At 40.6% G+C, this 144,179-nt stretch overlaps 3 protein-coding genes and 2 non-coding genes across 5 annotated transcripts in view; 4 read left to right on the top strand and 1 right to left on the bottom strand.

Moving 5' to 3' along the window:
• Positions 1-38,491: 38,491 nt before the first annotated feature.
• trnav-aac (transfer RNA valine (anticodon AAC)) lies at positions 38,492-38,564 on the top strand. The gene has a single exon. It is a non-coding gene; the product is annotated as a tRNA-Val (tRNA).
• Positions 38,565-41,622: 3,058 nt separating this feature from the next.
• On the bottom strand, positions 41,623-41,695 carry trnav-aac (transfer RNA valine (anticodon AAC)). Its single transcript has one exon. It is a non-coding gene; the product is annotated as a tRNA-Val (tRNA).
• A 602-nt stretch (positions 41,696-42,297) lies between these two features.
• On the top strand, positions 42,298-68,860 carry xpc (xeroderma pigmentosum, complementation group C). The gene is made up of 14 exons (XM_061974436.2): positions 42,298-42,585; positions 45,867-46,133; positions 46,202-46,298; positions 52,341-52,425; positions 52,510-52,667; positions 52,740-52,860; positions 52,946-53,035; positions 55,794-56,603; positions 58,329-58,489; positions 62,336-62,417; positions 62,528-62,659; positions 62,725-62,894; positions 68,179-68,272; positions 68,351-68,860. The coding sequence occupies exons 1-14, from the start codon at positions 42,501-42,503 to the stop codon at positions 68,666-68,668; spliced, it is 2,670 nt and encodes an 889-aa protein (XP_061830420.1). The 5' UTR covers positions 42,298-42,500; the 3' UTR covers positions 68,669-68,860.
• A 4,193-nt stretch (positions 68,861-73,053) lies between these two features.
• arih2 (ariadne homolog 2 (Drosophila)) lies at positions 73,054-129,809 on the top strand. Its single transcript, XM_061974423.1, has 15 exons — positions 73,054-73,307; positions 96,187-96,733; positions 102,416-102,483; positions 108,103-108,175; positions 111,457-111,598; positions 113,382-113,503; positions 113,659-113,768; positions 115,463-115,580; positions 115,677-115,727; positions 120,405-120,426; positions 120,949-121,100; positions 121,255-121,398; positions 123,161-123,226; positions 128,507-128,632; positions 128,724-129,809. The coding sequence occupies exons 2-15, from the start codon at positions 96,467-96,469 to the stop codon at positions 128,793-128,795; spliced, it is 1,533 nt and encodes a 510-aa protein (XP_061830407.1). The 5' UTR covers positions 73,054-73,307; positions 96,187-96,466; the 3' UTR covers positions 128,796-129,809.
• A 4,941-nt stretch (positions 129,810-134,750) lies between these two features.
• The window catches only part of impdh2 (IMP (inosine 5'-monophosphate) dehydrogenase 2), a 50,994-nt gene continuing 41,565 nt past the window's right edge, over positions 134,751-144,179 (top strand). The window contains exons 1-3 of the mRNA XM_061974411.1: positions 134,751-135,070; positions 141,161-141,209; positions 143,987-144,088. Of these exons, the coding sequence (XP_061830395.1) occupies positions 134,973-135,070; positions 141,161-141,209; positions 143,987-144,088 (249 nt within the window). The 5' untranslated portion in view covers positions 134,751-134,972. The remainder of the gene's footprint in view (positions 135,071-141,160; positions 141,210-143,986; positions 144,089-144,179) is intronic.

Below are 144,179 nucleotides of genomic sequence, written 5' to 3'. Positions count from 1 at the left end.
TATGTTAGATCCACTATGGACTGGACTCTCACTATTATGTTGGATCCACTATGGACTGAACTCTCACTATTATGTTAGATCCACTATGGACTGGACTCTCACTATTATGTTAGATCCACTATGGACTGGACTCTCACAATATTATGTTGGATCCATTATGGACTGCACTCACACTATTATGTTAGATCCACTATGGACTGGACTCTGACTATGATTTTAGATCCACTATGGACTGGACTCTCACAATATTATGTTAGATCCACTATGGACTGGACTCTCACACTATTATGTTAGATCCACTATGGACTGGACTCTCACACTATTATGTTAGATCCACTATGGACTGGACTCACACTATTATGTTAGATCCACTATGGACTGGACTCTCACACTATTATGTTAGATCTACTATGGACTGGACTCTCACAATATTATGTTAGATCCACTATGGACTAGACTCTCACACTATTATGTTAGATCTACTATGGACTGGACTCTCACACTATTATATTAGATCCACTATGGACTGGACTCACACTATTATGTTAGATCCACTATGGACTGGACTCTCACACTATTATGTTAGATCCACTATGGACTGGACTCTGACTATTATTTTAGATCCACTATGGACTGGACTCTCACACTATTATGTTAGATCCACTATGGACTGGACTCTCACAATATTATGTTAGATCCACTATGGACTGGACTCTCACACTATTATGTTAGATGCACTATGGACTGGACTCTGACTATTATTTTAGATCCACTATGGACTGGACTCTCACACTATTATGTTAGATCCACTATGGACTGGACTCTCACAATATTATGTTAGATCCACTACGGACTGGACTCTCACAATATTATGTTAGATGCACTATGGACTGGACTCTCACACTATTTTGTTAGACCCACTATGGACTGGATTCTCACTATTATGTTAGATCCACTATGGACTGGACTCTCACACTATTATGTTAGATATACTATGGACTGGACTCTCACTATTATGTTAGATCCACTATGGACTGGACTCTCACACTATTATGTTAGATCCACTATGGACTGGACTCTCACTATTATGTTAGATCCACTATGGACTGGACTCTCACAATATTATGTTAGATCCACTACGGACTGGACTCTCACAATATTATGTTAGATGCACTATGGACTGGACTCTCACACTATTATGTTAGACCCACTATGGACTGGATTCTCACTATTATGTTAGATCCACTATGGACTGGACTCTCACACTATTATGTTAGATATACTATGGACTGGACTCTCACTATTATGTTAGATCCACTATGGACTGGACTCTCACACTATTATGTTAGATCCACTATGGACTGGACTCTCACACTATTATGTTAGATCCCCTATGGACTGGACTCACACTATTATGTTAGATCCGCTATGGACTGGACTCTCACACTATTATGTTAGATCCACTATGGACTGGACTCTCACAATATTATGTTAGATCCACTATGGACTAGACTCTCACACTATTATGTTAGATCTACTATGGACTGGACTCTCACACTATTATATTAGATCCACTATGGACTGGACTCACACTATTATGTTAGATCCACTATGGACTGGACTCTCACACTATTATGTTAGATCCACTATGGACTGGACTCTCACAATATTATGTTAGATCCACTATGGACTGGACTCTCACACTATTATGTTAGATGCACTATGGACTGGACTCCGACTATTATTTTAGATCCACTATGGACTGGACTCTCACACTATTATGTTAGATCCACTATGGACTGGACTCTCACACTATTATGTTAGATCTACTATGGACTGGACTCTCACAATATTATGTTAGATCCACTATGGACTAGACTCTCACACTATTATGTTAGATCTACTATGGACTGGACTCTCACACTATTATATTAGATCCACTATGGACTGGACTCACACTATTATGTTAGATCCACTATGGACTGGACTCTCACACTATTATGTTAGATCCACTATGGACTGGACTCTGACTATTATTTTAGATCCACTATGGACTGGACTCTCACACTATTATGTTAGATCCACTATGGACTGGACTCTCACAATATTATGTTAGATCCACTATGGACTGGACTCTCACACTATTATGTTAGATGCACTATGGACTGGACTCTGACTATTATTTTAGATCCACTATGGACTGGACTCTCACACTATTATGTTAGATCCACTATGGACTGGACTCTCACAATATTATGTTAGATCCACTACGGACTGGACTCTCACAATATTATGTTAGATGCACTATGGACTGGACTCTCACACTATTATGTTAGACCCACTATGGACTGGATTCTCACTATTATGTTAGATCCACTATGGACTGGACTCTCACACTATTATGTTAGATATACTATGGACTGGACTCTCACTATTATGTTAGATCCACTATGGACTGGACTCTCACACTATTATGTTAGATCCACTATGGACTGGACTCTCACTATTATGTTAGATCCACTATGGACTGGACTCTCACAATATTATGTTAGATCCACTACGGACTGGACTCTCACAATATTATGTTAGATGCACTATGGACTGGACTCTCACACTATTATGTTAGACCCACTATGGACTGGATTCTCACTATTATGTTAGATCCACTATGGACTGGACTCTCACACTATTATGTTAGATATACTATGGACTGGACTCTCACTATTATGTTAGATCCACTATGGACTGGACTCTCACACTATTATGTTAGATCCACTATGGACTGGACTCTCACACTATTATGTTAGATCCCCTATGGACTGGACTCACACTATTATGTTAGATCCGCTATGGACTGGACTCTCACACTATTATGTTAGATCCACTATGGACTGGACTCTCACAATATTATGTTAGATCCACTATGGACTAGACTCTCACACTATTATGTTAGATCTACTATGGACTGGACTCTCACACTATTATATTAGATCCACTATGGACTGGACTCACACTATTATGTTAGATCCACTATGGACTGGACTCTCACACTATTATGTTAGATCCACTATGGACTGGACTCTCACAATATTATGTTAGATCCACTATGGACTGGACTCTCACACTATTATGTTAGATGCACTATGGACTGGACTCTGACTATTATTTTAGATCCACTATGGACTGGACTCTCACACTATTATGTTAGATCCACTATGGACTGGACTCTCACAATATTATGTTAGATCCACTACGGACTGGACTCTCACAATATTATGTTAGATGCACTATGGACTGGACTCTCACACTATTATGTTAGACCCACTATGGACTGGATTCTCACTATTATGTTAGATCCACTATGGACTGGACTCTCACACTATTATGTTAGATATACTATGGACTGGACTCTCACTATTATGTTAGATCCACTATGGACTGGACTCTCACACTATTATGTTAGATCCACTATGGACTGGACTCACACTATTATGTTAGATCCACTATGGACTGGACTCTGACTATTATGTTTGATCCACTATGGACTGGACTCTCACTATTATGTTAGATCCACTATGGACTGGACTCTCACTATTATGTTAGATCCACTATGGACTGGACTCTCACAATATTATGTTAGATCCACTATGGACTGGACTCTCACTATTATGTTAGATCCACTATGGACTGAACTCTCACTATTATGTTAGATCCACTATGGACTGGACTCTCACTATTATGTTAGATCCACTATGGACTGGACTCTCACTATTATGTTAGATCCACTATGGACTGGACTCTCACAATATTATGTTGGATCCATTATGGACTGCACTCACACTATTATGTTAGATCCACTATGGACTGGACTCTGACTATGATTTTAGATCCACTATGGACTGGACTCTCACAATATTATGTTAGATCCACTATGGACTGGACTCTCACACTATTATGTTAGATCCACTATGGACTGGACTCTCACACTATTATGTTAGATCCACTATGGACTGGACTCACACTATTATGTTAGATCCACTATGGACTGGACTCTCACACTATTATGTTAGATCCACTATGGACTGGACTCACAATATTATGCTCGATCCACTATGGACTGGACTCTCACACTATTATGTTAGATCCACTATGGACTGGACTCTCACACTATTATGTTGGATCCACTATGGACTGGACTCTCACTATTATGTTAGATCCACTATGGACTGAACTCTCACTATTATGTTAGATCCACTATGGACTGGACTCTCACTATTATGTTAGATCCACTATGGACTGGACTCTCACTATTATGTTAGATCCACTATGGAATGGACTCTCACAATATTATGTTGGATCCATTATGGACTGCACTCACACTATTATGTTAGATCCACTATGGACTGGACTCTGACTATGATTTTAGATCCACTATGGACTGGACTCTCACAATATTATGTTAGATCCACTATGGACTGGACTCTCACTATTATGTTAGATCCACTATGGACTGGACTGTGACTATTATGTTAGATCCACTATGGACTGGACTCTCACTATTATGTTAGATCCACTATGGACTGGACTCTCACACTATTATGTTAGATCCACTATGGACTGGACTGTGACTATTATGTTGGATCCACTATGGACTGGACTCTCACTATTATGTTAGATCCACTATGGACTGGACTCTGACTATTATGTTAGATCCACTATGGACTGGACTCTCACTATTATGTTGGATCCACTATGGACTTGACTCATACTATTATGTTAGATCCACTATGGACTGGACTCACACTATTATGTTAGATCCACTATGGACTGGACTGTGACTATTATGTTAGATCCACTATGGACTGGACTCTCACTATTATGTTAGATCCACTATGGACTGGACTCTCACTATTATGTTAGATCCACTATGGACTGGACTCTCACACTATTATGTTAGATCCACTATGGACAGGACTCACACTATTATGTTAGATCCGCTATGGACTGGACTCTCACAATTTTATGCTAGATCCACTCGGGTCCCCACATCTGCGGTCCTCTCCAAGGTTTCTCATTGTCCCATTGGGTTGAGTTTTCCCTTGCCCTGATGTGGGGTCTGAACCGAAGATGTCGTTGTGGCTTGTGCAGCCCTTTGAGACACTTGTGTTTTAGGGCTATATACATAAACATTGATTGATTGATTGATTATACCAAATAATACATTGCAAAAATCAGTTTGAATCATGTTGAATGGAGTGTTGATTATGAATCAAATTTTGACCCCAAGAATCGTAATCGAATGGCGAGGTGCCCAAAGATTGACACCAATAACAGTTGAATATTTGTATGTATATCAAAGTTTAAAACATATGAAATTTCATGTATTACATACATTTTTCTCTGTCAAAATGGAAACAATGAAAACGGTTAGTAAGAAAAATGAAGTATGCACATTATTCCCAGGCTAAATGACGTGAGTTTGACACGTGTGGACTAACCCAGTCTTTTTCAACCACTGTGCCGCGGCCCGTGAGATACAGTCTGGTGTGCCGTGGGAGATTATCTAATTTCACCTATTTGGGTTAAAAATATTTTTTGCAAACCAGTAATTATAGTCTGCAAATGATGTGTTGTTGTTGAGTGTCGGTGCTGTCTAGAGCTCGGCAGAGTAACCGTGTAATACTCTTCCACATCAGTAGGTGGCAGCCGGTAGCTAATTGCTTTTTAGATGTCGGGAACAGCGGGAGGCAGTGTGCAGGTAAAAAGGTGTCTAATGCTAAAACCAAAAATAAACAAAAGGTGAGTGCCCCTAAGAAAAGGCATTGAAGCTTGTTGCGTTTCAAGTGACTTCACTGCCATCGGACCAACCACCGTAATTGTCAACGCAAGTCAGCAAATACCTTTTCCCTTGTACCGGATTGATCATATCAAAAAACTCGATCCACCCTCACCTCCTCCATATTCCAAATGAATCTACTAAACTACTATCGATGTGCTAAATCGTTATTTTCGAATTAAATTTAGTTATAACTTCTTACCCACGGGAATAATGTTAAAACTATGGAATGTGTCAGAGTCGGATGATTGTGGATTGTGTTGTAAGGAGTCTGAATCCAAGAGTCTGAATCCAAGAGTCTGAATCCACCCTCACCTCATCCACCTTCGGTTTCTGAAAAAGGGACTGTGTTAGCAATACTATCACTTTCAGAAACATCTAGGACAGGGGTCGGCAACCCGCGGCTCTAGAGCCGTATGTGGCTCTTTAGCGCCGCCCTCGTGGCTCTCTGGAGCTTTTTAAAAAATGTATGAAAAATGGAAAAAGTTGAGGGGGAAAAAAAATATTTTTTGTGTTAATATAGTTTCTGTAGGAGGACACAAACCTTCCAAATTGTTATAAAGCACACTGTTTATATTAAACATGCTTCACTGATTCGAGTATTTGGCGAGCGCCGTTTTGTCCTACTAATTTTGGCGGTCCTTGAACTCACCTTAGTTTGTTTACATGTATAACTTTCTCCGACTTTCTAGGACGTGTTTTTTGCCACTTCTTTTTCTGTCTCATTTTGTCTACCAAACTTAACGTTGTGCATGAACCCACAAAGGTGAGTTTTGTTGATGTTATTGACTTGTGTGGAGTGCTAATCAGACATATTTGGTCACTGCATGACTGCAAGCTAATCGATGCTAACATGCTATTTAGGCTAGCTATATGTACATATTGCATCATTATGCCTCATTTGTAGCTATATTTGAACTCATTTAGTTTCCTTTAAGTCCTCTTAATTCAATTTATATCTCATGACACACTATCTGTATGTAATATGGCTTTTAATTTTTTTGCGGCTCCAGACAGATTTGTTTTTGTATTTTTGGTCCAATATGGCTCTTTCAACATTTTGGGTTGCCGACCCCTGATCTAGGAAAAAGGTCAGCTAATAGTCAAGGGGAAGGCTATGCAGAACCAAACTAAGACTGAACTAGGTACAAAGTAAACAAAAACAGAATGCTGGACGACAGCAAAGACTTACTGTGGAGCAAAGACGGCGTCCACAAAGTACATCCGAACATGACATGACAATCAACAATGTCCCCACAAAGAAGGATAAAAACTAGTGAAATATTCTTGATTGCTAAAACAAAGAAGATGCGGGAAATATCGCTCAAAGGAAAACATGAAACTGCTACAGGAAAATACCAAAAAACAGTACACCAGTGACGTGCGGTGAGGTTGATGGCTGGTGAGGTACTGACTTCATCACTGTCAGATTTACAAACATATGAACCCTAAAGAGTATCTTATTCACCATTTGATTGGCAGCAGTTAACGGGTTATGTTTAAAAGCTCATACCAGCATTTTTCCCTGCTTGGCACTCAGCATCAAGGGTTGGAATTGGGGGTTAAATCACCAAAAATGATTCCCGGGCGCGGCGCCGCTGCTGCCCACTGCTCCCCTCACCTCCCAGGGGGTGATCAAGGGGATGGGTCAAATGCAGAGGACAAATTTCATTACACCTAGTGTGTGTGTGACAATCATTGGTACTTTAACTTAACTTTAACTTTACACATACAAACTGTAGCACACAAAAAAGCACATTTAATAAAAAAAACCTTATTATGGTCTTACCTTTACTTATAAATAAAGTCCATTCGCCGCTGTTGTGCTGGATTAATGAACCCCCTGACGGGTGTGATATATCAACTAAAGCCCTCACTTAAACTTTCCACGTGCAAGATTGAATCTATTTAAAAAAGTGTAACCGAGGGTTTATAAATGTTGCCTATACTGTATGAAACTACAAAATAACAAACACGGAGTCTCCAGTTTACACGAGGACCACTTTATTTACCTTCTTTCAAAAACCTCCGCTCCACTACAACATGTCATCACTTCCGCTCTTGGCGCCTTCAAAATAAGAGCTCAAGGCATATACTGTATAACAGCGCATAACAGGAACTTAACATCACAAATAGGAAAGCCCATAAAAAATAGGTTACAAAAGTTATTTAATAAGAAGCCAAAAAGTGCAAAAACAATAATGTTCGTGTTGGAGGAGTTGTGAATTAGATACACCTGCAGTCTGCAGGTGTACCTAATGTTGTGGCCCTGCAGTCATTCACAACTCCTCCAACACGAACATTATTGTTTTTGCACTTTTTGGCTTCTTATGAAATAACTTTTTTAAATAGATTCAATCTTGCACGTGGAAAGTTTAAGTGTGGGCTTTAGTTGATATAACAATTCTACGGCGGGGGTGCAGGAGGCGGGGCTACTGGAGCCTCAGCCAGTGCGTCTTTTGCAGCAGTTTTATTTTCGCTCAGCACAAGAAATACGTTACACACATACAGTTGTTGACAAAATACACTGTACATTATATACCTCAGCTAACTAAACTATGGAAATGTATAATATAATTCATATAGCAATACAGTCTCACTGCACAGCAGGCCAGCAGTTAGCCGAATCCGTCCATGTTGAGGCACTGAGTGACGTGCCTCGACTGGCTGCTGTTCACCGCACCGTCTCTTCTCAGTATTTGAACGGCAAATGTGAAAATTCAGCGATTTTGAATAAAAATAATCTAAAACTGGTGAAGTTAAATGGAAAATAACTTTATAGTATAATCACTGGATACATATAACAATTTAATTAATTTTTTTTCTTTTTACATTTTTTTTCTTTCCATGATGGCAGGTGAGGCCCCGCCTCACCTGCCTCTAGTGACTGCACGTCACTGCAGTACACCTACTTTGAGACAAGAGCTATATTGATGCATGCTTGGTTATGGTTTAAAGTCCATCCATCCATCCATTTTCTACCATTTGTCCCCTTCGGAAGTCACATCCAACAATTGTGACAACGATTGTTTTTACTGTCAACTGAGTTTCGTTTTTTAATGATTTCTGCTGGTGGTGTGCCGCCGGGTTTTTTCAGCGCAAAAAATGTGCCTTGGCTCAAAAAAGGTTGAAAAACACTAGACTAACCAATAAGACATGTTGTTAATGCTTTGTTTCTCTGAGTCGGTCGTCCACTTCTCCCCCTTTGCTGTAACTTTCTAAGTTGCAGTGACTTCGACCAGTATGCTCGCGAACAAAAAGCCGATTAAAGTTTGATTACAAAATCCAGCTATACATCTCATGATTTACAGCCGGTATTCCCCATGCGGCTCTCTGCACATTACGGCTGTTTGTTGTTGCCTCCCCGTGCTGAATAACAACAACATATCTGCAGAGTTCATACATATTCATAGATTGTAAACTCAAAAACAAAAAGAGGAATGGCTGACACTGTTGGAAATTATTTCCGTTCCAGGTTTCCCGGGGGATGAATTATGGAATTGTGTTTTGAGTGAAATGGAGAGACTTCTGAAAGTGCGCACATTTATTCATGGCTCCCAAAGGAGCTGCTGGTTATTCTTGCCTTTTTCTGACAGTCACAATCGGAAGACGACATATTGAGAGACAACGAGAAGCAACACTGACTCAGTCAGACTCTACCATACATTATCATAATCATGCATAATCTGCTATGAATCATATCTTTTCTTTAAAAAGGCTAAATGGAATTATTAGTGGAAGAGATGTCCGATAATGGCTTTTTTGCTGATATCCGATATTACGATATTGTCAAACTCTTAATTACTGATACCGATATCAACCGATACCGATATATACAGTCGTGGAATTAACACATTATTATGCCTAATTTTGTTGTGATGCCCCGCTGGATGCATTAAACAATGTAACAAGGTTTTCCAAAATAAATCAACTCAAGTTATGGAAAAAAAAATGCCAACATGGCACTGCCATATTTATTATTGAAGTCACAAAGTGCATTTTTTTTTTTAACATGCCTCAAAACAGCAGCTTGGAATTTGGGACGTGCTCTCCCTGAGAGAGCATGAGGAGGTTGGGGGGGGCGGGGTTGAGGTAGGGGGTAACAAGGGGTGCATATTGTAGCGTCCCGGAAGAGTTAGTGCTGCAAGGGGTTCTGGGTATTTGTTATGTTGTGTTTATGTTGTGTTACGGTGCGGATGTTCTCCCGAAATGTGTTTGTCATTCTTGTTTGGTGTGGGTTCACAGTGTGGCGCATATTTGTAGCAGTGTTAAAGTTGTTTATATGGCCACCCTCAGTGTGACCTGTATGGCTGTTGACCTCACACTTGTGTGTGTGAAAAGCCGTAGATATTATTTGAAAGGAAGTGCCTTTAAAGTTTATTGGCGCTCTGTACTTCTCCCTACGTCTGTGTACACAGCGACGTTTTAAAAAGTCAGGAATTTTACTTTTTGAAAGCGATACCTATAATTTCCATCCATCCATCCATCCATCCATCTTCTTCCGCTTATCCGAGGTCGGGTCGCGGGGGCAGCAGCCTAAGCAGGGAAGCCCAGACTTCCCTCTCCCCAGCCACTTCGTCCAGCTCCTCCCGGTGGATCCCGAGGCGTTCCCAGGCCAGCCGGGAGACATAGTCTTCCCAACGTGTCCTGGGTCTTCCCCGTGGCCTCCTACCGGTCGGACGTGCCCGAAACACCTCCCGAGGGAGGCGTTCGGGTGGCATCCTGACCAGATGCCCGAACCACCTCATCTGGCTCCTCTCGATATGGAGGAGCAGCGGCTTTACTTTGAGCTCCCCCCGGATGGCAGAGCTTCTCACCCTATCTCTAAGGGAGAGCCCCGCCACCCGGCGGAGGAAACTCATTTCGGCCGCTTGTACCCGTGATCTTGTCCTTTCGGTCATGACCCAAAGCTCATGACCATAGGTGAGGATGGGAACGTAGATCGACCGGTAAATCGAGAGCTTTGCCTTCTGGCTCAGCTCCTTCTTCACCACAACGGATCGATACAGCGTCCGCATTACTGAAGATGCCGCACCGATCCGCCTGTCGATCTCACGATCCACTCTTCCCTCACTCGTGAACAAGACTCCGAGGTACTTGAACTCCTCCACTTGGGGCAAGATCTCCTCCCCAACCCGGAGATGGCACTCCACCCTTTTCCGGGCGAGAACCATGGACTCGGATTTGGAGGTGCTGATTCTCATCCCAGTCGCTTCACACTCGGCTGCGAACCGATCCAGTGAGAGCTGAAGATCTTGGCCAGATGAAGCCATCAGGACCACATCATCTGCAAAAAGCAGAGACCTAATCCTGCAGCCACCAAACCAGATACCCTCAACGCCCTGACTGCGCCTAGAAATTCTGTCCATAAAGGTTATGAACAGAATCGGTGACAAAGGGCAGCCCTGGCGGAGTCCAACCCTCACTGGAAACGTGTCCGACTTACTGCCGGCAATGCGGACCAAGCTCTGACACCGATTATACAGGGAGCGAACCGCCACAATAAGACAGTCCGTTACCCCATACTCTCTGAGCACTCCCCACAGGACTTCCCGGGGTACACGGTCGAATGCCTTCTCCAAGTCCACAAAGCACATGTAGACTGGTTGGGCAAACTCCCATGCACCCTCAAGGACCCTGCCGAGAGTATAGAGCTGGTCCACAGTTCCACGACCAGGACGAAAACCACACTGTTCCTCCTGAATCCGAGGTTCGACTATCCGGCGTAGCCTCCTCTCCAGTACACCTGAATAGACCTTACCGGGAAGGCTGAGGAGTGTGATCCCACGATAGTTGGAACACACCCTCCGGTTCCCCTTCTTAAAGAGAGGAACCACCACCCCGGTCTGCCAATCCAGAGGTACCGCCCCCGATGTCCACGCGATGTTGCAGAGTCTTGTCAACCAAGACAGCCCCACAACATCCAGAGCCTTAAGGAACTCCGGGCGGATCTCATCCACCCCCGGGGCCTTGCCACCGAGGAGCTTTTTAACTACCTCGGCAACCTCAGCCCCAGAAATAGGAGAGCCCACCACAGATTCCCCAGGCCCTGCTTCCTCATAGGAAGACGTGCTGGTAGGATTGAGGAGGTCTTCGAAGTATTCTCTCCACCGATCCACAACATCCGCAGTCGAGGTCAACAGAGCACCATCCCCACCATACACGGTGTTGACACTGCACTGCTTCCCCTTCCTGAGGCGGCGGATGGTGGTCCAGAATTGCTTCGAAGCCGTCCGGAAGTCTTTTTCCATGGCCTCACCGAACTCCTCCCATGTCCGAGTTTTTGCCTCCGCGACCGCTGAAGCCGCACACCGCTTGGCCTGTCGGTACCTGTCTGCTGCGTCAGGAGTCCCATGAGCCAAAAGAACCCGATAGGACTCCTTCTTCAGCTTGACGGCATCCCTCACCGCCGGTGTCCACCAACGGGTTCTAGGATTACCGCCACGACAGGCACCAACTACCCTGCGGCCACAGCTCCAATCGGCCGCCCCGACAACAGAGGTACGGAACATCGTCCACTCGGACTCAATGTCCAGCGCCTCCCTCGTGACATGTTCAAAGTTCTTCCGGAGGTGGGAATTGAAACTCTCTCTGACAGGAGACTCTGCTAGACGTTCCCAGCAAACCCTCACAATGCGTTTGGGCCTGCCAGGTCTGTCCGGCATCCTCCCCCACCATCGCAGCCAACTCACCACCAGGTGGTGATCGGTAGAAAGCTCCGCCCCTCTCTTCACCCGAGTGTCCAAAACATGAGGCCGCAAATCCGATGACACAACTACAAAGTCGATAATGGAACTGCGGCCTAGGGTGTCCTGGTGCCAAGTGCACATATGGACACCCTTATGTTTGAACATGGTGTTTGTTATTGACAATCCGTGACGAGCACAAAAGTCCAATAACAAAACACCACTCGGGTTCAGATCCGGGCGGCCATTCTTCCCAATCACGCCTCTCCAGGTTTCACTGTCGTTGCCAACATGAGCGTTGAAGTCCCCCAGTAGAACGAGGGAATCACCCGGAGGAGCACTCTCAAGTACTCCCTCGAGTGAATCCAAAAAGGGTGGGTAATCTGAACTGCCGTTGGGCGCGTAAGCGCAAACAACAGTCAGGACCCGTCCCCCCACCCGAAGGCGGAGGGAGGCTACCCTCTCGTCCACCGGGTTGAACTCCAACGTGCAGGCTTTGAGCCGAGGGGAAACAAGAATTGCCACCCCAGCCCGTCGCCTCTCATTGCTGGCAACGCCAGAGTGGAAGAGAGTCCAGCCCCTGTCAAGAGAACTGGTTCCAGAGCCCTTGCTGTGCGTCGAAGTGAGTCCGACTATATCTAACCTATAATTTCCGATATTAGATTTTAAAGCATTTATCGGCCGATAATATCGGCAGTCTGATTTTATCGGACATCTCTATTTAGGGGTGAGCATCTCTACCTTAAATGGCGATCCGCTATGAATCGCGATATATGGGTTACGATACGATTCGCTAACAACATTACGATGCGATACGATTCGGTGCGATACGATGCAGATGTAAGCTTTGCATGGTTAAAAGAAAATTAATTGTATCATGTCGGAACAATGTCATGTGTAGACACATACAAAACAGGTGGTTCCTGTGTTGATTATTAGCAAATAGTAGCCATATCAACTTCAAGGCATTGCAATCAAAAAAAGAGAAGAAAAGACGTGTGAGGTAAAAAATGCAAATTATGATTAAAACTGTAGAAAAATAATAATTATGTTGATTCTGACAATTAAGTGTATAAAGTCAACTTGGTTTTCCACTCTACTGGTACTTAAATGTTCATTTTTTATTGATGTTCATTGTTCCCATCCTCGTGAACTCATGAGGATGGTGGGGATGAGGAAGTTTTGTTGTGTGTCTGGGACGCGAAGGCGGACGTGTGCACACCGAGGGAATATGTGTTGGAATTGGGTTGATTGTTAGCATAAGATTGGCAAAAAAAAAAAAAAATAGCGTCAGACTGTGTTTGTCTTCTGCAGGCTGCAATACATTATATAACTTTCATTTGTTTTTACGTAAAAAAAGGGTAATTTTGAAGGTGTGGGGCCTTTTTTTTTTTTTTTTGCCGTGGTGTGCCGCCACGATTAATTACACACTGCAAAAACTGAAATCTAAGTAAGATAAAATATCTCAAATAAGGGTGATATTTGCTTATTTTCTGTCTGATAAGATAATTCTTCTCACTAAGCAGATTTTATGTTAGAGTCTTTTACTTGTTTTAAGGGTTTTGGTCCTAAATGATCTCAGTAAGATATTACAGCTTGTTGCTGAGATTTGATGACCTATATCATGGGTGTCAAACTATGGCCCGCCGTGTAATTTCACTTGGCCCGTGAGGTGATATCAAAATAACACTAGAGCTGGCCCGCCGACTATATACAGCGGCGGTGCCGCGGTACACCGCTAATTCTCATACCTGCCAAACCTCCCGGGAGACTCTCACATTTCAGTGCCCCTCCCGAGAATTGTAACGTCCCCTTTTCGTCCAGTCCAACAAGTGCTGGCTAAATCACATAATATGTGCGGCTTTGGCACGGACACACAAGTGAATGCAATGCATTCTTGATCTTCAGCCATACAGGTCACACTGAGGGTGGCCGTATAAACAACTTTAACACTGTTAGAAATATACGCCACACTGTGAACCCACACCAAACAAGAATGACAGACACATTTCGGGAGAACATGCACAGTAACACAACATAAACACAACAGAACAAATACCCAGAATCCTTTGCAGCACTAACTCTTCCGGGAGGCTACAAGGTGTGTGTACGTGGATGTGTGTGTATGGGGGGCGGGGGGGTTGGAGGTAGCGGGGGGTGTATATTGGGTGGATCAACACCTGACATCAACTGTAATGATACCAAGTACAAGAGCGTATCTAGTCGATACTACTATGATTACATCTATATTTGTTATCGTCACAAAATCTTTATTCCTTTTTTAAAAATGTATATTATGTTTATAAACTCAGGTAATATGTCCCTGGACACATGAGGACTTTGAATATGACCAATGTATGATACTGTAACTACTAGGTATCGGATCGATACATAAATTTGTGGTATCATCCTAAACTAATGTAAAGTGTCCAAACAGCAGAAGAATAAGTGATTATTACATTTTAACAGAAGTGTAGATAGAACATGTTAAAACAGAAAATAACCATTTGTTAGCTGTAAATGAATAAGTAGATTAATAATCAATTTTTACAGCTTGTCCTTTATAATTTTGACAAAATAGAATGCTAAATGACACAATATGTTACTGCATACGTCAGCAGACAAATTAGGAGCTTTTGTTTGTTTACTTACTACTAAAAGACAAGTTGTCTAGTAAGTTCACTATTTTATTTAAGGACAAACTTGTTCTTCGATTGCAATAAGAAACATATGTTTAATGTACCGTAAGATTTTTTGTTAAAATAAAGCCAATAATGCAGTTTTTGTGCCCCCCGTATTTAGAAAAGTGCCTAAAAGTATCGAAATACATTTTGGTACCGGTACCGGTACTAAAATATTGGTACCGGGTAGGTAGATAAATGCTTTAAACTGTAATATTTGAAATTATCGGTATCTGTTTCAAAAAGTAAAATGTATGACTTTTTAAAACGCCGCTGTGTACACGGACGTAGGGAGAAGTACAGAGCGCCAATAAACCTTAAAGGCACTGCCTTTGCGTGCCGGCCCATTTACATAACATCTACGGCTTTTCACACACACAAGTGAATGCAACACATACTTGGTCAACAGCCATACAGGTCACACTGAGGGTGGCCGTATAAACAACTTTAACACTGTTACAAATATGCGCCACACTGTGAACCCACACCAAACAAGAATGACAAACACATTTCGGGAGAACATCCGAACCGTAACACAACATAAACACAACAGAACAAATACCCAGAACCCCTTGCAGCACTAACTCTTCCGGGACGCGACAATATACACCCCCCCGCTACCCCCTACTTCCCGCCCCTTCACCTCAACCCCGTCCACCTCAACCTCCTCAGGGAGAGCATGTCCCAAATTCCAAGCTGCTGTTTTGAGGCATGTTAAAAAAAAATAATGCACTTTGTGACTTCAATAATAAATATGGCAGTGCCATGTTGGCATTTTTTTTCCATAACTTGAGTTGATTTATTTTGGAAAACCTTATTACATTGTTTAACCACTAGGCCACCTACTCAGTGGCCTAGTGGTTAGAGTGTCCGCCCTGAGATCGGTAGGTTGTGAGTTCAAACCCCGGCCGAGTCATACCAAAGACTATAAAAATGGGACCCATTGCCTCCCTGCTTGGCACTCAGTATCAAGGGTTGGAATTGGGGGTTAAATCACCAAAATGATTCCCGGGCGCGGCCACTGCTGCTGCCCACTGCTCCCCTCACCTCCCAGGGGGTGATCAAGGGTGATGGGTCAAATGCAGAGAATAATTTCGCCACACCTAGTGTGTGTGTGACAATCATTGGTACTTTAACTTTAACTTTAACTTTAACTTTTAACTTTAATGCATCCAGCGGGGCATCACAACAAAATTAGGCATAATGATGTGCTAATTCCACCACTGTATATATCGGTATCGGTTGATATCGGAATCGGTAATTAAGAGTTGGATAACATCGGAATATCGGATATCTCTAGTACCGGGACAACACTAGTACTTACCATGTTAAGCCACATAGAAAATGTTTTTTTTTTTTCCTGTATAAAAAAAGTCTGGAAAACATCTTCTTCCTATCACTCACAAACCGCTGGAATAGAAGTGGTTCAAAAGTTGAGCAAGTTAGCAAATGAGAGGAAGAGTTTTGGTGCTATAAATTAGAAGATAACGGTGAGTCATCAAACAACCCATCCAGCAGCTAAGAAATACAGCATCCTTTTTATTGCCGTCTAGTACAAATTGCTGTTTCATGAACATGGAGAACATGACTTTTATTAAAACAGAAGAATTTTGTATTTTTTTGTCTCAAAAAGCAGGCCTTGGATCAATACAGTAGTAGATGAGAATGTAGATGTCTGTTTTGAGGTGGCTTGCCCCTTTTGCTCATCTTCACCCTCCAATAGGCTTCGAGCATGAATTTCTCACATCTTCACACGTCCCCACTATTCATCTTCTTGTGCAGTTAATGCTGTGTGTCGGTTAGACCACATCGAGCCTGCAATTGAATATCTGTCAGCCCCTGTGGTTCACAGAGTCGCTTATTAGTGTGTTTTAGTCGTGTTTGAGTCTCCGGTGATAGACTTAAAGCTCTTTAAAGGCCCTTTTGTCCAAATGTGACGCAAATTGATGGCGAGTGCGGTCACTTGTCATCGATTGCTACGTGATGTAAACCCCAGGCAGGAATACTTCCATTGACTTTTGTTCTCATCCTATATAATTCCTTCCCTCACACGGTGTTTACATGGCAATCAATAAAAACCATTGGCAATAAGTCTGTTTGCTGTGGGCTCCTGTGACGACCAGAGGGAGACTTCCAACCAGAAAGCACTTACTGGAGTTCAAACATCACAGGGCTCTAAATTTGGAAGGACGACAGCGATGGCAGCTAGTATGCAACGCCTGGCTTTAAAAACAATAACAAAAATTTAAAAAAGATTTTGAGAAAATACAAACCCCGTTTCCATATGAGTTGGGAAATTGTGTTAGATGTAAATATAAACGGAATACATCCATCCATCCATCCATCTTCTTCCGCTTATCCGAGGTCGGGTCACGGGGGCAGCAGCCTAAGCAGGGAAGCCCAGACTTCCCTCTCCCCAGCCACTTCTTCCAGCTCTTCCCGGGGGATCCCGAGGCGTTCCCAGGCCAGCCGGGAGACATAGTCTTCCCAACGTGTCCTGGGTCTTCCCCGTGGCCTCCTACCGGTCGGACATGCCCTAAACACCTCCCTAGGGAGGCGTTCAGGTGGCATCCTGACCAGATGCCCGAACCACATCATCTGGCTCCTCTCGATGTGGAGGAGAAGCGGCTTTACTTTGAGCTCCCCCCGGATGGCAGAGCTTCTCACCCTATCTCTAAGTGAGAGCCCCGCCACCCGTCAGAAGAAATTCATTTCGGCCGCTTGTACCCGTGATCTTGTCCTTTCGGTCATAACCCAAAGCTCATGACCATAGGTGAGGATGGGAACGTAGATCGACCGGTAAATTGAGAGCTTTGCCTTTCGGCTCAGCTCCTTCTTCACCACAATGGATCGATACAGCGTACGCATTACTGAAGACGCCGCACCGATCCGCCTGTCGATCTCACGATCCACTCTTCACTCACTCGTGAACAAGACTCTGAGGTACTTGAACTCCTCCACTTGGGGCAGGGTCTCCTCCCCAACCCGGAGATGGCACTCCACCCTTTTCCGGGCGAGAACCATGGACTCGGACTTGAAGGTGCTGATTCTCATCCCTGTCGCTTCACACTCAGCTGCGAACCGATCCAGTGAGAGTTGAAGATCCTGGCCAGATGAAGCTACCAGGACCACATCATCTGGAAAAAGCAGAGACCTAATCCTGCAGCCACCAAACCGGATCCCCTCAACGTCTTGACTGCGCCGACAAATTCTGTCCATAAAAGTTATGAACAGAATCGGTGACAAAGGGCAGCCTTGACGGAGTCCAAACCTCACTGGAAACGTGTCCGACTTACTGCCGGCAATGCGGACCAAGCTCTGACACTGATCATACAGGGAGCGGACCGCCACAATCAGACAGTCCGATACCCCATACTCTCTGAGCACTCCCCACAGGACTTCCCGTGGGACACGGTCGAATGCCTTCTCCAAGTCCACAAAGCACATGTAGACTGGTTGGGCAAACTCCCATGCACACTCAAGGACCCTGCCAAGAGTATAGAGCTGGTCCACAGTTCCACGACCAGGACAAAAACCACACTGTTCCTCCTGAATCCGAGGTTCGACTATCCGGCGTAGCCTCCTCTCCAGTACTCCTGAATAGACCTTACCGGGAAGGCTGAGGAGTGTGATCCCACGATAGTTAGAACACAGCCTTCGGTTCCCCTTCTTAAAGAGAGAAACCACCACCCCGGTCTGCCAATCCAGAGGTACCGCCCCCGATGTCCACGCGATGCTGCAGAGCCTTGTCAACCAAGACAGCCCCACAGCATCCAGAGCCTTAAGGAACTCCGGGCGGATCTCATCCACCCCCGGGGCCTTTCCACCGAGGAGCTTTTTAACTACCTCATCAACCTCAGCCCCAGAAATAGGAGAGCCCACCACAGATTCCCCAGGCACTGCTTCCTCATAGGAAGACGTGTTGGTGGGATTGAGGAGGTCTTCGAAGTATTCCCTCCACTGATCCACAACATCCGCAGTCGAGGTCAGCAGAACACCATCCGCACCATACACGGTGTTGATAGTGCACTGCTTCCCCTTCCTGAGGCGGCGGATGGTGGTCCAGAATCGCTTCGAAGCCGTCCGGAAGTCGTTTTCCATGGCTTCCCCGAACTCCTTCCATGGCTTCCCCGAACTCCTCCCATGTCCGAGTTTTTGCCTCTGCGACTGCTGAAGCCGCACACCGCTTGGCCTGTCGGTACCTGTCCGCTGCCTCCGGAGTCCTATGAGCCAAAAGAACCCGATAGGACTCCATATTCAGCTTGACGGCATCCCTCACCGCCGGTGTCCACCAACGGGTTCTAGGATTACCGCCACGACAGGCACCATTTACCTTGCGGCCACAGCTCCAATCAGCTGCCTCGACAATAGAGGCGCGGAACATGGTCCACCTTCCTCGTGACATGTTCAAAGTTCTTCCGGAGTTGGGAATTGAAACTCTCTCTGACCGGAGACTCTGCCAGACGTTCCCAGCAGACCCTCACAATGCGTTTGATTTTAAACTGAACCGTAGATTTTACAGTCAAAAACTGGCAGCTCAGTCAACAGAATTTTAACACAAAAAAACAGTAGTCGTTTTTTTTTTTTCAATTTACAGTAATATGCTGTAAAGAACAACTTAAAATGTATTGTCGTTATCAATTAGATTTTTTGGTTTGCTGTAAAGTTAAGTCATACTTGCCAACCTTGAGACCTCCGATTTCGGGAGGTAGGGTGTGGGGGGCGTGGTCAGGGTGGGGCGGGGGCGTGGTTGGGGGCGGGGCTAAGAGGGGAGGAGTATATTTACAGCTAGAATTCACCAAGTCAAGTATTTTATATATATATATATATAAGAAATACTTGACTTTCAGTGAATTCTAGCTATATATATATATATATATATATATATATATATATATATATATATAAATAAAAGAAATACTTGAATTTCAGTGTTCATTTATTTACACATATACACACACATAACTCATCTACTCATTGTTGAGTTAAGGGTTGAATTGTCCATCCTTGTTCTATTCTCTGTCACTATTTTTCTAACCATGCTGAACACCCTTTCGCAGGTACTCAGAAAGGTTTCGAGTACCACCAAAAAAACTGAATCTCTGAAGACAGTATAAAAATCTGTGTTAAAGATGTACAAATACTGTTTGTATAATAAGCATGTTGTTTTTTTACAAATGAGGGTTACGAGTTCAGTACTAAAAAAAAAGAAAAAAGAATGTGGCTTGAGTACAGTTTTTTAATTGAGCTGCTGCATTTTTTGGTTGGGTTGTTTATTTATTTTGAGTAACTTCTATACATTTCTAAAAGGGGAATAATGTAATAGAGTTATCTATGTTCGTCTGTTGCCATCTCCTGGTAAATGTTGGCTATAGCGTACTGGGGTTACTTTTTGGTTGGCCAACGATTTACGTGGTGTTGCGCACCTGACATCACTCAGGTCCGCATGGAGCTGGAGGGGGCGTGGCTTCCAGCTCCGCCTGAATTTCGGGAGATTTTCGGGAGAAAATTTGTCCCGGGAGGTTTTCGGGAGAGGCGCTGAATTTCAGGAGTCTCCCGGAAAATCCGGGAGGGTTGGCAAGTATGAGTTAAGTATTTTTATTTATTTTTATTTAGACAAAAACATGTTTGGAAAGTGTAATATACTGTAATATTTTTTGCAATATTGGATACTTTAAAAAATGAAAAGGTATGCAATTTCAAGCAGTACATATATTTTTTCTGTCAAAACGAAAAAAATCCATTACATTTAGTCGGAAAATATGAAGTACTTTATTGACACTTATCATTTCCAGGTGTTTGTGGGCCAGACAAAATGATATCGCGGGCCAGATCTGGCTTCCGGGCCTTGAGTTTGACACCTGTGCCTTATCAGAAAAAACCTCTTGCAACACAGCATTTTCTTGTGTCTAGATCGTCCCAGAGCGCACCCCTCGGCGTGCTAAATACATGGTTCCGTCGGAGATGGCACTAAAGGAATGCCTTTATATTCCTCAGGAAAGGTGGCACAGATTGTAGTCGTGTGCTGATTGTTGCACAACATCGCAAAACACCACAGGTTGGAGCCTGAATGTGGAGGTAAATGAGTGTATCCATGGTGACAGTATACGTAAAATCCTATTTTCGATAAGGCGGTCTGCACCATTTATGCATTTGTTATTAATAGTGCACACAGTCTCAGTGGATGACTAACATCCATCCATTTCCTACCGCTTGTCCCTTTTGGGATCGCGGGGGGGTGCTGGAGCCTATCTCAGCTGCATTCGGACGGAAGGCGGGGTACACCCTGGACAAGTCGCCACCTCATTGCAGTGTATGACTAACAGAACGTGCAAAATGGCGCTCGGTATTTGGGATCCTAGTAGATCAGGCCCAAAGTCTAAAGTCATCATGTTATTTTCAGTACTTTGTAGAATTTTAAAAAAGGCACTGCAAAAACTGAAAACCTAAGTAAGAATAAATATCTCAAATAAGGATGATATTTGCTTATTTTCTGTCTGATAAGATAATTCTTCTCACTAAGCAGATTTTATGTTAGAGTGTTTTACTTGTTTTAAGTGTTTTGGTCCTAAATGATCTCAGTAAGATATTACAGCTTGTTGCTGAGATTTGATAACCTATATTGAGTAAAACATGCTTGAAACTAGAATATCAACTGTTGCAAAGCTGTGTCATCAACACTCACAAGTATAAAACTACTTTTTCAAAGTAATAATTTCTTATTTCAAGCATGAAAAAAAAAAATCATGATTTTGACACAATTATGTCTCATAATTAAAACAGATGACAGCCAAATGGACTTTGCGGTTTTATTTTCAATGAAACAATAGAAAATACGTACTCATATAGTAGTACAGTTGGCACAGTACAGTAAACTGACAGTTAATATTTAAACATTTGACATTTCAAACAATTTTGAACAGAAATAGTTCATGCACATTCAGATAAATTCCTCACAATGACAATTAAAAAAAATTTGGCCGGGGGCCGGGCTGTATATACGCACTAATTGACTGAAAGAGCACGCACTTGGTGCGATGATGTCATGTTATCGATGGAAAAATGCATTTTTAGACCATATGATTTGCCTGAGCGGCTAGGAGACCCCGAGAGTAACAAGTAGTTGCCTTGTTGCCTTTCCATTAAGAAAAATAAATTTGTTTTTATTATAAGTTTGCTGGTTTCAAGAAATGTAATGCCGAGCGCATATCATTATGTCAAGGTAATGGCACGAGCGTTTACTTCATTTAAGAATATTTTTCAACATATTGAGCAAAAAGGTCTCTTTTTTTCTACCAAGAAAAGTGCACTTGTTATTAGTGAGAATATACTTATTTTAAGGTATTTTTGGGTTCATTGAGGTTAGCTAATTAGGGACCGAGTCCCTTTGGGACAGAGGACTCTATTGAATTTGTAGCGTTTTATTATTATACCGCCGCCTCTTTGAGCTGTAATTTGACCCCCTTAACACGCTTCAAAACTCACCAAATTGGGGACACACATCAGGACTGGCGAAAATTGCGATCTAATCAAAAAAAACAAACCCCAAAACTCACAATTGTGCTCTTGCGCCCCCCCGGAAGAAAACACAGACAAAACCGCTTGTAACTCCCAGTAGGAATGTCATAGAGACATGAAACAAAAACCTCTGTTTAGGTCTCACTTAGACCTATATTTCATACACAGACAACCCCAAGCAAAAATCAACAGGAAGTTTGCAATTCCCCCTTCAAAACAAAAGTTGTGTAAAAACAGTCACCTTTTTTCAAACATTATCTCCTCTGAGCGCGTTTGTCGTGTCGGTTTTAAATTAGCACAGGAGAGAGATTGAACCCTTCTGATTAAAAGTTGATGAAAGAGTTTTAATTACTGCTCCGGTTTGGATTTTATGAGCCCTCAAAGTCGGTCCCGTCCATCGCTGCTTGCAGCTTTAATTTTACTTGTTTTGGAAAGTCTTGACAAGCCAAATTTTCTTGTTCTATTGGCAGATAATTTGTCAAGACTAGGACTTTGCCGAGGTTTGATTTGGACCGGACATGGCATGAAGGTAAATACATTTTTATTTTTACACTAACAAAAGAACAAAAAGCGCGCTCAAGGCGGAAGTACAAACTTGACTAATGAAACAAATACTTGCACGTGGGCAAAAAACTATGGACATGGACAAAAGTCGCTAACTGTGGCATAAATAGAAAAAACTTACTTGACATGACGTAAACAGGGCAGCATGGACTATGAACATGAAACAGAGTGTCAGGAGTGTGTCAAGAGTGATGTCGCCAGGCTGACCGCCTGGCAACTACAGGCTTAAATAGTGATGACATGATTTGTGAAAACAGGTGCGTGACATGACGATGTGAACCAGGTGAAACTAATGGTTACTATGGTGACAAAGGGAGTGAAGACAAGAACTAAAAAGTGTCCAAAAACCAAGCAAAACATAACTAAACAAAACATGATCACAGACATGACATAATTTTGCTTAGTTCAAATAAAATATTTGAACTAACCCTAACCCTAATCTTAACCCTAATCCTAACCCTAACCCTAACCCTAAAAAAAAAAGTTAATTGTTAAAATTGTTTTAAAAAATTAAAAAAATTTAAAATTGTTTTAAATTCCATCCATCTTCTTCCGCTTATCCGAGGTCGGGTCGCGGGGGCAGCAGCCTAAGCAGGGAAGCCCAGACTTCTCTCTCCCCAGCCACTTCGTCCAGCTCTTCCTGTGGGACCCCGAGGCGTTCCCAGGCCAGCCGGGAGACATAGTCTTCCCAACGTGTCCTGGGTCTTCCCCGCGGCCTCCTACCGGTCGGACGTGCCCTAAACACCTCCCTAGGGAGGCGTTCGGGTGGGATCCTGACCAGATGCCCGAACCACCTCATCTGGCTCCTCTCGATGTGGAGGAACAGCGGCTTTACTTTGAGCTCCTCCCGGATGGCAGAGCTTCTCACCCTATCTCTAAGGGAGAGCCCCGCCACCCGGCGGAGGAAACTCATTTCAGCCGCTTGTACCTGTGATCTTGTCCTTTCGGTCATAACCCAAAGCTCATGACCATAGGTGAGGATGGGAACGTAGATCGACCGGTAAATTGAGAGCTTTGCCTTCCGGCTCAGCTCCTTCTTCACCACAACGGATCGATACAGCGTCCGCATTACTGAAGACGCCGCACCGATCCGCCTGTCGATCTCACGATCCACTCTTCCCTCACTCGTGAACAAGACTCCGAGGTACTTGAACTCCTCCACGTGGGGCAAGATCTCCTCCCCAACCCGGAGATGGCACTCCACCCTTTTCCGGGCAAGAACCATGGACTCGGACTTGGAGGTGCTGATTCTCATCCCAGTCGCTTCACACTCGGCTGCGAACCGATCCAGCGAGAGCTGAAGATCCTGGCCAGATGAAGCCATCAGGACCACATCATCTGCAAAAAGCAGAGACCTAATCCTGCAGCCACCAAACCAGATCCCCTCAACGCCTTGACTGCGCCTAGAAATTCTGTCCATAAAAGTTATGAACAGAATCGGTGACAAAGGGCAGCCTTGGCGGAGTCCAACCCTCACTGGAAACGTGTCCGACTTACTACCGGCAATGCGGACCAAGCTCTGGCACTGAGCATACAGGGAGCGGACTGCCACAATCAGACAGTCCGATACCCCATACTCCCTGAGCACTCCCCACAGGACTTCCCGAGGGACACGGTCGAATGCCTTCTCCAAGTCCACAAAACACATGTAGACTGGTTGGGCAAACTCCCATGCACCCTCAAGGACCCTGCCGAGAGTATAGAGCTGGTCCACAGTTCCATGACCAGGACGAAAACCACACTGTTCCTCCTGAATCCGAGGTTCGACTATCCGGCGTAGCCTCCTCTCCAGTACACCTGAATAGACCTTACCGGGAAGGCTGAGGAGTGTGATCCCACGATAGTTAGAACACACCCTCCGGTTCCCCTTCTTAAAGAGAGGAACCACCACCCCGGTCTGCCAATCCAGTGGTACCGCCCCCGATGTCCACGCGATGCTGCAGAGTCTTGTCAACCAAGACAGCCCCACAGCATCCAGAGCCTTAAGGAACTCCGGGCGGATCTCATCCACCCCCGGGGCATTGCCACCGAGGAGCTTTTTAACTACCTCAGCAACCTCAGCCCCAGAAATAGGAGAGCCCACCACAGACTCCCCAGGCACTGCTTCCTCATAGGAAGACGTGTTGGTGGGATTGAGGAGGTCTTCGAAGTATTCCCTCCACCGATCCACAACATCCGCAGTCGAGGTCAGCAGGACACCATCCTCGCCATACACGGTGTTGATAGTGCACTGCTTCCCCTTCCTGAGGCGGCGGATGGTGGTCCAGAATTGCTTCGAAGCCGTCCGGAAGTCGTTTTCCATGGCCTCACCGAACTCCTCCCATGTCCGAGTTTTTGCCTCCGCGACCGCTGAAGCCGCACACCGCTTGGCCTGTCGGTACTTGTCCACTGCCTCAGGAGTCCTATGAGCCAAAAGAACCCGATAGGACTCCTTCTTCAGCTTGACGGCATCCCTCACCACCGGTGTCCACCAACGGGTTCTAGGATTACCGCCACGACAAGCACCAACTACCTTGCGGCCACAGCTCCAATCAGCCGCCTCGACAATAGAGGCGCGGAACATGGTCCATTCGGACTCAATGTCCAGCACCTCCCTCGTGACATGTTCAAAGTTCTTCCGGAGGTGGGAATTGAAACTCTCTCTGACAGGAGACTCTGCTAGACGTTCCCAGCAAACCCTCACAATGCGTTTGGGCCTGCCAGGTCTGTCCGGCATCCTCCCCCACCATCGCAGCCAACTCACCACCAGGTGGTGATCGGTAGAAAGCTCCGCCCCTCTCTTCACCCGAGTGTCCAAAACATGAGGCCGCAAATCCGATGACACAACTACAAAGTCGATCATGGAACTGCGGCCTAGGGTGTCCTGGTGCCAAGTGCACATATGGACACCCTTATGTTTGAACATGGTGTTCGTTATGGACAATCTGTGACGGGCACAAAAGTCCAATAACAAAACACCGCTCGGGTTCAGATTGTTTTAAAAAATTTTAAAAATTTTAAAAAAAGTTTAAATTTAAAAAAAAAATTAGATGTAAGCTGGTACTTTGGGGGCAGACTCAGTTTTAAATTTGCAATCAGAAAACAGAAAGGCTTTTAGTTGTTAGATGTATAGATATTTTACATTTAAACTGTATTGTTTGATGTCCCGGACCTACCGCTCCTTTTCCCTGCATTCGCCTTCTCCATGGTTATCAACCTGCCGGCGTGAGCACGGCGCCAGAGGAGACGAGGACACACTGTGCTGCTGACTGAGGGCACACAATTCTGTAGGTGTGTGCATGTGTGTGTGTGTGTGTGTGTGTGTGTGTCACACCTTTGCCACAAAGGATTCAGGGGTTGTGTGAGCTGATAAATTATATTCGTATTTTGGGAGTAGAAGAAACGAGCCGTTGTTACATCTGGGCAGTTCTCCTCTTTTCATAATTTGAACAGCCTCGTTAGAGGAGACAGTGCGCAAGTGTGCTGTCCTCAGTCCCACATCATCGCAACGTGGTCACTTTAGAAATGAGCAGCAAATAGCACAACAGCATCAAATTGACCCTTTGCAGTCCGACACGGTGCTGTTAAGGAGACACATTTTCGTTGGAATGTACAATCACACGGTACGATATTATCACGTTAGACTTTAAAAAAAAGACTTAAAAATGTTAAAGTGTGTAAAATTAAGTAGCAGGAATGTTTAGTATAAACACACTTAATGTAGTTGTATTATCGGCCGATAAATGCTTTAAAATGTGATATCGGAAATTATCGGTATCGGTTTCAAAAAGTAAAGTAAAATGTATGACTTTTCAAAACGCCGCTGTGTACACGGACGTAGGGAGAAGTACAGAGCGCCAATAAACCTTAAAGGCACTTCCTTTACATGCCGGCCCAGTCACATAATATCTACGGCTTTTCACACACACAAGTGAATGCAAGCATACTTGGTCAACAGCCATACAGGTCACACTGAGGGTGGCCGTATAAACAACGTTTAACACTGTTACTGTCAAAACTTGGTCCTTGGGGTTGGTTTTTCCGGAAAGCAACGGAAAGTTGGCTCGGGCGAGACGGGAATGTGAGTACATGATTTGATTTAATATTATCCAAAAAAGAACAAACAAAAGGTGCGCACAATGGCGGAGGTAAAAAAAAACTTGGCTAATGAAAACAAAACTTGCACAAAGGCAGAAACTGTGAACAATGAAACAAAAACTTACTTGGCATGGGACTGTGAACATGGCATTATGCAGAGTGACGATAAAGAGTGATGTTGCCAGAAAGACAGCCTGGCAACTCGAAGCTTAAATAATAGTGACATGATTAGTGAAAACAGGTGCGTGACTCAAAACGTGAAATAATAGTGACATGATTAGTGAAAACAGGTGCGTGACTCAAAACGTGAAACAAGTGCGTGACGTGACAGGTGAAAACTAATGGTTGCTATGGTGACAAAACAAAAGAGTGAAACCAGGAACTAAAAAGCGTCCAAAAAACAAACAGCACATGGCCAAACAAAAACATGATCAACACAGACATGATAGTTACAAATAGGCGCCACACTGTGAAACCACACCAAACAAGAATGACAAACACATTTCGGGAGAACACCCGCACCGTAACACAACATAAACACAACAGAACAAATACCCAGAAACCCTTGCAGCACTAACTCTTCCGGGACGCTACAATATACACCCCCTTGCACCCCCTACCACCCCCCAACCTCCTCATGCTCTCTCAGGGAGAGCATGTCCCAAATTCCAAGCTGCCGTTTTGAGGCATGTTAAAAAAAAATAATGCACTTTGTGACTTCAATAATAAATATGGCAGTGCCAAGTTGGCATTTGTTTCCATAACTTGAGTTGTTACATTGTTTAATGCATCCAGCGGGGCATCACAACAAAATTAGGCATAATAATGTGTTAATTCCACGACTGTATATATCGGTGTCGGTTGATATCGGAATCAGTAATTAAGAGTTGGATAATATCGGAATATCGGATATCGTCAAAAAAGCCATTATCGGACATCTCTAGTTCTAATCATATTTAACCCCGGCCGAGTCATACCAAAGACTATAAAAATGGGACCCATTACCTCCCTGCTTGGCACTCAGCATCAAGGGTTGGAATTGGGGGTTAAATCACCAGAAATTATTCTCGGGCGCGGCCACCGCTGCTGCTCACTGCTCCCCTCATCTCCCAGGGGGTGATCAAGGGTGATGGGTCAAATGCAGAGAATAATTTTGTGTGTGTGTGTGACAGTCATTGGTTCTTTAACTTTTTAACTTTATGACTGCAAAGAATAATGCGGGAACTGTGACGATCGGTCACTTCATTTCTGTTTGTTTCCTTGTTTTTGTATTTACTTCCCGTCAGCGCTCTTATTTTGTTCCATTTCCTGTTTGTTCCGCGACGCAGTTTTTTCCTCACCTGCCGTTGATTGGCGGCCGGTCCACACCTGCTGTCAATCAACATGTATCCTATTTATGCTTTGTCTCGAGCACGCCTCAGTGCTCGAAGATCGCCTTATGTTTGGAACGTTTGTATGCAAGACTGCTTCATTTTCTGTTATATGAGATTAAAACTCATCTTACCTGCTCTTAGCTCTCCTGGTTCCTGCATCTTGGGGTCACAAAAACGGCAGCCATGCAAGTTCCTAACAGGAACATCCACTGTGTCCCTCAACGTTTACTTTAACACAGAACGAGGCAATTATTTTCACCCGGGGGGGCCAAATTTAGAGAATACAATGTGTCTGGGGGCCGGTATTTCTGATTTTTAGGAACACTAATACAAAACCTCACAATAATGTCTGATTGAAAGCTAAAAACGTTATGACAGACCGGAATTTAATTTTTTTTTTACTGAATGAGACACCCAGAATGTACATAAAAATAAAGAATGTTGGATTTACAATATTAACTATGAATGATAAAACACTGAATATTGACAACATATGAACGTCACACCCCCTCTCCATCCACATATTTTACAATCAAGCAACAAAAATGCAACAAACACTGCAAAATATGAACGCGAAAAAACGGGGAAAAAAAAAACCTCCTACAATCTGATGCATTTGATATATCACTAAGCTTTAGACCTTTGTTGTAAAAATCTCCTTCCGCGTCTGTCCCTGACACCCACATTTCAGACTGGCCGCTCTGGAAACACTCTGTGGAAACGCTCCCACACTGCCTGGTGCCTCGTCTGAGCTGCTGTGACGTAGATGACCATAGTAACTAATTAGGTTACCATAGTAACTAATTAAATTACCATAGCAACTAGTATATCATGCAAAAGAGCAGATTCCAACCATTGAAATACTTTGTACATTAGAAAACATCACTGCACATCATAATGGCAGCTACAGTTTCCATCTTAAAGATCTAAAAAAATGATTTGGGAATGTCCGGCGGGCCAGATTGAAAAGTTTAACATGTGACCTAGGTTTGCTTTAAGAGATGCAGTGTCTTCCACAGTGGACATTTTTATATTAGTTTGTAAAATGCAGTTTTATCAGAAAAGTGAACTCACATTTTAACTTTTAATCATGTACAAACCTTGTTTCCATATAAGTTGGGAAATTGTGTTAGATGTAAATATAAACGGAATACAATGATTTGCAAATCATTTTCAACCCATATTCAGTTGAATATGCTACAAAGACAACATATTTGATGTTCAAACTCATAAACTTTATTTTTTTTTTGCAAATAATAATTAACTTAGAATTTCATGGCCGCAACACGTGCCAAAGTAGTTAGGAAAGGGCATGTTCACCACTGTGTTACATGGCCTTTCCTTTTAATAACACTCAGTAAATGTTTGGGAACTGAGGAGACACATTTTTTAAGCTTCTCAGGTGGAATTCTTTCCCATTCTTGCTTGATGTACAGCTTAAGTTGTTCAACAGTCCGGGGGTCTCCGTTGTGGTATTTTAGGCTTCATAATGCGCCACACATTTTCAATGGGAGACAGGTCTGGACTACAGGCAGGCCAGTCTAGTACCCGCACTCTTTTACTATGAAGCCACGTTGATGTAACACGTGGCTGGGCATTGTCTTGCTGAAATAAGCAGGGGCGTCCATGGTAACGTTGCTTGGATGGCAACATATGTTGCTCCAAAACCTGTATATACCTTTCAGCATTAATGGCGCCTTCACAGATGTGTAAGTTACCCATGTCTTGGGCACTAATACACCCCCATACTATCACAGATGCTGGCTTTTCAACTTTGCGCCTGTAACAATCCGGATGCTTCTTTTCCTCTTTGGTCCGGAGGACACGACGTCCAATGTTTCCAAAAACAATTTGAAATGTGAACTCGTCAGACCACAGAACACTTTTCCACTTTGCATCAGTCCATTTTAGATGAGCTCAGGCCCAGCGAAGCCGATGGTGTTTCTGGGTGTTGTTGATAAACGGTTTTCGCCTTGCATAGAAGAGTTTTAACTTGCACTTACAGATGTAGCGACCAACTGTAGTTACTGACAGTGGGTTTCTGAAGTGTTCCTGAGCCCATGTGGTGATATCCTTTACACACTGATGTCGCTTGTTGATGCAGTACAGCCTGAGGGATCGAAGGTCAAGGGCTTAGCTGCTTACGTGCAGTGATTTCTCCAGATTCTCTGAACCCTTTGATGATATGACCGTAGATGGTGAAATCCCTAAATTCCTTGCAATAGCTGGTTGAGAAAGGTTTTTCTTAAACTGTTCAACAATTTGCTCAGGCATTTGTTGACAAAGTGGTGACCTTCGCCCCATCCTTGTTTGTGAATGACTGAGCATTTCATGGAATCTACTTTTATACCCAATCATGGCACCCACCTGTTCCCAATTTGCCTGTTCACCTGTGGGATGTTCCAAATAAGTGTTTGATGAGCATTCCTCAACTTTATCAGTATTTATTGCCACCTTTCCCAACTTCTTTGTCACGTGTTGCTAGCATTAAATTCTAAAGTTGATGATTATTTGCACAAAAAAAAAATGTTTATGAGTTTGAACATCAAATATGTTGTCTTTGTAGCATATTCAACTGAATATGGGTTGAAAATGATTTGCAAATCATTGTATTCCGTTTATATTTACATCTAACACAATTTCCCAAATTATATGAAAACGGGGTTTGTCAATACCTCACAAATTGATGTTTAGCTGGGCTGGCTTCATCTTTTTCCGGGTGGTGGTAGCATGTTAAGTCGTTGGGTGCGCAGCGGGTGCTTTCCTTCGTGAGCTTGTTGCTACAGTCTTGAACTGTTGTGTTATTGCACTGCTTTTCAACCATCTGCTGTACTTTGGGAAATTATGCAATTACACTTAATTGGTCCAAAAAATATTTTTTTGCAAACCAATAATCAAAATCGGCAAATAATGTGACATTGTTGAGCGTTGGTGCTCTCTAGAGATCGGCAAAGTAACCATGTAATACTCTTCCATATCAGTAGGTGGCAGCAGGTAGCCAATTGCTTTGTCGGCCTACTTTGAGACAAGTGAATTAGTGATGCATGGAGGGTTATGGTTTAAATCAGACCTGGGCAAATTAAGGCATAAACATGCGGCCCGTTAAGCTTTTCAATCTGGCCCGCCAGACATTCCCAAATCATTTTTTTTAGATCTTTAAGTCCGAAACTGTAGCTGCCATCATGATGTGCAGTCATGTTTTCTAATGACCGTAACTCTTGAACTATACAAAGTATTTCAATGGTTGGAATCTGCGCTTTTGCATGATATACTAGTTACTATGGTAATCTAATTAGTTACTATGGTCATCTAATTAGTTACTATAGTAATCTAAGTCACAGCAGCTCAGACGAGGCACCAAGCAGATTTGATGACCTATATTGAGTAAAACATGCTTGAAACTAGAATATCAACTGTTGCAAAGCTGTGTCATCAACACTCACAAGTATAAAACTACTTTTTTAAAGTAATAATTTCTTACTTCAAGCATGAAAAAAAACAAATCAGGACGCTGAGCGCATATCATTATGTGAAGATAATGGCACTAGCATTTACTTCATTTAAGAATATTTTTCAACATATTGAGCAAAAAGGTCCAAAAAAAAAATTCTACAAAGAAAAGTGCACTTGTTATTAGTGAGAATATACTTATTTTAAGGTATTTTGGGGTTCATTGAGGTTAGCTAATTTTACTTAATTTTGCTTAGTTCAAATAAAATACCCCTAATTTTTGTATTTTTTTTCCCCCTTGTTTTTTGAACACTGACTTTTTGCAGTGCAACGTGAATGATTCACAAAATGAATGCAAACTTCCCACTAGTTTCTATTTGTGAACTCAACATTTCCTTCAAAGGTGTCTCTTCTCACACATCTTCATCATCTTCCACTCTGGTGAACTGGAGATATTTCCACTTTATTAAAGTAGGCTGGCCTGAACAAACCATCTGACTTTTAATGGCCCCCAGAGAGGCAAATAATCCTCAATGAGCCTTTTACTTGTTCAAGAGGAGGTCTTTTGCATCCTCTTCTCCCTCCATTTTTGCTCCACTTCCCTTTTTCTACCCCCCCTTTTTTTCCTTTTTTTTACCCTAATGTCTTTTCCCTCCTCATTTCTCACCGTCTTCTCCTCCGAAGCACCTTCACCTCCCTCCCTCTCCTCCCTCCCACCCCTCCTCTCGCCGCCCGGCATGACGTGGGATCACATCAAGGAACCGTGTTGCCGGGAGTAACGGGGATTGAGAGCGACGCGTTGGAATGCAACTCCAGTGGAGCCCCTGAGAGCATTTGAAGGAGGAGGAGGAGGAGGGACTATTTCCACTTTGTGCCTCTCTCAAGTGTTTCACCCCAATACTCCTTCTATTTTATTTATTTTTTTTACCTCCACCATCATCCTCTCTGCATCTTTTTTTTTTTTTTTTTTTTTTTTTTTTTTGCCCTTTTGCTTGACTTTTTGCTGCTGTTTATTGGCCCTCCGTCAGGCTGTCCAAGCAGGCCGCCTGTTTGTCTGTTAGCAGTGTAAATGCCAGCTAAACAGACATTGGCGGAGGCAGCGAGGGCAAACACATGACACACACACACACACACACACACACACACACACACACACACACACACACACACACACACACATTCTCTGTCATCAGCAAAATGAAAGTGCTTTCTAGTGTTATTTGAATGAGACAGAAAAGATCCCTATTCAGCCCTCTTTGGCCAGCTTTTATGAACACACTCTGTCACTCCCTCTCCTCACATCCCCTGTGTGCTGCTCACAAACGGGGCGAGGTAGCGTTCCTGCTCAGGTAGGATCCTCTCTCTCTCTCTCCCTTCGTTGGCCCCCCTTGCTCCCTCTTTTGTTACCCTCCCTCCCCGCTCTCTCTCTCTCTCTTTTTCGCTCTCTCAATAAGCACAGATGCGTAAAGGGGCGGTCAAACTCTCCACACATCCACCAGTGGTAGCAGCAGCAGCAGCAGAAGAAGAAGAAGCAGCGTCTCGTTGGAGGGAACAAACATGCAGGACACGTGGACTCCCCGGGACCTTTCGGAGGCAAGGATGCAGAGCAGGAGTGCAGGGTGAGGCGTTCAAGGACCCCGACTTCTCATGCATGGATGCTCCTCTCTTTTTTTGTGTGTTGTTCCCCTCCCTCTTTGCACGACTCTCAATCAGTTTTCTCGATTACTCTGCTTTGTTTTTAACTTCACGATTTGCTAATCAGCGGCGTGATTTGACACCTGCAGGATTGGATTTCCCAATATTTCATATCTTATCATGTTTTAAAGTTAAAAGTTAAAGTACCAATGATTGTCACACACACACACACACACTAGGTGTGGTGAAATTATTCTCCGCATTTGACCCATCACCCTTGATCACCCCCTGGGAGGTGAGGGGAGCAGTGAGCAGCAGCGGTGGCCGCGCCCGGGAATCATTTTTGGTGATTTAACCCCCAATTCCAACCCTTGATGCTGAGTGCCAAGCAGGGAGGTAACGGGTACCATTTTTATAGTCTTTGGTATGGCTCGTTTTATGAATGTGTAATTAAGAAACATAACAGGAGGACATATTTCTCCTGTTTCTTTTCCCCTTATAAAAAAAAAAAACAACACAAATTACAGCTCACTTTTCTTCAAGTGCGCCTTCTTTGTAGGAATGTTCCAGAACGAGTAGCCAGGCGGCAGAGTCTCTCGTCCTCTTTTTTTTTTTTTTTTTTTAATTGTTGTTCGCAACATGTGCCACTCAAGTCGCTCCTGGGAGAACTGGCCCCTCCCACATTTAGTAGCATGGAATCAAGTATGGCCCCCCCCGAGTATTAAACTACATTTCATTTACTGTCGCGCAGGCACAGAAAGTCACTACATTTCTTGACAATTGAAAATTAATTTAAATGTGTATGGTTAATTATTAAAAATTATATATATTTTTTTTTAAATTTCAAAGCATGTGTACATTTTTTTTGTACAACACACTCTCAAAAATATTAGCAAGAATAAAAGTTGTTGAAATTATTTAAATGTGTATTTTGTAGCTATTTATGTGCAGCTCAATCAATCAATCAATCAATGTTTATTTATATAGCCCTAAATCACAAGTGTCTCAAAGGGCTGCACAAGCCACAACGACATCCTCGGTACAAAGCCCACATAAGGGCAAGGAAAAACTCACCCCAGTGGGACGTCGACGTGAATGACTATGAGAAACCTTGGAGAGGGCCGCATATGTGGGGGTTACCCACCAGCTATCACCTATATAAAAAAACAGCTATCACCTATATAAAAATATGTTTTCACATGATAGTCAACAGGTCGAATGCATCATGCGTAGGTCCTCGTTAAAAAGATGGTGCCTTGCAGACAACCTTGTGGCAAAAGTACACCCAAGTAGTGCAAAGTGGACATCGTCCTTTCCCTCTGTGTGCTCCCAACTTTTGTATTTCATTTGTTTACACTCTTCTTCTATTTATAGGTACGTGTGTGTAAGTGTGTGTGTGTGTGTGTGTGTGTGTGTGTGTGTGTGTGTGTGTGTGTGTGTGTGTGTGTGTGTGTGTGTGTGTGCTCATACAGTCCAGTCTTCCCAATGCCCAGTGCGCTGTATGGCTTTTTATTCCTATCTGACTCTACTGATGCTTCATATAGGGATGGAAGCCATGCACGGCGCTGGAAGCACAACGCACTGGAACACTGAATGCATCCCTTTCCCTCCTCTCACCCACACACACACACACACACACACACACACACACATGCCCACGACGCATGCCGCACATAATGGATGCACACACACGACAGTCCCCTCGTAGGCGAAGCACGACCGTGACTTAGTCTGAAGCTGTTATTCAGTCCATCAGCTGACAGATGACTTTCTGAAGTACAAAATTGATATCGATCCCGGCAAAGAGGAGCAGAATTGGACTCTGATGAATCAAATCGATTTGGAACCCGAGAAGCACACCTCGTTTCAGGGGACCTGTCGGCAAAATAACAAGACCAAGAACCATTCGGTCACAGTTATTGACCAGCCTAGTTGTTATTCAGAGTCCCTGGAGTGAGGAGAGACTCGTGTTCCTAACACGCACACATAACCACATGACAAGTTCAACTCTTCAATCCACATATGCAAGCACTAATAGGACAGGACTTAAAAAGCTGTCACAGTCTGATCCCAGGACCGACTATTTCTATTTCTCTCTTCTTCTTTTTTTTGCTATGGGAAAAGCAAAACAAATCAGATGTCATCCCTAAAGGTTACATACTAGACCAGTGGTTCTTAACCTGGGTTCGATCGAACCCTAGGGGTTCTGTGAGTCGGGCTCAGGGGTTCGGCGGAGGTCAAGACACAATTCCAACCCTTGATGCTGAGTGCCAAGCAGGGAGGTAACGGGTACCATTTTTATAGTCTTTGGTATGACTCATTTTTAGTCTTTGTAGTCTTTGGTATGACATGTTTTATGAATGTGTAAATAAAAACTTCTCCCTATCGGCGTATTACGGAGAAGTCAGACTGATTTGCAGGTGTGTAATTTGTTGTGAGTTTATGCACTGTGTTGGTTTTGTTCTTTGAACATGGTGATGTTCATGCACGGTTCATTTTGTGCACCAGTAAAAAAACATGGTAACACTTTAACATGGGGAACATATTCACCATTAATTAGTTGCTTATTAACATGCAAATTAGTAGCATATTGGCTCTTAACTAGTCATTATTAAGTACTTATTAATGCCTTATTCGGCATGGCCTTATTATAACCCTAACCCTCTAACCCTAACCCTAACCAAATAACTCTAAATTAAGTCTTTGTTACTTAGAATGTTCCCCATACTAAAGTGTTACCAAAAACATATAACTTTGTCTTGAATTTGAAAAAATACCATTTTATTTTTCACTAAAGAAGGGTTCGGTGAATGCGCATATGAAACTGGTGGGGTTCGGTACCTCCAACAAGGTTAAGAACCACTGCTCTAAATGCTATTTTGTTTTTCTGCTATTTCCACCCCTATAAAATTGACCTGTCCTGTCCACCAAGACCATTCCACAGGCCCTCAGCAGTGCTTTCTGGTGGTACTGGAGGTACTTTAATGGTCTTGTCTTCCCTGTTTATTTGACTCCTACATCAATTCGTTGACAAATCCCATAAAATAAAATAAAAAACACATCATAAAAGTCTCCACTTGGAAAAAATGTTTATTCATGAAATCAGTGTGTTTAATATCTCATGATATACTTCTTACTCATTGCTAGACATATTTGCATATTTACATCCTTAATCGAATCAAAAAGTTGTGTCAGTGATGGCAAGAATGTAAATATATTCACTTTGTCCTTTTTTTTTTTTTTTTTTTTTTTTAATAACCTGCAATGATTAAACTTTTCGCCATTCAAACCAGAATGTTGTCTTTATTTCTCACCCACAGACACATGAATAGTGTCATGTTTGTTATGGAATGAAGCTTCAACCACTACTGATAACGTTGCTTTTCCTCTAGCGCCACCCTCTGGATGAATCGTGATCAATCTGTATCAAGGGTCGACAACGCGCGGCTTTAACGCCGTTCTAGTGGCTCTCTGGAGCTTTTTCAAAAATGTATGAAAAATGGAAAAAGATGAGGGGAAAATATATATATTTTTTGTTTTAATATAGTTTCTGTAGGAGGACAAACATGACACAAACCTCCATAATTGTTATAAATCACACTGTTTATATTAAACATGCTTCACTGATTCGAGTATTTGGCCAGCGCCGTTTTGTCCTACTAATTTTGGCGGTACTTGAACTCACCGGAGTTTGTTTACATGTACAACTTTCTCTGACTTTCTAGGACGTGTTTTATGCCACTTTTTTACTGTCTCATTTTGTCCACCAAACTTTTAATGTTGTGCGTGAATGCACAAAGGTGAGTTTTGTTGATCTTATTGAGTGCTAATCGGGTATATTTGGCTGCAAGCTAATCGATGCTAACATGCTATTTAGGCTAGCTATATGTACATATTGCATCATTATGCCTCATTTGTAGGTATATTTGAGGTCATTTAGTTTCCTTTAAGTCCTCTTAATTCAATTTATATCTCATGACAAACTATATGTATGTAATATGGCTTTTAATTTTTTTTTTGGTCCAATATGGCTCCTTCAACATTTTGGGTTGCCGACCCCTGATCTATATCTACTGGCTGAGAGGTCACAGTTTTATTTTTTTATATTTACTATTTTTTTATACTTATTTTATTTATGTGCGAGTTTTTAAACCAAAACGCAATTATCGCACATTTAGTAAAAGTTGTTATGGTTCTTTACTGTCATCCGGGAACTACATGTTTTGACTGGCTACTTCCGGGTTGCCTTTACGTGTTCCTTGATACTAGCTGGGCTCCTAGTATCTATAGCTAGACTATAGTTAGTATATTATAACACCACTATAAAATATGATAGACATTAAACGTGTAAAAGTAGAACGTTTTTACTAGTAGAAAGTTAGTAGCAAGGGCCAATGAGGGAGGCGTGAGTGTGATGTCACTTCCGGTGCTCTTCTTCGCTTATCAATGGGGAATCCGTGGCTGTGGCGTCACCTGGTGTCCTGGAGCCAACAGCTGACGTTTCTGTCAGTAGTTATATATATAGTTCATGACGACCTAACTGTTTGTGGAGAGAAATTGCACTTTAAAAGCCACTACCGGGTGGAAAATGCGTCATGAAATTAATTGTATAAATAACATTTGCAAGGCCAATATTTAGACTTGTAAACACAAAGCTATTAGTTTTACTCAGTTTCCATAGTGTAGTGGTTATCACGTTCGCCTAACACGCGAAAGGTCCCCGGTTCGAGACCGGGTGGAAACAACGACGTTTTGTGACAAAACAGTGCACGAAATGATGTGGGACTGATCTGGGTAATGTGTAGTAGAGATGCGCGGTTTGCGGGCACAACCGCGGATCGGGCGGATGAAATTTAAAAAAAATTAGATTTTATCCGCGGGTCGGGTCGGGTCGGGTGGTTGAAATAAAAAAAATTTTGATTTTAAATAGATTCAGGCGGGTGGCAGTTAAACCAATTCGGAAATATATATACATAGTTAAATGTTGTTACCCACATACGAAAAACGAGCAGGCACCTGCTGCATATGCCACAACAGAAGAAGAAAAAAAAAAGAGATGGACACTTTTACGGAGCGGAGAAGGGACGCCTCGCCGGGGTCCGGGACCGAGGCCCCTTCCCCCGAGAGGGCCCCACCGGGAGCCGTAACTGAGGCGATCCGCGAGAAGGGCCCGACGCACGTCCAGGGTCACCACCGCGCCCACCGCACCGACACGCCGCCTCGTCCGCCTTCGCCGCGGCCGGCGTCACGCGCAGCAGGTAAGCAGCTTACCTGCCCGCCACCCCCGTGGCCGGGGGCTCGTAACAGGGGTCACTCCGCGCGCCCCGCCCGCGCAGCTTACCTGCCCGCCACCCCTGTTGCCGGGGGCGCGTAACAGGGGTCACTCCGCGCGCAGTGTGCTCACGAAAGGGGTGGGGCTCACCCTGGTTGATATAGAGAGCAGGACGGTGGCCATGGAAGTTGGAACCCGCTAAGGAGTGTGTAACAACCCACCTGCCGAATCAACTAGCCCTGAAAATGGATGGCGCTGGAGGGTCGGGCCCATACCCGGCCGTCGCCGGCAGCGAGACGCGCTTGGAGGTGCGCTCAGCGCGGCTCCCATATGATTGCGCACTGGTGTGCGTCTGGGTCGTGACAGCGTGGCACGCGAATGTCTGTGCTGCATTGGATCAGTCTCCTTTCTTTAACAGGCAAAAGCTTTATAACTTCACTAATGCCTTGCATCGTCTATATTAGATATATAACAACGGGCGGATGCGGTTCTGATCAAATGTTATATCGGGTGGATTGCGGATGGTTGACGACTTTCTGATGCGGTTGCGGATGAAATAATTGCCTATCCGCGCATCTCTAATGTGTAGCAACTAGGGGTGTGTGGGAAAAAATCGATTTGAATTCAAATCGCGATTCAGTATGGATTCTCATTTTTCAAAAATCGATTTTTTATTTTTTATTTTTATTTTTTTAATTAATCAATCCAACAAAACAATACACAGCAATACCGTAACAATGCAATCCAATTCCAAAACCAAACCCGACCCAGCAACACTCAGAACTGCAATAAACAGAGCAATTGAGGGGAGACACAAACACGACACGGAACAATCCAAAAGTAGTGAAACGAAAATGACAGTATCAATATTAGTTACAATTTCAACATAGCAGTGATTAAAAATATCATATATATATATATATATATATATATATATATATATATATATTTATATATATATATATATATATATATATATATATATATTAGGGGTGTGGGAAAAAATCGATTCGAATTCGAATCGCGATTCCCATGTTGTGCGATTCAGAATCAATTCTCATTTAAAAAAAATTGATTAAAAAAAAAAAAGTATTTATTTATTTATTTTTTATTTTTATTTTTTATTTTTTTTAATTAATCAATCCAACAAAACAATACACGGCAATACCGTAACAATGCAATCCAATTCCAAAACCAAACCCGACCCAGCAACACTCAGAACTGCAATAAACAGAGCAATTGAGAGGAGACACAAACACCACACGGAACAATCCAAAAGTAGTGAAACGAAAATGAATATTATCAATATTAGTTACAATTTCAACATAGCAGTGATTAAAAATCCCTCATTGACATTATCATTAGACATTTATAAAAAAAAAACACAAAAAAAAAACAATAGTGTCACAGTGGCTTACACTTGCATCGCATCTCATCAGCTTGACAACACACTGTGTCCAATATTTTCACAAAGATAAAATAAGTCATATTTTTGGTTCATTTAATACTTAAAACAAATTTGCATTATTGCAATCAGTTGATAAAACATTGTCCTTTACAATTATAAAAGATTTTTACAAAAATCTACTACTCTGCTTGCATGTCAGCAGACTGGGGTAGATCCTGCTGAAATCCTATGTATTGAATGAATAGAGAATCGTTTTGAATCAGAAAAATATAGTTTTTGAATCGAGAATCGCGTTGAATCGAAAAAAAAATCGATTTATAATCGAATCAAGACCCCAAGAATCGTCCGATAAATGCTTTAAAATGTAATATCGGAAATTGTCGGTATCGTTTTTTTTTATTATCGGTATCGTTTTTTCATTTTATTTACTTTTTTTATTAAATCAACATAAAAAACACAAGATACACTTACAATTAGTGCACCAACCCAAAAAAACTCCCTCCCCCATTTACACTCATTCACACAAAAGGGTTGTTTCTTTCTGTTATTAATATTCTGCTTCCTACATTATATATCAATATATATCAATACAGTCTGCAAGGGATACAGTCCGTAAGCACACATGATTGTGCGTGCTGCTGGTCCACTAATAGTACTAACCTTTAACAGTTAATTTTACTCATTTTCATTAATTGCTAGTTTCTATGTAACTGTTTTTATATTGTTTTACTTTCTTTTTTATTCAAGAAATTTTTTTTTAAATTTATTTATCTTATTTATTTATTTATTTTAAAGGACCTTATCTTCACCATACCTGGTTGTCCAAATTAGGCATAATAATGTGTTAATTCCACGACTGTATATATCGGTATCGGTTGATATCGGTATTGGTAATTAAAGAGTTGGACAATATCGGATATCAGCAAAAAGCCATTATCGGACATCCCTAGCACATACTGATATGTACATACAAATGTTTGTTAGATTTTTCACTGACGGCACAATCTACCAAAATAATTGAGTAAAAAATTGCTTTAGCTCAAGTAAAGCTCTGAGGCGTTGTTAAACATTAAAATAAATTAACTAAATTATATTGCGTGTGGTATCTACGCAAAATTAACTTGTTTCCACCCGGTCTCGAACCGGGGACCTTTCGCGTGTTAGGCGAACGTGATAACCACTACACTATGGAAACTGACACCACTTCCATTTACTTCTTTAAATATCCAAAAATAAATTGTAAAGTTGACATTTTAATTTCATTTATTTTTTGTCTTTTTTTTTTTTACATTTTACTTAACCTCATTATATTATTGGCTAAGTTTTATATTCATAAATGTATCTCCCCAACCAGTTTTTTGTGCCTTTAAAAGGAGAGTTAGAACTTTACTTTTAAACGCTATTTACCTCTTGCACCCAAAAAGCTGTGAAAACTATAATGCTATGCCCCAAAAAAAAAAAAAAAAATAAAAAAAAAAAAAAAAAAAAAAAAAAATATATATATATATATATATATATATATATATATATATATATATATATATATATATATATATATATATATATATATATATATATGTATATATATATGTTTTAAATTCTACTATAATTACTTTATTGAATCAACAACCCCCTGTCGCTGTATTGCTGTTATTTTTGTTGTTGCTGTTTTTGTACTTGTTTTAACTGTCCTTTTTATTTCATATGTTTGTACATGTAAAACTTTATAAGTAAAGGTATATGAAAACAAAATGTTGTACGAAGAAAACAGGACACCAGATGGCGACATACAAACATATAATCACGAGCGAAGAAGAGTGCCGGAAGTGACATCACAGCCCCGCCTACCGCAGGCAGCGTTGCCGCTGTCGTGTTATGAAAGCTCCACTTTCCCAAATGTTGAATAACTTCTTATTTCCCGAGGATTGAATTTTAACGCGGGGAAACGAGAGAATTCTTTTGTACGTCCTTTTTTTGTGATCGAAAGGAAGACGAAGAAGATGGCAAAGCGGGCTGGCTGCGAGAAGGCAGATGTCGCTACAAAGAAACTGAAGCAAGGGATGAAGGCGAAGAGAAAAGACGCAGGTATTGAAAAAGCAGCAACATTATTATACAAGTATGTTAAATAACGGCTTTTATCTCGACTATCTGTCAGGAAGTGCAATCGGTGTAGTATTCGTACTTGTACAAACCCCGTTTCCATATGAGTTGGGAAATTGTGTTGGATGTAAATATAAACGGAATACAATGATTTGCAAATCTTTTTCAACCCATATTCAATTGAATGCACTACAAAGACAACATATTTGATGTTCAAACTCATAAACTTTATTTTTTTTTTGCAAATAATAATTAACTCAGAATTTCATGGCTGCAACACTTGCCAAAGTAGTTGGGAAAGGGCATGTTCACCAATGTGTTACATGGCCTTTCCTTTTAACAACACTCAGTAAACGTTTGGGAACTGAGGAGACACATTTTTTAAAGCCTCTCAGGTGGAATTATTTCCCATTCTTGCTTGATGTACAGCTTAAGTTGTTCAACGGTCTCCGTTGTGGTATTTTAGGCTTCATAATGCGCCACACATTTTCAATGGGAGACAGGTCTGGACTACAGGCAGGCCAGTCTAGTACCTGCACTCTTTTACTATGAAGCCACGTTGATGTAATTCGTGGCTTGGTATTGTCTTGCTGAAATAAGCAGGGGCATCCATGGTAACGTTGCTTGGATGGCAACATATGTTGCTCCAAAACCTGTATGTACCTTTCAGCATTAATGGCGCCTTCACAGATGTGTAAGTTACCCATGTCTTGGGCACTAATACACCCCCATACCATCACAGATGCTGGCTTTTCAACTTTGCGCCTATAACAATCCTGATGGTTCTTTTCCTCTTTGGTCCGGAGGACACGACGTCCACAGTTTCCAAAAACAATTTGTAATGTGGACTCGTCAGACCACAGAACACGTTTCCACTTTGTATCAGTCCATCTTAGATGAGCTCAGGCCCAGCGAAGCCGACGGCGTTTCTGGGTGTTGTTGATAAGCGGTTTTCGCCTTGCATAGGAGAGTTTTAACTTGCACTTACAGATGTAGCGACCAACTGTAGTTACTGACAGTGGGTTTCTGAAGTGTTCCTGAGCCCATGTGGTGATATCCTTTACACACTGATGTCGCTTGTTGATGCAGTACAGCCTGAGGGATCGAAGGTCACGGGCTTAGCTGCTTACGTGCAGTGATTTCTCCAGATTCTCTGAACCCTTTGATGATATTACGGACCGTAGATGGTGAAATTCCTAAATTCTTTGCAATAGCTGGTTGAGAAAGGTTTTTCTTAAACTGTTCAACAATTTGCTCACGCATTTGTTGACAAAGTGGTGACCCTCGCCCCATCCTTGTTTGTGAATGACTGAGCATTTCATGGAATCTACTTTTATACCCAATCATGGCACCCACCTGTTCCCAATTTGCCTGTTCACCTGTGGGATGTTCCAAATAAGTGTTTGATGAGCATTCCTCAACTTTATCAGTATTTATTGCCACCATTCCCAACTTCTTTGTCACGTGTTGCTGGCATCAAATTCTAAAGTTAATGATTATTTGCAACAAAAAAAAATGTTTATCAGTTTGAACATCAAATATGTTGTCTTTGTAGCATATTCAACTGAATATTAATGGCCACCTTGCCATCTGTTGGTAGTGGAATGCACTACCAGCAGACCTTCAAATTCGAACTTCCCTACTAAATGTTAAAACTGCCATAAAATCATGGCTCAGCTCAACCTCTACCTGATCTGAACCAAAATTGATCCCCAGCAACTCTTCGAAGCATCAAACAGGTTTATATGTGGTTATGGTGCATGTGTATGTATATATATATATATATATATATATATATATATATATATATATATATATATATATATATATATATATATATATATATGTGTATACATACACACACATTATCATTCTGTTTTGCACACTCTTGGAGTCAACATGTACATAGTGTCATGTACATAGTGTCTATAACCCCCGTCCCCCATTTTTTGTATATATTGTTTTTCAAATCACCTGACATGTATACTGTGTATGTACATCATTTATTTAAAAAAAATTTAACGTAATTTTTTTATATGCATGTTACAGGTTATATATCTTGTATTATTGAATGTATCAAATGTGATGAATATTTAATGGACCACAATGGAAACAAGCCTTTTTGTTTTTTGTGCCATCCATTTGCCTTTTTAAAGCATTACATGGATTCCATTCTTTTAAGATGTCAATAAACTTCTCAATCAATCAATCAAAGCGTAATTGGTTTTATGACTCAAAACACTTCAAACCAATGTCACCCATTAAAATGAATTAATATCAAAACAAAACCGCACAATTTTATCATGTAACATGCCTTTAAAAAAAACAACTTTTAGATAATACAAATTGTATAAAACAAGTACTAAGAACTAAGAAGTTTTATGAAGAAATTTAATACTTATGTACAGCATGTATCTTGGAGAGAGGACTTCTACGGAATCTCCATCAAACACACCATCAGCAGCTTATCTATATTTACATGGATAAATGTGCAATATTTTTTTCCCATCCTTGGCTGGCGTTATCAACTCATTTTGCTTCGGTATGGTGCAGACTAGGGATGTGCCAATCGATTGGCCGCCGATCAGTACCGGCCGATTTCTATGAAACGCATGTGATCGCTATAGCCAATTAATAGAGTAGGGTAGGTCTTTATTGTCATTGCACAAGTACAACAAAACGTTGTTTTCAGCACAAACCCGTTCAAGATTAGACAAACAGTGTACAGGGTTACAGAACAGGAACGCTGATGGGAAAAAGGTAAACGCTGGGGGAGGATGAGTAAAAAAAAATACAATCCAGACTGGGCTCCGAAGCTTCAAATCCACTTTTATTCTCTGGCTTATAAATCGGCATGAGTCTTGTGGTCCTCTGTTTATTTTATTGTTTTATTCTATTTTATTTACTTTTTCTAAATATTTTTTATTGATTTATTCTGTTTTATTGATTTTTTTTTTTACCTGTTTTGTTTTAAATTCTTTTATTGTATTTGCTTTTTATTGTTTCTTTTTATTTGCAGCACTCTGAAAGCAGTTCTGTTGTTAATAGTGCTATGTAAATAAAGGGGATTGGATGGGATTATTTTGATTTTGTTATAACTAACTTTGATGTCATGATTACATTTTTTTTAACGCAATAAAAAAAAAAAACAAAGCCGATGAAGAATACTTTTTTATCGGCATTCTAGAAGTGACTTATTCCAACTGAAACTGTTTATTCCTCCAAACTATTTGGTTAAAATGGTTTCTGCTTGTCTTTATTCTTAGGCGATGACAACACATTGGTGGAGGAGACCCTCAAAAGGAAGGTCAACCTCAAGCCACGTTCCTCTAGAGACCAACGAGCTGGGAATGTCCCCTCGAGGAGCGTCATCACTAGCAAGCACTTCCAACCTTCACCAGTTAAGAGCACGCGTCGTGACAACAAGATGAGCTTAGCAGCCTCCTTGGCCACAAAGAAAGACCAGAAAGTCGAGGAGGATGAAGAGGAGGATGAAAGTGAGGAAGAGGAGGATGATTGGGAGGAAGTGGAAGGTAAGTGGAGTTTAGTAAAGAAATAACACTGGGTTTGTTTTTTTAAAGCTAACATTTTTGTTTGTTAGAATTATCCGAGCCTCTGGGGCCAACAGAACTTCCAGAACCAGTCCTACCTTCTGAGTCTGTGCTGATAGAAATCGAGACCCCCGAAGTCAGGAAAAAGTGAGTTATCTTGGATATGCTTGTGATTGATGTACAGTAAATGCTCCACCTATTTGGATGGGGCGTTCACTTCTTCAAACCGTTGAAAAGTGCCGATTGATCGGCCATCAATCAGTATCGACCGATTTTCATTTAAAAAAAATAATGTGATTGTCATTGCCGATTAATGCTTTTTAAAGGCCTACTGAAAATGTTCTTATTTAAACGGGGAAAGCAGGTCCATTCTATGTGTCATACTTGATCATTTCGCGATATTGCCATATTTTTGCTGAAAAGATTTAGTAGAGAATATCGACGATAAAGTTCGCAACTTTTGGTCGCTGATAAAAAAAAGCCTTGCCTGTACCGGAAGTAGCAGACGAGTAGCGTGACGTCACAGGTTGTGGAGCTCCTCACATCCGCACATTGTTTACAATCGTGGCCACCAGCAGCGAGAGCGATTCGGACCGAGAAAGCGACGATTTCCCAATTCATTTGAGCGAGGATGAAAGATTTGTGGATGAGGAAAGTGAGAGTGAAGGACTAGAGGGCAGTGGGAGCGATTCAGATAGGGAAGATGCTGTGAGAGGCGGGTGGGACCTGATATTCAGCTGGGAATGACTAAAACAGTAAATAAACACAAGACATATACAGGTAAAAGCCAGTAAATTAGAATATTTTGAAAAACTTGATTTATTTCAGTAATTGCATTCAAAAGGTGTAACTTGTACATTATATTTATTCATTGCACACAGACTGATGCATTCAAATGTTTATTTCATTTAATTTTGATGATTTGAAGTGGCAACAAATGAAAATCCAAAATTCCGTGTGTCACAAAATTAGAATATTACTTAAGGCTAATACAAAAAAGGGATTTTTAGAAATGTTGGCCAACTGAAAAGTATGAAAATGAAAAATATGAGCATGTACAATACTCAATACTTGGTTGGAGCTCCTTTTGCCTCAATTACTGCGTTAATGCGGCGTGGCATGGAGTCGATGAGTTTCTGGCACTGCTCAGGTGTTATGAGAGCCCAGGTTGCTCTGATAGTGGCCTTCAACTCTTCTGCGTTTTTGGGTCTGGCATTCTGCATCTTCCTTTTCACAATACCCCACAGATTTTCTATGGGGCTAAGGTCAGGGGAGTTGGCGGGCCAATTTAGAACAGAAATACCATGGTCCGTAAACCAGGCACGGGTAGATTTTGCGCTGTGTGCAGGCGCCAAGTCCTGTTGGAACTTGAAATCTCCATCTCCATAGAGCAGGTCAGCAGCAGGAAGCATGAAGTGCTCTAAAACTTGCTGGTAGACGGCTGCGTTGACCCTGGATCTCAGGAAACAGAGTGGACCGACACCAGCAGATGACATGGCACCCCAAACCATCACCCAACCATGCAAATTTTGCATTTCTTTTGGAAATCGAGGTCCCAGAGTCTGGAGGAAGACAGGAGAGGCACAGGATCCACGTTGCCTGAAGTCTAGTGTAAAGTTTCCACCATCAGTGATGGTTTGGGGTGCCATGTCATCTGCTGGTGTCGGTCCACTCTGTTTCCTGAGATCCAGGGTCAACGCAGCCGTCTACCAGCAAGTTTTAGAGCACTTCATGCTTCCTGCTGCTGACCTGCTCTATGGAGATGGAGATTTCAAGTTCCAACAGGACTTGGCGCCTGCACACAGCGCAAAATCTACCCGTGCCTGGTTTACGGACCATGGTATTTCTGTTCTAAATTGGCGCGCCAACTCCCCTGACCTTAGCCCCATAGAAAATCTGTGGGGAATTGTGAAAAGGAAGATGCAGAATGCCAGACCCAAAAACGCAGAAGAGTTGAAGGCCACTATCAGAGCAACCTGGGCTCTCATAACACCTGAGCAGTGCCAGAAACTCATCGACTCCATGCCACGCCGCATTAACGCAGTAATTGAGGCAAAAGGAGCTCCAACCAAGTATTGAGTATTGTACATGCTCATATTTTTCATTTTCATACTTTTCAGTTGGCCAACATTTCTAAAAATCCCTTTTTTGTATTAGCCTTAAGTAATATTCTAATTTTGTGACACACGGAATTTTGGATTTTCATTTGTTGCCACTTCAAATCATCAAAATTAAATGAAATAAACATTTGAATGCATCAGTCTGTGTGCAATGAATAAATATAATGTACAAGTTACACCTTTTGAATGCAATTACTGAAATAAATCAAGTTTTTCAAAATATTCTAATTTACTGGCTTTTACCTGTATATACTCTATTAGCCACAACACAATCAGGCTTATATTTAATATGCCACAAATTAATCTCGCATAAAAAACACCTCCCCCCTCCCGTCCATATAACCCGCCAATACAACTCAAACACCTGCACAACACACTCAATCCCACAGCCCAAAGTACCGTTCACCTCCCCAAAGTTCATACAGCACATATATTTCCCCAAAGTTACTTACGTGACATGTACATAGCGGCACGCACGTACGGGCAAGCGATCAAATGTTTGGAAGCCGCAGCTGCATGCGTACTCACGGTACCGCGTCTGCGCATCCAACTCAAAGTCCTCCTGGTAAGAGTCTCTGTTGTCCCAGTTCTCCACAGGCCAATGGTAAAGCTTGACTGTCATCTTTCGGGAATGTAAACAATGAAACACCGGCTGTGTTATCCGGCACAACAGTCAGGGGGTGCATTCTACGGCGGGGGTGCGTTATCCGGCACAACACCTGCCGCAATACACCGCTTCCCACCTACAGCTTTCTTCTTTGCTGTCTCCATTGAACAAATTGCAAAAGATTCACCAACACAGATGTCCAGAATACTGTGGACTTTTGCGATGAAAACAGACGACCAACATGCTGTCCCAAAATGTCCTCTACAATCCGTGACGTCACGCGCAGGCGTCATCATACCGAGACGTTTTCAGCAGGATATTTTGCGCAAAATTTAAAAATTGCACTTTAGTAAGCTAACCCGGCCGTATTGGCATGTGTTACAATGTTAAGATTTCATCATTGATATATAAACTATCAGACTGCGTGGTCAGTAGTAGTGGGTTTCAGTAGGCCTTTAATGCCAATGTTGATTCCCTCTGGCTGATACTGCGCCCCCCGCGACCCCGAAGGTAATAAGCGGTAGAAAATGGATGGATGGATAATATATCGCCATACACAGTGTGGAGCCGCTCCCCGAAGTTAATAATAACCTATATTACAGCAAATAAACTGCATTTCTTAGAATCCTAAGTATCGATATCAAATACTATTATCACTTAAGGACAAGGCTAAACATGTTACACACCAAGAGCAAGCTAGCCTTAAGCCACACCAAAAAATGAGTGCTCAGTAAACTTTAAGAAACTTGGATGGAGCCGCATTACAGCAGAAAAATCAGAATCAGAATACCTTTGTCATTGCATGGAAACAACGAAACTGAACACCAATCCAGCTCAGTGCTTTTAAAACAACCTACCGGTACATAAAATACTATTAAGACAACAAACAATAATAAAAACTGTAAAAACATAATAAAAATGTTAAAAACATTGCACAGCAGATCTCTATCAGAGGTAAGCAAGTTAATAAAGTGGTGAGTGTTCAGGTAAGTGCAGAGTTTAGGGCAATAACAGCTCTAGTAAAAAAGTAGTACTAGTGTCAGTATTTGATCAATACTAGAGAGATATGGTGGATATTTTTACTTTCTCAAAATCTTTTTATTTTGTTTTCTTTGCTAATGTATCACTGTTTAACAACACAGAAAATACTTTCTGGACACAGGAAGATTCTGTCAGTGAATTCTCAGGGTTAATTGCTGACCTAGTGACTTATGCAGATAATATAATTATCATGTGCGATGTTAATATTAACACGAATACTATGTGTGAATGTGAGTTTGAATTACGTATGTGTATCTGTGTTGGCCCTGTGATGAGGTGGCGACTTGTCCAGGGTGTACTCCAGTGGATGGATGGACATGAATACTCTGTTAGACCCTCAGAGCGTGGCGCTCCAAACTATAATTGACAGTTTTGAGCTTGCACAAATAATACATGAACCCACTATATAAATAAACTTTGATTGATTGATTGAAGACTTTGAAGGCAAAAAACTAATAATTTAAATGAGTAGTAGATAGTAGGGCTGTCTGCGACTAAAATATTCATAGTCAAATTTGATTTGTTAGACTTTGTCCATTGTCAGCGACAACCAAACCCCGCCCACCTCAACCGACGCAGGGTTGGGTTGGGGTGGGGGCGGGGTTTGGTGGTAGCAGGGGTGTATAAGGTAGCCCGGAAGAGTCAGGGCTGCATGGGATTCTGGGTATTTGTTCTGTTGTGTTTATGTTGTGTTAAGGTGCAGATGTTCTCCCGAAATGTGTTTGTCATTCTTGTTTGGTTTTGGTTCAAAGTGTGGCGCATTATTAGTAAGAGTGTTAAAGTTGTTTTATATGGCCACCGTCAGTGTAACCTGTGTGGCTCTTGACCAAGTATGCCTTGCTGTCACTTGCGTGTGCAAGCAGAAGATTCATATAACAAGAGGCTGGGCTGGCACGCTGTTTATACAGATTGTAGAGGGCGCTAAATGCTGTACCATCATGGCACGCCCTTATTGTTATTGTAAGGGTGAAAATCGGAGAATATTAATCCTGGGAGTTTTCTGCGAGAGGCACTGAAATCTGGAAGTCTCCCGGGAAAATCGGAGGGGTCGGCAAGTATGTAGCTTAGCCGCATCAGAGTGATCAAAGAGTCCCGGAGTCGCGGGTTGCCGACCCCTGGCTTAGCTGGAGCGCAGCGCCGAGAGGTCGTCAATCGTGATTAAATAGAGGAAGTAGACGTCGCAACAAAGCTTCTGTATGTGAACCTGCGAAAGGATCATTATTAAGGATGTAACCATATCAAAATCTATGACATTATCACGGTATAAAGGCCACGGTTCAATATTATTACGGTAAATGTAAAAAAAAAAACAAAGACTTAAAAATGCCATAGTGTGGAAAATGAAGTGGCAGGAATGTTTATGTAATTGAACACAAAGATAATGCTAAAATGTTCTAATAATTTTTGTTACTACAAACATGATTTTTAAAGTGTAAATAATTGTGCAGGGACATCAACTGTTTCAAGCAAATGTTAAAAAAAACATAGATGTGTCTTTAAAATGACAATGTAAAACAATAATGTTTACTTTAGTGTCTTTCAACTTTTATGACATGTAGTGTCCTCTAGAGTTGACATTTTTTTAATATCAGTCCGGAAAATGCTGTTCCTTAGAAAAGTTAACTAACAATATAACTTTTAATAATGTAAGTACCTCACAAACTGATCTTTAACTTCACTGGCTTCAGCGATCAATGAGGGGGTGACTTGTCCAGGGTGTACCCTGCATTCTGCCAGAATGCAGCTGGGATAGGCTCCAGTCCCGTCCCCCCTGCCCCCTGTGAATCTTTGGGCACCACACGATCCGATTCGATTCTTGGGGGTAACAATTTGTTCCTCGATTCGAAACGATTCTCCATTTAAAATCAATACTCGTTTAATAACATTGGGTGCCAGTTCTATGATTAACTGCATTCCGCCAAAAAAAAAAAAAAGGTAAACAGCTCTTATAAATGTATATATTACTTAAAAGAAAACTGTTTTTGCCTAATAAAATTCTATCTAAACATTTAATAAAGTGGCTGGACAAGACAGAATAAAAAATAAATAATAATAAATATATATACAGTATAAACATTAAATCTATTAAAAACAATTTTTAATTGATTACGAATCATTACAAATAAGACCCACTTTAGAGCACATGCAGAGATAAATAAAGCTAATTAATTACTGCAGTCTTGTAAGGAAATGGAAATAAAGTATAAACAAAACTATTTTTAATCGAATATAATTTGAACTACAGTACACCAAGAGGTTGCCTACAGCCACAGCAATGTTTTTGCCTATTGGAGAATCGGTGGTTAATTGAATAGAGGTGTTACCTGGAGCCATAAGTTGTACTATTCTTTGTCGTTTTAATGACCGTGTTGACAGCAGTCATTTTGACAAAGTAGTAAAGTTTCTGCTCTTGCTTTGCAGGCAGAAGAAAAAGGCTGAATTTGAGATGTACCTGAAGCGAATGATGAACCGCTACAAGAAGGACCTGCTGATAGACACACACAAGGTGAACACACACACACACACACGCACACACACAGACCTCCATCTGTGAGGTTTATTGGTCAATGATGTTGAGATGCTGTCCCAGGTGCACCTCATGTGTCTGTTAGCCAGCGGAATGTTCCGCAACCGTCTGTGCTGTGAACCCGACCTGCTGGCCATCACACTCTCGCTGCTGCCTGCTCGCATCACGGCTGTCACCAGGGAACACGTAGACCAAAACTACATCGGTGGGCTCCTCAAATGGTGTGTACTCAGTGGAAATAAACGTAAACGGAGCTCACAAGACGCAGAGTAAGTTCATGTCTCTTCTTTCAGGTTCCGAGCAACTTTCACGCTCAACCCCGGTCTTTCCTTCGAGGGGGATTCAAACCCTCGTTCTCTGCTGGAGAGACGCCTGGCCAGCCTGTCGGCAAAGAACCACCAGGAGATGACGCATGTTGGTACTACTAGTATTTCACCTGCACCAGTGCCATGGAATCAATACAAGACATATTTAATGGCTTTTTTTGTGTTGCCTGCAGCTCTTCTTGTTGGTCCTCAGGTCTCTGCGAGTCTTATGTCGCTTGGTGCTTTCTCTGCAGCCCATTCCTCTCAAAGCTGCTGCAGCCAAGGTACCATCACCGTCAAGATACACATGCAAAACTGTAGGCTCCAAGGTTCACAAAAATATCACAAAATAGTTTGAATGTTTTAGTTAGGAAACACACTAGAGATGTCCGATAATATCGGCCGATAAATGCTTTAAAATGTACCGGTAATATTGGAAATTATCAGTATCGGTTTCAAAACGTAAATTGTATGACTTTTTAAAACGCCGCTGTACGGAGTGGTACACGGACGTAGGGAGAAGTACAGAGCGCCAATAAACCTTAAAGGCACTTCCTTTGCGTGCCGGCCCAATCACGTAATATCTACGGCTTTTCACACACACAAGTGAATGCAAGGCATACTTGGTCAACAACCATACAGGTCACACTGAGGGTGGCCGTATAAACAACTTTTAACACTGTTACAAATATGCGCCACACTGTGAACCCACACCAAACAAGAATGACATACACATTTCGGGAGAACATCCGCACCGTAGCACAACATAAACACAACAGAACATATACCCAGAACCCCTTGCAGCATTAACTCTTCCGCATACTTGCCAACCTTCCCGGATTTTCCGGGAGACTCCCGAAATTCAGCGTCTCTCCCGAAAACCTCCCGGGACAAATTTTCTCCCGAAATTCAGGCACACAATATAAACAGCGTACCTGCCCAATCACGTTATAACTGTAGTATGATCGAGGGCGAGTTCTTGGTTTCTTATGTGGGTTTATTGGTAGGCAGTTTCATTAACGTCCTCCCAGCCGCGGCAACAACACACAACAACAGCATTTCGTCTACCATAAAGCAGTTCGTCTGCCGTAAACAGCAATGTTGTGACACTCTTAAACAGGACAATACTGCCATCTAGTGCATTTGATGAAAGCACTTTTTGCGTGCCACAAAGCAATGCATCATCAGTGAGGGTGTTCAGCATGGTTAGAAAAATAGTGACAAATAGAACAAGGATGGACAATTCAACCCTTAACTCAACAATGAGTAGATGAGTGTTATGTGTGTGTATATGTGTAAATAAATGAACTCTGAAATTCAAGTATTTATTTATTTTATTTATATATATATATATATATATATATATATATATGAAATACTTGACTTAGTATTTCTTATATATATATATGAAATACTTGACTTAGTATTTCTTATATATATATATAAAATACTTGGTGAATCCTAGCTGTAAATATACTCCTCCCCTCTTAACCACGCCCAAGTATTTATTTTATTTATTTATATATATATATATATATATATATATATATATATATATATATATATATATATGAAATACTTGACTTAGTATTTCTTATATATATATGAAATACTTGACTTAGTATTTCTTATATATATATATATATATATATATATATATATATATATATATATATATATATATATATATATATATATATATATATAAAATACTTGGTGAATCCTAGCTGTAAATATACTCCTCCCCTCTTAACCACGCCCCCCGCCCCCCACCTCCCGAAATCGGAGGTCTCAAAATTGGCAAGTATGCTCTTCCGGGACGCTACAATATCCCCCCCCCACCTCAACCTCCTCATGTTCTCTCAGGGAGAGCATGTCCCAAATTCCAAGCTGCAGTTTTGAGGCATGTTAAAAAAAATAATGCACTTTGTGACTTCAATAATAAATATGGCAGTGCCATGTTGGCATTTTTTTCCATAACTTGAGTGGGTTTATTTTGGAAAACCTTGTTACATTGTTTAATGCATCCAGCGGTGCATCACAACAAAATTAGGCATAATAATGTGTTAATTCCACGACTGTATATATCGGTATCGGTTGATATCGGAATCGGTAATTAAGAGTTGGACAATATATATCGGACATCTCTAAAACACACATACAAAATTTGGAGATACAGTACAAAAATAATACATATTTGTAAAAATTTAAAATGTTACACATTATTGTAACTCAGTGCTGTCAAATTGTTTTTTTAATTAGATTAATCACACTTTTGACTTTAGACTAATCATGATTAATCACAGGTTATTACTTGGAGATCTTTTTGCTCTCTTTTGTAGTCATTCTATTTTTAGAATGTGCTGTGTCGTTAAAAATTAGCTGTCATTTTGGACACTCCTGTTTCATAGAGTAAATATATACTGGCTACTGAAATACAATACAGTACAGTTTTTTTTTTTAATGTATTTTGTAGGGCTGTCAAAATTAACGCATTAACCCATGTGGTTAATCACAAAAAATTGTGCATTAATCATGAATACACTTAGATTAAGCATGCAATTAGTTTTACCCGTACACGCTCTTTTACCTTAACCGCTATACTGTCAGTGTTCAGATCAATGCATACGTCCGTACAAAAAAGAGTGGGGAGACTCCGACTGGTGTGCTCTCTGGCAAATTTCACGCCAAAATACAGCCTGAAAGAATTTTAGATAAAACTGTTACTAAGTTTTGTGCAAATAAATGACATGCGTTCAAGTAAAACGTATAGAAATGTTCCTGGATGACATTCTAAAAATAAAATTAGCTTTTTTGTACAAATACTGGGGTCTTTTTCGAAGCAAATTTTAAGTATGCAAACGAGTAATCGCCTGTGATTAATAATTAATCCAAATTCTAAAATCTGAGAAAGATTAATCATTTGACAGACCTAGTCTGTTGTGTTTATGATAGCTCCCTTTAATCCAGAACAAGCTTCTGCACTGTATCTGTGTGGTCACATTGTAGCTGAAATGTCCGCTATCTGTGTCTCACATGCAGGCTAAAGGGACAGCAGCGTCGTCTGATTGTCCCGAAAAAACCCAGCAGAGCCAGGGAGCGTCTAAGAGCAGCTCGGCTGAGGGGAAAATCTCTCCAGGCAGTAAAAGAATGGCTGGAGGAGGAAAGAGTGCTGGAGGCAGAGGAGGGAAAAAGGCAAAGAGGAAAGAATTCAAGGACGAAGAGGAGGAGAAGGAGAAGAAAGTTAGAGTGTCAGGAGGCGGGCAGAGACCGAAGAACTCCAAGCGACGCAGCATCGCCTCTAAGGTCAGCTACAAGGAAGAGAGCCCCAGTGAGGACGAGGAGGAGCTGAGTGATGAGGAGTTTGCAGCGTACAGTGAGGATGAGAGTGAAGATTCGGAGGGTGTAGAGAACTCAAAACCGAGGAGCAGCAGCAACAAGACCAACACAACCCAGAAGAGAAGAAGCGGTGCAACGAAAGTGGAGGTGAAAGATGCGGAAGAAGAAAGCAAAGGAGTGACAAAAACAAAGCAAAGGAGCACGAAAAAGTACGCCGGCCCTGAAACTGACGAGTGGATGGAGGTCTTCCTGGACAAAACCTCCACCTGGATGTGCGTAGACGTGGAGCACGGAGTAGGCGCGCCTCACCTTTGCTCCCAAAAAGCGACGCGGCCAATCACCTACGTGGTGTGTGTGGACGGGGACGGCTACGTGAAGGACCTGGGACGCAAGTACGACCCCACCTGGATGACGACGACGAGGAAGAGGCGGGTGGAGGAGGAGTGGTGGGAGGAGACGCTGCAGCCGTTCTCAAGGCCTGAAGATGAGCGGGACAAAAAGGAGGAGAAGGAGGTGAAAAACGATGCATCGTCACATTTGCGGGGCTCGAATTTAACCACGGCAACCGTGGCAATTGCAGCGACCGCCCTTGTGACTTGCCGTAATGCCCTAAAAAATTGGGCAACGGCAACAACATGCCTTGACCGCCCTTGACTTTTTACTTGTTAATGAACGAGGGATGTAACGGTAAACGGTATTAACGGTAAACGGTATAAAATTCACGACGGTTAGTAAAAGCGTCTAATTTTTTAATTACTGAAAAACGTCATTTATCAATGCATTTTAGGCAACACTAAGTTAGGCGCATGCGCGCTTGCGTCGTTTGGCTTGATAATCATGGCGGACTAATGACACGGACTTGGATCGGGAGATTTCCCCTCGGACTAAATGGAGCCAAGCGCTTGGTTTAAGGTCATTTTCCCTCGCTTTCCGGCGTGCAGTTAAAAGCGCACTGCTGTGTTTAGATGGAGACAGGTGTTGACAATATAGGAGACAGACACAGTTGTCCCCACACTAAAAGTATACAGCGAAGGAGAAAACTATTTGATGTTGCTTTTATTTTCTCAATACAGCTGCTGCGACTGAGAGTTAATGACATGAGGAAATGTGTCGGCGATGTGTCGTGAACTTGTTTATAAAGTTTTAAGTTTGCTTACTCGGATGATCACTCGTCCTTTATTTACCATACCATACCAACTTTATTTATAAAGCCCTTTAAAGACAAGCACAGTTGAAAAACAAAGGGCTGTACACCACAAAGAAATGGAGGCAAAGGACAGACTAAAAAATAACATTTAAAACAGAAATAAAAATACACATTTAAAAAGCAAATATAAATTACCCTAAGAACAGTTTGTTAGATAAAAACAGTTTAAAAGTTAAAAATAGTTCAAAAAGTTAAAAGCTAAAAACAGTTCAAAGTCTCATGCTGGGTTAAAAGCCAGTGAATAAAAATGGGTTTTAAGAAGGGTCTTAAAAATAGCCAAAGAAGGGGCCTGTCTCACATGGAGAGGGAGATCGTTCCAGAGTTTGGAACCCGCAACAGAGAAAGCTTAATTTAACTGCAAACTGTATCAGTGTTCAAAAAACATCAATACTAGTTCAAATGTTTTGTCATCTCATCGAATTAAACGCTGTCTGTATTCGATGTGAGAGGTGTCACTCCTCTTTATTTTGTTTGGCCAAACTGTTGCACTTAACAACAAGGAGGCGATGTTGGAGAATAACAAAGCTTGTTTATTAGACTTCATCTTCATCAGCTGAACTGCTTTGAGTTTTATATTGACATGAAAAAGTAAACACCATGTTTTTTTACATGTGTTTTTTTCAAAAACCATTCAGGTGACACATAATTTTGTGAATGTGTTATTGTGTATAGATAATTCCTATACAACATATTTCTGTTCAAACTCTTAATGGATCTGTCCCGATACAGCATCTACATCTACATGTAAATATACATAACTTAAAAACATAAATAAATATTTTTTTTAAATACCGCCCTCTATCAAAATGTAAAAATAGAGATAAAGGCATCATGTAATGACAAAAAGCTGACAAGTTGATGTTAATAATGAATAAACTTGGAGCCCCTGCCTCTAAAAAAAAATGTTTGCCTTGGTGCCCTAAAATATGAGCCCTCCTTTAAGGCAACACTTGCCTTGACCTTAAAAAGTTAAAATTCGAGGCCTGCATTAGCTCTGTTTTGGATACTTATTTTTTGTTTCACCCGCTCAGATGCAGAGGAAAATGCTCAGCAAGCCTCTGCCCGTCTCCATCGCCGAGTACAAGAACCACCCGCTGTACGCCTTAAAGAGACACCTGCTCAAGTATGAAGCTGTCTATCCTCACACCGCCGCTGTACTCGGGTACTGCAGAGGAGAGCCCGTCTACTCCAGGTCAGCCTCGTCACACACTCAGTAGTGTAGTCCCCTCACAACATACAGGACTGTCTCAGAAAATTAGAATATTGTGTTAATACGTTCTTTATTTTCTGTAATGCAATTAAAAAAACAAAAATGTCATACATTCTGGATTCATTACACATCAACTGAAGTATTGCAAGCCTTTTATTATTTTAATATTGCTGATTATGGCATACAGCTTAAGAAATCTAAAAAATCCGATCTCAAAAAATTAGAATATTTCCTCAGACCAAGTAAAAAAAAAAGATTTATAACAGCAAAACAAAATCAATCATTTGAAAATGTCAATTAATGCACTCAGTACTTGGTTGGGAATCCTTTTGCACGGATTACTGCATCAATGCGGCGTGGCCTGGAGGCAATCAGCCTGTGGCATTGCTGAGGTGTTATGGATGCCCAGGATGCTTCAATAGCGCCATTTAGCTCATTTGCATTATTGGGTCTGGTCTCTTTCAGCTTCTTCTTCACAATACCCCACAAATTCTCTATGGGGTTCAGGTCAGGGGAGTTGGCAGGCCAATGGAGGACAGTAATGCCATGGTCAGTACACCAGTTACTGGTGGTTTTGGCACTGTGGGCAGGTGCCAGATCATGCTGGAAAATGAAATCATCATCTCCAGAGAGCTTTTCAACAGATGGAAGCATGTAGTGCTCTAAAATCCCTAGAAGCGTCTGACTTGGGCTATGGAAAAGAAGCACTGGACAGTTGCAGAGTGGTCCTGTTTTCAGACGAAAGCAAGTTTTGTATTTCATTTGGAAGTCAAGGCGCTAGAGTCCGGAGGAAGGCTGGAGAATCGCAAAATCCAAGTTGCTTGAAATCCAGTGTGAAGTTCCCACAGTCAGCAATGGTTTGGGGAGCCATGACAGCTGCTGGTGTTGGTCCACTGTGTTTCATCAAGTCCAGAGTCAATGCAGCTGTGTATCTGTTGAAAAGCTCTATGGAGATGATGATTTCATTTTCCAGCATGATTTGGCACCTGCCCAAAGTGCCAAAACCACCAGTAACTGGTGTACTGACCATGGCATTACTGTCCTCGATTGGCCTGCCAACTCCCCTGACCTGAACCCCATAGATAATTTGTGAGGTACTGTGAAGAAGAAGCTGAAAGACACCAGACCCAATAATGCAAATGAGCTGAAGGCCGCTATTGAAGCATCCTGGGCATCCATAACACCTCAGCAATGCCACAGGCTGATTGCCTCCATGCCACGCCGCATTGATGCAGTAATCCGTGCAAAAGGATTCCCAACCAAGTACTGAGTGCATTAATTGACATTTTCAAATGTTTGTAATGTTTTGCTGTTATATATCTTTTTTTTTTACTTGGTCTAAGGAAATATTCTAATTTTTTGAGATCGGATTTTTGAGTTTTCTTAAGCTGTATGTCATAATCAGCAATATTAAAATAATAAAAGGCTTGCAATATTTCAGTTGATGTGTAATGAATCCAGAATGTATGACATTTTAGTTTTATTAATTGCATTACAGAAAATAAAGAACTTTATCACAATAATTCAAATTTTCTGTGACAAGAATTAAACAGAATTCCTTGGAAAAAAATGTGACCTCATTCTTGGAACTTAATGATATATTTATATATTTTACTTTGTATTGTAAATTATTTTTATTTTGTTGGATTTGATTACCGTATCTTTCGGAGTATAAGTCGCACCGGAGTATAAGTCGCACCTGCCAAAAATGCATAATAAAGAAGGAAAAAAACATTTATAAGTTGCACTGGAGCCCGGCCAAACTATGAAAAAAACTGCGACTTATAGTCCGGAAAATACGGTACTTTACTACAGCATGGTGGAACAGGGGTTAGTACATGTGCCTCACAATACAAAGGTCCTGTGTAGTCCTGGGTTCGATCCTGCGCTCGCGATCTTTCTGTGTGGAGTTTGCATGTTCTCCCCGTGACTGCGTGGGTTCCCTCCGGGTACTCCGGCTTCCTCCCACCTCCAAAGACATGCACCTGGGGATAGGTTGATTGGCAACACTAAATTGGCCCTAGTGTGTGAATGTGAGTGTGAATGTTGTCTCTCTATCTGTGTTGGCCCTGCGATGAGGTGGCGACTTGTCCAGGGTGTACCCCGCCTTCCGCCCGAATGCAGCTGAGATAGGCTCCAGCACCCCCTGCAACCCCAAAAGGGACAAGCGGTAGAAAAAGAAAAAAAAAAGAAGATGGATGGATGATTACTTTCCTACTTACCAACTCCTGTTTTTTTCTCAAAATGTTTATTTTTTATGACTTATTACTATAACAACATAATTATTTCCTAGTATTGTATCCATCCATTTTTTACCGCTTTTCCCTTTTGGGGTCATTTTTAATAATTAATTATGGTTGTTGTTATTATTATCAACATTTAATGCACACATCAGTTCTACATTGGTATTAATCCTGTTACTATACCGTATTTTCCGCACCATAAGCCGCCCCGTGTTATAAGCCGCGCCTTCAATGAACGGCATATTTCAAAACTTTGTCCACCTATAAGCCGCCCCGTGTTATAAGCCGCATCTAACTGCGCTAAAGGGAATGTCAAAAAAACAGTCAGATAGGTCAGTCAAACTTTAATAATATATTAAAAACCAGCGTTCTAACAACTCTGTTCACTCCCAAAATGTACGGTAATGTGCAAATGTGCAATCACAAACATAGTAAAATTCAAAATAGTGCAGAGCAATAACATCAATAACTTAATGTTGCTCGAACGTTAATGTCACAACACACAAAATAAACATAACGCTCACTTTCTGAAGTTATTCTTCATTCATAAATCCCTCGAATTCTTCTCCTTCGGTGTCCGAATTAAAAAGTTGGGCGAATACGGGATCCAAAATGGCCGGCTCCGTCTCGTCGAAGTCATTGCCTTCCGGAAAGCTCGGACCACAGTTGTGACCGAAATATCCGCCCAGGCATTTACGATCCACTGGCAGATGTTGGCGTATGTCGTCCGGCGCTGTCTCCCTGTCTTAGTGAAGGTGTGTTCGCCTTCGGTCATCCATTGTTCCCACGCCGTTCGCAGTCGTGCTTTAAATGCCCTGTTGACACCAATATCGAGCGGTTGGAGTTCTTTGGTTAATCCACCCGGAATGACGGCGAGTGTTGTATTTGTGTGCTTCACTTGTTTTTTGACACCATCTGTGATGTGGGCGCGCATGGAGTCGTATATCAACATGGAACACACAAAGGAAATGAAACGTAATACCCGCGCGCTTCTTCTTCTACGGGGGCGGGTGGTTGCTTACCGTAGAAGAAGAAGCGCTTCCTCTTCTACGGGGGCGGGTGCTTACCTTGGCAGTTGCTTACCATAGAAGAAGAAGCGCTTCCTCTTCTACGGGGAAAAAAGATGTAGTTGCGAGACCGAAACTTTATGAAAATAAATATTTATATTAATCCATATATAAGGCGCACCGGGTTATAAGCTGCACTGTCAGCTTTTGTGAAAATTTGTGGTTTTTAGGTGTGGCTTATAGTGCGGAAAATACGGTACTTAATTGTCCAGTATCAAGGGATTATGTATTGATTGATGTTTAAGAATCAGATTATCTGAGTAATGAGGTAGGACGATATAATCATTTTGCTTCCTCATGCTTCTTTTTGGACACACAGCATGTTTCTTTTTATATTCTTTCATAATTACTATTGTTTTTTTGCAGATGAATATATTGCATTGGAGATGCTTTTTTTGTTTGAATTGTATAGATGGAGAGTATTTTTGGTTTGTTGTGTTTTACAATCCAGAGGCAAATAAGATTCATCATTTAATTTTACTGATGTTAAATTCTATTCCAATCTTCCCTGGTGCTAGAGATTGTGTGCGCACGCTGCACTCCAAAGACACGTGGCTGAAAGAAGCACGGACTGTCAGAATAGGAGAAATACCTTACAAGGTGCGAGACGATATTTAATTTGTTGTTGATGATCTTCTGGGTCTGAAGTTTGCTAAAGTAATATTCATACTCATGGGTTGAACTAATGACCTTCCGTGTCTCCATGTCAGATGGTGAAAGGCTTCTCTAATCGTTCCCGCAAGGCTCGCATGGCGACCGAGCAGAAGGATGACAACGACCTGGCTCTGTTTGGAGAATGGCAGACTGAAGAGTATCAACCACCAATAGCTGTGGATGGAAAGGTAATCACTGGCTATCCAACTTAGCTGCATTCATTTATTTACCTGTCTTCTTACGTTGCTTTCAGGTTCCCCGCAACGACTACGGCAACGTGTACTTGTTTAAAGCCTGTATGTTGCCGGTGGGCTGTGTCCACCTCAGGCTGGGCAACCTCAACCGCGTTGCCAAGAAGTTGGACCTCGACGCTGCCCCCGCCGTCACCGGCTTCGACTTCCATGGGGGATATTCGCACGCGGTGTAAGACTACACAGCACTCACTAGACCAGTGTTTTTCACACTAGTGTGCCGTGAGATACAGTCTGGTGTGCTGTGGGAGATGATCTAATTTCACCTATTTGGGTTAAAAATGTTTTTTGCAAACCAGTAATTATAATCCGCAAATAATGTGCCGTTGTTGAGTGTCTGTACTGTCTGGAGATCGGCAGACTTACCACGTTATACTCTTCCATGTCAGTGGGTGGCAGCCGGTAGCTAATTGCTTTGTAGATGTCGGAAACAGCGGGAGGCAGCGTGAATGTAAAAAGGTGTCTAATGTTTAAAGGGGAACATTATCACCAGACCTATGTAAGCGTCAATATATACCTTGATGTTGCAGAAAAAAGACCATATATTTTTTTAACCGATTTCCGAACTCTAAATGGGTGAATTTTGGCGAATTAAACGCCTTTCTAATATTCGCTCTCGGAGCGATGACGTCACAACGGGAAGCAATCCACCATTTTCTCAAACACCGAGTCAAATCAGCTCTGTTATTTTCCGTTTTTTTCGACTGTTTTCCGTACCTTGGAGACATCATGCCTCGTCGGTGTGTTGTCGGAGGGTGTAACAACACGAACAGGGACGGATTCAAGTTGCACCAGTGGCCCAAAGATGCGAAAGTGGCAAGAAATTGGACGTTTGTTCCGCACACTCTACCGACGAAAGCTATGCTACGACAGAGATGGCAAGAATGTGTGGATATCCTGCGACACTCAAAGCAGATGCATTTCCAACGATAAAGTCAAAGAAATCTGCCGCCAGACCCCCATTGAATCTACCGGAGTGTGTGAGCAATTCAGGGACAAAGGACCTCGGTAGCACGGCAAGTAATGGCGACAGTTTATTCCCGCAGACGAGCGAGCTAAACCCCCTATTGACCCTAGCTTCCCTGGCCTGCTGACATCAACTCCAAAACTGGACAGATCAGCTTTCAGGAAAAGAGCACGGATGAGGGTATGTCTACAGAATATATTAATTGATGAACATTGGGCTGTCTGCACTCTCAAAGTGCATGTTGTTGCCAAATGTATTTCATATGCTGTAAACCTAGTTCATAGTTGTTAGTTTCCTTTAATGCCAAACAAACACATACCAATCGTTGGTTAGAAGGCGATCGCCGAATTCGTCCTCGCTTTCTCCCGTGTCGCTGGCTGTTGTGTCGTTTTCGTCGTTTTCGCTTGCATACGGTTCAAACCGATATGGCTCAATAGCTTCAGTTTCTTTTTCAATTTCGTTTTCGCTACCTGCCTCCACACTACAACCATCCGTTTCAATACATTAAGCCGCTGAAATCCGAGCTAATGTCGCTATAGCTTGCTGTTCTTTCCGCCATGTTTGTTTGTGTTGGCTTCACTGTGTGACGTCACAGGAAAATGGACGGGTGTTTATAACGATGGTTAAAATCAGGCACTTTGAAGCTTTTTTTAGGGATATTGCGTGATGGATAAAATTTTGAAAAAAACTTCGAAAAATATAATAAGCCACTGGGAACTGATTTTTAATGGTTTTAACAATTCTGAAATTGTGATAATGTTCCGCTTTAAACCAAAAATAAACAATAGGTGAGTGTCTCTAAGAAAAGGCATTGAAGCTTAGGGAAGGCTATGCAGAATGAAACTAAAAGTGGACTGGCGACAAAGTAAACAAAAGCAGAATGCTGGACGACAGCAAAGACTTACTGTGGAGCAAAGACAGCGTCCACAAAGTACATCCGAACATGACATGACAATCAACAATGTCCCCAGAAAAAAAGGATAAAAACGACTGAAATATTCTTGATTGCTAAAACAAAGCAGGTGTGGGGAATAGCGGTCAAGGAAGACATGAAACTGCTACAAGACAATACCAAATAAAGAGAAAAAGACACCAAAATAGGAGCCCAAAACAAGAACTAAAACACTACACACAGGAAAACAGCAAAAAAGTCCAAATAAGTCAGGGCGTGATGTGACAGGTGGTGACAGTACACCTACTTTGAGACAAGAGCTATATTGATGCATGCTTGGTTATGGTTTAAAGTCATATACAACAATTGCGACAACAACTTTTTATTGTCAATATCGGCTGCTGACTTTCATTTTTTAATGATTTCTGCTGGTGGTGTTCAATGAAAAAAATGTGCCTTGGCTCAAAAAAGGTTGAAAAACACTGCACTAGACACACACACACATTTGACACACATGTGTGCTGATGTAATTTTGTGAGCTGAGGCCCTGGCGACTTGCGGTTCCATTGTATGACATCATAGATAATTTGAGAATGTCTGGTGGGTTATATTGTGGCGGTTTATTATCATGCACTGCTAGATCTCCCATGTGGTGCACGCCAAGAAATGTCAGCATTCCCTCGATATCGTTGGCAAAAATTAAGTATTTTTCTTCTTTTATTCTTGTGACGTCACAGAAAAATTAAAATCCATTTTTAATGTTTTTATTATGGAAATATGCAACTTTTTCTTTAAAATGTACAATTATTTTTCTTTAAAATGTACAACATTTTCCTCAAAAATGTACAACTTTTTCTCACAAAATGTTATTTTTCTTCAAAAATATACAACTTTTTTTTCTCAAATATAGGGTTTTTTTTGGTTACACAATTTTTTCTTTTATACAATGACATTTTCTTCTTAAATATAGTATTTCTTCGGTATAGCTCGGTTGGTAGAGTGGCCGTGCCAGCAACTTGAGGGTTCCAGGTTTGATCCCCGCTTCCGCCATCCTAGTCACTGTCGTTGTGTCCTTGGGCAAGACACTTTACCCACCTGCTCCCAGTGCCACCCACACTGGTTTAAATGTAAGATATTGGGTTTCACTATGTAAAGCGCTTTGAATCACTAGAGAAAAAGCGCTATATAAAATGTAATTCACTTCACTTCAATATAAATAACAATTAAAAAATATATATACATTAATAAATATTTATATATGTATATACGATTGTTTGTCTCAAAATATACTTTTTGTCTCAAAAATATATGAAAATCAACCATTTTCAAAAACACCATTTTACTATTTTCACTAGAATGTACCCCTTTTTTGTGAAAGTATGCTCCCTTTTTTCCACAAACTTATGTCACTTTTTTGTTGTTTCGTCAGTCTTATTGACTTAATTCTCAAAATGTTTGCTACTTTTTGTCTCATATATTCATGAAAATCAACCACTTTTTCCACGATATTTATTTTTGAAAACAGCATTTTTACCATTTTCAACACTTTTCTTGAAAATGTGCTCCTTTAAAAAAAAAACATGTTTTAACTTATTCTCAAAACATGTCCCTTTTTCTCATCATATACCCACATCTATGCTACTTTTTAAAAATAATGTCTACTTCTCTTTGTCTCACACATATTCACAAAAATATACAAAATAAAACTTGAAATAGATAATTACTATTTTTACCCAAATATTTTTTTTTAAATCACCAACTTACTTACTGTGACTTACTGTTTCTTGAAAATATACTTGTTTTTCTCAAAAATTATACATTTTTTAAAACTATTTTTTAATCAATTTTTTTACTAAAATATAACAAAAATCTTTAAAATATTTACAATTTTATTTTATAATGTCTGCATTTCCTCGATATCGTTGGCAAAAATTAAGTATTTTTCTTCTTTTAATCATGTGACGTCACAGAAAAATGCAAGTCCATTTTTTTAGTTTTTGTTATTGAAATATGCAACTTCTTTAAAATGTACTTTTTTTTTTTTTAATGCACAATTTTTTTTCTTAAAAATGTACAATTTTCTTTCTTAAAAATTTACAATTTTTTTTGTTTAAAATGTACAACATTTTTTTCAAAAAAGTACAACTTTTCTTCAAAAATATACAACTTTTTTTTCTCAAATATAGGTTTTCTTTGGTTCTTTTTCTTTTAAAGAATGACATTTTCTTCCTCAATTAAGTATTTCTAAATAATAAATAACAATTTAAAAAATATATTGCATTAATAAATATTTATATATGTGTATATAAAATAAAAAAATATTGTCTCAAAAATATATGACCTCATGAAAATCAACCATTTAAAAAAAAAAAATCCCATTTCACTATTTTCACCAGAATGTACCCCTTTTTTGTAAAAAATATGCTCCCTTTTTTCACAAACAAATGTAACTTTTTTTGTTTCGTCAACCTTATTGACTTAATTCTCAAAATGTTTACTACTTTTTGTCTTATATATATTCATGAAAATCTACAACTTATTCCATGAAAAAAAATTTTTTTGAAAACAGCATTTTTACAATTTTCACCCAAACAATGTATAACACTTTTCTTGAAAATGTGGTCCTTTTAAAAACAAAAACAAAAAAAAACATATTGTAACTTATAAAATATGTCCCTTTTTTCCCATCATATATCCACACATCTGTGCTATTTTTTTAAATAAAGTCTACTTCTCCTTGTTTCACACATGTTCACAAATATATACAAAATAAAACTTGAAATAGATAATTACTAATTTTACCCAAAAAAAATTTTTTAAATCACCACCTTACTTACTGTGACTTACTTTTTCAATACACTAGTTTTTTTCTCAAAAATGTAACATTTTAAAAACATTTTTAACCCATTTATTTGCTAAAATAAAATATAAAGTCTTTAAAATATTTAACTTTTACTTTTTTATATCGTATTATTTTTGTGTGTATTCCATTTCATTCTTGTTTATATTTTCTCTTCAGTGTGGTTCTAGTAGTCCTTCGTAATAAACAACGGCAAGGTAATGGATATGTGCTTACAGTATTGTATTTTCCGGACTACAAGGCGCACTTAAAATCCTCTTTTTTTCTCAAAACTCGACAGTGCGCCTAATGTACGGAATAATTCTGCTTTTGCTTACTGACCTCGAAGCAATTTTATTTGGTACATGGTGTAATGATAAGTGTGATCAGTAGATGGCAGTCAAACATAAGAGATACGTGTAGACTGCAATATGATGGCAATATGACTCAAGTAAACAACACCAACATTTTATATGTTCCATTGAAAATATAAAACATTTCACACGGCGCTCAGAAATCCATCAAAATGTTTTAGTACGACTTCGGTAAGCTATGAAGCCGCACCCTTGATGGATTGTCGGCGCATTAAACATGTGAGTATTATTATGGTGTATGTATAAGGTAAGACATATTATCTGCCGTTTTCTTTCGCAATATTATGCAAAAGCAACTTTTCTTACCTTCTGGTACTTGCTGATCTGTATTTGGGATCTGCATGAAATTATATTTATTTAAATGAAATCCCATTTGTGCTACAGCACTGATGGCTACATAGTGTGTGAGGAGCACGAGGAGATCCTGAGGGCCGCCTGGGTGGAAGAACAAGAGATTCAAAAACAGAAGGAAAAAGAGGTGTGTGGGTGTGCTCTTTCAAAGGCATCTGTTTATGACTGATTAGATTCTACCTACCTTTTCTCTCGCATTGTTCAGAAACGAGAAAAGAGAGTTGTCTCCAACTGGACCCTGCTGGTGAAAGGCTTGCTGATCCGAGAACGTATTCAACGGCGTTACGGCAAGAAGGGCCTCTCTTCAACTAAAGCCGACGGAGACAAATGCGACGGACTTTCTTCGGATGACGACACCGTTGTGGAGGAAAATCCCAGCAGTAAAACGGCGTCGGAGACCCTGGCTATGTCCTGGCCCCAAAACAGACAAACGGAGGAGGAGCAAGGAGGTGTCAGCGCATTGAAGACAAAGCGGGACAGGAGAGGGAAAGAAAAACATTTGTTCCCCTTTGAGAAAGCATGAAACATTTTCACTTTGCACTTAACTCACTGGAATCACTCCTTAAAAAAAAAAAAACATTTTTAACGCACAAATGGACAGTTTAGTGACAGCTAATCAAAAGAGGCAACATGTTAATATACACATTTCACACACTGGCCACATAAAAGAGGAAACTATTTTTGTATGTGAATAAATAAAAAAAATCATGGTGGATGTTGTGATCATGATAGATGCATGAAACCTTTTTTTTAACAAAACTTTTCAGTACCTTTTGAAGAACTACAGAGCTAAAAACTGCAATGTTTTCATCCAAATACTACTAAAAATGTCAGCATCGCATCTGTTAACATACTCAATATCTTGTCCAAAACACTGGAGAGTCTGATTTTTAGGTCCAGTCCCCATATGGCTTTTAAAATCATTTTATGGCACAATCTTTAAGCATTATTGGATGGATGGATGGATGGAATTGCTCTCTTCAGATAGAGCAGAAGTGTCAAAGTCGTTTTCACTGAGGGCCACATTGCAGTTATGTTTGGCCCCAGATGGCCGTTTCTAACAGTGAATACTATTGTTACACAATTTTTTTATGCATTATATTAAATTTAAAAAAAAAACTAAATAAAATAAAAATATGGTCAGTTGCAATAATTTCACCTCAAAATTTTTTTTTTTTAAAGGAGCACAATTTCAAGAAAAGTGTTATACATTGTTTGGGTGAAAATTGTAATAAAAATAAATATTGTCATGGAAAAAGTTGTAGATTTTCATGAAAATATATGAGACAAAAAGTAGTAAACATTTTGAGAATTAAGTCAATAAGGTTGACGAAACAAAAAAAGTGACATTTTTTTGTGAAAAAAGGGAGCATATTTTTACAAAAAAGGGGTATATTCTAGTGAAAATAGTTTTTTTTTAAATGGTTGATTTTCATGAGAGGTCATATATTTTTGAGACAATATTTTTTTATTTTATATACACATATATAAATGTTTATTAATGCATATATTTTTTTTAATTGTTATTTATTATTAAGAAATACTTAATTGAGGAAGAAAATGTCATTCTTTAAAAGAAAAAGTTGTGTAACCAAAGAAAACCTATATTTGAGAAAAAAAAAGTTGTATATTTTTGAAGAAAAGGAACATTTTGCGTATATTACTGTAAGTGGAAAAACAGTACTGCAGTTTTTATTGTAAAAAAAAAAAAAAAGGCAGTTCAGTTGCCAGATTTTTACTGTAAATTTTACATTTGTTTTTTTTACTGTAAATAAAAAAAACTGCAATTTTACAGTAAAATTTGGGCACGTGAGTTGTTTTTTTTACTGCAAATCAATAACTAGATTTTTCGGTGTATTACTGCAAATGCCAAAACGACACCACAGTTTATTACAATAAAAAAAGTGCTGGTTTTTTTTTTCATTTAAAGAAAAATGCTATAAAAAACAGTAAATTTCACAATTTTATCATGAAATCTATTGCTACTTTTACATTGCACAGGTTGATGGATAACTTGCTTTAAAATCATTATTATTAGTACTTATTTATATTAAAAAAACATTACTTGAATGTTTAATAATATATTTTTGCAGAATCAGACAATATTTAAGTTAACATAATTTGCAATTACATGGGAGTACTTTTTTTTTTTTTCTCCCAAAATAGAAAGAAAGAATACATTTAGAATTTAGAAAGAAAAGTTACAGTACTTTATTGATACATATTATTTCGGGGGCCAAATAAAATGATGTGGCGGGCCACATCCGGCCCCCGGGCCTTGAATTTGACAGCTGTGAGATAGGGGTTATCCCTGTTGCCTTTTAAGTGGAGCAGTTTGGACCTTGATATTTTTAATAACTACCAACCTGTATCCAACTTTCGGTTCTTTAGGAAAAGTCTAGAAAAACTTTTTTTTTTTTTTTTTAACCAAGTCAATTTTTAAACAGAAACAACATTTTGGAGTCTTGTTTCAAGATGAGCCACAGCGCCTTTCAAGATTTTAAACCTCAGGTAGAATTTAGATGATGCATGTTCATCAGGAACCCATGAAATAAGGTGTGGGATACACCCAAGCTCCATTTTAGGTCACATTCTTTTTAAACTTTAGATACTACCTTTTGTAAATGTCATCAGGAGACACATGATGATACACAGTTGTCAGATACCCTTTTTAACTGTATTTTGGACATCAAGTCATGGATAGAATAGGATAGACTTTATTCATCCCTGCAGTTTCCCAAAAATAAGGTAAAAAAGACACATGAAAACAAAAGGGAAATCTTATAAAGAGCACACTCAACCAGGTTTTAGGTCCTGAAGGCCAGAGAGAGAAACTGACCAAATTCACACAATTTCAAGACAACAAAACATTAAAAAAAAATCCCAGATATCAAAATTATTACAAACCCCGTTTCCATATGAGTTGGGAAATTGTGTTAGATGTAAATATAAACGGAATACAATGATTTGCAAATCCTTTTCAACCCATATTCAATTGAATGCACTACAAAGACAACATATTTGATGTTCAAACTCATAAACTTTTTTTTTTTTTTTTTGCAAATAATAATTAACTTAGGATTTCATGGCTGCAACACGTGCCAAAGTAGTTGGGAAAGGGCATGTTCACCACTGTGTTACATGGCCTTTCCTTTTAACAATACTCAGTAAACATTTGGGAACTGAGGAGACACATTTTTTAAGCTTCTCAGGTGGAATTCTATCCCATTCTTGCTTGATGTACAGCTTAAGTTGTTCAACAGTCCGGGGGTCTCCGTTGTGGTATTTTAGACTTCATAATGCGCCACACATTTTCAATGGGAGACAGGTCTGGACTACAGGCAGGCCAGTCTAGTACCCGCACTCTTTTACTATGAAGCCACATTGATGTAACACGTGGCTTGGCATTGTCTTGCTGAAATAAGCAGGGGCGTCCATGGTTAACGTTGCTTGGATGGCAACATATGTTGCTCCAAAACCTGTATGTACCTTTCAGCATTAATGGCGCCTTCACAGATGTGTAAGTTACCCATGCCTTGGGCACTAATACACCCCCATACCATCACTGATGCTGGCTTTTACACTTTGCACCTATAACAATCCTGATGGTTCTTTTCCTCTTTGGTCCGGAGGACACGACGTCCACAGTTTCCAAAATCAATTTGAAATGTGGACTCGTCAGACCACAGAACACTTTTCCACTTTGTATCAGTCCATCTTAGATGAGCTCAGGCCCAGCGAAGCCGACGGCGTTTCTGGGTGTTGTTGATAAACGGTTTTCGCCTTGCATAGGAGAGTTTTAACTTGCACTTACAGATGTAGCGACCAACTGTAGTTACTGACAGTGGGTTTCTGAAGTGTTCCTGAGCCCATGTAGTGATATCCTTTACACACTGATGTCGCTTGTTGATGCAGTACAGCCTGAGGGGTCGAAGGTCACGGGCTTAGCTGCTTACGTGCAGTGATTTCTCCAGATTCTCTTAACCTTTTGATGATATTACGGACCGTAGATGGTGAAATCCCTAAATTCCTTGCAATAGCTGGTTGAGAAAGGCTTTTCTTAAACTGTTCAACAATTTGCTCACGCATTTGTTGACAAAGTGGTGACCCTCGCCCCATCCTTGTTTGTGAATGACTGAGCATTTCATGGAATCTACTTTTATACCCAATCATGGCACCCACCTGTTCCCAATTAGCCTGTTCACCTGTGGGATGTTCCAAATAAGTGTTTGATTAGCATTCCTCAACTTTATCAGTATTTATTGCCACCTTTCCCAACTTCTTTGTCACGTGTTGCTGGCATCAAATTCTAAAGTTAATGATTATTTGCAAAAAAAAAAAAAATGTTTATGAGTTTGAACATCAAATATGTTGTCTTTGTGATTTGCAAATCATTGTGTTCCGTTTATATTTACATCTAACACAATTTCCCAACTCATATGGAAACGGGGTTTGTACAAAAACAGGTTTTTGATAATTACTTAACATTTTTAATTCTTCTTCGTTTTTTAGTTTTTTAATTTTTATTTCATTACTACTAATAGTTTTCTTACGGTTTTATGTTCTTACCTTTATATTGTGCGCTGGGTCATTTTTGTATTTTTTAAATTATTAATTAAACTTTTTTTTTTTTTTTTTTTTTTTTTTTTTTTTTTACTGTTGCCTGTGATTGAAAATTACTATATCAATAAAGTTTCGATTGACCGATTGATTGATTAATGTGCGCAGTGTTTTTTGTTTTTTTTACTTTAGAAAGACTGACGACTTACGTTTGATCCTTTATTATTTATTAACGATTATCCATAGAGCAGGTGTTCCTACCGGTCGAACTCTCGCATGCCACAAATGCTCGTACACTACACCTTCAATGAAAATGGGCCGATATAAATGTTTTTGACTAAGTTGAAAACGTACGACTAAATGTATGTAGCTATGAATTCAGACTTTGGGGTGATTTAAAAAGCGCATTTGAGTGACGTTCCAGTGGCGTTTATCGTTCTCCCTAACTTTAAACTTGGAAATTCCGACTCTCTTCAGTACACCTGGAACGCATCACGTTTTCCGCTTAACAGCTAACGCTCGGAGCGCCTTTGTAGTCCCTTTCTGCCACTAAAAGACACTTTTCTATCGCACCGTGGACCGGACTCCCGCCGCACTCTGAGGTAAATATCACAAACTTTATGTAGCATTAAAACACGGCTTTTTTTCAAACGCGTTTAAGTGGATTGTCCGGTTGCTGAGGGCCTTGTTTACATGCCAAATCCACGGATTTAAAGAGTGGGGCAAGAGGCGATGACCAGCTAACAACCATGCTAGCTGTAATATCGTAAAGTCCTAAAAAATGACGTGTGAAGCTTTTTATTTTATTTTAATAACAATTCCTTTGTAAAGTTACTCTTTACATTGTCTGCTTGTTGCCTTTGTGTTGCTGCATGACTCGTTGTAAATGTTGGCAAGCTAATCCGGCTAACACAAATTAGCCAGTCTGTGTGGCGTTCAGGGTTCACTGCCAAATAAATGAAATAAATGTTGTGTAAAAACAACATGTTTGTTTGGTTAGACTTCATCTTGGACATATCATCTCCCAACCCCCATCTCTTAGGACGCGTTATAAAAACTGTGCTGAGTCGCTGTGATACATTAGCTTAGCAAGGATGTGTGTCACCCACTTTGAAGAGCCTATTTTTAGCCCGGCGTTCGGCTGGCACCAGGAGGACCGCCTGGCTGGATCACCCGGACTCTATCGGTGGACTTTTACTTTTAAACCCCAACACTGTCTGCAAAAAAACAAAAACATAATCCAATCCACGTCATAACAAGAGGATTGATTGATTGAAACTTTTATTAAGTACAGTACATATTCCGTACAATTGACCACTAAATGGTAACACCCGAATAAGTTTTTCAAGTCGGGGTCCACGTAAATTGATTCATGATACAGATATATACTATCAAATATATACTAACATCATAATACTGTTAGGGCTGGGCGATATGGCCTTTTTGAAATATCTCAAAAATTTTTAGGCCATATCTCGATATTTTCCCTTAGCCTTGAATGAACACTTGATACATATAATCACAGCAGTATGATGATTCTATGTGTCTACATTAGGGATGTCCCGATCCGATATTTGGATCGGATCGGCCGCCGATATTTGCAAAAAAATGCGTATCGGCAAGGCATGGGAAAATGCCGATCCAGATCCAGTTTAAAAAAAACTCCGGTCCGTGTTTTCCAACGCACCGATTTAAATAATACATTCCACTTTTCTGCTGCTCCCTAATTTCCGTTCCGCATTTTCCAGCACACCTTCAACACATCCACAGGTTTGTGGATTCTCACACAGTTGCTTTTAGCTGCTGGCATTACACGACAGGCTCTTCTCACTCTTTCCTGTGTCTCCCTCTTACAGACAGCAAGCGCACCTTCTTACACACTAGGGATGTCCCGATCCAGGTTTTTGCACTTCCGATCCGATACCGATATTGTTTTTGCATTTCCGATCCGATACCGATACTGACCGATACCGATACTGACCGATACTGCCCTATCCGAGCATGTATTAAAGTTTAAAGTTATTTAGCCTACTTAGTTATCAGAATCATGTTGAAAAGGGTTTTAGTACTCTTGATAACAACTAGCCAGCTGAATTAGGGGAGTTTGAATAATACACAATGGTTGGTAACAAGAAACTGACCTGTTTATTCAAGGATAAACACAAAATAGACAAAATTATACATGACAAACAGAAATGGCATCATTGAGCTAGGGCTGGGCGATATGGCCTTTTTTTAATATTGCGATATTTTAAGGCCATATTGCGATACACAATATATATCTCGATATTTTGCCTTAGCCTTGAATGAACACTTGATGCATATAATCACAGCAGTATGATGATTCTATGTGTTTTGATTGATTGATTGAGACTTTTATTAGTAGGTTGCACAGTGAAGTACATATTCCGTACAATTGACCACTAAATGGTAACACCCCAATAAGTTTTTCAACTTGTTTAAGTCGGGGTCCACTTAAATTGATTCATGATACAGATATATACTATCAGATATATACTATCATCATAATACAGTCATCACACAAGATCATCACATTGAATTATTTACATTATTTAAAATACAGGGTGTGGAGGGGGGCGCCGGATGTAAGTGTCAAAAAGACAGCCAAAAGAGTTTGATATGAGAATAAATCTAAAGTTAAAATATATTGCGCAGGCGAGCACCTTAGAGGGAGCTTTGCTCGCACGGCTGCGCTAGCATCACAGCTAACGTTAGCCATGCTGCTACCTCTCTGCTCCGGGAGGACGTATACGTATGTGACGTATGACGTGACAGTATGTGACGTATGACGTGACAGTATGTGACGTGTGTAAGAAGGTGCACTTGCTGTCTGTGAGAGGGAGACACAGGACAGAGTGAGAAGAGCCTGTCGTGTAATGCCAGCAGCTAAAAGCAACTGCGTGCCTGTGGATGTGTTGAAGGTGTGCTGGAAAATGCGGAACGGAAATTACGGAGCAGCAGAAAAGTGGAATGTATTATTTAAATCGGTGCGTTGGAAAACACGGACCGGAGTTTTTTTAAAACTGGATCTGGATCGGCATTTTCCCATGCTTTGCCGATACGCAATTTTTGGCAAATATCGGCAGCCGATCCGATCCAAATATCGGATCGGGACATCCCTATTACACACGTCACATACTGTCACGTCATACGTCACATACTGTCACGTCATACGTCACATACGTATACGCCCTCTCCCAGCAGAGAGGTAGCAGCATGGCTAACGTTAGCTGTGATGCTAGCGCAGCCGCTAAGGTGCGCGCCTGCTCAAGCGTCCTCTGCGCACGGCAAATCTATGCCACGCACAAAATCAAATAAAAAAAATAAGCGCATAACAATTTTCGACACACGGACACGACAGAGAAAACAGTTTTCGTCATCATTGTTCAAATATTGTGACGTCTGTCGAGACGCTTATCTCCATTCGGTGCCACACGTCCACACCATCAAAATGCCGAGGCAAACATTTCCAAATCAACACCGTATGAAAAAATTAGTGATTTTTTTAGTTGTGATTTCCTTCTCTGCATGAAAGTTTAAAAGTAGCATATATTAATGCAGTATGAAGAAGACTGTTTTAATGTAGACATGCAAGCCTTGAAAGAAAAATTTGAAAATCAAGACTACATTTCCTGCAAATGGGTGCATTTCTACCCTATATTTCAACTTTAGATGTATTCTCATATCAAACTCTTTTGGCTGTCTTTTTGACACTTACATCCGGCGCCCCCCTCCACACCCTGGATTATAAATAATGTAAATAATTCAATGTGATTATCTTGTGTGATGACTGTATTATGATGATAGTATATATCTGATAGTATATATCTTTATCATGAATCAATTTAAGTGGACCCCGACTTAAACAAGTTGAAAAACTTATTGGGGTGTTACCATTTAGTGGTCAATTGTACGGAATATGTACTTCACTGTGCAACCTACTAATAAAAGTCTCAATCAATCAATCAAAACACATAGAATCATCATACTGCTGTGATTATATGCATCAAGTGTTCATTCAAGGCTAAGGCAAAATATCAAGATATATATCGTGTATCGCAATATGGCCTTAAAATATGGCAATATTAAAAAAAGGCCATCTCGCCCAGCCCTAGTTCAATGATGCCATTTCTGTTTGTCATGTATAATTTTGTCTATTTTGTGTTTATCCTTGAATAAACAGGTCAGTTTCTTGTTACCAACCATTGTGTATTATTCAAACTCCCCTAATTCAGCTGGCTAGTTGTTATCAAGAGTACTAAAACCCTTTTCAACATGATTCTGACAACTAAGTAGGCTAAATAACTTTAAACTTTAATACATGCTCGGATAGGCCAGTATCGGTCAGTATCGGTATCGGTCAGTATCGGTATCGGATCGGAAGTGCAAAAACAATATCGGTATCGGATCGGAAGTGCAAAAACCTGGATCGGGACATCCCTAGTCTACATTAAAACATCCACACTGGTTTAAATGTAACTTAGATATTGGGTTTCACTATGTAAAGCGCTTTGAGTCACTAGAGAAAAAGCGCTATATAAATATAATTCACTTCACTTCACATTCTTGTTCATACTGCATTAAAGGCCTACTGAAATGCGATTTTCTTATTTAAACGGGGATAGCAGGTCCATTCTATGTGTCATGGTTGATCATTTCGCGATATTGCCATATTTTTGCTGAAAGGATTTAGTCGAGAACATCGACGATAAAGTTCGCAACTTTTGGTCGCTGATAAAAAAGCCTTGCCTGTACCGGAAGTAGCAGACGAGTAGCGTGACGTCACAGGTTGTGGAGCTCCTCACATCTGCACATTGTTTACAATCATGGCCACCAGCAGCGAGAGTAGTGGACATAGAGAGAGAGATCAGAAATTATAAGAAAAAGTGTCTACATTTGATTATTTACATTTGATTATTTACAATCCGAAGAGGGCAGCACGGTGGGAGAGGGGTTAGTGCATCTGCCTCACAATACGAAGGTCCTGAGTAGTCCTGGGTTCAATCCCGGGCTGGGGATCTTTCTGTGTGGAGTTTGTATGTTCTCCCCGTGACTGCGTGGGCTTCCTCCCACTTCCAAAGACATGCACCTGGGGATAGGTTGATTGGCAACACTAAATGGGCCCTAGTGTGTGAATGTGAGTGTGAATGTTGTCTGTCTATCTGTGTTGGCCCTGCGATGAGGTGGCGACTTGTCCAGGGTGTACCCCGCCTTCCGCTCGATTGTAGCTGAGATTGGCTCCAGCGCCCCCCGCGACCCCGAAGGGAATAAGCGGTAGAAAATGGATGGATGGATGGACAATCCGAAGAGGTATGATGAGGAAGGGAGGGTGTTAGTTTAGGGTTGAAGTTGCCTGGAGGTGTTCTTTTAGTGCGGTTTTGAAGGAGGATAGAGATGCCCTTTCTTTTACACCTGTTGGGTGTGCATTCCAAATTGATGTGGCATAGAAAGAGAATGAGTTAAGACTAGGGATGTCCGATAATGGCTTTTTGCCGATATCCGATATTCCGATAATGTCCAACTCTTTAATTACCGATACCAATATCAACCGATACCGATATCGACCGATACGGATATATACAGTCGTGGAATTAACACATTATTATGCCTAATTTGGACAACCAGGTATGGTGAAGATAAGGTCCTTTTAAAAAATAAAAATAAACTAAAAACATTTTCTTGAATAAAAAAGAAAGTAAAACAATACAAAAACAGTTACATATAAACTAGTAATGAATGAAAATGAGTAAAATTAACTGTTAAAGGCTAGTACGGTACTATTAGTGGACCAGCAGCACGCACAATCATGTGTGCTTACGGACTGTATCCCTTGCAGACTGTATTGATATATATTGATATATAATGTAGGAACCAGAATATTAATAACAGAAAGAAACAACCCTTTTGTGTGAATGAGTGTAAATGGGGGAGGGAGGTTTTTTTGGGTTGGTGCACTAATTGTAAGTGTATCTTGTGTTTTTTATGTTGATTTAATAAAAAAATAAAAAAATCCGATACCGATAATAATAAAAACGATACCGATAATTTCCGATATTACATTTTAAAGCATATTATCGGACATCTCTAGTTAAGACTTTTGTTAGATCGCATCTCTAGTTAAGACCTTTGTTAGATCGGAATCTGGGTTTAACGTGGTTAGTGGAGCTCCCCCTGGTGTTGTGGTTATGGCGGTCATTTACGTTAAGGAAGTACCGGTAGTTTGACATGTACTTCGGTATCAGGGAGGTGTAGCGGATTTTATAGACTAGGCTCAGTGCAAGTTGTTTTACTCTGTCCTCCACCCTGAGCCAGCCCACTTTGGAGAAGTAGGTAGGAGTGAGGTGTGAAGGTCTAGAAGTAATCTGACTAGCTTGTTCTGGGATGTTTGGAGTCTAGATTTGAGGGTTTTGGAGGTGCTAGGGCAGCGGTTCTCAACCTTTTTTCAGTGAGTACCCCCTGTGAACATTTTTTTAAATTTAAGTACCGGTACCCCCTAATAAGAGCAAATAATTTTTGGTTGAAGAATAAGAGATAAAGAAGTAAAATACAGCACTATGTCATCAGTTTCTGATTTATTAAATTGTATAACAGTGCAAAATATTGCTCATTTGTTGTGGTCTTTCTTGAACTATTTGGAAAAAAAGATATAAAAATAACTAAAAACTTGTTGAAAAATAAACAAGTGATTCAATTATAAATAAAGATTTCTACACATAGAAGTACTATTTGGGGTAAAAATAATTTTTTGCAAACAAGTAATTTATAGTCTGAAAATATTGTGTCGGTGCTGTCTAGAATCAGAATCAGAAATACTTTATTAATCCCCGAGGGGAAATTAAAATGTTCAGCACAATCCCATTCAAGATCTGACAACATTGCAGGGAGACAGAATAGGATCGCTGACGGGGTCTGCCAACTTTCGGCGGCCCTTACAAAAAAGGTGAGATACAGGTAAACAATGGGGGGTGAGCTCGGCAGCGTAACTGTGTTGTACTCTTCCATGTCAGTAGGTGGCAGCCGGTAGCTAATTGCTTTGTAGGCGTCGGGAACACATCGTGTGAGACTACGAGGGTCTGTCGTCGTTTCTAATGCTTAAACCAAAAAATCAACAAAAGGTGAGTGCCCCTAAAAAAAGGCATTAAAGCTTAGTGAAGGTTACGCAGAACAAAACTGAAACCTAGCTGGCTACAAAGTAAACAAAAACATAATGCTGGACAACAGCAAAGACTTACAGTGGAGCAAAGACGGCGTCCACAAAGTACACCCGAACATGACATGCCAGTCAACAATGTCCCCGCAAAGAAGGATAGCAACAACTTAAATAGTCTTGATTGCTAAAACAAAGCATGTGCAGGTAATGGCGTTTAAGGAAGACATGAAACTGCTACAGGAAAACACCAACAAAACAGGAAAAGCCACCAAAATAGGAGCGCAAGACAAGAACTAAAACACTACACACAGGAAAACGGCAAAAAAATCAAAATAAGTCACTGGGTGATGTGACAGGTGGTGACAGTAAACCTACTTTCAGACAAGAGTTGTAGTGAGGCATGCTTGGTTATGGTTTAAAGTCATATCCAACAATTGCGACGACGACTTTTTACTGCTACGGAGTTTCATTTTTTAATGATTTCTGCTGGTGGTGTGCCTCCGGATGTTTTCAATAAACAAAATGTGCCTTGGCTCAAAAAAGGTTGAAAAACATTTCATTAAATTAGGGTTGGGCGACATGGCTGAAAACTGCATCACGCTACAAGTTTTTGTATATTGGCCGATGATTATTGATATTTTTTATGACCTACAGTACAGGCCAAAGGTTTGGACACACCTTCTCATTCAATGTGTTTTCTTTATTTTCATGACTATGTACATTGTAGATTGTCACTGAAGGCATCAAAACTTTGAATGAACACGTGGAGTTATGTACTTAACAAAAAAAGGCAAAATAACTGAAAACATATTCATCCACCCATTTTCTACCGCTTGTCTCTTTCGGGGTCGTGGGGGGTGCTGAAGCCTATCTCAGCTGCAGATAGACAAACATTCACACACACATTCACACCGTAGGGCCAATTTAGTGTTGCCAATCAACCTATCCTCTAGTTTCTTCAAAATAGCCACCCTTTGCTCTGATTACTGCTTTGCACACTCTTGGCATTCTCTCGATGAGCTTCAAGCACACCTGTGAGGTGAAAACCATTTCAGGTGACTACCTCTTGAAGCTCATCGAGAGAATGCCAAGAGTGTGCAAAGCAGTAATCAGAGCAAAGGGTGGCTATTTTGAAGAAACTAGAATATAAAACATGTTTTCAGTTATTTCACCTTTTTTTGTCAAGTACATAACTCCACATGTGTCATTCATAGTTTTGATGCCTTCAGTGACAATCTACAGTGTAAATAGTCATGAAAATAAAGAAAACACATTGAATGAGGAGGTGAGGTGTCCAAACTTTTGGCCTGTACTATATGTAAAATATAGACCAGGAGAAAAATATATTTAAAGGAAACTGCACTATTTTTTTCCCCCCCTATCGTTCACAATCGTTCGAGAGACAAGAACGCAAATGCATTTTAACTTTTTTTTTGGCATTTTAATGTGCAAAAATCAACTCATTGTAGGTGACTCGCAATGCTGGGAATGGGAGCAATCCATTCTTCCTCGAAATCAGTCTAAAAGTGCATCCAAAAACCGCCAATAACACTTACCGTATTTTCCGCACTATAAGCCGCCCCGGGTTATTAGCCGCACCTTCAATGAATGGCATATTTCAAAACTTTGTCCACCTATAAGCCGCCCCGGACTATAAGCCGCGCCTACGCTGCGCTAAAGGGAATGTCAAAAAAACAGTCAGATAGTTCAGTCAAACTTTAATAATATATTAAAAACCAGAGTTCTAACAACTCTGTCCCAAAATGTACGCAAATGTGCAATCACAAACATAGTAAAATTCAAAATAGTGCAGAGCAATAGCAACATAATGTTGCTCGAACGTTAATGTCACAACACACAAAATAAACATAGCGCTCACTTTCTGAAGTTATTCTTCATTCGTAAATCCTTCGAATTCTTTGTCTTCGGTGTCCGAATTGAAAAGTGTGTGTATAAGGTAAGACATATTATCTGGCACTTTGTTTCGCAATATTATGCAAACACAACTTTTCTTACCTTCTGGTACCTGCTGATCTGTATTTGGGATCTCTATAAATCCTGAAAAATTGTGCGAGTCCACCTTTGTAGTCCGTGACGACACCGTAGTCTATAAGCGTCTTTTCATGAACAGGAAACACCAAGAAGCACCACCTTTAAAATCATCCAGGTGAAGTTCGCTTGCTAGCGCTGTTGCCTTCATTCGAATAGTGATGGTGCTGACACTTCTGCTTGCTGCTCTCTGCTCAACAACCCACTGTTCGAGTTTGTCCTCCAACAGTTGCCATCTTGCTTTGTTCCCTCGGAAACTCTGTTTTGTCTTCTTTACCTGGCGCAGGTCATCTCGTTGCTTCCTCCACCTACGCACCATTGATTCATTTATGTTATATTCTCTTGCTGCTGCTCTATTTCCGTGTTCTTCGGCATGACTTATTGCCTTAAGTTTAAATTCTGCGTTATACGCGTGTCGCTTAGTAGGAGCCATTTTGTGGTCTGGTCTTTACAGATGTAAACACACAAAGGAAATGAAACGAAAATCCGCGCGCTTCTTCTTCTTCCGGGGGCGGGTGGTTGCTTACAGTAGAAGAAGAAGCGCTTCCTGTTCTATGGGGGCGGGTGCTTACCTTGGCGGTTGCTTGCGTAGAAGAAGAAGCGCTTCCTGTTCTACCGGGAAAAAAGATGGCGGCTGTTTACCGAAGTTGCGAGACCTAAACTTTATGAAAATGAATCTTAATATTTATCCATATATAAAGCGCACCGGGTTAAAAGCCGCACTGTCAGCTTTTGAGTAAATTTGTGGTTTTTAGGTGCGGCTAATGGTGCGGAAAATACGGTAATTTACGTTCCGTAACCTGTATAATAACCAAGCTGTGGCGACATTGTTACTGTAGAGGCCAACACTGAGGTACTGTTTCTAGCTTAGTAACTCATCTCTTTGCGACAGCCGTAAACTAGCTTCTACGTCGGCGGCTGAATGGCTTTTGAGTTTGTAATACACAACACAATGCGATAGGACACCAATCTGTAATGACTGAAAAAGGACAGGATAGACTTTATTTATCCCACAATGGGGAAATTATGTGGTTGCAGTGCAGATACAGACAGTCCATAAATACAAGGGAAAAACACCAAAACAAGAGGGAAACATCAAAGAACACAAGTGACATAAAAGGCATTTAAAGGGTACAGAGCAGATGCAGCAAGCTGCCACTTCACCAGTGCCGTTTCTACATACAGTTACAAAAGTAAAACACTACGAAACAATAAAAAATGAGCAATGATCATATTACAGTGTAAAGTATTAGCCCACATTTCATGTTTTGTACACAGCTAGTTCGACAGTGTATGGAGTTGTCCTAACAAGCACTATGTGCTGCATGTATCATGATCAGTATTATAGTGACTTACTGGCTGGACAATTGTCCCTTTCTAGTTGATTTTGTTTGACTCAGTGGAAAAAAGTTTCTACCACTGCAGGGTTTGTTATTGTTTGATCTTCCTACCGCTCCCGGCTGCTCCGAGCTCCCCCGGGGAGCAAACCTAAGACGCTGGCATAAGAGGCGAGTGGGCTATCCACTACACTAAAAGCCCAACAGTTCGTTTTTCATGGTGCTTTCTTCGCCAGAACACCGGTCCTGACTCTCTCGGCTTCTGTGTGCTGCTACTTTTCACCTTTTTCTTGGTGCTCGTTTAGCGTCTATAACCAGCTGTTCATCATGCTCTTTATAGTCTGTCTTGAAAAGATGAGGTTGTGGATCTTCCTTTGTCCAAAAATAGTCATCTTTGTTGTCTATTACAAAGTCCGCCATGATTAGAACATATTCACCTTTGTTGCCGGAAGTAGGAAGTGCGTTACTATGGGCATTGAAATAAATGCGCCCCAGAAAATAAGTTCTGGTAATGCTTAAAATTACCAAAATACGGCATATATTTTACATATTGTTATGAACGTGTCGGTTACTACAGTATATTGTATATACTTCCAGCATGTATACAAAACGTTGAGGGTTTTGAAGTTTTTAGAGGGCTTTGAAGGCAACATAGGGGAATTCCATCAGCCCAAACTTGCAAGCGTTTTTTTTTTATCGTCAAAATCCTTAAAAAAGGATGTGTTCTTGTCTCTCATGATTGTGAATAATAGGCAACATTCTCCCCCCAAAATGCAGTTCCCCTTTAAATGTGAACATTTTTATTTTATTTTAAATGTAACCTTCCTCTGATTATAATCCCCTCAACTATCAAGGCCGAAAGGAAAGGAAATGTCAACACAACAACAAACAATGTCAACATAATTTTAAAATCACAATAAGCACTTAACAATAACCTCTTTAAATTGAGGTGGCAAAAATAAGGACTATGCAGGGTTTGCCCTCGATTGCCAAGATTCCTGTGGCAGTGCGAGCGTAGTCAATATTGCACCACCACATTATTTGCTACGATGCGTATGTTTTCTTTCAAAATGCAAAAAAAAGATACATTTTAAAACAAACCTGTTATTTAATGATATTTTATTAATTATATGTTGATTATATATATATATATATATATATATATATATATATATATATATATATCTGAGATATTTTATTAATTCTATGTTTATGTATACGTGTATGTATGTATATATATATATATATATGTATATATACGTGTGTGTGTATATATATATATATATATATATATATATATATATATAATCAACATAGAATTAATATGTATATGTATATATATATATATATATATATATCAGGGTTTCCCGCTGTGCTTTGTTGTTAAGGCGGCCGCCTTAACAACAAAGAGCCACCGCCTAAACTAAAGTCTTATTTTTTTTTTTTTTTTTTTTTGTCCTGTCCAGCTTCTCAGGCAAATCATATAGTTGATGTAAGATGCCCATATCGGCTGTTCAGATTTACTTTACAAAAGAGAAGTGTAGGATACTTCTCTTGTTGCCTTATTTGTATTTGACTTTATTAAATGTATTTATATTATCATTTGGTGCTAAACTAAAGTCTTAACAAGCTGCTACGCTTCGTACTGCCTCTGCCTCTGTCAGTACGTCTCTGCAGCACCCAGCATTGTCCCACCCACACAACCATCTGATTGGTTACACGCAGAGCGGTAACAGCCAATCATCAGTGCGTATTCAGAGCGCATGTAACAGCCAATCAGCAGTGCGTATTCAGAACGCATGGAGTCAGTGCTCACGGCGCAGGCAGAGAGGAGAGACGGTGCGGGTTAGCACAAAGGTAATTAGCAGGTGAGCATAATGCAGCGGACTCTCCCCAAATTATAATAAACACCTCCCAGTCAACTACTAGTAACATCACTATGAGCCCATTGACGTTCTAAAAATATAAGCGGTAGCTCAGCTCGCTCGCAGTCCTTGAGGTGAGGGCTAATTAGCTTTTAGCGTAATGTTAGCTCATTTTGCGGTGTGTGTGTGTGTGTGTGTGTGTGTGTGTGTGTGTGTGTGTGTGTGTGTGTGTGTGTGTGTGTGTGTGTGTGTGTGTGTGTGTGTGTGTGTGTGTGTGTGTGTGTGTGTGCGTGTGTGTGTGTGTGTGTGTGTGTGTGTGTGTGTGTGCGCCTGTGCGTGTTACGGACAGCAAAGCCTTGTCTGTCTGAGAGAAAGACAAGCATTATTGACCTAAAGTTAACAACCAAGTTATTTCACTTGACCTTTTTCTGTGTTGAAGCAGCAAAAAAGGACATTATGTTAAATGAAGAGTTTCTGTCTCTGATAGTTGATATAATAATGTAACTGCATCATAAAGCCTACATGAACTCCATGGTGTTCAGGGATGAATAGTCTCTCCTATTGCTATTGTACTATTTTTTCAGCTATAGTTACATTAATCATTAGTAATGTAGCAGCCTAGTTTTGAATGGCAGGGTCCCTGCCATCACATGTTGATAAAAATATAACATTTACATAATAAAAATCAACAACAGGCTTCCCAAATGCTGTAATAAATTAAGCATGATGAGTTGAGCATATGTCAGCATGTGGCAACACTTTTAACTCTTTTTTTCAAACGCTTATTGCAAACGCTTATTTACAGTAAGTCATTAATTTTACTTAGTCATTATTTTGTCTTAGTAAGTCAATATTTACTAAGTCAAAATAATGACATACCGTATTTTTCGGACTATAAGTCGCAGTTTTTTTCATAGTTTGGCTGGGGGTGCGACTTATACTCAGGGGCGACTTATGTGTGACATTATTAACACATTACCGTAAAATATCAAATAATATTATTTATCTCATTCACGTAAGAGACTAGACGTATAAGATTTCATGGGATTTAGCGATTAGGAGTGACAGATTGTTTGGTAAACGTATAGCATGTTCTATATGTTATAGTTATTTGAATGACTCTTACCATAATATGTTACGTTAACATACCAGGCACGTTCTCAGTTGGTTATTTATGCCTCATATAACGTACACTTATTCAGCCTGTTGTTCACTATTTTTTATTTTATTTTAAATTGCCTTTCAAATGTCTATTCTTGGTGTTGGGTTTTATCAAATAAATTTCCCCCAAAAATGCGACTTATACTCCAGTGCGACTTATATATGTTTTTTCCCTTCTTTATTGTGCATTTTCGGCAGGTGCGACTTATTCTCCGGTGCGACTTATACTCCGAAAAATACGGTACTTACTATCTCAGGTAACTAGGACTGTTTTGTTTTTACTTTACGGAAAAAAATATCGAGATATATATTGTATATTGCCATTCAGCATACAGAGCGGAAAACACAACCAAAAATTGTAGGCTTCTTCTCGCGACGAAGCCGGCCTACTTCACCACAGTCTGTAGTCTATTTCCCCCCCAGGCTGTGGTGGCAGCGATGGGATGGAGACGTTATGGCGACAGGCCAAATTACAATGTTCCTTATTTTTTTCTATTGGAACTGGGTATATTCCCCACCGATACAGTCCATTCGCAGCAATTCCTTTAAAGGGGAACATTATCACCAGACCTATGTAAGCGTCAATATATACCTTGATGTTGCAGAAAAAAGACCATATATTTTTTTAACCGATTTCCGAACTCTAAATGGGTGAATTTTGGCCTTTCTAATATTCGCTCTCGGAGCGATGACGTCACAACGTGGCGTCACATCGGGAAGCAATCCGCCATTTTCTCAAACACCGAGTCAAATCAGCTCTGTTATTTTCCGTTTTTTCGACTGTTTTCCGTACCTTGGAGACATCATGCCTCGTCGGTGTGTTGTCGGAGGGTGTAACAACACGAACAGGGACGGATTCAAGTTGCACCAGTGGCCCAAAGATGCGAAAGTGGCAAGAAATTGGACGTTTGTTCCGCACACTTTACCGACGAAAGCTATGCTAAGACAGAGATGGCAAGAATGTGTGGATATCCTGCGACACTCAAAGCAGATGGATTTCCAACGATAAAGTCAAAGAAATCTGCCGCCAGACCCCCATTGAATCTGCCGGAGTGTGTGAGCAATTCAGGGACAAAGGACTTCGGTAGCACGGCAAGAAATGGCGGCAGTTTGTTCCCGCAGACGAGCGAGCTAAACCCCCTATCGACCCTAGCTTCCCTGGCCTGCTGACATCAACTCCAAAACTGGACAGATCAGCTTTCAGGAAAAGAGCGCGGATGAGGGTATGTCTCCAGAATATATTAATTGATGAAAATTGGGCTGTCTGCACTCTCAAAGTGCATGTTGTTGCCAAATGTATTTCATATGCTGTAAACCTAGTTCATATTTGTTAGTTTCCTTTAATGCCAAACAAACACATACCAATCGTTGGTTAGAAGGCGATCGCCGAATTCGTCCTCGCTTTCTCCCGTGTCGCTGGCTATCGTGTCGTTTTCATCGGTTTCGCTTGCATACGGTTCAAACCGATATGGCTCAATAGCTTCAGTTTCTTCTTCAATTTCGTTTTCGCTACCTGCCTCCACACTACAACCATCCGTTTCAATACATGCGTAATCTGTTGAATCGCTTAAGCCGCTGAAATCCGAGTCTGAATCCGAGCTAATGTCGCTATAGCTTGCTGTTCTTTCCGCCATGTTTGTTTGTGTTTGCTTCACTATGTGACGTCACAGGAAAATGGACGGGTGTTTATAACGATGGTTAAAATCAGGCACTTTGAAGCTTTTTTTAGGGATATTGCGTGATGGGTAAAATTTTGAAAAAAACTTCGAAAAATATAATAAGCCACTGGGAACTGATTTTTAAAGATTTTAACCATTCTGAAATTGTGATAATGTTCCCCTTTAACTGCAGTACAGGTGTGCGTCTTCTTATCCCCTTTTAAAGCTAAAGCTTGTTCTACTAATCCTCTAAAACCCTCAGACACATGGCCTTCATCCCGCACATGTCCAATGTAGTACACTGCCAAGATAAGGACAAGAATAACACGACTTAAAACCAGTGTAGATATGGCTGCAGGAGGAGGTGTAAAATTGTAAACAAATGAATGCATTATGAAAAATTACCACTTTTAATCTCATGCTTTCCTTTGCCGCTGTAAGGATCGATTAAACTCAGTTGACACGTGAATGACGCACGTGTCCTTCCTGGAGGCTCAGTGTTATTTTGTTGTAAGGTCATGTTGTTATCACTTAGGGCAGTGAGTCCTCATGTGTAAAGGGCATGAGGTGGTCATGATGCAACTGCTAGCCTTTTCATTTGTCATGTCTACATGGCATCAAGTCTGATACAAAGCCATTATGTAAAAAAAAATGTCCTATGAAACTTAATAAGGGAACAGAACGTCTAAGGTTGAACACTAGCTGTTTGAAATGTAATATTATCACCACACAAAATAATGCAAATGGTAATAATCAGTTCTAGGGTCAAACTGTGGCTATCAACCTTTTATTAACACATCATTTGCATTTATTTTCTAGGTACTCCCGAGACCACTTGTGTTGTTTTTACAAGCGTAAAAATAAGCTTACCTCTCAGTCTTACCTTTTGATGACAAAGCCATAGCGTGAAAACGATTTCCGTCATAAATTACCTCACATTTCTGTTTTTAAAAACTTTTTTTTTATCCTTACACAAGTGTTAAAAGAATTAGACCCCTGCAAAACATAACATTAACTTTAATAGTGAGTAATGTCACGTGTGGGCATGCCAAGGCCTGAGCCGGTGGATCAATGGATGGAATGATAAATGAAAATTAATTCAGTAACTTGCCATGTCTATGTGTGTTTGGTTGTCTTTGCCTCTTGCTTTCAAACAGTTTACAAGAGTGTTCACTCTGTGCACCGCTCTCAGTACCCAGGCACATTTATTTAATAATAGCATCCATCCATCCATCCATCTTCTTCCGCTTATTCGAGGTCGGGTCGCGGGGGCAGCAGCTTAAGCAGGGAAGCCCAGACTTCCCTCTCCCCAGCCACTTCGTCCAGCCCCTCCCGGGGGATCCCGAGGCGTTCCCAGGCCAGCCGGGAGACATAGTCTTCCCAATGTGTCCTGGGTCTTCCCCGTGGCCTCCTACCGGTCGGACGTGCTCGAAACACCTCCCGAGGGAGGCGTTCGGGTGGCATCCTGACCAGATGCCCGAACCACCTCATCTGGCTCCTCTCGATGTGGAGGAGCAGCGGCTTTACTTTGAGCTCCCCCCAGATGACAGAGCTTCTCACCCTATCTCTAAGGGAGAGCCCCGCCACACGGCGGAGGAAACTCATTTCGGCCGCTTGTACCCGTGATCTTGTCCTTTCGGTCATGACCCAAAGCTCATGACCATAGGTGAGGATGGGAACGTAGATTGACCAGTAAATCGAGAGCTTTGCCTTCTGGCTCAGCTCCTTCTTCACCACAACGGATTTATACAGCGTCCGCATTACTGAAGACGCCTGTCGATCTCACGATCCACTCTTCCCTCACTCGTGAACAAGACTCCGAGGTACTTGAACTCCTCCACTTGGGGCAAGATCTCCTCCCCAACCCGGAGATGGCACTCCACCCTTTTCCGGGTGAGAACCATGGGCTCGGATTTGGAGGTGCTGATTCCCATCCCAGTCGCTTCACACTCGGCTGCGAACCGATCCAGTGAGGGCTGAAGATCTTGGCCAGATGAAGCCATCAGGACCACATCATCTGCAAAAAGCAGAGACCTAATCCTGCAGCCACCAAACCAGATACCCTCAACGCCTTGACTGCGCCTAGAAATTCTGTCCATAAAGGTTATGAACAGAATCGGTGACAAAGGGCAGCCCTGGCGGAGTCCAACCCTCACTGGAAACGGGTCCGACTTACTGCCGGCAATGCGGACCAAGCTCTGACATTGATTATACAGGGAGCGAACCGCCACAATAAGACAGTCCGTTACCCCATACTCTCTGAGCACTCCCCACAGGACTTCCCGGGGTACACGGTCGAATGCCTTCTCCAAGTCCACAAAGCACATGTAGACTGGTTGAGCAAACTCCCATGCACCCTCAAGGACCCTGCCGAGAGTATAGAGCTGGTCCACAGTTCCACGACCAGGACGAAAACCACACTGTTCTTCCTGAATCCGAGGTTCGACTATCCGGCGTAGCCTCCTCTCCAGTACACCTGAATAGACCTTACCGGGAAGGCTGAGGAGTGTGATCCCACGATAGTTGGAACACACCCTCCGGTTCCCCTTCTTAAAGAGAGGAACCACCACCCCGGTCTGCCAATCCAGAGGTACCGCCCCCGATGTCCACGCGATGTTGCAGAGTCTTGTCAACCAAGACAGCCCCACAACATCCAAAGCTTTAAGGAACTCCGGGCGGATCTCATCCACCCCCGGGGCCTTGTCACCGAGGAGCTTTTTAAACTACCTCGGCAACCTCAGCCCCAGAAATAGGAGAGCCCACCACAGATTCCCCAGCCCCTGCTTCCTCGTAGGAAGACGTGCTGGTAGGATTGAAGAGGTCTTCGAAGTATTCCCTCCACCGATCCACAACATCCGCAGTCGAGGTCAGCAGAACGCCATCCTCACCATACACGGTGTTGATACTGCACTGCTTCCCCTTCCTGAGGCGGCGGATGGTGGTCCAGAATCGCTTCGAAGCCGTCCGGAAGTCGTTTTCCATGGCTTCCCCGAACTCCTCCCATGTCCGAGTTTTTGCCTCCGCGACCGCCGAAGCCGCACATCGCTTGGCCTGTCGGTACCTGTCTGCTGCCTCCGGAGTCCTATGAGCCAAAAGAGCCCGATAGGACTCTTTCTTCAGCTTGACGGCATCCCTTACCGCTGGTGGACACCAGCGGGTTCTAGGATTACCGCCACGACAGACACCAACCACCTTGCGGCCACAGCTCCAATCGGCCGCCTCGACAACAGAGGCACGGAACATCGTCCACTCGGACTCAATGTCTAGTGCCTCCCTCGTGACATGTTCAAAGTTCTTCCGGAGGTGGGAATTGAAACTCTCTCTGACAGGAGACTCTGCCAGGCGTTCCCAGCAAACCCTCACAATGCGTTTAATAGCATCATTAAATGAATGGACCAAACCCTCTTGAGAGCCATCCAATCTTTGTCTCAGTGGGCAGAGGTTGGACTGCAGACACACAGATAAACTGACACAAGATGCACAAACAAAGCCTTATCAGGCGCTATACTCGCTCGTGAGAAGCACGGCAAAGTAACTAAAAATTAGGAGGAAAAAATTGATTGCAACGCCTAATATGTGTGTGGGAATATTTCGGATTCAAACCAAATGAGCAAGATGAGTCCATCAACACGGATGATTGAGCCAGCTTGCCCAAAGTGTTGGCAGCAAAAAAGACAACAAAACAAACCACCCAATCCAGGAAAAGCTAGGGGGAAACTGCACGTTATTTTTGTTTGTTGACTTATTTCACATAATTGAAAGTAAGATTATAAACCTTCCAATTACAATAAAAAATACGATGAGAAATGTTTATTGTGTTTGTAAAAGGATACTTGCATACAATGAGTATTTTAGTTTTTTATTTTGTTTTGAAGTAAAGCTGGCAATAATATAGTTTATCAGCAATAATATGTGGGACAACACATTATACAGCAACATTTGTTTTTGTGCAGGACGAGGCATGCTGGATAAAATAATTGACACTCCTTTGAATAGGAATCTGCTTACGTCACATTTCTTTGAACGAGCCTAAGATTTAATTGAGCTCTGCTTCTGCATACTTAATTTCGGACATGCGCAAGTGTAAACACTTTAGTGTAACTACGAAAACAAACAAACCGTGACCATTATTACAACATTGCTTGTTGAAGCAGGTCCTTATTTTGCAGTTAGTGTCAGGGGGGAAAAAAGCAAATCCGAGGCAACTACAAAAGCACTCAGACTTCTGACAGGCCCTATCTCTTAATACACTCAAAGTTCGATATAATGCGGTTGTTGGGTTCCAAAAAATAACGATCACGTTATGTCCGTGAGTGCATCATATAGATATATATAATGCTTATTTTTTACCCTTTTCGAAAAAGTTATGTGCATAGATGGGCTGCCTAAACCTTCTTGGTGGATAGTGCCCCCATGTGACTTGACGTGAATGGTGGACTGTGCTACCACGTCACAGAACGGGGCGGGTACTATCCACCAGTAGGTGCCCCTGACAACATCCCGAACCATGGCAGCCCACGTACGGCGGTCATGTGCGAGGTCACAGCAGATGGTCTTGGTTCCACCGGCGCAGGCCGACAACCTGTGGACCCGAGAGGTCCTCCTTGATGGTATCGTCATTGCCCAGGACTTCAGTTGCCTGCCAGTGCGCTTACGCCAGTGAGGCAGTGGAGGTGTGACCAAACCATCTCAATTGGGGGTGATCAAGGGTGATGGATCAAATGCAGAGAATAATTTCCCACACCTACTGTGTGTGTGACAATCATTGGTACTTTAACTTTAATATATCAGTCTCAACTGTGGTCCGAGCTTTCAGGAAGACAGGAATTGTCACTGAACTGTTAGACAACAGCAGCAACACTGACTCCATTAATGACTTCGGCGAGACGGAGCCGGGCATTTTGGATGCCGTATTCACCCAACTATTTAATTCGGACACTGAAGAAGAAGAATTCGAGGGATTTGTGGATGAGGAATAACTTCAGAAAGTGAGCTTTAAATGTTTATTTTGTGTGTTGGGTTGTGTGACATTAACATTTGGGAGTGAACAGAGTTGTTAGAACGCTGGCTTGTAATATGTTAATAAAGTTTGACTGACCTATCTGACTGTTTTGTTGACATTCCCTTTAGCGCAGCTCCATCTAATGGATGCATAGGTGCGCCTTATAATCCGGTGCGCCTTATATGTGAACAAAGTTTTGAAATATTCCATTCATTGAAGGTGCGCCTTATAATCCGGTGTGCCTTATAGTGCAGAAAATACGGTATATATATATATATATATATATATATATTTTTTTTTTTTTGTAGACTTTCATAAATATTTACAATGTAAGTTTGTAAATACACAATAATTTGGTGAAAAAACAATGCAAGGGACTCTGGTGGAAAAAAACGGAGGAAAATTTGGTGTCCATGGCAAGCTCGCGTTACATAGAAAATTACGTTATATGTATATCGAACTTTGAGTGAAGTAATGAAGTCCAGAATCCAAATGAAATGAAATAAACTGAGTGAAGCCTCTTGTCAATCATCGAATGTCTCTGCCTCTGTTGGTGGAGGTGGGGAGACTGACATACACACACACACACACACACACACACACACAGAAGTTGAAGCTCATAGGGTAACGTGGTAAAAAATTATACGAATCAGCCCCACAATGTCATGAGATCCTGCCTGACCCATTTTGGACATTTCCTGAAAAGTAGATGAAAATCCACCCACCCAGTTTTTGATCTATCTCTAAGGAATAGAGGTAGAAATCTTTGGACACCTCATGATTCGATTACGATTCAGGAGCTACGATTCGATTAAAAATTGAGTTATTGATGCATCTTTAATCTATGTATATTAATGCAGTTTTACGTTTGGTTTCACTAAATACACCTTTATAACTTGCAACTTTTAAAAACAGTGCATTTGTAATAAGAAGTTCCCATCACATTTATGATATTCATCAAAATGTGTGCAAAACTGGAACATAAGTGCCCTATAATAAAGGAGCTGGTTGGTTCGCTCGGTGAGGTGGCTCACTGCAGTCAGCCAAATTTTAGAGCTGTACGCATTACTTTATTTACAATAAATAAATCTATTACCAATTATTGACGTTTACTAATCAATTTTATAATCTTCCATGACCTAATTGCGATGCTTTTAAAAGTTGACTATTACCGCACATCTACTAAGGAATAACATACATGGAGTGAACACTCTTGTCTGTCTCCACTATCTTTGTCTCTACAGGACCACTAGCACACACACACACCCTCTGGATCAGGCCCAAGGACATTTCCTGAAAGTTTCACGAAAATCCGTCCATAACTTTTTCGTTAATGTCGTTAACTAACTGATGGTCAGAGAGTGTTTGGGCCTGTGTGTGTGTGTATGTGTGTGTGTGTGTGTGTGTGTGTTTTGTCTCGTCTTGTCTTGTTTTATAGTAACAGTGGTACTATTGTATTGTTAGTGTACAGGAGCTTTTCTTGTTTTTGTTTGTATAGTATTGTTCTTGTATTATATTGTTTATGTTAAATGTGGAATGAGTGAGAGGGGTTGGGATATTATAAGCATTTGCTTCATCCAACCCCTTTTCAAGCCTTGCATAAATGTCCCTGCCAAAATGTTTAAAAAAAAAAGTGTGTGTTGTACTGTGCAGGTTTGAAATAAATAATTCAATCAATCAATCAAACAGCAACAATTACATAACCTCCTGGCGGAGGTAAATAATTACTTGATATTTGCTAAACAGAGCTCTTGCTGCAGTATGCTTTTGAAGGCGTTCAAACTTAAAGGAGAACATTATCACAATTTCAGAAGGGTTAAAACCATTAAAAATCAGTTCCCAGTGGCTTATTTTATTTTTCGAAGTTTTTTTCAAAATTTTACCCATCATGCAATATCCCTAAAAAAAAGCTTCAAAGTGCCTGATTTTAACCATCGTTATATACACCCGTCCATTTTCCTGTGACGTCACACAGTGATGCCAATACAAACAAACATGGCGGAAAGAACAGCAAGGTATAGCGACATTAGCTCGGATTCAGACTCGGATTTCAGCGGTTTAAGCGATTCAACAGATTACGCATGTATTGAAACGGATGGTTGTAGTGTGGAGGCAGGTAGCGAAAACGAAATTGAAGAAGAAACCGAAGCTATTGAGCAATATCGGTTTGAACCGTATGCAAGCGAAACCGACGAAAATGACACGACAGCCAGCGACACGGGAGAAAGCGAGGACGAATTCGGCGATCGCCTTCTAACCAACGATTGGTATGTGTTTGTTTGGCATTAAAGGAAACTAACAACTATGAACTAGGTTTACAGCATATGAAATACATTTGGCAACAACATGCACTTTGAGAGTGCAGACCCCATTTCAGGCGCGCTAAGAACATATATTTTTCCACGATTTCAGCACTCAGGTTAACCATACCTAAATAGACACAAAATACTGCATTACACAAGACTACCTGAATGTACTCGAATGATTGAAAAAAATAAATGTTTTTAAGCTAAATTATTGGTAAACACAGTTTATGTATAATAATTTACGTAAAACCGAGAGTAATGAATAAAGTTTTCATCAATTAATATATTCTGTAGACATACCCTCATCCGCTCTCTTTTCCGGAAAGCTGATCTGTCCAGTTTTGGAGTTGATGTCAGCATCTGCTTTGAGTGTCGCAGGATATCCACACATTCTTGCCATCTCTGTCGTAGCATAGCTTTCGTCGGTAAAGTGTGCGGAACAAACGACTGATCATTTCGTCAGCTTTCCCCACAGCCTCGTATTTTGAACTAATGTCGTCCAATTTCTTGCCACCTTCGCATCTTTGGGCCACTGGTGCAACTTGAATCCGTCCCTGTTCGTGTTGTTACACCCTCCGACAACACACCGACGAAAGTGAGAAAATAGCGGATTGCTTCCCGATGTGACGTCACGTTGTGACGTCATCGCTCCGAGAGCGAATAATAGAAAGACGTTTAATTCGCCAAAATTCACCCATTTAGAGTCCGGAAATCGGTTAAAAAATATATGGTCTTTTTTCTGCAACATCAAGGTATATATTGACGCTTACATAGGTCTGGTGATAATGTTCCCCTTTAACGCAAAGTTTTGTGTGATTTAGGCACATTTTTTCTTAACAAGCAACTTGGGGGTCCTCATGGGTTCTTCTATTATTGTAAGTTTGAGTATAAAGTTGTTTGTCTCCCTAAACTTAAGTTACTTTTTTTCCCAGTTTGGTCCTTTTCTCGGATAAGCCCCGAAAACCAGCGTTCCAAATGAGTGACGGGGAGTGCAACTTCTTCTGTTTCTTCCGCTGCTGCTGAGCTCGAACGCCACGTGGCTCAGACACGCCGGGTGCCAGGGTGTCTCTGAACACCGACGCCATCATCAGGACCTGTGGGTGGAAGAGTCGGAGCCTCTACAAGCCATTTCGTCCAATCGATCGGAGACCACAAGGATCCGACAGGTAGGCGCGCCGTCTACCTGTCCGGGTGGCTGAGTGCGTCGACTGGATGTCTGTGGACATGAACAGCCAGGCGTCTGACAGCAACGAGGAAGACTTTGGAGTGAACTCTGAAGAGGAGGATGAGGACGACGACGGCGGGGATGAGGAAGACCAAGGGGACATTGAAACCTACTATGACGGCGTGGCCGGCGACGTGGAGCAACAGGGTGCCGACTCCTTTGATCCGGAGGAGTATCTGTTCACGTGTCTGACGTACAAGGAGAGCCAACGGGTGCTCAGTGAGGAGGTCAACATTGTGGCTGTTGCACTGAAGGTAAGAGTGCTCTACTTGCTGCTTTCCTACATCCAAACATTCCGCATGTACGTGCAGCGCCATCTCACGTGATGCCAACTACGGGTGTGACGATACAAAGATTCTGAGATGTATGGTTATCAGGGTTGCGCAATTTAGACGATATACGATGTAAATTATATAAATTTGGTTGACAATATTTTTTATTAGTGGAGGAGTTCAAGTATCTAGGAGTCTTGTTCACGATTGAGGGAAGAGTGGATCGTGAGGTCGACAGGCGGATCGGTGCGGCGTCTTCAGTAATGCGGACGCTGTATCGATCCGTTGTGGTGAAGAAGGAGCTGAGCCAGATGGCAAAGCTCTCAATTTACCGGTCGATCTACGTTCCCATCCTCACCTATGGTCATGAGCTTGGGGTTATGACCGAAAGGACAAGATCACAGGTACAAGGGGCCGAAATGAGTTTCCTCCGCCGAGATAGGGTGAGAAGCTCTGTCATCCGGGGGGAGCTCAAAGTAAAGCCGCTGCTCCTCCACATGGAGAGGAGCCAGATGAGGTGGTTCGGGCATCTGGTCAGGATGCCACCCGAACGGCTCCCTAGGGAGGTGTTTAGGAAACGTCCGACCGGTAGGAGGCTACGGGGAAGACCCAGGACACGTTGGGAAGACTGTCTCCCGGCTGGCCTGGGAACGCCTCGGGATCCCCCGGGAAGAGCTGGACGAAGTGGCTGGGAAGAGGGAAGTCTGGGCTTCACTGCTTAGGCTGCTGCCCCCGCGACCCGACCTCAGATAAGAGGAAGAAGATGGATGGATGGATGGAGATTTTTTATTACTATTGCTATATCTTGATTAGGGATGTCCGATAATGGCTTTTTGCCGATATCCGATATTCCGATATTGTCCAACTCTTTAATTACCGATATCAACCGATACCGATATCAAGCGATATATACAGTCGTGGAATTAACACATTATTATGCCTAATTTGGACAACCAGGTATGGTGAAGATAAGGTACTTTTAAAAATAAATAAATAAATAAAATAAGAAAAATAAATTAAAACCATTTTCTTGAATAAAAAAGAAAGTAAAACAATATGAAAACAGGTACATAGAAAATAGTAATGAATGAAAATGAGTAAAATGAAGTGTTAAAGGTTAGTACTATTAGTGGACCAGCAGCACGCACAATCATGTGTGCTTACGGACTGTATCCCTTGCAGACTGTATTGATATATATTGATATATAATGTAGGAACCAGAATATTAATAACAGAAAGAAACAACCCTTTTATGTGAATGAGTAGGGCAATGGGGCAGGAAGGTTTTTTGAATTGGTGCAGTAATTGTAAGTGTATCTTGTGTTTTTTATGTTGATTTAATAAAAAAAAAAAACCGATACCGATAATAAAAAAAACGGTATCGATAATTTCCGATATTACATTTTAACGCATTTATCGGCCGATATCGGCAGGCCGATATTATCGGACATCTCTAATCTTGATCATTTAAGTTGATGACACGTTCGAGCTGCGCCTGCAAATTTGACAGCGACAAGCGTACCAACATAATGTAGCATTCTAGCTAGCAGTTAACTTCCCTTAACAGTGCAAAGCCACTTATAAATCAGCAAGCCTCGCCTCCATGGCGGCAAATAATCTGTTTCTTTTTACGTATCATCCGTGGAGGACGAGGAATAGCTAAACATGCCGCACCACACACCGTCTATACTGACGACTATCAGTCATAACCACACCAATGAAACATGTTTACACACAAGCAACGACAATAAAAACAAAAAAAATGTCCCCACACTCAACCGTCCTTTCACTCGCGCCAACACACCCACACCCACTCACACACACGCACACGCACGCACACCGGGCCAATCCCTGACGCTTTCATGGCCACAGAAACAGTCCGACTTTATAAACTCCAACACTACTACACATAACTGCCCAGTTGTTTGGAAGGCTTTATTTCTTCTGAATAGGACTGTAACGATAAATGGTAATAATTAGGGCTGCAACAGCTAATCGATTATAAAAAATAGTTGGCGATTAATTTAGACATCGATTCGTTGGATCTATGCTATGCGCATGCGCAGAGGTTACTTTTTTATTTATTTATTTTTAATTTTAATTTTTTTATAAACCTTTATTTATAAACTGCAACATTTACAAATAGCTGAGAAACAATAATCAAAATAAGTATGGTGCCAGTATGCTGTTTTTTTTCCAATAAAATACTGGAAAAGATAGAAATGTAGTTTGTCTCTTTTATCCTATTATTAATCGATTAATCGAAGTAATAATCGACAGATTAATCGATTATCAAATTAGTTGTTAGTTGCAGCCCTAGTAATAATGATATCCGCGGTAAAACTCTTGACGGTTAGTGTTACCATATTAAATTAAATATTTAGAAAAACCGTCATTGATAACTGCACTTTGATAAACTCACGGATTGACTGGCGCTAGCTCGCTTGCTTAAATGATAACATGAAAACGAGACATTAACGTCTTTCCCCGATAAGAAATGATATTCCCCAATCTAAAGTTAAAATCCAAATTAAAACAAAGATAGTATATCGTGCTCATTGAACCTACAAGCTGTGCTCTCTTATAACAGAGTGACCGCTCTATACTCAGAGGTTTACAAGTCTGAGATGTTTTACGGTGCATTCAAGGACCGCTGAACAGAGTAAGACGCCACAACGCCTGCTAGATATAATAAATAATAATAATGATAATAGATTTTATTTGTTACGCACTTGTCATTTAATTAATCTTAAAGTGCTGCGTTAAAAACTGATAGGAGGGTTGCATATGAAGTCACATCTGTTTTTCTTTTTTGCAGCTTAATCCACACGATGATCAATTAGCTTGAGCGTAGCATTAAAACAAGTGAGAGTGAATGGAGAGTTTGAGCAGAAAAAGCCGTATTGCTGTTCCGTGCTTGGGTGTTGCAGTCGTTCAAATAGAGAGATAGGAAATAGCTTTCATAGCCTTGAAAGAAGTGGCTCATAAAGTAATAGTCACGAAAAAAACAAAAGTGCGTCAAATTAAATATCACTTTCATCATCTTGCGGGATACAATCGAACATGCTTGTGTCTGCAGAGATCACTTTGTAAAATTTTGTTTAAACATTTGATTTGAGAAACTTTCTGTCATGCAATCCAGTTTATTCTCTACTATATTAGTAGTGTTTGAGAGCAGATCCCAATGTAAAGAAAGGACAAGATATCACTTTAGTTTGTGTTTTTTTGTGGTTGTTATGCCGAATTATAACTACAAAGACCTGGTTGTGCAAAGAAACTAACAACATTTTAAGTCCCAGTAATAAATATTGTGATTGTTGGTCCAATCCACCGTATTTTCGTTGTCTATTTTCATAACAGAAACTAAAAGCTTATGTTGTTGTGCAGAAAATCCAAGTGCTTTATTAGACACGGATGACGACATTATAACATCTTTGGTAAAATGTCTTACTATCAAGGAAATAACATTAATAATATTAATAATCTAGATGAATAAATCTCTCCTAGGCTCAACAGCATAAACTATATCTTGATATCGCTAGCAAAGATTCATGCTGAACAACAGGCACATTTATAGCTAAATAATGAGACAAAATATGAACTTTACAGCATGCAAACAACTGCAAACATGAATAGGTGAGACTAATATTTGTAGTAGGAAATCAACTTCAAACAAACTTATCCTTTTTTCATTAGCGTCACGATCACAGCAGCACAGCACTCGTTATGTCAATCAAATACATTACCAAAGCGCGAATAGGTCCACGTCAACTTTGTCTTTCACTGATTAATGCTTACGGTAATTTGTGGACCCCTCAAATGTAAAGACACGATGTGCCTCTAATCTTTTCTTCTTTAAATACCCTAAGTGTCAAGTGAAGTGAGGTAGCAGTAACCTCTTGGTCATGATAAATGGTATAAATATTTTTCTCAAGAGTGTAAAAATACACTATTTATTTTATGATCGGTTTTATATTTGCCTCTAAACCTTTCAAAATTTCCCTAAATCTGCACTGATGGAGGTAAATAAACAGGAGCCTAATAGGGCTTAGACCATCGCCTGAAACCCAGAAGTCGCCGGATGTGCCTCTTAAGTTACGTGATTGCAACCCACCTATGTTTGAAACAATAAAAGCCTCGCCATTAAAACAGACAAAATAGTAAGTCTAAAAAACTTATCAGTGAAGCATAAGAAACACAAAACATACAAAATAGCGGGTTTTCTAACAGTGTCTTTATTTATTTTAGTTATTTAAAAATATAAAACCTGGTTGAAAGATTTTAATGTGTCTGTAAGTGCTTTTTGAGCACATTCAACAAAACCGCGATCATAGTTTGTGTAATAGGAGCAACTTCCTGTTGTGAGAAATGTTGGATCGTTCTGTCTGATATTTAACTCTATTTAATGAATTTTGATTAATATACCTTGTTCAAAATAAATCCTATATGGGGAAAAGATGTATTGATAATCGTAATAATTAATAAAATCGTAGAATAATCGAATTGTGAGATCCCTAAATTTAACTGAAATATTTTACTAAGGCTAAAACATGAACATTGTAATGCAACAATGCATCACCCTTGGTTGTGTAGAGGTTCACACAGCTGGATAAATTCCCATTCTTTGCCCAGTTTCCAATCAATCTCTGCAATTGACTCTAGACCAAGTCTAGGATATAGGAAACATGCACAGAGATATATTCCCCCCCAAAAAATGTTTCTCATTAAAAAAATGCAAATCTCCAACAAGACTGTCTGCCTCACTGAGTGTGTGTGTGTGAACAACTGAGCTTTTCACCCTGAGTCTTTTGAACTGTGCTGAGTTATGTCATTTATTTAACAACAGAGCATTGTTTAATGTTCTGTAATACAAGGATTACATTAGCTGGCATAATGTATTGCGCTGTTTTGTCAGTTTAAATTCACTGTGTATACAATATATCAGATGAAAATAAGTGTAAATGTGCAAATTTGATCTTGTTAGTTTGAGATGTAGCATTTATTTAACGTATCTGCAGCCTCACCAAAGAGTTATTTTTCACATGTGCATATACCAAAACATTTTATTTACTTGTGTTGCCAGCTTTTCAGTAAATAATGGTTGTGACATATTTTCACTAAATCTATACTGCTGTCCAAGCTGGACACGTACTATTCTAAATTTTATCCAAGTTCCAACCCTATTGCATTGTTTCTTGCTGAAATAAAACATTTCGATGCAACATTTTAAGGGCCCCCAGTGTTTTTTTTTCTACACATGTGCAGTCTAGTCAGGCAGCACACGGGCAACGATTGTTGTGTTAGTTGTTTGTCGTGGTCTCACACTCTAACGAGCAGGAAATGAAGATTATATTATTTCTGTTCGGAAACAATACAACAAGACCCACACATCATACATTGTGATCAAATGTTTTTAAGGAAGATTTCATAATATCTAATTGTCCATGATACAACACCATCTTCAACACATTCTCTCGTTGTTGGGTGTATTAGAAGCTCATTAACACTTAGGAAAAAGGATTATTATTATGTCTTAGTGTGCATGCCGTTAGTGGTTAGGCCTGTAGTACAAGATGAGGTGGTCATAATGTGTCCTGCTGTGCCTGCCTTACATAATATAATATGCAGTAAGATTCAACCAATCATTCTCTTTTTCTCCCACAGGTTTTACCGGCTGTAGCAAAGCTGATCCTTGTACATTTTCACTGGCAGGTTTCACAAATACTGGACAGGTATTTATCCCCGTCCTGTCCATGTTTTATATTTTTCTCAACTTTTCTGTGGTATTTGCTCGAAAGCCTTGTTTAGTTCAGTTAATCCGTTTAAGCCAGCCTTTTCAATGATTGACTTTTGTTAAAGATTTTCCATTGAGCGCTATAAAGTACTGTGATACAAAGATGTTAAACACATTACAATTATACGGTGGCACCTCGGATTTTGTTAGTAATCCGTTCCAAAAGGTCAGACCAAAACCAGATACATTTTTCCCGTCACAAGTAATGTAAACCCACTTAATCAAAAAATAAAGTATAGTTATATGTGCAGAAAACAATGTGAAATAAATTATGTATAAAATGGACAAATTCATAGGGGTGCTCAAATTAAACCGATTTACACCCACATTTGTATTAATTTCCGATTCTAAATAAATAATTTTTGAAAATCAATTGAAAACAATAATGATACATTTTGTTGGTTTTTTTGCACTTAAAGGGTTTTCCCTTAATTTAACTGATGGTGGTGCACAGCCACAGCAAAATCATAGCCGCCACACATTAAAAATATTTTTTGTTTTCGTGAAAACAAAATAAACTAACAATGTATTGCAGTCTCCAGAAGAAGTCAAACGTCTGATGCTTTTTAACTTTTTTTGCCAATCCTATGCTAAAAACCGGCTCAATTCCAGCAGGTTTTACCTACCGTGCAAAAAATTAAAGGAACACTTTGAAAACACATCAGATTTCAATGGTGAATAAAAAAATGTCGGATATCTATACTGATATGGACAGTTTAATGTCTCAGGAACAAAAGGATGCCACATCTTTTGATGGAAATAAAAGTTTTCAGCCTACAGAGGGCTCAGTATATAGACACCCCAAAAATCAAAGTGAAAAAATGATGTGGCAGGCTCGTCCATTTTGCCTAAATTCAATTTCTGCAACTCAAAATTATTTTCAATATCTTGTGTGGCCCCCACGTGCTTGTATGCATGCTTGACAACGTCGCGGCATGCCCCTAATGAAACGACGGATGGTGTCTTGTGGGATGTCCTCCCAGATCCGTCTAAGGGTATCAGTGAGCTCCTGTAAAGTCTGAGGAGCAACCTGGTGGCGTCTGATGGACCGAAACATTATGTCCCAGAGGTGTTCTATCGGGTTTAGATCAGGTGATGGTGAGGGCCATTCAATTGTGTCAATTCCTTCATCCTCCAGATACTGTCTGCATACTCTTGCCACATGAGGCCGGGCATTGTCGTGTACCAGGAGGAACCCAGGACCTACTGCACCAGCGTGGGGTCTGACCATGGGTGTAAGGATTTCATCCCGATACCTAATGGCAGTCAGACTGCCGTTCTCTAGCCTGTAGAGGTCTGTTCGTCCTTCCATGGAAATGCCTCCCCAGACCATCACTGACCCACCACCGAACGGGTCATGCTGAATGATGTTGCAGGCAGCATAGCGCTCTCCTTGGCTTCTCCAGACCCTTTCACGTCTATCACAGGTGCTCAGGGTTAACCTGCTCTCATCTGTGAAAAGCACAGGGCGCCTGGTGTTCTATGGCAAATGCCAATCGAGCTCCACGGTTCTGAGCAGTGAGCACCGGGCACACTACAGGACGTCGTGCCCTGAGGCCACCCTCGTGAAGTCTGTTTCTGACTGTTTGGGCAGAGACATTCACACCAGTAGCCTGCTGGAGGTCATTCTGTAGGGTTCGGACAGTGCTCAACCTGTTCCTCCTTGCACAAAGCAGCAGATATCGGTCCTGCTAAAGGGATGAGGACCGTCTACGGCCCTGTCCAGCTCTCCTAGAGTAACTGCCTGTCTCCTGGAATCTCCTCCATGCTCTGGAGATTGTACTGGGAGACACATCAAATCTTCTTGCAACAGCACGCATGGATGTGCCATCCTGGAGGAGTAGGACAATCTGCGCAACTTCAGGAGGGTTAAGAAATCGCCTCATGCTCCCAGTCGTGATAATGACTCTAGCTAAAGCCAACACTTGTGGAAAAACAGTTAAAAAAGATCAAGAGGGAGGAACTTCAAATGGCCTCCACCTGCAAAACCAGTCCTGTTTTGGGGGCCATCTCATTGTTGCCCCACTAGTGCACCTGTTGTTAATTCCATCAACACCAATGCAGCTGAAACTGATTAACAACCCTCTCTGCCATGTACCTGACCAAAACCTTATCAGAAAAGTGCAATTGAATTCATGCCATACCTTGATAAACTGTTCCTTTAATTTTTTTGAGCAGTATATATATATATATATATATATATATATATATATATATATATACACAGTTGTGCTCATAAGTTTACATACCCTGGGAGAATTTATGATTTCTTGGCCATTCTTCAGAGAATATGAATGATAACACAAAAACCTTTCTTCCACTCATGCTTAATGGTTGTGTGAAGCTATTTATTGGCAAACAACTGTGTTTACTCTTTCTAAATCAAAATGACAAAAGAAAGTACCCAAATGACCCTGATCAAAAGTTTACATACCCCAGTGACTTTGATCTGATAACATACACAAAAGTTGACACAAACAGGTTTGAATGGTTAATCAAGGTTCCAATCTTCACCTGTGACCTGTTTGTTTGTAGTTAATGTGTGTGTATAAAAGGTCAGTGAGTTTCTGGGCTTCTGACAGACCATTGCATCTTTCATCCAGTGCTGCACAGATGTTTGTGGATTCTGAGTCATGAGGATGGCAAAATAATTGTCAAAGGATCTGCGAGAAAAGGTAATTGAACTGCATAAAACAGGAAAGGGGTATAAAAAGATATCCAAGGAATTGATAATGCCAATCAGCAGTGTTCAAACACTGAGTAAGAAGTGGAAATGAGGGATTCAGGTAGACCAGCAAAGATTTCAGCCACAACTGCCATGAAAATTGTTCGAGATGCAAAGAAAAATCCACAAATAACTTCAGCTGAAATACAGGACTCTCTGAAAAATTGTGGTGTGGCTGTTTCAAGATGCACAATAAGGAGGCACTTGAAGAAAAATGGGCTGCATGGTCGAGTGGCCAAAAAGTTAAATTTTGGTCTAATCACTCCAAATTACTTTGTTCCAGAAGTTTTGAGGCTTGTCTCTGTGCTGTTTGGCGTAATGTAAGCTGGATACTTTTGCGCAGAAATGGCTTTCTTCTGGCGACTCGACTATGCATCACATTTTTCTTCAAGTGCCTCCTTATTGTGCATCTTGAAACAGCCACACCACATTTTTTTAGAGAGTCCTGTATTTCAGTTGAAGTTATTTGTGGATTTTTCTTTGCATCTCGAACAATTTTCCTTGCAGTTGTGACTGAAATCTTTGCTGGTCTACCTGAATCCTTCATTTTCCACTTCTTAATCAGTGTTTGAACACTGCTGATTGGCATTATCAATTCCTTGGATATCTTTTTACACCCCTTTCCTGTTTTATGCAGTTCAATTACCTTTTCTCGCAGATGCTTTGACAATTATTTTTTCTTCCCCATGACTCAGAATCCACAAACATCTGTGCAGCACTGGATGAAAGATGCAATGGTCTGTCAGAAGCCCAGAAGCTCACAGACCTTTTATACACACACATTCATTACAAACAGGTCACAGGTGAAGATTGGAACCTTGATTAGCCATTCAAACCTGTTTGTGTCAACTTTTGTGCATGTTATCAGATCAAAGTATGTAAACTTTTGATCAGGGTCATTTGGGTACTTTCTTTTGTCATTTTGATTTAAAAAGAGTAAACACAGTTGTTTGCCGAAACCGGATGTCGTGATAAAACAAGACTCACGCGATTGTCTGCAGCATAGTCAGCATGTCTGCGATGTGGACATGACTTTAATACATCCCATGTATACCCGTGGACATCATCTACCAAATATGCAAATATTAAGAGGGTGGTGGCAGCTTTTAAGGTGAGAAAGTCCAACTTGAGCAGCAGCGCGAAGCAAGTGTGACGTCATGCTCGCTGCAGCTCGCTTTTCATAGGTGACATCGAGGGACAGAAGTAGAGTCTCTAAACACGAGTACAGTATATAATAATATCAGAAAAATATGCTAGATTTGTAGCTTGTCGTTTTTAATAGAGAAAGAGTCATCAAAAGTCTATAGACACGAGAAATTGTCAACAAGGTACATCGTACAATAAGCAGCAATGATTGAAAATATAGCAAAACAATATATGTTAATACAAATTAATAATAAAACAGCTTTGTTTTTAAATGTGTACATTTTAGCCTTTTTAAAGAAAATCAAATCAGAGCAAATTATGCATATTATAAGACTTCATGGCTACCACACCCTCACCGCCACAGGTATTTAGGGTATTTTTATTTTTATTTTTTTTATTTTTGACTTATTTTTAAATATCAATTTTTGGATTGAAAATATGAAACAACTAATATTATTATTATAATAATTATTGCTTTTATTATAATGTATATAAAATAAATAAATAAAATATATGTTAATACTAATAATCATAATAATGCTTAATAATAAAACAGCTTTATGTATGTATAAATTTTTTGATCATTTTAAAAGAAAATCATATCAGAGCAAATTATATATTATATATTATTATATAAATTATGTCTTGGCAATTTAGGGGAAACCCTGACTTTTTTTTTTTTAAGAAGCAATTTTTGGATTGAAAACGTTAACAATTATTGATATTACTATTATCATTGATACTGTTGCTTTTTATAAACTTTTGTTATCCCCTTTTTTAGCGTATTGTATGTCTTCTCAATTGCTTTTTTACATTTCTATCCTGTGAGTATTGTAAAATTAGGATTGGGTTGGAGTTGTTCTATATTATTTAATTCAATTATCATTCTGTGATTTTTTTTAAAAATAACATTTTAAAAATATTTGTAAAAAAAAAAATTTTTAGGCCAACACTTTGCGTACAAGTCATACGTCAGCAACCAAGAAGAGCTTTTGTAACATGTAACCTGTTTTGGTAAGATTTTATTATAAATTACATTCCAAATAATATATTACGAGAATCGTGTTGAATCGAGAATCAATACTGAATCGAATTGTCACCTCATGAATTTGAATGGAATCGGGATGTTCCCAAAGATTCCCACCTCTATAAATGAACATTTAACATCACTTTTTAGCCTTTAAATGAAGACACTTGCTGGCGTAGATGGCTTGTAGGGGAGGGGAAAGGTATCTTCGCAGTCTTCATACTTTACTGCAAGTTTTTTCTTGAATTCAGTAGTGTCTCTCACTTTCTTCATTAAAGTTCTGCTACTCAACTGATTTGGCTCTATGATGGCTTATTTCGCAACCAAAGAGACTGAGTCGTGATACTTTGTGTGAGCACTTGATTCTGCTGAATGATATGCAGGCAAAGCGGTGGTTTGTTACACGCAAAGTTTGGTCATACGATAACTGAGACGATGTATGAAAACGGGGGCAAAGTCTTGGATACAATTGTTTGCAATGGTTGTAAAGTAAAACTACTGCCGTTTGGACGAGGCTTTCTTGCGGTACTGTTAGCTAGTTTTTCTTGTACTGTATAATAGGTATATTTTTGTTAGTAGTAAACATACAAGATGCTGAACATGCTTGATCATTTTTAGCCGCGCACACTGTTCTAATTAGAGCTTCTCTTTTTCTACAGGTGTAAGTCCAATTCGTCTCTGGTGCTGTCAGACGCTTTGGTTCAGCCTAGCAGCAGCTGCAGATCAGTAATTGTAAGTAATAAATGGGCCACACAGAAATGACCAGACACAATTCTTGGATCAAATAAAAGCATAAAGCCACACATTCGTTTGATGTCGATGCTGTAGTATAGTCATTTAGCTGTAAACACAGGAGATAAGATTTAGAAAATAAAGTAAGTTTACACACGTTATGACCTGACTATATAATGCCTGTAAGGCGTTTATTACTGGGGAGGTTATGCTTGTATTTGTCAATTACATCACTTTCTCTTGTAAACTTTAGAGGTCACCTCTGCTATGGAAGCTGAAGTATTGACGTTTGTAACTTGTTAAGTGTGATCTAAATAAAATAACTACATCTACAAACCCCGTTTCCATATGAGTTGGGAAATTGTGTTATATGTAAATATAAACGGAATACAATGATTTGCAAATCATTTTCTACCCATATTCAGTTGAATATGCTACAAAGACAACATATTTGATGTTCAAACTGATAAACATTTTTTTTTTTGCAAGTAATCATTAACTTTAGAATTTGATGCCAGCAACACGTGACAAAGAAGTTGGGAAAGGTGGCAATAAATACTGATAAAGTTGAGGAATGCTCATCAAAAACTTATTTGGAACATCCCACAGGTGAACTGGCAAATTAGGAACAGGTGGGTGCCATGATTGGGTATAAAAGTAGATTCCATGAAATGCTCAGTCATTCACAAACAAGGATGGGGTGAGGGTCACCACTTTGTCAACAAATGCGTGAGCAAATTGTTGAACAGTTTAAGAAAAACCTTTCTCAACCAGCTATTGCAAGGAATTTAGGGATTTCACCATCAACGGTCCGTAATATCATCAAAGGGTTCAGAGAATCTGGAGAAATCACTACACGTAAGCAGCTAAACCCGTGACCTTCGATCCCTCAGGCTGTACTGCATCAACAAGCGACATCAGTGTGTAAAGGATATCACCACATGGGCTCAGGAACACTTCAGAAACCCACTGTCAGTAACTACAGTTGGTCGCTACATCTGTAGGTGCAAGTTAAAACTCTCCTATGCAAGGCGAAAACCGTTTATCAACAACACCCAGAAACGCCGTCGGCTTCGCTGGGCCTGAGCTCATCTAAGATGGACTGATACAAAGTGGAAAAGTGTTCTGTGGTCTGACGAGTCCACATTTTAAATTGTTTTTGGAAACTGTGGACGTCGTGTCCTCCAGACCAAAGAGGAAAAGAACCATCAGGATTGTTATAGGCGCAAAGTTGAAAAGCCAGCATCTGTGAGCAACACATGTTGCCATCCAAGCAACGTTACCATGGACGCCCCTGCTTATTTCAGCAATACAATGCCAAGCCACGTGTTACATCAACTTTGCTTCATAGTAAAAGAGTGCGGGTACTAGACTGGCCTGCCTGTAATCCAGACCTGTCTCCCATTGAAAATGTGTGGCACATTATGAAGCCTAAAATACCACAACGGAGACCCCCGGACTGTTGAACAACTGAAGCTGTACATCAAGCAAGAATGGGAAAGAATTCCACCTGAGAAGCTTAAAAAATGTGTCACCTCAGTTCCCAAACGTTTACTGAGTGTTGTTAAAAGGAAAGGCCATGTAACACAGTGGTGAACATGCCCTTTCCCAACTACTTTGGCACGTGTTGCAGCCATGAAATTCTAAGTTAATTATTATTTGCAAAACAAAAATAAAGTTTATGAGTTTGAACATCAAATATCTTGTCTTTGTAGTGCATTCAATTGAATATGGGTTGAAAAGGATTTGAAAATCATTGTATTCTGTTTATATTTACATCCAACACAATTTCCCAACTCATATGGAAACGGGGTTTATACATGACTTTATATTTTCTAATTAAACAGTGTTGTGTTTATTTATTTAACAAGGCGATGTACCTCATGTTAAATGTCTGCCTCATCTCTGCCGCATTTTTTTTGCTTTCTTCTCTTTTCTGGCCTGAGCAGGTCTCTTGGTCCACTATGGTCCTGCTGCTGCCCTTATGCAAAAAATCTTGGTTTTTTATTGATAACTCTTTTAAACCTTACAAACAAATATGCTCAGTGGTAAAAACTGCTTTCTTCCAGCATAGACTATTTCAGAAGGTCAAATTTTATCTGGCCATAAACCAGATAGAAACGGTTCTGCGTGAACTAATAACAGCTGTCCGCGGTTTGGACTGCTGTAATTTTCTATACATTGGCATTAATCAGTCCTCTACTCGCCGCTTACACCTGGTCCAAAATGCAGCTGCACGCCTGCTCACTTGAACAAGAAAACATGCGCATCTCTCCTGTGCTGGTTTCTCTCCACTGGCTGCCTGTTGTTTTTAGAATTCAGTTCAAAATGTTATTTGTTTTTAAATCTCTCCATGGACTGGCTACACCTTTTATATCTGCCCTACTTATTCTGCATACCTCAGTCAGAGCTCTAAGGTCATCTGACCATTGCTTTAATGTCCAAGGTGGAGACTGAAGACTATAGGAGACAGGGCTTCTGTGGTAGCAGGCCCTAAACTCTGGAATGATCTACCTCTGAATTTTAGAGCTGCAACATCTCTTGATACTTTTAAATCTTCTTTAAAAACATACTTATTTGCACTGGCGTTTAACACAACCTGAGCTAGACATATATATGGGCATTTTTATATTTTTCTTTTTATTCATTTTTAATTGTTTTATACATAGAAGGTTCTGTACTTTTTGTGTTTTTTTTGTTTTTTTTATCTTTTACCAGTCTGTTTTTTTTGCATTGTTTTATGCATTTTAATTTGTTTTTATATATTGAGATATATATATCTTTATATATATTTATATATATATATATATTAAAGTTTCTGTGCTTATTGTGATTTTTTTAAATTATTATTATTTTTAATATTTTACGTTTCTGTTTTAATCTGTACAGCACTTTGGGGCAGTAGTCTGTTTTGCAATTGTGCTATGTAAATAAATCAACCTTGACCATGCTTTTTTAAATTCTAATTTTACATGTACTTCATGAATGCAAACAGAGCTCCAAATATACAATAGAATAGAAAGTTTTATTGTCATCAAACATGAAGCATGACGAAAAAACAGGTAGCTGTCTTGTTGAGATGCATTTGAAATAAAAAATCAAAAGCTCAATATACTAGAAGAAATTTGAAACTAGTCCTCTAGCCAGCCAGATATTGCCTATGAGTAGATTGATGGAAGCAAATATTGCTCAATAGATGGATTATGTGTTTGTTTCTATAATTTGTAAATTGCGACCCTGGGGATTGTCTCAATTAAATGTGCATCCTTGTTATGTTTCAGGTCCCTCTGTCCCTCCAGTGTGGTGTGTGTCTGCAGATAGTTCGGAGAGACTCCCTGTTGGCACTACCTTGCCAGCATTCTTTCTGCAAAGCATGCTGGGAGCAGCACTGCACCGTACTAGTCAAAGATGGCATAGGAGTGGGTAAGTAGTTTTTGTGTGGGATTGTTTTTCCTGTCAAACACGCAATCGTTGTCAGACTACTAAACAGAATGCAGATATGATGAAAAGGGCAGAAATCAACTTGAAGCGCAAGTATTCAAAAAACCAAACACAAAAGCCAAAAAAACACATTTGAGGAAAATAAATATATCAGGTGCTCATTTAATGTTTGATTTATGTATGTGAAAACTACCAACAGAGTCATCCCTTGTGCATACTGTAGCTAGTTGTAGGTTTGCTGTACCTGCACTGCATGCAGTGCAGGTACAGCTAAAAAACGTTATTTACATGTTGCATTTAGGTGATGTCACGTAAATGACAAAACTCCATCACTTGCCATAACAAAACCAAAGAGAGAGAGAGTAGAGTTACAGTGAAATATAATGGTTTCAGTACATATTTGTAGTCTGTCAATGTCATGTCTTTTCAGAATATTCCAATCCACAGCATATAAGAAATGTGTAGTATGATGTTGGCTTGATTTCTCACACATAACTTTTGTGATGATTTATTTGTTTGAGTGAGTGTGCAACGTTCAGACGTACTATTTTGTGCACTGCGCTGTATGAATATGGGAAGAGTGTTTTCATTTCATACTCTTTTGAAGATGCAAGTGTCTGGGCTTGTTTATAAATTATTACTGGCAGGGAAAAATAACTAAGATTAGCAGCTAGACCAGGGGTCGGCAACCCAAAATGTTGAAAGAGCCGTATTGGACCACAAATACAAAATAGTAATCTGTCTGGAGGCGCAAAAATTTAAAAGACTTATATAAGTGTTATAATGATGGCAACACATGATGTAATTAGCTATATTAGCCTACTATCAAAACGACTGTGTCGCAGGCTGACGCTGACAGAAATGTTGAAATATAATATTTATTCTACACATTTTTACAACATTGGAAAACATTAGTAAAACTTCTCAGAGGGTGAGATAACTCCTGGAAATGACTGTCTTAGAATGACCAAAGGTATAGATGCGTGTGTCCAAGTTAAAGGAAACAGCAGGATGTCTTCTTCTAATGGATTTATTACAATCTTTGCAAGCTGGTTAACGTTTGCTGTGGTCTGGAACAAGATGGCGAGGCATAATGATGCAACATGTATCCGGTACATACAGCTAGCCTAAATAGCATCGATTAGCTTGCAGTCATGCAGTGACCAAATATGCCTGATTAGCACTCCAACAAGTCAATACCATCAACAAAGTTCACCTTTGTGCATTCACGCACAGTATAAAGTGTTTGGTGGACAAAATGAGACAAAAAAGGAGTGGCATAAAACATGTCTTTCTGTGGCAGCGACAGATAAAGTTATACATGTAAACAAACTGTTGAGTCACAGTCCACACAACGGTGAATTCAAGGGCCGCTGAAATTAGTAGGACAAAATGGCACTCATCAGTGAAGCATAAACACAAACATATTAAACAGTGGGCTTTCTAACAATTAGGAAGGTTTAAGTTGTGTTTGTTTTCCTACAGAAACCATATTACAATTTTTTTTCCCCATTTCCATACATTTTTGAAAAAGCTCCATGGAGCCACCAGGGTGCCGCTAAAGAGCTGCATGTGGCTTTAGAGCCGCGAGTTGCTGACCCCCGATCTAAACAAAGGCAATGTTATAATAAAACCCACGTGTAGGTTGCTTTTACACTAGAACCAGTGTTTTTTTTATGGGTGCAATTGTTGCGTAATTGCCATGACTGACAGTATCTGTGCTTTTTTAATGATTCAGGATCATCATTCTTTTTTGTGTTTGTAGGCATCTCATGCATGGCTCAGGACTGCTCCCTGCAAATGCCAGAAGATTTTGTCCTGCCTCTCCTGCCAGGAGAGGAGCTGAAGGACAAGTACAGGCGCTACCTCTTCAGAGACTACGTCGAGGTGAGTGTGTCTTAATTTTAGCTCCTTTTTCTGAGTGTATAAACAAATAGCTTTGCTTTAAATGTCTATCCCAGCTTAAGTCAGTGAGTAATATTTCTGAACTTCATTCATCAGCTAGAACATTCCTAACCCAATCTTTATTTCCCTGGCCGCAGAGTCACTTCCAATTGCAATTATGTCCGGGTGCAGACTGCCCCATTGTCATTAAGGTGCAGGAGCCACGGGCGCGCAGGGTGCAGTGTAGCCGCTGCAGCGAGGTCTTTTGGTATGTCCAACACTCAATCAATACTTCATTGACAAAATGCTGGAATCTGTGAAACAACAAAGTCGATTCGTTTTTGCAAATCATCTCATTTGTTGAATTATTAGGGACCGCAATGTCCCTTTGGGACAGAGGACCCTATTGTAATTGTAAGGTTTTATTATTATTATTCCGCCGCCTCTTTGAGCTGTAATTTGACCCCCTTAACATGCTTCAAAACTCACCATATTTGACACACACATCAGAACTGGCGAAAATTGCCATTTAATCAAAAAAACAAACCCCAAAACTCAAAATTGCGCTCTAGCGCCCCCTAGGAAAAAACACAGACAAAACTGCTTGTAACTTCCGATACGAATGTCGTAGAGACATGAAACAAAAACCTCTATGTCGGTCTGCCTTAGACCTAGATTTCATAAATTGACATCTTTTAGCAAAAATCAACAGGAAGTTGGCAATTCCCCCTTCAAAACAAACATTTTGTAAAAACTGTAACTTTTGCCTCTTTGAGCTGTAATTTGACCCCCTTAACATGCTTCAAAACTCACCAAACTGGACACACACATCAGGACTGGCAAAAATTGCGATCTAATAAAAACCCAACCCCAAAACTCAAAATTGCGCTTTAGCGCCCCCTAGGAAGAAAACACAGACACAACTGCTCCTAGGAAGAAAACTCAGACAAAACTGCCTGTAACTTCCAGTAGGAATGTCTTAAAGACATGAAACAAAAACCTCTGTGTAGGTCTCACTTAGACCTACATTTCATTTATTGACAACCCCCAGCAAAAATCAACAGGAAGTTTGCAATTCCCCCTTCAACACAAAAGTTTTGTAAAAACCGGTCACCTTTTTTCAAACATTATCTCCTCTGAGCGCGTTTGTCGTGGCGGCTTCAAACTAGCACAGGAGAGAGATTGTACCCTTCTGATTAAAAGTTGACCAAAGAGTTTTAATTACTGCTCTGGTTTGGATTTTATGTGCCGTCAAAGTCGATCCCGTCCATCGCTGCTTGCAGCTTTAATTTTTTTTGTTTTTGTTTTTGGTTTTTTTGTCCTGAATTATTGTTTTTGACACACAATCACAGTCATAATTTTCTTTCAATAGGTAACCTAAATATGTCAAGCAAATCTTATTTTGTTAAAAAAAAGTCTTTTTATTACCGTATTTTTCGGAGCATAAGTCGCACCGGAGTATAAGTCGCACCTGCCGAAAATGCATAATAAAAAAGGAAAAAAACATATATAAGTTGCACTGGAGCCCGGCCAAACTGAAAAAAACTGCGACTTATAGTCCGAAAAATACGGTATCTATAAAATAATCTGCTGCTCCCAACATTCTAATGTGTATTTTCGTTTGGTGAAATACACATAAAATGTAAAAGGCAGAACATATTGGTATTCTAATTAATGCAGGGTGGAGCCTCCCCTCTGAGAATATTACATACTTGGGGCTTTTCCAACTGCCCAGTAAACACTTTCACACATTCCAGACTTTACTTGCTTATACTCTGGCAAGTAAAATTCAATTAATTTTACTAGATTTAAGTAAAGTTAGCTTAGCATTGAAAAAAAATACATTTTTCTGAAGCTCATGTGCCTACATTGAACTCTTCATTTACACTTTGAGTCATTCAATTTAAAAAGAAAATAGTTTTTCTTTTCAATGTGTAACTTCCCTTGTCTTTTCTTTCTCAGTTTTAAATGCCGTCAGATGTACCACGCACCCACAGACTGTGCAACCATCCGGAAATGGCTGACAAAATGCGCTGACGACTCGGAGACGGCCAACTACATCAGCGCACACACTAAAGATGTATGAGCCTTGTGCTTTCTATTACATGACCAAAAACAATTGCACAACAAAGGCACTCATTCCTCAGAATGTGATTGGTTTTGTCTTTTTTTTTAGTGTCCTAAGTGCAATATCTGCATTGAGAAGAACGGAGGATGCAATCACATGGTGAGTTTGTGGAACAACACATGTTCAGCCTTGTATAATTCAACATGTTTGAAAAGTAGGAGGAGGAAGCAGATCTTTTTTACATGATTTCTGCAAGTCATTAAAAAGCATTACAAGTCGTTAAATGGATTATGTAAAAATTCAGGCCTTAAATGGCATTTAAAAAAGCATTAAATACGATGTCCAGAGGCATTAAAATGTCATACAATTGTAGTTCTCCGCCGATTGTTATTAATTCACCAAATTGAACGATAAATGAAAAAAAATCAGCTTTATGCGATAAATTGATTTGTCCCTGTGCATCTTTGGCTTTCAAAATGGATACAAGACGTCTCACTCAATGCATCGCTGTCAGGACCTGAGCACGTTTTGACAGTAGAATTAAATGTACAGACTAAATCCTCTTGTCAGTGATTGTTTCGGTATAAGCAAGCGGGACCGCCAGCTTTCACACACACAATACACGGACGGCGCCTCGCTAGTCGCCACTTGCTAGTAAGAAGCACTGTTAAGTAGCAAAAGTTAAGAGGAAAAAAGATGACTACAAAGCCAAATGTCCCTGTGAGAATATTTCATCTTCAAATTTAATGAGCAACATGAGCCTATCAGTACGGCCGAACTAGCAAGTATGCAGTGATGGTATTGGCAACAAAAAGGACAACAAGACAAAACACCCAATCCAGTTTCTCCATTTGGGTTAAAACTGCACTTCAACGTTATATATTAGTATATTATGATTTTATTTATTATGATTACATTAATGCTTAATTTGGCCACCGTTGAACTTTTCAACTATTCAAGATTATCATTGTCTAATGTTTACAATTTTGTCTATACAGACAACTGTATGCTTTTGACTAGAGATGTCCGATAATGGCTTTTTTGCCGATATCTGATATTCCGATATTGTCCAACTCTTAATTACCGATTCCGATATCAACCAATACCGATATATATATAGTCGTGGAATTAACACATTATTATGCCTAATTTAGTTGTGATGCCCCGCTGGATGCATTAAACAATGTAACAAGGATTTCCAAAATATATCAACTGAAGTTATGGAAAAAAATGCCAACATGGCACTGCCATAGTTATTATTGAAGTCGCAAGGTGCATTATTTTTTTTAAACATGCCTCAAAACAGCAGCTTGGAAATTTGGACATGCTCTCCCTGAGATAGCATGAGGAGGTTGAGGTGGGGGGTAGCGAGGGGTGTATATTGTAGCGTCCCGGAAGAGTTATTGCTGCAAGGGATTTATTCTGTTGTGTTTATGTTACGGTGCGGATGTTCTCCCGAAATGTGTTTGTCATTCTTGTTTGGTGTGGGTTCACAGTGTGGCGCATATTTGTAACAGTGTTAAAGTTGTTTATACGGCAACTCTCAGTGTGACCTGTATGGCTCTTGACCAAGTATGGGTGGCATTCACTTGTGTATGTGAAAAGCCGTAGATATTATGTGACTAAGCCGGCACGCAAAGGCAGTGCCTTTAAGGTTTATTGACGCTCTGTACTTCTCCTTACGTCCGTGTACACAGTGGCGATTTAAAAAGTCATACATTTTACTTTTTGAAACCGATACTGATTATTTTGAAACCGATACTGATAATTTCCGATATTACATTTTAAAGCATTTATCAGCCGATATCGGACATCTCTATTTTTGACTATATATAACAACGATCTGCAGTAGGACATGGGCATTACATTTGTTTTAAAGGGGAACTGCACTTTTTTTTAATGAATTGTGCCTATTCACAATCATTATTAGAGACAAGAACAGGATTTTTAAAGATTATAAACGCCTAAAAAATGCGGCTACTGGGAATCCCCATTGTAGCTTTCAAAGCCCTCTAAAACGACTTCAAAAACCCTTCATCAACCTGTTATGTACATTCTGCAAGTATATATAATGTAGTATTATACACATTCGTAACAATATGTAATATGTAAAATATTTACCGTATTTTAGTCATTTTAGGCATTACCGGAACTTATTTGCTTAGCACATTTATTTCCCTTTCCATAGCAGCGCACGCCCGACTTCTGGAATCAAACGTGAGTGTGCTCTAATCATGGCAGACTTGGTAACAAACAACAAAGATGATTATTCTTGGACAAATGAGGATTCACAACCTAATCTTTTTCAAGCTGAATATACGGAGGATGAACTACTGGTCGTACTACTTGTCGTGTGTACAGTGGGGCAAAAAAGTATTTAGTCAGCCACCGATTGTGCAAGTTCTCCCACTTAAAATGATGACAGAGGTCTGTAATTTTCATCATAGGTACACTTCAACTGTGAGAGACAGAATGTGAAAAAAAAATCCAGGAATTCACATTGTAGGAATTTTACAGAATTTATTTGTAAATTATGGTGGAAAATAAGTATTTGGTCACTTCAAACAAGGAAGATCTCTGGCTCTCACAGACCTGTAACTTCTGCTTTAAGAAGCTCTTCTGTCCTCCACTCGTTACCTGTATTAATTAATAAACCTGTTTGAACTCGTTATCTGTATAAGACACTTGTCCACAGCCTCAAACAGTCAGACTCCAAACTTCACTATGGCCAAGACCAAAGAGCTGTCGAAGGACACCAGGAAAATAATTGTAGACCTGCACCAGACTGTGAAGAGTGAATCTACAATAGGCAATCAGCTTGGTGTGAAAAAATCAACTGTTGGAGCAATTATCAGAAAATGGAAGACATACAAGACCGCTGATAATCTCCCTCGATCTGGGGCTCCACGCAAGATCTCATCCCGTGGGGTCAAAATGATCATGAGAACGGTGAGCAAAAATCCCAGAACCACACAGGGGGACCTGGTGAATGACCTGCAGAGAGCTGGGACCAAAGTAACAAAGGTTACCATCAGTAACACACTACGCCGACAGGGAATCAAATCCTGCAGTGCCAGACGTGTCCCCCTGCTTAAGCCAGTGCATGTCCAGGCCCGTCTGAAGTTTGCCAGGGAGCACATGGATGATACAGCAGAGGATTGAGAGAATGTCATGTGGTCAGATGAAACCAAAATACAACTTTTTGGTATAAACTCAACTCGTCGTGTTTGGAGGAAGAAGAATACTGAGTTGCATCCCAAGAACACCATACCTACTGTGAAGCATGGGGTGGAAACATCATGCTTTGGGGATGTTTTTCTGCTAAGGGGACAGGCCGACTGATCCGTGTTAAGGAAAGGATGAATGGGGCCATGTATCGTGAGATTTTGAGCCAAAACCTCCTTCCATCAGTGAGAGCTTTGAAGATGAAACGTGGCTGGGTCTTCCAGCATGACAATGATCCCAAACACACCGCCCGGGCAACGAAGGAGTGGCTCCGTAAGAAGCATTTGAAAGTCCTGGAGTGGCCTAGACAGTCTCCAGACCTCAACTCCATAGAAAATCTGTGGAGGGAGTTGAAAGTCCGTGTTGCTCGGCGACAGCCCCAAAACATCACTGCTCTCGAGAAGATCTGCATGGAGGAATGGGCCAAAATACCAGCTACTGTGTGTGCAAACCTGGTAAAGACCTATAGTAATCGTTTGACCTCTGTTATTGCCAACAAAGGTTATATTACAAAGTATTGAGTTGAATTTTTGTTCTTCACCAAATACTTATTTTCCACCAAAATTTACAAATAAATTCTTTAAAAATCCTACAATGTGAATTCCTGGATTTTTTTTTCCACATTTTGTCTCTCACAGTTGAAGTGTACCTATGATGAAAATTACAGACCTCTGTCATCATTTTAAGTGGGACAACTTGCACAATTGGTGGCTGACCAAATACTTTTTTGCCCCACTGTATATATAACATTGGAGAGTTTTGAACTTGTTTTAGAGGGATTTGTAGCTACAACGATGACTCCCATTTGCCGTATCTTCCAAGCATTTATCATCTTTAATATGATTTTAATAAAAGACACATGTTCTGGGCAGCACGATGAAAAAGGGGTTAGTGTGTCTGCCTCACAATACAAAGGTCCTGAGTAGTCCTGAGTTCAATCCCGGGCTCGGGATCTTTCTGTGTGGAGTTTGCATGTTCTCCCCGTGACTGCGTGGGTTCCTTCCGGGTACTCCGGCTTCCTCCCACTTCCTAAGACATGCACCTGGGGATAGGTTGATTGGCAACACTAAATTGGCCCTAGTGTGTGAATGTGAGTGTGAATGTTGTCTGTCTATCTGTGTTGGCCCTGCGATGAGGTGGCGACTTGTGCAGGGTGTACACCGCCTTCCGCCCGATTGTAGCTGAGATAGGCTCCAGCGCCCCCTGCGACCCCGAAGGGAATAAGCAGTAGAAAATGGATGGATGGATGGTGTTCTTGTCTCTCATAATGATTGTGAACGTTAGGCAAAATAAAAAAAGTGCAGTTCCTCTTTAAAGTTAAGAATGGATTGCTGGCATTAGCTGCATTGCCAGCCATCTAGAATGAGCCGATTATTACATGGTAGAATGCAAAAAATAAGTTATTTTTTTCTTGTTGCAGTTCTAATAAGAAGCATTAAATTAGATTTGTTAATATCTACAGAAACCCTGTTTAATCCCAAACCCTTCTCCACGTCTCAGCAATTACTGACCTTTAGTGTGCGGTTCACATAGCATACTTTCAGGATAGGTGGTTTAGAACATGGATGGATGCTGTTTATTCATTTGCTCATTTGTTCTCCTCTGTTTCAGCAATGCTCCAAGTGCAAACACGGTAAGCGTTTGACTCTTCCAGTATATTGCAACTTTGCAGGACAACATATATTTGCTGGAGTGGAAACTCTGCTAGGGATTAAGCAACTTGATTGACGAAGTATTACAATTCAAGTTGCATTATTCACTCTTAATTACAAGAGTGTGCTTGTATTCATCCTACAATTTAACGGCAGGGTGGCGCATGTCCTACCTTCTAGCCATTTACTTGATTGGCAAGAAATCCTAATGGCATGGCTGTAGTTTTGACAAATATTTCACATTTCTGTGGCAAACTTCTTAGGACAGAATGTGGTTATGCTCTGCTTTTGACTAAAGCCTAGCTAATACAGTATTAACACAAAAGAGCAGTGATTCCCAAAGTGCTGCGATAATAGCTCATCAGGTCAGTGGCGGGGATAATAACCTTTGTACCTGTTGCCATTCATAAAATAGATTAAGTCATGGCATGCCACATTGCTTTTTCCCATGTGGCTCCATAAAGGTTGGGAAATACGTTGTAACCTTCTTTCTCCCACTTCAGACTTTTGCTGGATGTGTCTTGGAGACTGGAAGACTCACGGCAGTGAATATTACGAGTGCAGCCGCTACAAAGAAAACCCCGACATAGTCAACCAGAGTCAGCAGGCTCAAGCCAGAGAGGCTCTCAAGAAATACCTCTTCTACTTTGAGAGGGTGAGTACATTTTGCATGCTTGTACAAATTGTTTCTTGCTCTTAGTTTCACTACAATTTTAATGAAGCATTTTGACAGATTTACAAGAAGTAGGGTACATTGTGGTTTGCTCCGCTCCACCGAGTTCTTTCTTCTGTTTTGTTTCCCGCACCAGTGGGAGAACCACAACAAGTCTCTGCAGTTGGAGGCCCAGACGTTCCAGAGGATCCAGGAAAAGATCCAGGAGAGAGTGATGAACAACCTGGGAACCTGGATTGACTGGCAGTATCTTCATAACGCTGCAAAACTTCTAGCTAAGGTCTGCTTATAAAAGCCATTTTTAATTGAATTCACAATTCGCAATACATTTTAACAACGCTCTCTCGTCTGAGGACCTACGTAGTTTTATTTTAAAGCAAATGTCTGATTGAAAATTGATCATTTTAAAGGTGGTGTTTGCAGTGGATAAGTGGCTTCAAGCATTATACTCAGCCTCTTCCTGGTCTGTCATGACAGCTAAGACCCACTAATACACACAAAAAGAATAAGGTTGTGTTACAAAAGCAGTGTTTAAAAAAAATAAAAGTTTAATTCTGTAAGATCTCACGCCCAGCCTCATGCACCTTTGGTCGCTGCCTTTGTGTCCATGGGCAGGACACTTCACCCTTGCCCCCGGTGCCGCTCACACTGGTGAATGAATTTTGAATGAATGACAGGTGGTGGTCGTAGGCGCAAACTGGCAGCCTCGCTTCCGTCAGTCTACCCCAGGGCAGCTGTGGCTACAAATGTAGCTTACCATCACCAGGTGTGAATGAATGATGGGTTCTCACTTCTCTGAGCGCTTTGAGTGTCTAATAATAGAAAAGCGCTATATAAAATCTAATCCATTATTATTATTATATAATTCAGGCCGAACAATTTTTTAAATAAAGTTTAACTTCTAATTCTGCCAAAGGTAGACATTTATTTGGCAAATATGTTCTCGTAAAACCACTATTGGCTAACATATGATAGCTGTTTGTCATGTTCTTTATATATTTGAGTTTAAGACATAGTTGCCAACCTTGAGACCTCCAATTTCGGGAGGTGGGGGGTGGGTGCAGGGGGCGTGGTTGGGGCGGGGGTGTGGTTGGGGGCGTGGTTAAGAGGGGAGGAGTATATTTACAGCTAGAATTCACCAAGTCAAGTATTTCATATATATATATATATACCGTATATATATATATATATCCCCGCGACCCCGAAGGGAATAAGCGGTAGAAAATGGATGGATGGATATATATATATATAAGAAATAATTGACTTTCAGTGAATTCTAGCTATATATATATATATATATATATATATATATATATATATATATATATATATATAAGAAATACTTTAATTTCAGTGTTCATTTATTTACACATATACACACACATAACACTCATCTACTCATTGTTGAGTTAAGGGTTGAATTGTCCATCCTTGTTCTATTCTCTGTCACTATCTTTCTAACCATGCTGAACACCCTCTCTGATTATGCATTGCTGTGTGGCACGCACAAAAGTGCTTTCATCAAATGCACTAGATGGCAGTATTGTCCTGTTTAAGAGTGTCACAACATTGCTGTTTACGGCAGACGGACTGCTTTACTGTAGACGTTCTTTATATTGTGGGAAAAATTTGTCCCGGGAGGTTTTCGGGACAGGCGCTGAATTTCGGGAGTCTCCCGGAAAATCCGGGAGGGTTGGCAAGTATGGTTTAAGAAAAAAAGTAAAAAGTAAATTTTTTCAGCAACAATATGGAATTTAATTTCTGTATTGATGATGGCCCAGCCAGGACACATTTCATGTTAGCACTGCCCTCTGCTAGCGTTCGTTCACAGTTGTGTCGTGTTCTAAGCGAATGTATTTTAAGACCTGATATATAACACCGACAGACTGACGGTTATCATCTCTATTCATTTGTTTGAGTCCTTTGATTGAAGTTTGTCTTATATTAGCTATTAACTCAACAGACAATTAACAGGTGACTTTTTAATCATGTATCCAATAACCAATATTCCACTAAATATGTCGTTACATGTTTGTTTCCAGTGTCGCTACACGCTGCAGTATACGTATCCCTACGCCTATTACATGTCCGGCCCACGCAAGAAACTGGTAAGAAAATTTTACATTATTTTTTACACTTGCTAAAACTTTAATTATTGAGAGACACTTCTTTATAAATCAATTAAGTCCTAAATAATCTTCTTTCTAAGACATTTACATCTAATTGTATGCTTCCAAGTGTGTGGGACCCGTTCTCAAGGATGATTTGTTTTTGGGGGTTTTTGCGGAAAAACCTCATCAAAAACGTTTTGGGGTGAAGTAGAATAGCGACAAGAGCCCCACAAAATAGGAGAAGACTGAAGTGGTGTGGACTCAATATTTTCTGGCATTTTTACTTTCTTTTGGCATGATTGAAGTACCTCAACTTGCAAGCTTAAATGGTTCTGTCACGGACGGAGCTCTCAACTCAAAACATTTGTATCTCAAATCAACGTCTGCTACTGAAATGAATTAAAATTAATTTAATTTGTGCTTGTCCCCTAAAACAGCACAATTTTAACATGTAACATGCCTTTTAAAAAGAACACACTTTTGATTAAGAAATGTAATTAATAAGGAATAGAACATACTAGGGTCGTACGGTATACCGGTTGTAATTAAGTACTGCGGTACTAATGAATCATAAACGGTACTATACGGCCTCTAAAAATACCGGTTCCCTTTTTTTCATTAGTTTTTTTTACGGGCATGACGGCGCTTCTTCGTCACGTTGTGACATTGCTGGTTTTACGAGCAGAGGAGCATGTACGGCAATGCACACGCACGGAGTACTCAAAAGCAGACACAATGTGTAGACAGAAAAGGGAGAATGGACAATTTCTGGCTTAAAAAATAAGGATAAAGGTGAAGCTATAACACTGAAATGCCGTTCACCAAAAGGGACTTTAAAAATGGCTAGCTAGCTAGCTAGCAGCTAACGTCCATCCGCATCCCATACTTATAAATTACTAATCAACGCCTCCATGGCGACAAATAAATTAAGTTTCTTACAAGTATCATCCCTGCAGGATGAGGAATAGCTAAACACGCTTCACTACACACCATAGGAGGATACAACCATAGACATCTTATAAGTAGACGCAGCATTGGCTGCTGTGACGCGAGAAATTCGGCCGCCAGCTTGAAGTGGTGATGAGGAGCCGGCGGGCAGCCTAAACTGACAGTTGACAGGTAGAAAACAAAGATGGTGTTCAGCGTTTCCCTGCTCAAATGAGCGGACTGTTGAAAATAGGTATCGGGGGATTACTTTTCACAAGTAAGATTTAACATTAACGTACTATTGGTTGTATTTTGTGAAAAGAATATTACCACAGAGTTGAGAAGGAGCAAAGATCTTCCTCTCCGTACTCAGTTTGTAAACGATCAATGAGTCCATACAAAGCTAAGAGCCGGAGATTCAAGAAATACACGGCGCACTTACCCGTGTAAAAAATTGTCAAGGAGGGTTACCTTAAACGATGGTTTAGTGTGGCTGACACGATGCTTAGGCTAAATAATTATTTGTTTAAGGGGTTATCCGGCTTAGTGTAGACGTAGCCTGTAGGGCTGCGAATCTTTGGGTGTCCCACGATTCGATTCAATATCGATTCTTGGGGTCACGATTCGATTCAAAATCGATTTTTTCCGATTCAACGCGATTCTTCATTCAAAAACGATATTTTCCCGATTCAAAAGGATTGTCTATTCATTCAATACATAGGATTTCAGCAGGATCTACCCCAGTCTGCTGACATGCAAGCAGAGTAGTAGATTTTTGTAAAAAGCTTTTATAATTGTAAAGGACAATGTTTTATCAACTGATTGCAATAATGTAAATTTGTTTTAACTATTAAATGAACCAAAAATATGACTTATTTTATCTTTGTGAAAATATTGGACACAGTGTGTTGTCAAGCTTATGAGATGCGATGCAAGTGTAAGCCACTGTGACACTATTCATTTGTATTTTTTATTTTTTTATAAATGTCTAATGATAATGTCAATTAGGGATTTTTAATCACTGCTATGTTAAAATTGTAACTAATATTGATACTGTTGTTGATAATATTCATTTTTGTTTCACTACTTTTGGTTTGTTCTGTGTCGTGTTTGTGTCTCCTCTCAATTGCTCTGTTTATTGCAGTTCTGAGTGTTGCTGGGTCGGGTTTGGTTTTGGAATTGGATTGCATTGTTTTGGTACTGCTGCGTATTGTTTTGTTGGATTGATCAATTAAAAAAAATATCCATCCATCCATCCATTTTCTACCGCTTGTCCCTTTTGGGGTCGCGGGGGGTGCTGGAGCCTATCTCAGCTGCATTCGGGCGGAAGGCGGGGTACACCCTGGACAAGTCGCCAACACAGATAGACAGACAACATTCACACTCACATTCACACACTAGGGCCAATTTAGTGTTGCCAATCAACCTATCCCCAGGTGCATGTTTTTGGAAGTGGGAGGAACCCGGAGTACCCGGAGGGAACCCACGCAGTCACAGGGAGAACATGCACACTCCACACAGAAAGATCCCGAGCCCGGGATTGAACCCAGGACTACTCAAGACCTGTGAGGCACATGCACTAACTCCTGTGCCACCGTGCTGCCCATAAAAAAATATAGATTTAAAAAAAAATGAGAATCGATTCTGAATCGCACAACGTGAGAATCGCGATTCGAATTTGAATCGATTTTTCCCACACCCCTAGTAGCCTGAGCCTGTTATTTTGGTCGAACATTCACTGTAATATTTGCTAAGCCAACTAATGGCTTTGGTTGGAATTGGGGGTTAAATCACCAAAAATGATTCCTGGGCGCGGCCACCGCTGCTCCTCACTACTCCTCTCACCTCCCAGGGGGTGAACAAGGGGATGGGTCAAATGCAGAGGACAAATTTCACTACACTTAGTGTGTGTGTGACAATCATTGGTACTTTAACTTTAATGGCTGGGACTAGAGATGTCCGATAATGGCTTTTTTGCCGATATCCGATATTCCGATATTGTCCAACTCTTAATTACCGATACCGATATATACAGTCGTGAAATTAACACATTATTATGCCTAATTTTGTTGTGATGTCCCGCTGGATGCATTAAACAATGTAACTTTACCATGAATTGATTAACGTGGACCCCGACTTAAACAAGTTGAAAAACTTATTCGGATGTTACCATTTAGTGGTCAATAGTATGGAATATGTACTGTACTGTGCAATCCACTAATACAAGTCTCAATCAATCAAAAACAAGGTTTTCCAAAATAAGAGAACAACTTCAACTCCGGTTATGGAAAAAAGTGCCAACATGGCACTGCCATTTTTATTAGTCACAGAGTGCATTACTTTTTTTTCCATGCCTCAAAACAGCAGCTTGGAATTTGGGACATGCTCTCCCTGAGATAATCCTGATACCCACTACAACTATGAGAAATACTATACTTTGACCTTCACAAAGTGCATTATTATTACCGTATTTCCCTGAATCGCTGCCGGGTATATAGTATGCGCCTGCCTAGAATTACCGCCGGGTCAAACTCGTTTCGCAAAATAATTAGCGCATGTTTCACAAAATATTATTTTTATTAGCGCATGTCTAGAATTTCCGCCGGGTCAAACTCGTCACGTCACGAGTGACACTTCACCTGTCATCATTTTCAAAATGGAGGAGGCTGATTTCAATAAATTAAAATCGCATAAAGGGAAGAAGATTAAGAGCTATTCAGTAGGATTTAAGGTCCAAGCTATTGAATATGCTAAAAAGAACAGTAAGCAGCTATGTTTTATTAATATACCGTAGCTGCGTGTGTCGAATATGAGTCATTAAATGACTCCCGCCTCCTGGTGGTAGAGGGCGCTAGTGATCCTTCTTGCGACTACTCGACTGCAGAAGAAGTGACAACAAGCAGCAACAGTTAGCAGCGATCGTTTATTTTTTCTTCTCGCTTGCACTTTTAACATGGAGGATTACATATCTAAAATAAAACAGTTTTCTAAACTGAACTTTCAATCGAAGCCGGAGGTAATAATTAAAGGAAGATCTCCCTCGAGACAGAGACTTTTAAAACTGAAGAAAGATAAGAAGACTTCTATAAACAAGTTATCGATGCTTTTGTTCAGAAGGAGCTGCGCATGGACTTCATTTATAAGTAAAGGTAAGACCATAATAACGTTTTTTTTATTAAATGTGCTTTTCATGATGATATCCTTACATCACACTCAAATTTATAAGCGCAGGCCTAAATTTACCGCATGCCTTTGGGTAAGCGCCGGAGTGAGAAGAGGTTTTAAATTAATTACCTCCCCGGCGGAAATTCAAGGAAATACTGTATTTTTTTTTTTAAACATGCTTCAAAACAACAGCTACAAAAACAATTAAGGCACACAGCTTCAGTCCAGAGTATACTAGAGCATACTTGCCAACCTTGAGACCTCCGAATTTGGAAGATGGGGGCGGCGGGGTTGAGGTGGGCGGGGTTTGGTGGTAGCGGGGGTGTATATTGTAGCGTCCCCGAAGAGTTAGTGCTGCAAGGGGTTCTGGGTATTTGTTCTGTTGTGTTTATGTTGTGTTACGGTGCGGATGTTCTCCCGAAGTGTGTTTGTCATTCTTGTTTGGTGTGGGTTCACAGTGTGGCGCATATTTGTAACAGTGTTAAAGTTGGTTATACGGCCACCCTCAGCGTGACCTGTATGGCTGTTGACCAAGTATGCTTTGCAATTCACTTGTGTGTGTGTGTGTGTAAAAGCCGCATATATTATGTGACTGGGCCGGCACGCTGTTTGTATGGAGGAAAAGCGGACGTGACGACAGGTTGTAGAGGACGCTAAAAGCAGTGGCTTTAAGGCACGTCCCCAATATTGTTGTCCGGGTGGAAATCGGGAGGATGGTTACCCCGGGAGATTTTCGGGAGGGGCACTGAAATTCGGGAGAGTTGGCAAGTATGGCCTACGTCCGCGTTTTACCGGATATGTACCTCTCCGTACAGCAGCATTTTAAAAAGTCATTAATTTTACTTTTTGAAACCGATAACGATAATTTCCGATATTACATTTTAAAGCATTTATCGGCCGATATTATTGGACATCTCTATCCGGGACGCTTGCAACTCAAATGTTTGCTGGTAACTTTAAGCATAACAATTAGCCGAGAGACGGCTCCCATATAAAAGCGCTCTTAGTTTGGAGCATTCTTAAGTTGAGGTACCACTTTAAATGCGTTGGTCTGTGTAGTGTTTTTGTTCCTGAACCTCCGGCCACAGCATGCCCCCGTGCAATTTCCTTTCATTTCCTTTTTGGATCCAAGTTAGATTTCTGGCTTGGCGAGCGTGTATTCATTTCTTTCCTCCTCTGCCGCAGTTTGAGTACCAGCAGGCCCAGCTGGAGGCAGAGATCGAGAACTTGTCGTGGAAGGTGGAGCGGGCCGACAGCTACGAGCGGGGAGTGGTGGGAGGCGAGGTGGATCTCAGTGCCAGCGACCGAGGGGTGAGGGGATACAAACATCAGACTCCATAACGTTCTCAAACCGTTGCGCTTTAAAATGTGTTCCATGTTGTATACTTCTGTGCGTGTGCAGGAGCTGGAGAATCAGATGCACATTGCCGAGCAGAGGCGACGCACGCTGCTAAAGGATTTCCACGACACCTGAAGCGCCATTTGGACTGCGGAGCACCAGCATCTCCTTCCTTCCCCCTTTGTCCCCTACTTTTGCTTCCTTCAGTGACTAACCTGGTGTGGTCACACTTTTTACTTGTCAACACCGTGCTGTTTCCCCCCCCTCTCCCCCGACCCGTCCTTCCCCCCTTTCCTAAAATGCTGCAGGGTCACGGAATGGCATGATTGTATCTTCTCCTTTGTCATCCTCATGCTCTTCCACCTCACATTCACCAGGGTTACACTTATTTATAACCATATCGCCCCAGTAAGGTACAATTTGTTGCCGTTACCGGTGACTCTTTACCAATCCTTTTTAAAATACGAGAAAAGGTTTAAACCACTGAGGATGAATTATTTTGCTATTAATGCTAAGACCATGACGCTGGCAGTTGTACGGCTCACATTTGATTGGTTCATTTTGGCTAGTTTATAAGTGCTGTCATTTAATTTTTGGGGGTTTTCTGTTGAATACATTCGCACCCTACTTTCAAGACTTAAAAGAAATGCAGTATTTTCTTGTTTTTATTGCCTGATCACTTAGAGGAGATAATGAATGTTTGTAGGAGGGCTTTTTCTTCCACGGAAACACAATTTTTTTTCTTATTGCCGAACTTGCTTTTAAATCTAATTGCCAGTAATAAACTGCTGGCTGTTATGATCATGGTAGAAACATACTTTCTTCAGCTAATTAACAAATTTTGGCATTAGCGGCACTTACTCACACTACACTACAACACTCCGCGTCACGCAACAAGCATCCATCCGTTCTTTTTACTCAAATGTATTTCCCTCACCCCAACATTTGTTCTGTCATTTGTCCTCCTTGCTTACATTGCTCACCTTTCTTCTGGAAAAAATGGCTGTTGATAGAGAGATGGTTTAAAAAAAAAAAAAAAAAAAAAAAACACAATAAAGAAAAATTTACCAAAAATAAAATTGCTGTAATTTTCGCCGGTTGTACATTAATACAGTAAATAGAGTTACTGAGAGAGTTTTTAAAACTGAACCGTTGTCTTGTGTGTTTATTGCAACCCCCACATGTGCTGCAGACACCCTTTGACATTTTCACATTGGTTTCTGATTACCCAGAGGACCGCTGACAAATTGACCGACAGTATAATGTGCTGCTCTGCCAAGACGGAATTAACTGATGGGTCTGACTTTGTTCGTGGCCCACTTTCACCTTACAACATAGAGCACAATGAGGAGAAGCAGACATTAAAATTAATCAAAATAGACCTGACTGTTATTAAAAAGGTCCAACAGCAAATGCTTGTTTTGGCATGCACACAATATTTTATCAAATAGTGGAAGTATTCATACTGAAAACAATGTACCCGGTAGGTGTATTTGCAGAAGAAAATTGCAATAAATATATATATATATATATATACATCTAACACAATTTCCCAACTCATATGGAAACTGGGTTTGTATATATATATATATATATATATATATATATATATACAAACCCAGTAAATATAAACGGAATACAATGATTTGCAAATCCTTTTCAACCCATATTCAGTTGAATGCACTACAAAGACAAGATATTTGATGTTCAAACTCAAACTTTATTTTTTTTTTTTGCAAATAATAATGAACTTAGAATTTCATGGCTGCAACACGTGCCAAAGTAGTTGGGAAAGGGCATGTTCACCACTGTGTTACATGGCCTTTCCTTTTAACAACACTCAGTAAACGTTTGGGAACTGAGGAGACACATTTTTTTTAAGCTTCTCAGGTGGAATTATTTCCCATTCTTGCTTGATGTAGAGCTTAAGTTGTTCAACAGTCCGGGGGTCTCCGTTGTGGTATTTTAGGCTTCATAATGCGCCACACATTTTCAATGGGAGACAGGTCTGGACTACACGCAGGCCAGTCTAGTACCCGCACTCTTTTACTATGAAGCCACGTTGATGTAACACGTGACTTGGCATTGTCTTGCTGAAATAAGCAGGGGCGTCCATGGTAACGTTGCTTGGATGGATATAATTCACTTGTATGTATACAAAGGCACTATTAATTAGAATCCATCTGCTTTATATGCTTTGTTTTGTCGTATTTTATTGAGTTTGAGTTTATTGGAACATGCAAGCATACAACATGATACATCACAATTTCCAGTTACAACATGTTCGAAAAGGAGTAGGAAGAAGCAGAGCTCATTTAATCCTACCCCTTTTCTTTTACATAACAGTTGCTAAAACCTTTGTTCACTTCCTGTTCTCAATTTATTCACAATATACTCCATAAGTAATCACAATAAAAAAAATAAAATAAAAAGTTACATTTCATATGGTGAGATGAGTAAGATTATCTTGAAAATGAATGGATGGATGAAATAAATTCTGAATGTTTATCATGTTTCTTCTTCTTTGTACTTTGTAAACACTTTAAGTTTTAAGAGTTTCTTGAAGTGGATCATATCAGTACATTGTTTGATTGCTTTGCTTAATCCAGTGGTGCCCAACTTTTTTTTGCACCACGGACCGGTTTAATGTAGGCGTTATTTTCAGGGACCGGCTTTCCACTTGTGCCAGATAAAAATACAGCAAAAATAAGTGCATGAAAAATACAACTCACTATAACGCTGAATTATATATATATTAGATTGATTGAAACTTTTTGTCAGGTTCAAACACTGATGACATTTATTAAACAAGACAAGAGGCAAAGAATTAAACAGAGACAGAATTCAATTTGGACTCAATATATTGAGGAGAGTCTCCGTCGACCTGTAACCTCTCACAGTGTCTCAGCACGCTCTGCCCAAAGATTGCACTCTTTATTCGACTTTCTCCCCCCACCTGACCACAGCTGCTTCCAGAGGGAAGTGGGTCGTAAACAGCATTGCCTTTGGTTACCGAACAGTTCAAAAGGAGAGGTTGTAAAATAGTTCAAAAAGACGTTCGTAAACCCGTTCAAAAAGGTCCATAAATTAGTTCAAAGAGGGTCCGTGAAATACTTCAAAAAGAGTTCGTCTGGAAATTGGGCAGATCCTGCCATCTGACCGCTTTGAAGTCCCATTGGAGTTTTACGAGCCGTCTTCTTGGTTGGTTCCAGAGACAGCCTTTTGTCTTTTTGCCTGGAACTCATCCATCCATCCATCCATTTTCTACCGCTTATTCCCTTCGAGGTCGCGGGGGCCTTGGAGCCTATCTCAGCTACAATCGGGCGGAAGGCGGGTTACACCCTGGACAAGTCGCCAGGTTGTAAAATAGTTCAAAAAGTCGTTCGTAAACCCGTTCAAAAAGAAGGTCAATAAAATAGTTCAAAGAGGGTTCGTAAAATACTTCAAAAAGAGTTTGTCTGGAAATTGGGCAGATCCTGCCATCTGTCCGCTTTGAAGTCCCAGTGGAGTTTTACGAGCCTTCTTCCTGGTTGGTTTCAAAGACAGCCTTTTGTCTTTTTGCCTGGAACTCATCCATCCATCCATTTTCTACCGCTTATTCCCTTCAGCTACAATCGGGCGGAAGGCGGTGTACACCCTGGACAAGTCGCGACCTCATCGCAGGGAACTCATTTCAACACAAAGTTTTTTTGTGATAACTTACAAACAATTATTCTAACACTTTTATTAGTAGATTGCACAGTACAGTACATATTCCGTACAATTGACCACTAAATGGTAACACCCGATTAAGTTTTTCAACTTGTTTAAGTTGGGGTCCACGTAAATCAAAATGAGTTGCAGGGAAACAAGAAGAGGGCTCACACTGATTGTGCATTAAAAACCTCTAAAGGCTGAGTGGCCACATGCGTGGACAGCACCTTTTAGCTCTTATTTCCAAAATTGTGTACACTACTGAATTGGGGTCTTATGGCCGCTTATGTGGACACATACTGCCATCTGGTGGTGTCAGAAGAGTATAACATACAATGGAATTTGGAAAAAAATAGTGTAAAAATAAGAACGAGCATGTCGCTAAACATGAAGTACACGTTTGTGTACTTATGGACTAAGTACATCATATCAAAAGATGATTTTTAGTTTTTATTCTAATTAGGGTCCAATAAGCCCAAATAGCAAAGAGAAAGAAAAAAAGCATGTAAACAAACCACTTGGGCCTTAAGAGGTTAAGTCGTGGTCCACGTTAATCAATTCATGGTACAAATAATTGTTGTACGTTAGGGCTGTGAATCTTTGGGTGTCCCATGATTCGATTCAATATCGATTCTTGGGGTCACGATTCGATTCAAAATCGATTTTTTTTTTTCAATTCAACACGATTCTCGATTCAAAAACGATTTTTTTCCCGATTCAAAGGGATTCTCTATTCATTCAATACATAGGATTTCAGCAGGATCTACCCCAGTCTGCTGACATGCAAGCAGAGTAGTAGATTTTTGTAAAAAGCTTTTATAATTGTAAAAGGACAATGTTTTATCAACTGATTGAAATAATGTAAATTTGTTTTAACTATTAAATGAACCAAAAATATGACTTATTTTACCTTTGTGAAAATATTGAACACAGTGTGTTGTCAAGCTTATGAGATGCGATGCAAGTGTAAGCCACTGTGACACTATTGTTCTTTTTTTTTTTTATTTTAAAAATGTCTAATGATAATGTCAATGAGGGATTTTTAATCACTGCTATGTTGAAATTATTACTAATATTGATACTGTTGTTGATAATATTCATTTTCGTTTCACTACTTTTGGTTTCCTGCAGCCATCATCTGCTTTTTGCAGATGATGTGGTCCTGATGGCTTCATCTGGCCAGGATCTTCAGCTCTCGCTGGATCGGTTCGCAGCCGAGTGTGAAGCGACTGGGATGAGAATCAGCACCTCCAAGTCCGAGTCCATGGTTCTCGCCCGGAAAAGGGTGGAGTGCCATCTCCGGGTTGGGGAGGAGATCTTGCCCCAAGTGGAGGAGTTCAAGTACCTCGGAGTCTTGTTCACGAGTGACGGAAGAGTGGATCGTGAGATTGACAGGCGGATCGGTGCGGCGTCTTCAGTAATGCGGACGCTGTATCGATCTGTTGTGGTGAAGAAGGAGATGAGCCGGAAGGCAAAGCTCTCAATTTACCGGTCGATCTACGTTCCCATCCTCACCTATAGTCATGAGCTTTGGGTTATGACCGAAAGGACATAAGATCACGGGTACAAGCGGCCGAAATGAGTTTCCTCCGCCGGGTGGCGGGGCTCTCCCTTAGAGATAGGGTGAGAAGCTCTGCCATCCGGGGGGAGCTCAAAGTAAAGCCGCTGCTCCTCCACATGGAGAGGAGCCAGATGAGGTGGTTCGGGCATCTGGTCAGGATGCCACCCGGGCGCCTCCCTAGGGAGGTGTTTAGGGCACGTCCGACCGGTAGGAGGCCGCGGGGAAGACCCAGGACACGTTGGGAAGACTATGTCTCCCGGCTGGCCTGGGAACGCCTCGGGGTCCCAAAGGAAGAGCTAGACGAAGTGGCTGGGGAGAGGGAAGTCTGGGCTTCCCTGCTTAGGCTGCTGCCCCCGCGACCCGACCTCGGATAAGCGGAAGAAGATGGATGGATGGATACTTTTGGTTTGTTCTGTGTCGTGTTTGTGTCTCCTCTCAATTGCTCTGTTTATTGCAGTTCTGAGTGTTGCTGGGTCGGGTTTGGTTTTGGAATTGGATTGCATTGTTATGGTATTGCTATGTATTGTTTTGTTGGATTGATTAGTAAAAAAAAATTAAAATCGTTTTTTTAAAAATGAGAATCGATTCTGAATCGCAAAACGTGAGAATCGCGATTCGAATTCAAATCGATTTTTTCCCACACCCCTATTGTACGTGCGTACAAATGTTTTAAATGACATTTTTTTTCTCTAAGATTATATTTCTCCTCTTTTTTTTTTTCTAGAAGAATTGTTGTATATTCTTGGATAGCAGCTTATAGTTATTGACCAAAAAAAGGAAACTAATATTTTATGCAACACGCCGTTCCGGATGTGACGTCACGCGGCGCGGGAGGGGGCGGGGGCTGTCACACAGAAAGCGGCACATGTGAGCGCCATGAGGTTTCACGCGGTGGCGGAAAAGGCCCTACTAAAGACGTTATAGCATTTTACTACATACTCTCTTTTTTTGTTTTGCTAAAGACAACAGGAGCCGGCTGGACCTTTTTTTTTTTAGACAAAAAGGACAAAGCGAGCAACTCGGAAAGTTCTGGGCCGGTGACACCCTCATTAGACATCATGGCGGACTACCTTATTAGCGGACAGACTGGCTACGTCCCCGAGGACGGACTCAGCGGGCAACAGTTGTTGAATGGCGGCGATGGACTCACGTACAAGTAAGTCACGTCCTTGTTAGTTATTACGGAAGAGACACGCTGAAAGAGGAAGACACATAAAGGCGTGCTTGGATGAGTTTGGTGTGGAAGAATGGGAACAGAACATGGAAAAGTGTCAACCTTTTATCACAGAACTAGCAGGGCGCTATGTCACTATCAAGTTAAAGTACCAATGATTGTCAAACACACACTAGGTGTGGTGAAATGTGTCCTCTGCATTTGACCCATCCCCTTCTTCCACCCCCTGGGAGGTGAGGGGAGCAGTGAGCAGCGGCAGTGGCTGCGCTCGGGAATCGTTTTGTTGATTTAACCCCCAATTCCAACCCTTGATGCCGAGTGCCAAGCAGGGAGGTAATGGCTCCCATTGTTATAGTCTTCGTTATGACTCGGCCGGGGTTTTAACTCACGACCTCTCCTTCGTGGACTCTCACTATTATGATAGATCCACTATGGACTGGACTCTCACAGTATTATGTTAGATCCACTACGGACTGGACTCTCACAATATTATGCTAGATCCACTATGGACTGGGCTCTCACAATATTATGTTAGATCCACTATGGACTGGACTCTCAAATATTATGTTATATCTACTATGGACTGGACTCTCACAATATTATGCTAGATCCACTATGGACTGGACTCTCATTATTATGTTAGATCCACTATGGACTGGACTCTCACTATTATGTTAGATCCACTATGGACTGGACTCTCACTATTATGTTAGATCCACTATGGACTGGACTCTCACAATATTATGCTAGATCCACTATGGACTGGACTCTCACTATTATGTTAGATTCACTATGGACTGGACTCTCACTATTATGTTAGATTCACTATGGACTGGACTCTCACTATTATGTTAGATCCACTATGGACTGGACTCTCACTATTATGTTAGATCCACTATGGACTGGACTCTCTCACTATTATGTTTGATCCACTATGGAATGGACTCTCACAGTATTATGTTAGATCCACTACGGACTGGACTCTCACAATATTATGCTAGATCCACTATGGACTGGACTCTCACAGTATTATGTTGGATCCACTATGGACTGGACTCTCACAATATTATGCTAGATCCACTATGGACTGGACTCTCAAATATTATGTTATATCCACTATGGACTGGACTCTCACAATATTATGCTAGATCCACTATGGACTGGACTCTCATTATTATGTTAGATCCACTATGGACTGGACTCTCACACTATTATGTTAGATCCACTACGGACTGGACTCTCAGAATATTATGTTCGATCCACTACGGACTGGACTCTCACAATATTATGCTAGATCCACTACGAACTGGACTCTCACTATATTATGTTAGATCCACTATGGACTGGGCTCTCACAATATTATGTTAGATCCACTATGGACTGGACTCTCACAATATTATGTTGGATCCACTATGGACTGGACTCTCACAATATTATGTTGGATCCACTATGGACTGGACTGTCACAATATTATGTTAGATCCACTACGGACTGGACTCTCAGAATATTATGTTAGATCCACTACGGACTGGACTCCCACAATATTATGCTAGATCCACTATGGACTAGACTCTCACTATTATGTTAGATCCACTGTGGACTGGACTCCCACACTATCCGTATTTTCCGCACTATAAGCCGCACCTAAAAACCACAAATTTTCTCAAAAGCTGACAGTGCGGCTTATAACCCGGTGCGCCTTTATATATGGATTAATATTAATATTCATTTTCATAAAGTTTAGGTCTCGCAACTACGGTAAACAGCCGCCATCTTTTTTCCCCGTAGAAGAGGAAGCGCTTCTTCTTCTATGGTAAGCAACCGCCAAGGTAAGCACCCGCCCCCATAGAAGAGGAAGCGCTTCTTCTTCTACTGTAAGCAACCACCCGCCCCCGTAGAAGAAGAAGCGCGCGGATATTACGTTTCATTTCATTTGTGTGTTTACATCAGTAAAGACCACAAAATGGCTCCTATTAAGAGACACGCGTACAACGCAGAATTCAAACTCAAAGCAATAAGTCACGCAGTAGAACACGGAAATAGAGCAGCAGCGAGAGAATTGAACATAAATGAATCAATGGTGCGTAGGTAGAGGAAGCAACAAGATGACCTGCGCCACTAAGACAGGGAGACAGCGCCGGACGACATACGCCAACATCTGCCAGTGGATTGTAAATGCCTGAGCGGATATATCGGTCTCAACTGTGGTCCGAGCTTTCCGGAAGGCAGGATTCACGGAACTGCTGGACAACAACAGCGACACTTACTCTGATGACTTCGACGAGACGGAGCCGGCCATTTTGGATGCCGTATTCGCCCAACTTTTTAATTCAGACACCGAAGAAGAATTCGAGGGATTTATGGATCAGGAATAATTTCAGAAAGTGAGCTTTAAATGTTTATTTTGTGTGTTGTGTGACATTAACGTTCGAGCAACGTTGAGTTGTTATTGTTGCTATTGCTCTGCACTATTTTGAGTGTTACTATTTTTGTGATTGCACATTTGCACATTACATTTTGGGGGTGAACAGAGTTGTTAGAACGCTGGTTTGTAATATATTATTAAAGTTTGACTGACCTATCTGACTGTTTTTTTGACATTCCCTTTAGCGCAGCGTAGGTGCGGCTTATAACCCGGGGCGGCTTATAGGTGAACAAAGTTTTGAAATATGCCATTCATTGAAGGTGCGGCTAATAACCCGGGGAGGCTTATAGTGCGGAAAATACGGTATGTTAGATCCACTATGGACTGGACTCTCACTATTATGTTAGATCCACTATGGACTGGACTCTCACAATATTATGTTAGATCCACTACGGACTGGACTCTCACAATATTATGCTAGATCCACTATGGACTAGACTCTCACTATTATGTTAGATCCACTGTGGACTGGACTCACACACTATTATGTTAGATCCACTATGGACTGGACTCTCACTATTATGTTAGATCCACTATGGACTGGACTCCCACACTATTATGTTAGATCCACTATGGACTGGACTCTCACTATTATGTTAGATCCACTATGGACTGGACTCTCACAATATTATGTTAGATCCACTACAGACTGGACTCTCACAATATTATGCTAGATCCACTATGGACTGGACTCTCACTATATTATGTTAGATCCACTATGGACTGGACTCTCACAATATTATGCTAGATCCACTATGGACTGGACTCTCACTATATTATGTTAGATCCACTATGGACTGGACTCTCACAATATTATGTTGGATCCACTATGGACTGGACTCTCACAATATTATGTTAGATCCACTATGGACTGGACTCTCACTATTATGTTAGATCCACTATGAACTGGACTCTCACAATATTAGAATTCTAGATGTTTATTGTACATCTATAAACAAGCTTATTGTTGTGTCTAGTGGGACAAAATGCAGAAAATGGAGAAATTGCAGTAATTTATAAATTATTCAATGTTTCGCTGCGGCCCGGTGATTGGAGACCACTGTTGTAGTCCATAAGCTTCTCCTTTTTCTACGTTCTCTTGTTGTGGGGCAGACTGTATCGTACATGCACATGCGTCCTTCTCTGTTGCCGTTTCTAATACAGTCGCGCATAGTCCGAACTTCGAAATTCTAACTGTGAGTAGACTCAATATCAAAGTGTTAAAGAAGGTGGAGACGCAGTTGAAGTGGAGGCACGTAAACAACACTACAAAAAACACCGCCGTATCCTGAAGAGACGTTCAGAAAGCGGCCTGAAATCGGTCTGTAAAACATAATCCATGCAACATTTTGACCAAAAAAACACAGACCACAATGTAGAAACTAGGGATGTCGCCGATATTTGCCAAAAAAATGCGTATCGGCAAGGCATGGGAAAATGCCGATCCAGATCCAGTTAAAAAAAAACTACTCTGCTCCGTGTTTTCCAACGCACCTATTTAAATAGTACGTTCCACTTTTCTGCTGCTCCCTATGATTTCCGTTCCGCATTTTCCAGCACACCTTCAACACATCCACAGGTCTGTGGATTCTAACGCAGTTGCTTTTAGCTGCTGGCATTACACGACAGGCTCTTCTCACTCTTTTCTGTGTCTCCCTCTCACAGACAGCAAGCGCACCTTCTTACACACGTCACATACTGTCACGTCATACGTCACATACTGTCACGTCATACGTCACATACGTATACGTCCTCCCCGAGCAGAGAGGTAGCAGCATGGCTAACGTTAGCTGTGATGCTAGCGCAGCCGTGTGACCAACGTTCTCTCTAAGGTGCGCGCTTGTGCAATTGCGCACTGTTTAAACGTCCTCTGCGCATAGCAATTATATGCCACGCACAATATCAAATAAAAAAATAAGCGCATAACAATTTTCGACACACGGACACGACAGGTAAAACAGTTTTCGTCATCATTGTTCAAATATTATAACATCTGTTGAGACGCTTATCTCCGTTCGGTGCCACACGTCCACACCATCAAAATGCCGAGGCAAAAATTTCCAGATCAACTCCGTATGAAAAAATTAGTGATTTTTTTAGTTGTGATTTCCTTCTCTGCATGAAAGTTTAAAAGTAGCATATATTAATGCAGTATGAAGAAGAATGTTTTAATGTAGACATGGAAGCCTTGAAAGAACATTTTGAAAATCAAGACTACATTTCCTGCAAATGGGTGCATTTCTACCCTATATTTTAACTTTAGATTTATTCTCATATCAAACTCTTTTGGCTGTCTTTTTGACACTTACATCCGGCGCCCCCCTCCACACCCTGGATTATAAATAATGTAAATAATTCAATGTGATTATCTTGTGTGATGACTGTATTATGATGATCGTATATATCTGATAGTATATATCTGTATCATGAATCAATTTAAGTGGACCCCGACTTAAACAAGTTGAAAAACTTATTGGGGTGTTACCATTTAGTGGTCAATTGTACGGAATATGTACTTCACTGTGCAACCTACTAATAAAAGTCTCAATCAATCAATCAAAACACATAGAATCATCATACTGCTGTGATTATATGCATCAAGTGTTCATTCAAGGCTAAGGCAAAATATCGAGATATATATCGCGTATCGCAATATGGCCTTAAAATATCGCAATATTAAAAAAAGGCCATATCGCCCAGCCCTTGTTTCAATGATGCCATTTCTGTTTGTCATGTATAATTGTGTCTATTTTGTGTTTATCCTTGAATAAACAGGTCAGTTTCTTGTTACCAACCATTGTGTATTATTCAAACTCCCCTAATTCAGCTGGCTAGTTGTTATCAAGAGTACTAAAACCCTTTTCAACATGATTCTGACAACTAAGTAGGCTAAATAACTTTAAACTTTAATACATGCTCGGATAGGCCATTATCGGTCAGTATCGGTATCGGTCAGTATCGGTATCGGATCGGAAGTGCAAAAACAATATCGGTATTGGATCGGAAGTGCAAAAACCTGGATCGGGACATCCCTAGTAGAAACAAATAATTTTAACTCGGATGAGCTCCTTTCACTTTTCTGCCCCAGCTACATTTCAGGCTCCATCAAATGATTCACGGGTGCTCGAGTTTTACTGACTCACGAGTACTCATTTGAGCATCTACATTCCGGTGTGGAATTAATCGTTAAAAACGGAATGACTGCGTGAGCTTGTTTTCCTGAAAGGCATTTTTTTAAAAACTTGCCTTATTTAGAAGAAGTTATTATAGTAACTCGGGTAAATTTAGTACCCAATTCACTTGAGTGAGTGACCTAGATAAGAACTTGAGTCAGTATTACGAATTACGTTTCCCATCCCTCCAGTGAGTGCAGCCACGTGCTTGAAATGTGCTCTCTCTGCCATCATTTCTGTTTTTAGCTTTGCTGGGCTCATGGATCAACATGCTGTGTCACCTTTCACCTGCACTATAATTTAACACCTGGCCAAATGCCCTGTCACTCACTTTATTTTCCAATATCTAAACAGGAAACAATTCACTGAGGATCAAAGGTCTGCATAATTGTATCTTTTGTACAAATGTGTTTATTGTGTGTGTTAGATTGTCTTCAACTTTAAGTACTCACCTTTGTTTCTCCTCTCTTCCAGTGACTTCCTCATTCTGCCAGGATATATTGACTTTACAGCAGATCAAGTGGTGAGTGAGGCATATTTACCAACACGCCAAATCCCATTACCGCAAATGTGACAAGATTATTATTAAACTGCAGTAATTTGCAGAGTTAGAAATTATGGGGATTGGTGATTACCGCATTTTTCGTACTACTTAAAATCCTTTAATTTTCTCAGAACTCGACAGTGCGCCTTATAACCTAATGTACGGAATAATTTTGGTTGTGCTTACCGACCTCAAAGCTATTTTATTTGGTACATGGTGAAATGATAAGTGTGACCAGTCTAAGGCAGTCACACATCAGAGATATGTGGTGACTGCAATATGATGGCAGTCACACATAAGAGATACGTGTAGACTGTAATATGACTCAAGTAAACAACACAAAAATGTTATATGTTCCGTTGAAAATATAGAACATTACACACGGCGCTCAAAAATCTATCAGTTTCAGTACGACTTTGGTAAGCTATGAAGCCGCACCGCTTGATGGATTGTACTGTGCTTCAACATAGTATTATTATGGTGTGTGTATAAGGTAAGACATATTATCTGGCATTTGGTTTCAGGATATTATGCAAAAGCAACTTTTCTTACATTCTGGTATTTGCTAAAGTGTATTTGGGATCTGCATAAATCCTGAAAATTTGCGCGTATTGTAAACAGAGGTCACAACAGCGGAATTATATTACCCGAGGGGGCGTGGCTACGGAATAGAGTTGCCAAATAGGGAAGGTTTTTCTGAGTTCTTTGCATGCATGTTATAGAATTTTACATTACATTTGTAATGATAATAATGTTTGCAAATGATCTACTAAAACCCTTAAAAAAATCTGTGGTACATTACATTTTGGTATCAAAAACACAGCCAAAAATAGGTTGGTAGATGAGAATAAATCTAAAGGTAAAATAGTGTAGAATGCACCCAATTGCAAAAAATTTGGTCTTGGTTTTCAAATTTGGCAGCACTTTGTGCTATTAGCAATTGTCCTTGTTTAAAAAAAATATATATATATTTTTGTCTCAAATCTTGGGCTCGGGATCTTTCTGTGTGGAGTTTGCATGTGCCCCCCGTGACTGCGTGGGTTCCCTCCGGGTACTCCGGCTTCCTCCCACCTCCAAAAACATGCACCTGGGGATAGGTTGATTGGCAACACTAAATTGGCCCTAGTGTGTGATTGTGAGTGTAAATGTTGTCTGTCTATCTGTGTTGGCCCTGCGATGACGTGGCGACTTGTCCAGGGTGTACGCCGCCTTCCGCCCGAATACAGCTGAGATAGGCTCCAGCACCCCCCGTGACTCCAAAAGGGATATGGATGTCTCAAAGGGTGCTCACATCCCTGCAAATGCCAAACCTTTCTGGCTGACACTGTTTTTGTTTTAAGTCCCACCGCTGACAAGCCGCTCTCCTAGGCCAATAATAATCACCTCTGTTACAGCGAATATACTGCATTTCATAGTGTCTTAATTGTCATTATCAGGTGGAGGACAAGGTTAGCATGTTACACGCCGAGAGCAAGCAGGAGCAGGCATGCAAATTTGCTAAGCTCGCTTTAAACGACATTAAGAAATAAGTGGTTTTAGAAGTGTATATGGAACCACGTTACAGCAGAAAGTAGGCAGATGTTAACAAGTAAATTAGAGAGAGGACATAGAGTATAGAGGAGGGCGGATCAATCCGTAAATTTGTGGTGTCGATACCAATGGTAGTATCAGTATATAGTGAAACTAGAATAAGGTCATAATTGTCAATTTCTCAAAAACATTTTTTTGTTGTTCTTTTTTTTATGTTGACTTTAACGCCGATGCTCGGTTGGTAGTGCGGCCGTGCCAGCAACTTGAAGGTTCCTGGTTCGATCCCCAGCTTCCGCCATGCTAGTCACGTCCGTTGTGTCCTTGAGCAAGACACCTCACCCTTGCTCCTGATGGACCGTGGTTAGGGCCTTGCATGGCAGCCCCCACCATCAGTGTGTGAATGTGGAAATAGTGTCAAAGCGCTTTGATTACCTTGAAGGTACAAAAGCGCTATATAAGTATGACCCATTTACCATTTACAAACTTGGGGCGATAATTACCTGGACACAGGAGGACTTTGAGGGCAAAAACTGAATGATTTAAAAAAAGTAGTTGATTGTAGTTTGCTTTTGTTTAGTTAACATGTACTATTGACTTTGTTTTGATCAAACAATTGTATGAAATAAAGAAAATGAGGAACAAATTGAAGGTAGAAAAGCGCTATATAAGTATGACCCATTTACCATTTACAAACTTGGGGCAATAATTACCTGGAGGACACAGGAGGACTTTGAGGGCAAAAGCCGAATTATTTAAAAAAAGTAGTAGATATTAGTTTGCTTTTGTTTAGTTAACATGCACTATTGACTTTGTTTTGATCAAACAATTGTATGTAATAAAGAAAATAAGGAACAAATTGAAATATTGTGTGATATTGCTAAACTGTCAATACCACTCACCATAAATACATTTAAACATTTACAGTTGATACATGTGATCGGTATTGGTATCAACCCATCTTACTCATGAGTAATCGGTAGCAGAATCGGCAGCATAAAACCCTGATCCTAAAACATCCCTAGTCGACGTGTGGAATTTTTAACTTTATTATTACAGCTAAACTGTGTTAAACGACGACAGCGACATTCCTAAGTCACAAGTAAGTGGGCAAACAATGGCTAATTTTGTTTTTGGTTATGTCGACTTAATGGGGTTCCATTGTATTAACATGTAACGTCATGCACGCGTAATGCCTTTTGTGTTCATTTGTCTCCTGTTGTCACCAGGACCTGACCTCGGCGCTCACCAAACAAATCACAATGAAAACACCCTTTGTCTCCTCCCCCATGGATACAGTCACAGAATCCAATATGGCTATCGCCATGGCAGTAAGCATAACACTGTGTGTTTTTGGTTGTTGTTAGCAGGTATATCAGCTTAGATTTCACACAAACATACTACAAAACTGCAGGCAAGTGA

Source organism: Nerophis lumbriciformis, linkage group LG01, assembly GCF_033978685.3.
Source record: "Nerophis lumbriciformis linkage group LG01, RoL_Nlum_v2.1, whole genome shotgun sequence".
NCBI lineage: Eukaryota > Metazoa > Chordata > Actinopteri > Syngnathiformes > Syngnathidae > Nerophis > Nerophis lumbriciformis.
The sequence above is the reverse complement of the archived record's forward strand: the minus strand, read 5'-3'. Positions and strand labels throughout refer to the sequence as shown.

Excerpts from the sequence above, each read along its gene's own strand:
- arih2 (XM_061974423.1), top strand. The coding sequence starts at position 96,467 with ATGTCTGTGGACATGAACAGCCAGGCGTCTGACAGCAACGAGGAAGAC. Across the intron at positions 96,734-102,415 it reads TTGTGGCTGTTGCACTGAAG|GTTTTACCGGCTGTAGCAAA; the intron begins GTAAGAGTGCTC and ends TTTCTCCCACAG. Across the intron at positions 121,399-123,160 it reads CTGCAAAACTTCTAGCTAAG|TGTCGCTACACGCTGCAGTA; the intron begins GTCTGCTTATAA and ends GTTTGTTTCCAG.
- xpc (XM_061974436.2), top strand. The coding sequence starts at position 42,501 with ATGGCAAAGCGGGCTGGCTGCGAGAAGGCAGATGTCGCTACAAAGAAA. Across the intron at positions 46,299-52,340 it reads ACCCCCGAAGTCAGGAAAAA|GCAGAAGAAAAAGGCTGAAT; the intron begins GTGAGTTATCTT and ends CTTGCTTTGCAG. Across the intron at positions 52,861-52,945 it reads ACCACCAGGAGATGACGCAT|CTCTTCTTGTTGGTCCTCAG; the intron begins GTTGGTACTACT and ends TGTTGCCTGCAG.